Source organism: Crassostrea angulata, chromosome 8 (assembly GCF_025612915.1).
Source record: "Crassostrea angulata isolate pt1a10 chromosome 8, ASM2561291v2, whole genome shotgun sequence".
NCBI classification, from domain to species: domain Eukaryota; kingdom Metazoa; phylum Mollusca; class Bivalvia; order Ostreida; family Ostreidae; genus Magallana; species Magallana angulata.
This window is the reverse complement of record NC_069118.1, coordinates 23,421,816-23,531,641: the sequence shown is the minus strand read 5'-3', so window position 1 is coordinate 23,531,641 and position 109,826 is coordinate 23,421,816. Positions and strand designations below refer to the sequence as shown.

Below are 109,826 nucleotides of genomic sequence, written 5' to 3'. Positions count from 1 at the left end.
TTTAGGTCTTTCCACCTTTCTGGTGAAAGACCTTTTTATTTCTTATGTTTTTTATTATTTTTTATAATGCGTTTTCTTTTCCAAAAATTGTTAACAAACAGCGTAGAACAATGGGTTAGAACGTTAACTACGAATGTAACTCAAGAGTTCGAATCCCGCTGTGGCTTTTATAATTTGTACCCTTCCAAAAATTGAAAAACAAAATTTTTGTTGGTCAAATATTGTAAAGATTTAAAATTCTAAACTGGTTAAAGTAATATCGACAGGTGTTTTATTTCACCCCAACTAGCACTGAATTTATGATAGAGCAATGATCGAGGTAAACAGTACCGAGGTATATGACATAGATCCGTTGAAAGTAAAACTGCATTATGTTAAGAAGTAAATTCAAATATAAAAACCATATTACTGTATGTATCAGAAATAAACATTTTGTATATTGCCCGATCCTCTGACAGATTATTAGAATCGTAAACTGAAAGATCATTCATTCTTATAAAGGAAGTATGTCAGCGTATATCATTGTAACGTATAATGGTAAATAATAATAAATTTGAGAGTTTGATTTGTAAATGACATATATAATATAAACTAGCCTATACTAAGGCATAGTTGACATTACTATCTCATTGCAAGAATTTGATTGCACGGAATTTACTTTAAGTAATCAATTATATAAAAAAAATATTGCTTTGTCATATCTTCGAAATACCGTTTTCAAGAAAAGGAACTACGTGGAAAGGTCCGATTTTTAGTTACTTTTGTTTTTTTAATTTAGATGATGTATCATTAGAGTTAATCAAATTCGATGTGGCATGTCATTTGTACCGAATTTCACTCGATTTCTTCTTCAGAAACACTGAGCCAATTTTAACCAAACTTGGCACAGGTACATGTATCATTGGGTGAAGGGAGTTCAAGTTTATCAAAATGAAGTAACACGTCCTCCTTCAAGGGAAAATAATAATGGATTATTTAGATTTGTTGATATTTTTCAAAACTCTTCTTCTTAAAAACCATTTTGCTAGAAAAGCTGAAACTTGCGTGGAACCTTATAAGGTAGTGTAGATTTATGTTTGTTCAAATCATGATCCCAAGGGATACATATAGGGTAGGGCCATAATGCATGGGGGATCAAAATTTTACATAAGAATATATAGAGAAAAATCTTTGAAGATAAGGAATATCTTTAAAATATCTTTGTATGGTAGTGTCATTTGTTACTGTAGATTTAAGTTTGTTCACGTCATGATCCTCAGGGGTAGGGTGAGGCCACGATGGGGGGGGGCAAATTCTTACAAATGAGTATACATGTATAGGAAAAATCTTTAAAACACTTTATTGCAAAATCAATCAGCCAGAAGAGCTGTAGCTTGTGTGAAAGCATCCTCATTCGGGTAGTGATCCCAGGGGGTAGGGTAGCGCAACAATGGGATGTCAAATTTTCACATAGAAATAAACAGAGAAAAATCTTTCGAATATTGTCTTTTCAAAATCCAATCAGCCAGAAAATCTCTAACTTGTGTAAAAGATTCTCTTGTAAGACAGATTCAAGATTGTTCATGATATTCGGGTAAGGGCCATATTGGAGGGGATGGGTCTAATTTTACATATAAAGAAAGAATTTTGAATTAACAAAAAAAACTCATATGTACTGTCCGGAATGTAAATAGTGCAAATTTTAAATGTTAGAAATTTAATCAATGGCACGGAAATGCATAATATGCCATGTACAAGTAGTCTATTTTTAAAAACGTTTGTGCAAGAAGACATTTAATTTTGCAAGCTGTAAAAGAGCAATGAATAAAAAAGGCATTGATTGGATGTGAAAGTATTGAAATAATCCAAACGTCCAGTGTCCTAAATGTGGTCCACAAATACAAAGCCTGATTTTTACAGTGTTGAAATTAATAAGTTTAAGACTATTTGGAAAGTCCCTCAGCGGTACCAAAACTTGAGTCCCGTGGGACAGGGTGCATTTAGTCAAGTATGGTGAGTATGAATAAACCTTTTTTAAAATAACTATCCTTGTGTTAAGTCGCTGATTGCTTTGTCACATATGTAATTATTGAAGAATTTAAGTTATTTCTGGGGTATGCCTATCTGTTTCACTATTGATTTTGTCTATATATAGACCGTTTCTATTCTCAGAAATGACGACGAAATTTGTGACATGTTTTAAAAGGTCGATAACTTGCGTTAAATAAAATCTATCACCATTTAGTTTGTATTTTAAATCCAAGTCCAAGGCCAATATAAAACTATTTTCTTTTCAGTTACCTGTGTTGTTCACCCGTTAAAGTACGTAATTGTAACATCTTAGTGCATCGATTAGAATTTAAAAATGTTTTTGAAATCAAATTTTCATTCCGGCAAATAGTTTGAGCATTTAAAGTTAGTTTGATATACCAAATGATATATGATTTCTTTCGTTTGAGGGACGAATTAGACAGAAATCAATTTCTACTTGGTATAATAATGAATTAATTATCCGGATATATAAGGTTTTCATTCGAATACCTGTTTGTGTCACCTGGTTCTTAAGAACCGGTTTATTAGCAAGGCTATATAAAGAATTACTCAGGTGTTAAATACCAGTTTAGGACGACACGTACAGCGGAAAGTTTAAATTCGGCATGCAGAACGAGGAGATGTCGGGCGGGGCTCAGGCAGACATGCTACAAGCCATTCTCAACAAAATGAATGAACAGAAAATGGACATGGAGAATACTATGGCAATGCAACTTGATAATTTTAAAAGAGAATTACAGGGGGCAACTTCCTCCGTATCGTCTGAAGTGAAGAAGTTAAAGTCAGAACAAGCGATAGTCTGGAAACATCCAGGTAACAAAGATCAATTTGAACATAACGAGAAGATTATTGATACGTTGACGCAGGCTTCATGGGCCTTGAATAACAATAAATATGATTATTGCAAGGAACTTATTCATGAATCAGTTGAACTTTGTAATAAACGTAACAAACTTATCAAAATGGCTGATGCATCACCTTGTGGGTGGAGTACAGTGAAAAATTATGTAACCAATCCATTGGCTGATGATTCGGATGACGAAAAACGAATGTTTAAAGCGGAAAATAAAGCCATGAAAGAAAAGAAAGAAAAGGAGAAGCAAAAAGAAAAACTGAAATCTAAGAGTAGCTATTCTAATGTTAGGAGCAGTGCTCCTTATTTTCCTTTTCCAGCTAGACAGCCTTTTCGTGGCCCAACGCCCTTTGGCTTCCCCATCATGCCAGCTGCATCCAGATTTCCCATTGGCTGTTTCCACTGCGGAAAACCCAATCACCAAAGAAAAGAATGCCCGGAGCTTAAGTCCGCTAAATAGAGAGGCTAAACAGTCTAAAGAATCATCTTTGATAAAAGATAAGTATTATGATGGAAAAAGTTGTGTTGATGAGTTTAACGAATGCTATGAGTATAAAGAAGGTGGCAAAGTCTCTGTTAGAGGGCGATTAAAATCAAATATTGAATTTTGGAAATGCATTGATGCTTGTCATTATATCATAGATACTATTCAGGATGGTTATAAAATACCTTTTTATTCTTTACCACAGCAGAGCTTTTCGCATAATAATAAATCTGCTTTACAGGAAGATGTTTTCGTACAGGGAGCAATAATGGAGCTATTAGAAAACGGTTTGATATCCGAACAAAATACAGAGTTTTTTGGTTACTAATCCTCTTTCTGTTTCAGTGAACTCCAGTGGGAAAAGAAGGCTTATATTAGATTTAAGGGAAGTTAATAAGCATGTATGGAAACAGTCTGTGAAATATGACGATATAAGAACCGCTCTTATGTATACAAATAAAAATAGTTGGTGTTTTAAATTTGACATCACAAGTGCATATCACCATGTAGATATTTTTCCTGACCATAGAAAATATTTAGGATTTTCATGGAAATTTGGTGTTCAAGATCGATATTTCTGTTTTAATGTTTTGCCATTTGGTCTCACATCTGCGCCATATATTTTTACTAAACTCACACGATCCTTAGTTAAGAAATGGCGTAGAGAAGGTAAAACTGTACTTATGTATTTAGATGATGGGTTTGGCTGCCATAGTAAATATGACGAAGCATGCAAAATATCCAAAGAGGTACAGTATGATTTAGTTTGTTCAGGTTTTGTGCCTAAAGTGGAAAAGTCCATGTGGATCCCTTGTCAAGTTATCGAGTATCTTGGTGTTGTTTTGGATTGTAATATGGGGAAAATTTACATTCCTGAAAAGCGTGTATTTAAGATTCAAAAAACAATTTTCAAAATTGAGCATTTTATGAACCAGAATTGCAGAATAAAGGTAAGACGACTAGCAAGTTTAGTTGGACAAATCATATCTATGTCTGTTGTTATCGGAAGTGTAGCCCAGTTAATGACCAAATGTCTTAGTATTGACATTGTGTCTGCTCCAACATGGAATAGCATGATTTTAAATTCTGAGGAAAGTAAAAAACAGATAAGTTTCTGGAAATCGTCTTTAGATATGTTGAATAGAAGGGATATGAAAGTTAAACCAAGTTCTAATCTGGTAGTGTACACCGATGCAAGTGATACTGGTTATGGCGGTTATTGCGTACGGACAGGTAAAAATGTTTCTCATGGTTTATGGGAAGAATCTGAGAGAATTATGAGTTCCACATGGAGAGAATTGGCCGCGGTGGATAGAGTTCTTCGGTCATTTGTACAATTTCTCAAAGGTGAGAATATAAAATGGTTTACAGACAACGCAAATGTTGTTTCCATTGTTCAAAAAGGGAGTATGAAAAATAACTTACAAGATCTTGCAATGAACATTTTTCAAATTTGTTTAGAATATAAGATTGGTATTGAAATTGAATGGATACCAAGAGAACTCAATGAGCAAGCAGATTATTTGAGCAGAATTGTCGACTTTGATGATTGGGGTATCGTGAAAACTGTTTTTGATGACCTATCACGGGAATGGGGTCCGTATGATATTGATTTATTTGCTTGTGATTACAATGCAAAGGTAGATAAATTTTGTTCCAGGTATTGGAATCCTTTTACGTATGCAGTTGATGCATTTACTATTAATTGGACAGGTTTGAATGCATGGATCGTACCGCCATTTTATCTTATTCCAAGAGTTTTGGAGAATTTGAACGAATGCAAAGGATATGGAACATTAGTAGTTCCGCTATGGGAATCATCAGCCTTTTGGCCAATTTTAATTTCTGAAGTTTACAGGTCACATATTGTAGATTGGAAGGATCTTCCAGTAGCAAAGGAGTTTTACACACGTGGTAAACTCGGATCTGGTATTTTTGGTAAAGAAGATTTAAAGTTTAGAATGCTTGCATTTGTTTTTGATTTCAGAGTTTGATTTCAAAATTGTTTTTTGGCAGTTTTAAATTCTTCAAAATAAACAAATTTATTGATTAATTGGGAATTATTTCCCATAAACTTGTATGAGAAATATCAGGCAATTTGCGCTATGTTGTAATAGAGATAAATATTTTATCACTATGGATTTACTGAAGTTTCTTTCACCACATTTGTGGTTTGCCATTTGGCAAGTTTGGTTTTTTATCAAACTGATATCTTCATTTCTGAAGAAAATGTGCTGAATATCTTAATTAAGCTGATATGTAGATATAAGTATATGTATTTTTATACATATCCGGTAGATAATTTCAAAGCGAAAAAATATTTATTGGTGTTCCTTTACAAATTTGTTTTTTCAGGTATTTGAAAGAGATTTGATTCAGTTGCCTTCAAAGTTGCGTGAAAAGGTGTATGCACTTCCTGGGATTATGCAAGCGTCACGAGCGGATTCAACTATAAACAAATATTGTAACAGTTTCCTGAGATTTAAGAAGTGGGCAAAAGAACAAGGAATCGAGGAAAGTGAATTATTTCCTTCAAAACCTTTACATGTATCTATTTATTTAGCATGCTTGGTTCAACGGGCAAACTCTCCATCCCCTATTGTTGACGCATTCTATGGAATCAAATGGGCTCATGATCTTGTGGGATTCAATTCTCCGACTGACAATCAGTTTGTTAAAAACATTATGGAAGGTGGGAAACGTATAGTGGCAAAACCTGTTCAAAAGAAAGAACCAATAACTGTTGAAAATTTACGTTGTATGTATTTGAAACTGTTTGAATGTAATAATCTTTATAATCAAAGAATCATTTGTATGGTCTTGTTGGCATTCGCTGGATTTTTACGTAGCAGCGAACTCATAAATATCAAGAGATCTGATATTCAATTTTTACCTGATCATATTGAAATATTCATCGAGTCTAGTAAGACTGATATCTACAGAGATGGTACAAGAGTTGTTATAGCAAGAACATTTTCATATATGTGTCCTGTTTCTAATTTTGAATTGTATCTTCGTTTAGCTGGGATTCAAGACGATTCAGAGGAATATGTATTTTGTGCTATTTCGAAATCGGGAAGTGGTTACCGGTTGCGTAATCGTGAAAAGCCTCTGTCTTACACCAGGGTTCGTGAATTATTCATCGAAGAATTTACAGGAATTGTAGATAACATCAACGTTTATGGACTTCACAGTTTGCGGTCAGGTGGAGCGACTGCGTCGGCAGTGAGGGGAATTCCGGACAGGATATTCAAGAGACATGGACGTTGGCGTTCGGAATCTGCTAAGGATAGATATGTCCAGGATCCGCTTAGTGAACATTTAAGTGTTTCCAAAGAACTTGGTTTATAATAGTTGTAATCATGTTGTTTATTGATTATATTGTATCTTTTTGTGTTGATTTATCTGAACATATATGAAGTTGGATTACGTTATTATATCCTATATTAATGGTAGCATTAGTTCCCCGTTCTTTATATTTACATAGCTGCAGCGTGTCGTTGCTAATTCCACACAATGTGTTGTTATTTACTAGTATCATAGTATTCAGCTTTCATTTGGAAAGTAATGAATGGATTTAAAGGAGAAATATGATTTCTTTCGTTTGAGGGACGAATTAGACAGAAATCAATTTCTACTTGGTATAATAATGAATTAATTATCCGGATATATAAGGTTTTCATTCGAATACCTGTTTGTGTCACCTGGTTCTTAAGAACCGGTTTATTAGCAAGGCTATATAAAGAATTGCTCAGGTGTTAAATACCAGTTTAGGACGACACGTACAGCGGAAAGTTTAAATTTTCAGAATTGTTTTATTAAAATAAATTAATCATGTGATCCAACTTTATGCCATAATTATGTATGTATATTTAATATGCCAAATATTAAATAGCTGCAGCGTGTCGTTGCTAATTCCACACAATGTGTTGTTATTTACTAGTATCATAGTATTCAGCTTTCATTTGGAAGGTAATGAATGGATTTAAAGGAGAAATATACATGAAAGTCATATATCAAAAGATGATAACATAAACTTTGTCGAATAGAGATAAATATTTAAAAGTATTTACGATACATGGGATAATGTATGGACGACTGCTATGGCACACCAAGTTCACAAAAATATAATTATGAGCTTATCATAGTTTCACAGTCGATAAACTAAGTTTAGCGGTTGTAATCTATATATAGTTTACGGACAGAAAACTACATGTAAAGTCAACGACGTTAATCTAACTTTCACATCTGTACACCTTGTTTACGCGTTAAAACTGTAATTAACACAACCATTTGCTATAAAGAAATTTCTTTTTTTTTTTTTGCTTGTCAAGATTTTTTGGATGAGTCTGCCCCCCCCCCCCACTTTCAAAAACGATGCTACGTGCCTGTAACTATAGTTAACGAATGTAAATTATAGTTTACAGATGTGAATCTATATTTATCAGCAAAATATATTGTTAACGTTATTTGCAGACATATAAACTTAGCTTATTTTTTGTAATTAAACTATTATATTTTACAACCATTTAATATAGTTTTACAGATGAAAACTATAGTTAATACATCGTTAACTATTGTTTGCAGTTCAGCAACTAATGTTATCAGTCGATAAACCATAAACTGTGTAACTATGTTTAGCTCAATTTTTGTGAATTTGACGTGTCATAGACTGCATGCTTTCCATAGTCATATTTAATGGAAAAAAAAATTACCCCGGCTAAGGTGTAGGATGTCAAATCTAATTATGTATACTCATTTCATTTAACCTTTATACATGTATATACAAATAAAAAGTTCAGAGACTTATTATAGTACATTGTGCCCAGTACTGACAACTTTTGAATCTTTTTTATGTTTTAATATTGTTTACCATTGTTGGGGATCTACCCCTTTAAAAACCTTGATATGAACGTAAGTTAAATGTTTAATATCAGGCAAATTAACATAATATTGCACATATCATGACATACCCTTTAGCAAACCAGCTAATACAATCATGAAATATGAAAAAAATAGTGATTTACAGTTGAGTCAAATACCATATTTGACCATTTTACGGAGAGGAGATGCGGAGCAATCTTGAAAGATACATAATTCAAAAAGATACATTGTTCAACCTCTACGTCCTCTTAGGAAGCAAAGAGTAGTATGACATTTTCTATCAAAATACATACGCTTTCAACATGCACCACCATGATAGCAAACTACAGCAAACAATGTGAAAAAGACAGTTTTCCAGTTGAAACTTGGAGGTCGTCTTTCAGCCCTCAGAGATCCCCAAAGGGAAGGTGATAAGGAACTGGTACCAGATCATACAGGTTTTTACTTTTGCATACAAAACGTCAACTGGAGCAAGTCAGTGTTGCGCCCTCAGAGACTTAATATGAAAATACATTAATTTTGTAGGAGAAATAAAGAAACTTAAAGAAACTTTAGACAGTAAAACATCGTAATCGGAACAATCAGTTTCAGAAGTCTATAATATAGCAAACAAAGTCAAACAGGACACCAGAGGGAAGGGGGGGGGGGGGACAAATAACCGTTATAACATGCTTGCCATAGAGCTGGAAGAAGCACTCGGGCAGTGAAACATAAAAAAATCTTTTCGATAACATCCGACTTCTCACCTGGAGATAGAGTAAATCAAGAAAAGGCAAGAAAGGAAAGATTCTCAATACCAACTCCTTGGAAAATGCATATATGGGTAGAGCATTTTCATCACTGGTTAAGCAACGATAGGCAATTGTACTGCCTATATAAGATCATTTGGACTTCGAATTTGAACGTCCTTCGATTACAGACAACAAAAAATATCAACCTTTCAGGCAACATTAAATTGTTAAAGGTAACATCCCTGCATAAGCCCTTAACACAGACAAAGCCATGGTGGCTAAGTTGCAATATGACCTCGTTAGTAAGATCTGGGCGAAAAACTGAGTACCATCAGATTGAAAGGAAGGACATCTTGTAAAGCTTCTCTAAAAGGGAAACCTCAGTATTTGTTATAATTTTAGAAAGTAACAGAAAAAAAAAACAAAGTTATATTATACAGACTCAGAGCAGCGGTGGATTCCAAACTGTGCGACAGCCAAGCAGAATTCAGACAAAACAGGCTATGTGGTGATCATATATAGCAATAGGACGAATCATATTGGAACAATCCGAAGAAATCAAGTCGCCACTTTATGTCTCTTCGTTGATTTTGAGAAAGAATGGAGAAACAGTGTGTCATTTCAGACAAATTGATAAATATAATATAACACATAATGTATAAGCTGCATAATACGCGAATGACAATTTCTAAAAGAATCCTTCGATATCCCCACATGGTTAGGGCAAGAATACCAACTATTACCTTAAGTTTGTTCTTTCTCTTATCAGTCGATTGGGGTGTTGATAAAAAATACATTTGTATCTGGAACTCGCATAACGGGTAGGGTAGTAACTGTTGTACCCACACTTCCATGATACATTATGAAAAAAAAATCAACACTCCAAAAAGGTTTTCAAACAGGTATAAAAAAGAATAGTTACGTCAATGTATCAAATACTGATGCAATAAACATGTTTCACCAATGAAATTTAGACGTAATGTTTATATCGCGAATTGTCCGTGAAGTTGTGGTTAGTCCGGTAGCATGCCACTCGGCTTTCTACTAATACTACCCAACTTTCACGAACATATCTTGTATTTCATTTGTGTTGTAAACTGTAAATTGTAATGTTAGAGTTCTTAAAATCCCATATGGTGAATTCAGGTGAAAGCTCAATTCGTTACACTTGCTCAAGTTTACGCTGAATAAAAACTCCAAAAACGAAACAAGAGTTCAACAAGTTGTATTTAAGTTGATGAAATAACTGTACATGGTATATTCCAATGAAAACCGATTCTCGGAGTTCCGAGAGAACAACTTAATAACGTGCGGAGATTCCAGCACGGACAGTCCGTTATAATTCTGTGCACAAAATCGACACTAACGTGCGGTAATCCAGCACAGCTAGTTCGATATCACACACTCTATGCTAACGTGCGGGGTTCTAGCACAGTTAGTCCAACATAACACTCTATGCTAACGTGCGGGGTTCTAGCACAGCTAGTCCAACATAACACTCTATGCTAACGTGCGGGGTTCCAGCACAGTTAGTCCAACATAACACTCTATGCTAACGTGCGGGGTTCCAGCACAGTTAGTCCAACATAACACTCTATGCTAACGTGCGGGGTTCTAGCACAGTTAGTCCAACATAGCTGTTACAATAATTCAAATTCACACTTCTTTTGTCCAACAATTATTTAATTTGACTGGAGATTGTTATAGATAAGTTTAGAAATCTTCGATTTTAAACTTTTAATATAACACATGTACTCGGAGTCCATTCATTGCCAAATAAGGAGGTGTAGTATCTCATACATGTACATATAGTAGTACTTCGATCATGTGTCTGTATCTGTAATTGTATTTCTTTTTCCCGTACCACACATGTAACAGGTATTTGGTTTTGGGGGAAAGGTGGAGCTAGAATGTGAGAGTACACGTCCAAATCGGACATAACAACATGACACCATGCGGGGGTCCAGGGTTTTGTTTTTTTCATAGCTGTCTAACTTTTTTTTCATTTGAGTTTGTCCTCAATCATGATGCTTAGCGCAAAATTGATATAGGAGGTGATGCATGATGTATAAGTATATGATGTTCACTTTGCAATCCCCCCCCCCCCCCCCCTACGTACACACACTTAACATCGAACCTCCATTCTGTATCAAAATATGTGCATATAATACACTAACCTTTCTACAATAAGTTTCTGAGTGCACTAATTAATTAATAGAATGCATAATCTTGAAAAGATGCATTGCATATACTATTAATTTTTAGTTTGAGGAAGTATGTAAACGTTGTTTTAGTATGAACCATTGATATATACATGTATTGCAAATAGCATATATACTAGTATAGGCCGCGGCTAAATCTAAATTAGCAATTTTGATCGAGAATAAAACCAATCGATCGAATTCCAAAGTTTATGTTTACTAAATAAATCGAAGCTTCATGGTACATGTCATGTATTTATTTTTGAATGCATATTAAGAATTTCAGGAATATGCATCCTCTCTCTCTCTCTCTCTCTCTCTCTCTCTCTCTCTCTCTCTCTCTCTCTCTCAAACTTATTATCGTTCTTGATCAATTTATATCCATTTGGGAAAAAATTAAAAGAATATTTTTGTTTTGAAAGAAGTATGAAAAGAGAGAAATTTATTAATTAAAAATTAAATGATCGATAAATCTCAAATCCATTTACTTTACTGTGACTGTTCAGATTAATCTTGCTGTTAGTACGAGTTCAGAAAGAAATACATTTTTTTAATTCATACATGTAATAAAACAATTCTTACATGAAGCAAAAAAAAAATGCTTTGAATTTGATTTTAACATCAACATTGATAATTTTCAAAAAAAAAAAAAAAAAATTCTAGTTAGTGTATATTGTCCGGAACGTAAATCGTGCAGGTTTTAAATTTTAGACACATAATCAATGTCACAGAAAAGCTTATGCCTTGTGTTGATTTCCGGAAGCTCTAGGGCATTGGCATATTTTTAAAAAGTTTGTGCAAGAAGATCTTTAATTCTGCAAGTTGATCTAAGTGCAATTAATTTAAAAGACATCCATTAATTGGATGTGAAAGTATTGAAATAATCCACACGTCCAATGCCCTAAATGTCGTCCGCGAAGATTAAGCCTGATTTTTACCGTGTTGAACTCAATAAGACGATTTGGGAAGTCCCCCAACGGTACCAAAATTTGATTCCCGTGGGTGCGGGTGCATACGGTCAAGTATGGTGAGTAGAATTCAAGCTTTCTCAAACTATCAATGTGTGAAGTCGCTGATTGTTTTGAGTGTCATGTTTTCGTCTTAAGCCACTCGAGTTGATCTTTGAACTTGCATTCGCATTAACACATCAGTCTCCAATTGGTTCATTAAAAGCGAGATCTTGTTATGTCGCGGTTGCGTGAGTTGTTTTCTGTTGTCATAGGTAGAAATTAATCGAGGAATTCCAGATATTTCTAGAGTACATATTATCCCCTTACTGTTTCGTCTTTGTTCTATATTTAGACACAGTTTTGTGGCTATTTTTGTCAAACCCCATTAGTCATTGGGGAATCCTGACTAAGTCAATTTGGCAACGTTTTACATTTCAATTGATGAAGAGTCTAGGAAGCACACAGACACACACAACTATTTTCCTCAGTTGAAGCGCGGTTAAGATAAAAACACGTTAGCAGGAGGATTTTCTTTGATGGAGTTATTGCACCCTCTCCAAGGTGATATGTCGCTTGGAAGTGTGTACTGTCCGCCAGCTCTCTTAGTTCATCAGGTGCGTTTAAGCAATGTCACTTACGAGGTCCCAGAAAGATACAAACCCATCAAGCTGATTGGTTCAGGTGCCTATGGACAAGTCTGGTATGTGAATTTAACCTCTGCTTTGGTATAATACATGTACATGTATTTGATATTTTCACAGAAATGCATGTTATTTTACAAAACATGCCTACAAGACAGGGTTAACAGTTCTGATAGTTTTAGAAGAGATGGTAATTTCGAAATTTATTTTTGATAAAGTTGAGAATATACATTTAAATGTATTTATTGTTTCAAGTGAAGTAGAATGTTGGGAACATAAAGGTCGTTGCACCTTGTTTTGAAAGGAAACAATTTTTACAGAATCTATATTTTTCCTTATCTGATGTCAATTCTTATGAAATCTTGCACAACTAGAAAGCAGAAAATCTTCTTTAAACCAATTTGCTGTTCTTTGACTTTTCCTTATGCTTTTTTGAAATACTCTTTCATTTTTGACTTGCTGTTTGGGAATATAAATAAATATGACACACCTACAGTTGAATGCACTCAAAATTGGGAAAACCCATATAGGAAAATATGATTGTGAATTTTAGAATCTAGATACATCTGTACTACATGTTTATACATGTTATTTCATCCATGATGTACCATTAAAAAGTGTAATAAATAAAAGGAACATGAAAGACTAACCTCTGCATTCAGATAATAGCTGGGATTTTAATTTGAATAAACATGTATCTTGCAAAATGCACTCTGGATTTCTTAATTTTAATCCAATCATGCATGATAGACTTAAATTCAAATTGTACAATTGTAACTCACTAATTTATTCTAGTATTGTACATGTTTTTAATATGAAATGATTTCAGACAAACTCCAGCATAACATTTTAACATTTTGTTATTGTGAAATGGGCGTGCCACGGACAGTATACTTCATCACTTACATGTACATGATATAAATACAGTATATATGTGTAATCTAATAATTCAAGTCAAACATTAAACATGTGAAAAAACAATTTTTGTTTAGAATCAATGGATACCGGAACATTTTTATTACTTTTCTAATGAAGGCAGCGACAATCACAAGTACATATAATCCCTTTTTTTTGGTCAAAAAAAAAAATACTGTAAGATGTCATATGTAATTATAAAGATAGGAATAATCAATACTCATCCGTGAGTTATTATAATATATTAAAAAAATGATGGCTTAAGTAGATCTTTTTAAATACAATGTAATATGATATTACGTAAAACACTGGTGCATACACCAATCATTGGCTGATCAATTAATTTATGATCTGATTGTATCATGAAAGTTTGGACACAATTGTAATCTTCAAAATGTTCACAATAGATTAGATTATTATACAATATGTATGATTATGAGATTAAGATTTTTTCTAGTAGATTTTGTTGCTCCAATAAAGATATATCTTAGATTGTAAAATACAGTATGTATTAATTGCATTAACGTTGCATTTGCACTTTGAGTCAATTAAAAGATGTTAATAGAAATAATGGCTATACATACGATATAAATAAACGTTTATTTAATTTTTGTTAATTATTTATTGTGTGGTAAGGTTAATTTCCTAAAACTGAATCAAGCTTTTAGACAAATTGTTTTTGTGTCAAATTTCATGACATATATAAACTTGACTGAAATTGTGACTGAAATTATTTCATCAAAACAATTTAAATGTTGTTCATACTGGAACAATGCTAATTATTATAGCAGTATCCCTTGTTTATAAGTTAATACATTCATCCTTCTTTTCGAATGGGAATTAAAACCAATGATAAATGAAGTTGGGCCAAACTTTGCTTGTTTTGCTTTTCCGAAAATGATGATGAGTCATTAGATAATAAAAAATTAGGAAGCTATATAAGATCAGCCGCCATGCAGGAATTTGTTTTCCTTAATTAAAAATGTATCACATGTACATGCAAGCAATGAAAGATTCTTGAACTGATCGCCATTATAATCTTAGAAGACAAAGAGAGATGTATTCTCAAATATGCATCTAATCATTTTTTGTTTGATATCTTAATTACTGCCAAGATAATTTAATGCGGTAGAGAAAAAAAATAGATCTTGCTGTTTCATTGTTGTGTAATTAGCAATGTTTCAACAGTGTTTGCTGAGGCAGCCAGTTCTCTTTACGCATGAATTCCTAAGTAGGGAAAATAAACGCAAGACGCAATGGTGAAATATGTGGCACATATGATGATCAACATGAAATGAAGTGCTGAAGAATGACTGGAAAAATGGCATCTTGTGAGTTATAATCACAGGAATGCGATCTACTAGATAAAACATATAACTGATGTCATAATGATACCGGTATTCAAGAAAATATGTACTGTTGGAATGGATTGGGGGGGGGGGGGAGGTTAGAATGAATGAATAGAAGAATTTGGCCACACATGAATGATAGAAAGACAGAGTAAGGTTGGCAGAGAACAATATTATTGGAAAATTCCTTGATGATAAGGCAATTAGAAGTCTAATTTTAACTGTCTGGAGCTAAATATAGACGTTGTTATAAAACCGATACACCTGTCAACATTCTACAAATCTTATAGAAATCTGGATCAAGGTGTTAATTACAAATGACAGCATACAGGATAGATAGATTTGTGAGAGACAGTTTTTATATCGAGAAATAGGGAGTTGAGGAGGTAACATGTAATGCTGCATCATTTTACACATGCAAGTAGGATATATTGATGAATCCCAATTTGGGCATGCATGAAATTGTGTTTGGAATATGGAGGAAGTAATTTGTCATTTATGAAATGCTTCGATAACGTTTATAACTTATCAACATGTATATTAATTTATAAATCTATTTTTCTAAATATTTCGCACACCCAAAGTCAAAGTATATTTTTGTATTCATTTTCTCTGTTTTTAAAATTCACCAACGCCTAATCATAGAGAGTCTGTCACGGATAAGGAAATGATCAATCACGATTAGGGCAGGCAATAGATATGTGTTTTGAGTGGTTATTTCTTGTGTATTGCACTCGCACATGTACATGTGATATGAGCATGGTTTTACGTGTATATATTCCAACATCTTAAATGTATGCATACCGGTAATTTTAACTTTATTGTACATGTAATTGATAGCGTTCTACTGATGAAGTATTTTTTTTTTACATGCTTTCAAGGTAGCGACCGGTAGTTTTGTCGCAAGTGGAAGGTGTTTGAATCAAAATGTGATGCATTGTGTATTCAGTTTATTTGATGACCATCATATACATTTAATATATGCATACGAAGGTACACATATTGTAGTACATGTAGTACATGAGTTGCAGAAATACAGTTTCTGGGGAAAAAAACCCTATTCAACTGTCAGGCAATTGTTTGTTGCAAATGAGCTTATTGCTGATCAATCATGTCTATAGAGAATCTTTCGTATGAAAGTTGAAGATTCCTGGTTAAGTTTATTGCTGGAACATGTACAATGTTATGTACATACATGTGCACATGATGTATGTACTTATGCATGCATCACAGGACAGGTTGCCCTAATAAGGTCATTCTGTATCAAGCTGGTGAGGATAAATCTGTCTATATGCATGTGCATGTAGAATACCATCCCTCGGTTATACGTATACATGGGAGGATTGTAACAGGACGGATCATTGTGTCAAGTGTCGGCCAAACTACGTGTGAATGAAGTGGTACTGGATGCTAATTCAAATGAAGGAAATGATCGAACAGTTTCCCTGTCTGGCTAGATAATCTTTTCTTGTTTCTACTATACACATATAATACACAATTCTCCTGCTTGCTTACTATAATGATGATTTAAATTAATAGTGCTTTATACACTTCCAAGATATATATACTAGCTGGTACAGCTAACTGAATATTAGTACTATGTAATTTCAGTGATCCTTAGAATAGGATATTATACTCTCTAATGAAGCCAAAAAATATTGCATTGCAAGTAGTTTTTATGATAGAAATTGCATTTACTAAATTTAAAATTTGAATTTACTTATCTGGAAAATTAAGTCAAAGTACTGTTTTTTTTCTTAGATTTTGTTCGCACTCTGATCTTATGCTTTGTGTACTTGATTCTTGAAGAGGGAAGTACTATGAGATATATTTTGGCAAGGAGGAAGGAATTAAGAATGAATTTGATTTCCAAGAATATTTTCTAGTAAATTAAACTCTGAAAATTATACTTCTCTGTTACCACAAGGTGAAAACGGGGATATTGCTCAAGATGTGTAACATACACATTAACTCAGCTTGTAATGCAAACATGTTGAAATTTTGAGTATTCAAGGATAAAAAGTTATGAAATTTTGAAGCTTTTCCAGCAAGGTAATAGACAGAGATCTCGATGGACAGGTTTACAAGATAACGATACAGAAGAATCTGCGTTGTCTGGTGAAGTGTTTACCATCTCGCCTGTCGAGAGCTCATTGTCCTCATACAAGTGTTTTTAACATTGTCGACACAGTTCAGTTCTAGAATGTAAAAATTGCTCAGTATTTTCAATGTTATGGAAGGAATTGCTGATAATACTGTTCTAGCTAACATGTACATGTAAAATTATAAATATAGTTGTGCTCCCTGATGGCACATTCCAAGTGAAATCATTTTGGGTACAACTTTATTCCCAAAACATAATTTTGTGAAACATTTTTTGTTATCAATACCTGGCACATAATTTCTTTAAAAGCCAGTATTGTTTTGTCAAGTGATGAAATATTAATTGAAATTAAAATGGTGGATAAGATAAGAAAGATTATAAGGGTCTCATCAGTGTTAATATTTTTGATGTACATGCAGAGTTGTTGTGCATAATGTCTACTGATTCCATGGTGGCATGTATGGTCTAGTACATTCCTTATATGTTATTTTCTATGGAAAGTTATATGGAAAATACTTAATTTGAACAGATATAAGCCTATTACTATTATTAGAGTATATTTCTGGGGCTGTCTTTGTGAGTTTGTCAAAAACTTTAGTATGCAATTGCAGCAAGAGAAGCATCAATACCTGTGGCATTCTAATCTTGCTGCAGATCTGTAGCTCTGTGTGAAATATGGGTTTCTGTAGCTACCTTGTAACAATGCATGCAAGATTGTTTTCATGTAGAATTACGTGTAGAGCATTCCCTTTGAGCTGTGCATGAGATAGGGAAAATTGTAATGTGTTTTGATTTTTTGTTGCAGTTCTGCTGTGGACACACAGAGAAATACCAAAGTGGCCATCAAAAAATTGGCCCGCCCATTCCAGTCTGCCATCCACGCCAAGAGGACGTACCGGGAGCTGCGGATGTTAAAGCACATGAACCATGAAAATGTAAGTCATAAACCATGAAAACATAAATCAATGAATTATAAAAACTTATGTTAATTGAAATGTTACAATCATAGTGCATTGTGCATCATTGTGCCAAAAAAACCCCCCACAATTCAATAGAATGATAGAGTGAAAAGATATGAAAATGTTAGTCAGTTCTATCATAGTTCACTAATAACATGATCAAACCACAAAAAATTAAGTCAATTAAAAGACAGGCATTTGAACCACACAAAATATGATGAAGTTGTCTAATATTGAAATGAAGTAAAAAAAAAAAAAAATACCAGTCGACGCTCACATAGTATCATCAATGAAAGAGGAATTCAATGTTTTACGAATGAAATATGTATATGTATAATAATGATATACTGTTACAGTAGAAGCAGAAATATTCGTTGAGGATTTAATTTCGTTATTTTTGTTGGCAGTATAAATCAACGAATTAAATCCATGAATTTTAACCTAAGTATTAATGAATACAAAGAGTTAGCAATAAGACGAAATTAAATGCCAACAGAATTTTGACTCAATGAAAATACCGGTATGTGTTTCTACAGTATCCAAAGATTTATGTATCTACAAATTCAAGATATGGACGTCAAAATAAAGAAAGCTTAATTAAGAAACAGTGGTTTAATTGCCCTTCTTGCTCACTTTGACTGTATATCCATAATAGTAATAAAACTTTACAATGGCATATAAATTTCTTTTTCAGATAATTGGACTTTTGGATGTGTTCACAGCTACCACAACTTTTGATGAGTTTAATGATGTGTAAGTTTATCTTGCTCATCAGCAGTATTATTTAACATGTAAAATGTTGATATACGATAAATTGAATAACATGGTTAAATATATCTAAATAATTCATTTTAGTACATATATTACGTACTTGTAACTGAAATATATATTTTCTGCTTAAAATTGAGAAAAAAATGAATAATATCCATTTTAACATGTTCAATATATATATCAATAAAATAAATCAATGTGGCATCTTTTGAAACAATTGAGTGGTGACCGAGAAAATAAACATTAATTTTTTGTCCTTCTGGTGTCTGTCTGATATCAAATATCTTCATTGTCAGGTATCTAGTATTATAATAATGTAATACATATATATTAAATGAAATAATAGGTCTTTGTGTCCCTTTTTCAGATATTTGGTTTCGCCTTTGATGGGTGCGGATTTGAATAACATTATTAAGACACAAACCCTCAGTGACGATCACGTGCAGTTCCTAGTTTATCAAATCCTGCGTGGCCTCAAGGTAAGTAACTGCATAATGGATGACAGATGCTATACTGTAAAAAACTTTTTTTTTGGTGTTTGTTTTGTTTTTTCTAGGGGCTAAAGCTTAATACTTTCATAACATTCCCTTTCCAATTTAGTTCAGTTCAGTTCATATTAATTTAGAAACAGATAATTACTGTTAACCAATTGCTGAATTACTGTGGCTTTCATCTGGCTATGATTATCGTCAACACAATTTTACATGAGTCAGTTTTAATTGATGACATGTAACCTTTGCAAATTCTTTTTAATATATAATTTACAAAACTTTACCCCTGTAAAAATACTGATATTAATTGAACATATCACAAAGAAAAATTAATAAAATGGTTAATTTGCTTTAGATTTAAAAACGATATTTCTGCTTTTCGGCTTGTTTAAAATTTAAATAAATTTTATTTAATAAATTTCTTTGGTTTATAGAATTGTTTTATACTTGATAATAAAATATACATGTATATCGTACTTCTTTAAAATGGGATTTTATTATTTGAAGAAAAAAAATTGTTTGTCTTTTGCAGTACATACATTCAGCAGGCATCATACATCGGGTAAGTCCAGTTATTTCACTTTGACTGCTATTTAACAGAGAGTTTTTAATTTTCAATCTTCTGTTGGCCACACATCATGATATTGACAAATTGATTTATCTCCCTTTAGGACCTCAAACCTAGCAATATAGCTGTGAATGAAGACTGTGAATTAAAGGTAACGTGTTATAAATCTGTTTTGAAAGTGTTCAAAATCTTTGTAATTTATTGTAATTTTCTAGTTAAGTAAGTAGAAAAGGTTTATTTTTTTTTACCTAGTAATTTCTTTTAAGCTCAACTGATGTGACATAACATTAAATTTATTAACAAAATACTGTTTTCCACAGTTTTCCTTTAAACTGAAATTAAACTTAAAAATTTCTGAAGTGGCTAGTGAATAATATTTTGCGTAGCATTTAATTATAATAATGTAAAATTCAACGACTGTCTGATTCTTGAGTTTGATAAAGTTTGTGATTATTTGTACTCCATGTACATGTACTGGTATTCTGCTCCCTGTAGATCCTGGACTTTGGCCTGGCCAGACACACCGAGGATTCCATGACCGGTTATGTGGCCACCAGGTGGTACCGAGCTCCAGAAATCGTCCTCAATTGGATGCACTACAGTCAAACAGGTCAGTGGTGTAGCCACAGTGTCTGTGTGGGTCTTAAACTTAAGAGACACATTTGTAAGGTAATTGCTAAAGATTTTATCTTCTTATACATGTAACAGGAATCTATAAAAACTGCACCTTGCCAATAAAACAGAGTAGTTAATACTTTTGGGAAACCTTTTTAAAAAGGGATTTGCTGGAAACTTTGAATTGTTTGCTAGAAATTTTCAATTTACTTTCATGTTCGAAGTACATTTAGTATAAACTTAATATAACCTTTTAGATGCATTTATTCCTAGCTTCAAACCAGTTTATATATACACCTCTTCATCATTTTAGATTCTTAAACATTACAAAACTTGAGCCGCAAACTATTTTAATCAATTTCAAAATGGAGTCAGTTAAAAGTTTGTATACAGAATTTCAATTGTTCAAAATTGAAAAACTTATATACCGGGTATATATAATGATATGTGTGTGAACCATGGTGATGTATTTATTGGAAGTTGATTAAAGAGAAGTTTCCCACTTATCCTGTTATTTTTCAGATGTTTTTTAAATGTATAGTTGATTTATTGTTTACCTTTATCAGTGGATATCTGGTCAGTGGGATGCATAATGGCGGAGATGTTGGCAGGGAAACCCTTATTTCCAGGAACAGATCGTATCCTTCAACCAAAATAACACAGAGTAATATTAAGTTTGAATTGTTGGGGGGGGGGGGCAGATTGCGGTTCTATTATAGTTTTCTTTAAAATATTTTTCTTTAGATATTTATTATTGAGATATATTTTATATTTAGATATTTATTAGTAAAAAATGTGTTGTTTGGCTTTGATAAAGGACTAGAAATGAGTCAGACCATTAAAATCTTCTTCAATGCAAACTTTACTCTTTTTCTCCCAACAATTTTATAGGAGGCACATCCCCTGACCACTATGGTGTGTTGACTCCTTTAGCTCTTACTTTGAGCACTCTTCTCTCAGTTTTCTTCTTATTCATGTTTATAAAATCTAGGTATAGTAGAAAATTCAATACTCTCATATTCATCCCTGGGTTGATAACTTTGTAAATTTATTTTAATTATTGTTGAAATCCAGTAGATTTGAGTTGTTCCCTTAAAAGTTGTTCCCTAACTGTGACTACAGATATAGACCAGCTGACCCGTGTATTGTCGTTGGTTGGAACCCCTAACCAGACACTTCTAGACAAAATCAACAGTCCAGAGGTCAGTATCAAAAGACAGGCAGAAATATCTGTTAAAAATGTCTATGATGTTCATAAGAGGCTTTTCTCACATTAGAAAATATTTAGTTTTATTATAAAAGGAAAAATGAATTTTCGAAAATGAAACTGCCCATTTATGCTCAAATACATGTACATTGTATTACAAAATAAACAGTATAGATTTAAAATGGTATTCTCTATATAATCTCTGACACCAAAAGTTAACATACCATCTTTAAAGCCTTTGTATAAATTTTTATGAAGTACAAATTCGTGTTTATGATTTTCTGTGTTAAGAATTATTTTTTTTGATGTTTTTATTATGTTAGAAAGTGGGTGGATTTTATGCTTATTATTATTATTATTTTTTTCGTTAATGGGTAAATGAGTGTAATGATCTTTACTTTCTTCCACTATTTCAGGCTAGGAACTATGTGGCTTCCATGCCAAAGTGGCCAAAGAAGGACTTCAGAGAAGTGTTCCTTGGGGCAAATCCAAATGGTAAGAAGTTAGATTTCATTTAGAAATTGGAACAAAGGTTTTACACTTACAGATAAACAAATACACTTATTAATAAATAAGAAATACATTTAGAGGTAAAACTTTGATTTGATTACCTCTAAATGGAAGAATTTTCAAATAATTTTCTAATGAATACAATGGCCCTTTGATTGGTTGTATTCCACAGAGTTTACGTATGCATTAAATACTTAAACTACACATTCCTTACTGTGTGTTTGTTGAAGCATAGATTGAATGTTATCTCTACAAAATCTTCAGAATTTTAATTTGTGGTGAAAAAGAATTAAGGCCAAATTACCGTTTATTCAAATAGTAAAAAAGGATAGGTTCTTCTGATAGAAATTTAAACTGTTTGGATTTTTTCCAGCAATAAACTTAATGGAACAAATGTTGGATTTGGATGCTGACACTCGAATCACTGCCACAGAAGCCCTGGCTCATCCGTATCTGTCGCAGTATGCCGATCCGACGGATGAACCCACTGCTGAGCCGTACGATCAGTCGTTTGAAGACATGGAACTCACTATACCAGAATGGAAAGGTTGGATTTCTACCATTTATATACAAGATTCTCCTTATATCGTGAAAGGATTATTTTCTATTCTTTTTTTAGTTGAAATGCATTCATTTCTTTGTAAACATTTATACATGTAAGCCTTGGTTCACATAAGAATTTAGTTAAAAGACTGGAAAGGATTGAAAAATGATTTCAGAGGTTAAAAGTCTTTTTTTATAATGGTAAATATTTACTAAAAAATGTAGTCAAACTTTTTTAATCAGTAATTTTTTTTTTGTCATGTAATTTCAGTGAAAGTGTATGAAGAAGTGGTGAATTACAAGCCACAGTGATGCCCCCTGTTCGCTCTCTGACTCATCAATCGTTTCAATGGATCTCTCTTTACAAAAGACTTCCCTGTTCAAGTTCCCTGCCCCCTCAGGATGTTGGGGTTTGGGATATAACAAAGGAACCAGCCTCTTCAATAAACAATATCAATTTTGGATGCAATTTTTTTTTTTTTGGAAAAATTTTTTGAATGTGGTTGTAAGATTTGTTTAAAAACTAATCAAATGATGCTTACCCTGCAAAAAGGGTATTATGAACTTTAAATCATAGAATTGATGTGGTTTTTTTTTTAAATCAAGGAAACAGTCTTTTGATGTAAAGACTAAGACTTGTTGTTCTTCTGAAGTCTGTTTCATTAGCTGTTTCCATATTTGCAAATTACCGGGGTATGCAAACTGACTTATCATTGTTATAAAAATGTCTTTTTTTTTAAAGGAGAAGTTTGACTTCATGATTGCTTAGCAAGTGAAAAGCTCTGATTTAGTGCACATTTTGAGAGAGACCTGTCTTTATTTTACCACTACATGTTCTACATATCTAGTTTCAAAACTCTATATACCTCATTCAGAAAAACAAATCTAGTAATTTTTTCCCACTGTAAATCTGTTAATTTTTGTTTTTGTTGGGGGAGGGGGAGTTTATGGAAAGTTTGATTATGAACATTTTTTTTGGATAAGATTTGTGTCCGATATTTTGTGATTTGTGTGAACAATTTTTGATTTCAGTGAGTTTTTTAAGCAGTTGTCATTCAAAATAAAGATAAAAGAAAGTAAAATAAGATGTATTTTAAGAAACTCATATAATTGAATGTCATGTATTTCCTAGAATAAAACTTTTTTATTTAAATAATAATAAGCATAATGATCACCATTCAAGTCAAACATCACTGTCATTGTAGTAGCATTATAGTATTAAAACAAAATCTGGGCATCAAAGATTAAGATGACAAAAAAAAAATACCATGAAAAATCGGAAGTCTTGCATACTTTTGATTGTGAAACTGAGACCAAGCTAGCCACATTTTGTACATGTGACATAAAGGCTTCAAGTACATGTGTACCGATGGGTGTCCGGCTGAAGAAAAGTGTTTATTGCCGAATTGTTGATTGATGTATAGTGCGGAATTGTATCGCCTATAGAAAGAGAACTGTTGTTACTATTCCAGTGTTTCCTCTTATTTGTTACAAGTGGTTGCTATTAAATGTCTTGTTACCCAATTTAATGAAATTTTCTGTTGATTTTTGATAGATTTTTAGAAAAAAACACACAATCTTTATAATGTCATTCTATTATTATATAGTTGAATTGTACATACAGTGTATATTATATATATTTTTTCATGCTTTAACATCTTTTTGTTTTATAGATGTCAGTACTTATACTAAATTATAAAGGAACTTGTGCTATTCATCATCGTAGATATCATGTGACATGCTGTAATCGAGTCACGTGACAGTTTAGATATTTTAAAGAATTACGCCATTTGACAGTTGTCTGACATCATAGATATTCTGACATTATGTCCAATTTTTTTTTCAAGATTTTTAGCACTTCAACATCATGAAGTTGAAGATTATATTGTTGTGAACGCATTTAAGAGGTCATTTGTTCACTGTTCTATCAGTATATTATGTTCGGCAAAGCACAAATAAATCTTTTCTTTTTTCACTTCATTGTTTTTATTTTCTTGAAAGATGGTATATGCCTGCAACGGTTTATAATTAAGTATTGTAATTAATTAGAAAACTGTGCAATCTTTACACACATGCTGCATGTGTGTAAAGATTGCACAGTTTATGCATTGCATATACTTGTACATGTATACATACACATGCACTTGTTTATTTCTAAAGTTATCTGTTTAGTTCATGGTTCCTGCTCTCCTTGGGCTTGAGGGTGGATATTAAACCATTTAAATTATTGCAATTTTTATAAACTTTTTCACTCCTGGAAATCAAACAGTTGAACTGTTGTCATGATTTTAATGAACATTGACTCCTCTATTCATGGCTTCAGGGATTATAGAGTTAATATAAGTTGGAGTTCATACATGTATAATCGTATGGGTGCAAATGGACAAATTGTTTATCAAGCAATTAAAACTAGGTGCATGGCTATGAGGAAGGATTCCTCTTTCCAAATCGCAAAATTTTCACCAGAGTCAGGGTTTTGGCGCTGAAGGTTGGAGGGGAATCTAATCATTATATTGTGATTGTGCATTATATCTTTAAAAATGTTTGTATATTAATAAGACTAATAAACAAAGTATTTGTATATTAATAAAACTAATTGATAAGCGAGATCTTTACCATATATAGTTATGGAATGAATAGACCCAGGGACAGGCGCTCTGGTGTTAGGACGAAGCTTAAGTAGTAATTATTGAATCAAACTAAGTGCATGTTTAGGATGAGAAAAGAGACCGCTTCCAAAATTTTGAAATTAATGGCCCAAAGATCCTGACGTGACCATATTAATCGTATTAGGTGCATGGCTATGATGAAAAAAGAAGCCTCTTCTTGATTTGTAAAATTCATGATCCCCATTTTACCTTTGGAACATGCGTACATGGATATAATGAACATTGTGGTTTGTACCAAATCTTTGAATTTCAATATTTATTTTGAATTTCAATATTTGATCAAATGTACATACACAATCAACATCAAGACTTAAAATTGTAGTACACCTCTTCTTAAATAGTATATTTGTTCTCGTCAACCACAACCACCAAAAAAAATGATCTGTATTTGCTTCGGAAATTAAAACAAGAGGCCCATGGGCCACATCGCTCACCTGAGGAACAATAGGTATGATAAAATCAGCTCAATGGAGTCATAATACAAACTATCTGGACAATATACAATAATTCATGTAAATCCTGTATAAATAAAATCCATTTTCCCCTGGATATTCTTATGTTTATAATCATTAGTCCCTTTTCTAACAGGATGATTTTATAGTCATATCATGTGTTGAGTATTGCAGTTCTCAAAAAGATCCCTAACAATAGTTAATATATGGGATATAAACGTACAGTAAACTCTCAACCTTCTCGTGAGGCCAAAGAATTGTCCTGGGGCCAAAGTCTTAACAATTATAAAGAATCATCTGGCTGATTAGTTTCTGAGAAGATTTTTAAAGATTTACCCTATAAATTCCTTTGTTAAACTTTGACCCCCCCCCCCATTGTGGCCCCATCCTACCCCTGGGGATCATTATTTTCACAAATTTGAATCTACACTACCTGAGGATGCTTTCACGCAAGTTCCAGCTTTCCTGGCTGATTAGTTTCTGAGAAGAAGATTTTTAAAGATGACTCTGTTTATTCCTATGTAAAACATCGACCTCCCATTGTGGCCCAAACCTACCCCCAGGGGTCATGCTTTTTACAAATTTGAATCTTCACTACATAAGGATGCATCCACACAAGTGTCAGCTTTCCTGGCCAATTAGTTTCTGAGAAGAAGATTTTTAAAGATTGACTTTTTATATTCATATGTTAAACTTCGACCCTCCATTGTGGCCCCACCCTATCCCAAGGGGTCATGATTTTCACATCTTTGAATCTACACTACCTGAGGATGCTTCCACACAAGTTTCAGCTTTCCTGGCCGATTAGTTTCTGAGAAGAGGATTCCTAAAGATTTACTCTATATATTCATTTGTTAAACTTCGACCCCCCCCCCATTGTGGCCCCATTCTCAGGTGAGCTAAAAAGGTTAAGTTTACAATTCAATAAGTTGGTTTCTGGAAGAACAGATTTTGAAAATTTTCGTAATAAATATTGACAATTTTTTTACTTTTTAAAGCGCTAAGCATAGCTCAGCCCTTTATTGTCGTTAGACTTCAACTTCCGGTGCATCGAATAACCGCCCCTATAAGCAAAAGTATACATCATTTAAACTGGTTAGGGAACCAGTTTCAGGGGTTTATGCACATAACTGCACGGGCTATTGTGAATCTAATTTACGGGTTATTGTGAAATTAATGTACGGGGCTTACATACATCATTGCAGGGACTGTCATGCAGTGATGAGGAAATATAGTGCGTATACAGAAGCTGAAATGCTATATACATATATCTGTTATATACATACAGAAGCTGGGTTAGCGCTTTTCAGTACTATCAGTACTTTGATTTAATCTTTAGCTTTTAAGATCTGTGTACAAACATAGAATTGTTAGCAAATCTCTGTATCTTGCTTATAATTCGAAGCAAACACTCAAAAATGGTTAGTAAATAGAAATTGTTAACAATTAAACACAAGAAACATGCACTACATGTATAACAAATAAAGAACACAATTTATTTTTTCGAAATGAATCATATATATACATGTATATACCTACATATTTCCGTAAGCGATATCAAACTCTATTTAAACTGAATAAACTAGAGAAAATGCCGAGCATCTCAACAAAAACCTATTGCATTAATCTACCATTACGCAAAAAATAATGCCGAATTACCGATAGAATGAATTGTATTTCAGTACTCCTACATCAGATTTTGCTTAACTTGCGCAGGTAAACAGTTAACGTAACTGTTTGATTTACCGAAGTCTCTGTTTGATTTGATACGTAAAAATCACGAAATACAGACGACAGTTTCCAGGTTACAAAGCATAAATAATGAAAACGAAACGAAAATCAGAACAAGCTAACATCAACGTCATGTGTGAAAACTGTCAACGCATTGAAATATTTAGCCTCAATTTACTTCACAAAATCGGCACCAATATATTTTTCATGTTTCAAAAATTTCCCTTCATACGCGAACTGTTGCACAACAAGCAAATTCATCATAGTCAGATCGACCCTTTTTCGTATAATGTCATGGCTGCTTTAAACAAAGAACCTCGTTTTAAGGTATCACACCGGTAATCGGCCAATCAAAATGAACCAATTGTAGTTCCATATATACTTCAGAATTATTTTTTTCCTTGACTGCATTTTTACATTTTCCTTTACTCAGTTTTAAAATTTTTTGTACCACTGAGTAGGATATTTCATGTATTTTGTTAGGTGATGATTTTTTTTCACAGGGACTACTTCTTTCAGGGCTCATGCAGCAGCTTCCTGTGGAGTTTGCAGTCTGTTTACATACAAATGGAAAACACGTGGTTTTGAGGGTAGACCTGTTTGGAGCTAGATATTTTGAGAAAATGCAGTATCGCTTGCCCTTTTTATGGTGTTAGCTGATGAGATAGGGAACAAATAACATTTCCTCCGAATATTTTGTCATGAAAAATACAAACTGATTTTTAAGAATTTTTTCCCTTCTATAGTGTTATATAGTGAAAACAATTACCGGTGTGATACCTTTAGATCGTATGGAATACGAGTCTTGGTAAAATGGGTAAGCAAAACCGGGCCGTGGCAAAATAAAAGCCGGGGCAGATCGACAATCGTCAATTCCAAATACGCATTATTTTGCAGCAATATTTACAGCAAATACAAATATACTGGTCCATCAAATATCCTGAAATTTTAATGAGATTGGCAGATTAATAACTGCTTATCTTTTGTTTTGCCCAGGCCAAGTCTTGTCTACCCATTTTACCGGATGCCGAATCCGAGGCTATTAAACTGATTGAAACACGCCTTTCCTTTATTATTATTTTCGTAATAACTCAGATTTGAAACAAAATTAGACCTTAATTTTTGCAATTTATATTTTCCTTCCCATAAGGATAATTTATGCTAAACTACGTTGAATTGGAATCAGTAGTTCTTGAGAAGAAGATTTTTAAAAATGCACCCCCCTTTTTCTACAGTTTCAAGGTTTTCTCCGCTTTGAATACAGATCGGACTTTTATTTCTGCAATTTATATTCGTCCTCCCATAAGGATGCTTTGTGCCAAATTTGGTTGAAATTGGATAAGCGGTTTTAGAGAAGAAGTTCAAAATGTAAAAAGTTTACAGACAGACGGACAGACGGACGGACGGACGACGGACAAAAAGTGATCAGAATAGCTCACTTGAGCTTTCAGCTCAGGTGAGCTAAAAAATCATAAGCACAAGTATATATAAAAGCTAAATAAAAATAAGCGACGAGAATATTCCCCACTTATGGTTGAAAATATGTTGGGATATATTTGCCATTAAAAACAACCTGAAGCATTACTTTGATGACCAATTACTGCGTTCCAAAAATGTTAATATTTTAGAAAAAAACTGAAAGCAGTGGCAAATTGAAAGGAGGGGGAGGGGGGCTAGACTTATCCCGAAGTTTGACAAGCAGAAAAAGGTTATGATTAAGCCTGTGTTTGCCAATAAACGAAACAAAACAAAACAAAGCGCCCCGGATCCGACGCCTACGGTAAGTAGTTGAAACAGTTCATAATTCAATGTACATGTAAAATGTTAAATAGTATTTTTCATATAAATCAGTGTTGATTTGCGTTAAAAAAATGTCACCTCGTGCTAGTATTTATGTCGCGGACTGGATTTTTGTGCGGCAGCCACAGAGGTATCACCGGTTGTTTAGCGGACATTGACGCTCTTGATGCCGATTTCTTTTTAGCCCTGTTGTACTGTATCACAAGAACGGGTCTAGTGGCGTTCATTCTCCCGTGTCCTTTTACTTTCCGCTTCCATTTCCGAAAAACAGAAACCGGAAGACTCGAAATTCCGGGCCCTTCTTCCGGTTCCCTGCAACAGCGACAACAGCTAAAGCAACACGAGCAGCCACCATGGTAACCGCAACATCCTAGCAACGAGCAACATCCGTAATAATCGACACAACAGAGATCGCATTTCCCGCCATATTCAAAACATCCTGGTTCGTTTCGAGAGCTCCTTGGCGTTTGATTGGGTTTTTGGCTATCGTCATCATTTGGTCGAGATTTTACTCTTCTTGATCTCATCCTATAATTAAAAGAAAATGTACATGTATTCAATATCAGTTGAGAGGTTTTTGCAGTTTTATCCGTGAGGAAAAGGAATGAAAGACAAATGAAAAAAATATACCTTATTTTTCCATTATTTGTTATACATACAATGTTGCTATACAATTACACAATATATATATAATGTATAAAAAAATTCTATTTATTTTATTGGAAAAATCTAGTAAAGAATGAGCAACACGTGTATCTTTGACGTTACAAAAGTTGGAAATAGTTAGATGTAATGTCACTGTGATAACCTCTTGATTGGGTACAGAACATTCCAGCATATTTATCGCAATTAAACTTGATTAGTCATTCTTACCTGAAGCAGCGACGATAACAATATACACACAGCAGCGTTAGTCCCGCTATCGTCAGAAGTGTGGCAAGACCGACTAGAAACCAAAACCAAACTGCAAAAATGCACAAAGCTATTATTTTTACACTTTTTTACGATATTAAAAATATGACTTTTGTTTAGAATGTTAAGGTTTGATTTGAATTCTATGCAATATATACCATTTCAGAGAGATTAAAAGTAACAACAGAATGCTGTGCATCATGTGTAAAGCTCTGGATAACAGATCAAAATTGAAGCTGTATTAGATTATATATACAGTCGTGAGAATACGCCAACTCTCACGCAGTATACATGTATGTCACTAAACTCCGGGAGTTGACATTATAGCAGTTTTTAAATGTACATTTAACACAAATTTGTTACCTTGCGAATACAAAAAAATATATAAAATATATCTAATTGAAAACTTACCATTCTTAATAAATGCTAATTCACAATTGACGTCAGTGGACCATGCTATAGATGGTGCTGTGGTTCCCTGAGCTACACCCGACCCCACCATAGAGTACCCCGTGTCACACGCATACACTGCGGTACATGATGATTTATCAAAGCTCAATACATGAGCATTCTCTCTGGCTGGTGGGTTTGAGCAAGACATCTTTAAAGAGTTTGAATTTCCATGAAATATACAATTTAAAACCGGGTTTAAAATTCGACACAGGCTTGAAAAACAACCATCACGCTAGTTTAGATCGAGCGCTGTGACTTGTTTGCATTTTGATAAGTACTGTGAATGAAACAAATCGCGGTGGGTGTATATAATGAAGAGAACTTTGGTAAACTAACCCTTGTTCCATAGCGGCATTTGTTAAACCAATATGAATCACAACTATAAAATACAAATGAATACAAAAAAGCCAAATGTATTTACTTGTCATTGTATGAATACTTTTATCATATTTCATAATCATTTAATTACAGCTTTAAGGTACTGTAAAATAAAAGTTGATATTCAAGGGAGGTTTCTGTCAACCATTCACGTGTTACAATTATTAAGTTTCGCTCATGATAATCGTATTTCTTTTTAAAGATTATTATACATCATTCACGCAAAATTTTATAAATGTGCAAAGATGAATAAATAATGAAAACAAGCATTAAACTCCAGACGAATTCAGCCCCCAACCATCCCTCTTTATTACAAATCACTATTGCAAGGTTATAAGAAGAAAACCAATCATGATTGCTTATTTATGAAAACTGATGACGACCCGTCATTAATTATTTGCTGTCAGATATATATTTTGATTTAATTCTCAGAAAAAGTTCACTTGACGATTAACCAAAGTATAAATGTTAATCAGCAATGTCTGTTTGCCCTATAATATAAAACGTTAACTAGCAGTGGTTAGACACATGTTCTTGTTGATATTGATGAGAGGACAGTCATTATTTGCCGATCGAGGTAAGGGGGGGGGGGGGGTGGGGGTGTCAGTTTTAGAAATGGACACATTAAATTTTGTATTCGTTCTCAATTCTACTGAATTAAAGTAAAACCATTCACTTTGTGCAACCCATCCTCTGGATCGTTTGGGTAATCCTTTGCTTTTGTTGATTTGAGGACCAATAAGTGGTACGTAATTGACTGTGCATCACACGAGTAAAAATCAAATAAAACAAAAGGCCAGAATGGGATCGGTCAAATGTTTTATTTCAACATTTTTACAAACTTTTAAGATCTCTGAATGCTCTCTAGCATTGCATCAATCTCTTCTGATATCTCGCGGTCCATATCCGCTTCATCTGAAATGATATAATTAAAATGCAATGTGTGTAGAGAATTTTATCAAAGTAGCACTGATGAAAAGTAACATTAATATACATATGAATATACATATATATACTTATAATGTTTGTGAACGAAAAAATGGTAAATATTTACCGTCTTTTCTCAGCCACTTAAAGCCTTCGAATACGACCATAACAAAAATGGTGAGTCCTATCATTTTGATATCTATCAACGAAAAAAAAAAACAACATTCCATTAAATCAAAACAAAATCAACTCGTGATAAAAGATACGAGTGTATTTGGTACAAGTAAAACATAGATTAAGAATGAAGATGTAATTAAAAACTTAGGTCTTTTCAATTAAAATTCAAACAATCCAAATTACATCTACTTACAGAACTCTATACTTCTTAGTAAACTTCTTGATGAAGCTGGCGATAGATACAATATTCCGCTTTAGGAACAATGTAAAACGATAAACACCTTTACTCAGAAACTGCTGAGAAGATATTATGACGTTATATGGATTGTGACGTCACAGCTATTTCTGAATCATTTAGATGCTTGACTTTGTGTTAGACGCTTTTTAGATTTGTATTTTTAAATTTACGTTTCCGATATGAAAAAAAAAATTGCCGCATCTGAGTTGGTAAAACATTTTTCAACTTTGTGTACATGTTATAATGTCTTCAGGCCAAAATGTAAATCAAGAAAATTGATATTATCCAACGCTCTATTTTTGATAACTACAATTAAGTCGGTTCTTTCGGTGCATAATTATTTTGTCAATTTTGAAAAAGTAATTTTTCTATCGGTGAAATCTGTTTTTATCAGTAAAATCTAAAGATTACAAATCTGAGTTTTAATATTTTTGCCTGTCACATAAATGATTCTTTCCCATTCTTTTTGCATGCTAAAGATACGTTTTGGATAACCCCCCCCCCCCCCCCCCCCCCCCCCCCACGTAGGTTTGTCATTTTCCGATTTTGATATCGTTTTTACAACGATAAAACTGTATACAGGGAAAATTCGCCCCGTTTTGTTTTCGCCTCTTTTGCCCTCGTTGCCAGTAGGCTCATACTAAAACACAACTGTGTCTGCATGGGAAAGTTCAACATGAGACGTTTGTTTTTATAATTATTCATCTTTGATTGTTGATTAGGCACGGACAATGACTTACTGTGAAACAGGTCACATTTGATTTGCCTGAGATGATACAGAGCTCAATTATATGTATGGGTCACAAAAAAGAAGGAAAAACCAGGACATTTTCTAAAGGATATTTAGATAAAATACTTTTCAATTCATTTTAAATCAAATACTAGTACATTTAGCATCTGTTTTCATAAGTTTTTAATGTTCTTAAGTTGAAGATACATGTAAGATGGATGTGGCAGAAACATTATTTGATTTCAAAAGTAATCATGGTTTCTAATACTAGTAAATCATCGAGTACTCGACTATCGCACGACTAAAGCCTCTGATTAATCGACTAAACCAAGCGAGTAGAATTGACATCCCTAAAAATAACATTGTTATTAATTTTCTGGACTTATACACGCTTTTGCAATTTCGTCTTTGATGACTATGGAACTCAAACAAAAGCAGTACATGACAATAGTTTAATATCTTTGAATGACAGAAACGTGTATAAATAAGATAATTTAGACATGATAACAAAACATCACAAAAAATGTATTGTGTATAACACGAACAATTCACAGACTGGTTGTTTATTTAGTACTCGTGTTAATGGATCTCACAGGGTTGGAGTGGGGCAACCAGATAGCCACCATCTTTGCGTCTCTTCTAACTTTATTGTAAACCTCGTCGTTGATTGGATCATTGGGTCTGTTTGAACGCCATTGTCGCCAAAGGTCTCTTCTTTTCCGCCTCGCTTTCATATTTGTCCGTTTTGAAAGAATACCCGTCCTTCGTTTTTGTCGTCTGCCCCTAGTGTCTTGAATATTGTTTCCTTGCACATGCGCATCGTCTGGTTCTCTGCAACACCGACAACACGTGAAAAGTCCACATCCACACAAGCCACGATAACCGCAACACCCAAAGAGTGAGCAACATCCATAGTAATCTACGCAACCACAAACGTCGCAACTTCCGCCATAGTCAAAGCAACCGCCACAGCAGCCCGGCGGATAGTCTTCATTGTTGATGGGACCCACGCTCCTTACTCGATTTCTCCTTAAAACAAAGTCCAGCAGAAATACAATTTTTTATTTATTTATAACGGAAATGCATAAATACGTGTTACCACAACATAAACATGCAATATTTTATTTTCTCACTCTCAAATAAATGCACCTCATTGATTTTATCAGTCAGAAAATTATAATTCTGTGTAAGCCTCAATTTATTTCTAGGGTAAAAAGACTTTTCCCACATTTAGTCAATATAATATACATACCAGCAACACTTTTTACAGCAGTAAACACATAGGGCCGATATTGCTGCAATAGCTACCAAAGAACCAACCGCTATCAGGAGCCAAAACCAAACTGAAAAAAAACAACACGACAACACATTAATATATCAATATTTCCCAATGCTTAATTCGCACAATCATATATAATGAAGGTATCGAAAATCCACGCGGTCTTTTACCCTCCTCATGCTTTACTATATCCAAAGACATGGGTTCAGTGCTTTCATTCGTTCAGGGTTCCACCGCGAGTATTATTGAGATGTCAATGTATGTTAACCTTTCTTTTCTGATAATCTCTTTGTATTAATCAGTATCGACTAGATAAGCTACAAAGGAGCTTTTCAGTTAAATGAGTGTCAAACCCGGCAACAAGTTGATTTGCCTTATTTATTTAGTGCGGTGGAAAACAACATCTAGATCTTATGTCTTGCAAATAAGGAATGAAACAAAACGGAGATTGACCATTGTATTTTCATAGACTCTTTACTAATAAAAGTATATTTTGTAAATTTGAATTGTAACACAATTTACGCACATTTGAAATTAACCGTTAATAAAAAAAACTAGAATTAAAGATAAATACCATCGTTAAGGGCCTGCGAAATTTAAAATTAAGTTGCCATTTAATAGGACTGTTGAAAACATAAAAACGCATTTGAATTCCAATATATAAAAACGATATTTTTATTCAACCTAACAAATAAATACATTATATCTTATTTTTAAAATGAGTGTGATTAAACATAGAAATGAAAACACCTATATTGTAATTGTATGTTGTATTTCTAAAGAAAATGTGATAAAAAATCAACTATCATTTAAAAAATGAAAATATACACATGCATTTTATAGTTTCACTCACCCTCGGGAATTTTTTCAGGACTACAGACTGTGTTTCCAAACCAAATATGAGAAGTTTTATTGCAATAAAAGTTTGGCCCACCGGACAGGACATAGCCCGGGTTGCAGGTAAACCGAACCTTGGGCTGGGAACCAGTATCATCTATGTTGGTCACCGGGTAACCATTGGGCACTGACGGGGGTATAGCGCAACTCATTAAGGGAAGACTCTTCGAAATGTCGGAAAATTTTCACTCCTAACTCTTATATACGCGCGAGGAAAAATAAAATTTTGGACAGAGATTTCGTCTGATGATTCAGGGCATTTCCTTTAGGTCAAAACCGATTGACGAATGCTTAATTAAAGGTTAACTTCTCGGATACTGATAAAAAAGCTAAGCTATTTAATCAGGACTTAAGGTTTGGTCCTTTGATTAGGATTTAATCAAAATGTTTTTCTAGATTGGCAAGAGTATGGGTTGTTTGTTTGACTTCTAGTTAAGAAATCATGGGTTTATCAATAGGTAACTTTGTTCAAATACCTACTGTATACTGAGTCAGTGCCTTAGGGTTTTGAGTCCATCGTGGTTAAATTGCAGTTATCATTTAAGAATTTAAGATTTGATCAATAAGAGTATTCGAGAACGCTATGTATTATGTAAACTTTTCGAGTATATATTTATAAGAAAAACAAAACTTTTTTTTTGCGTCATTTATTAGGACTATTATGGCAAAGTTTCGAAAAATTCATAATTGAAAAAAAGGCTTATCTAGCAAAGGAAAATTAAAACTGAATTGATAACGTAAACACCAAAAGGAATTTAAAAATGAAAAGCAGATTTTTTCCCATATTGAAACGTTTAGATTCCAACGCTTCAAAATCAAATCAAAATTATCCTATAAAACCAAATTCCAGGATAGTAACACATCAAAACCTGTATATTTTGAACAAAAACAAATACATGCATGACTTTGTACATTAAAAAAATGAATTAAAGAGTACCGTCTTTGATGTACCAAGGAATACACTCCGCATTTCCAGTCCATCGCGGATTCGTGCCACTGGTATCACAGGTGTAAGTCGGGTTGCCAGAGAGAGTATACCCGGGGTTACAGACGAAGGTGACGGTAGGAGGGGTACCACTGGCGGCGCCCGTGGGGTAGCCGTCAGGGATCGATGGTTGTCCAACACACGACATACCGGAGTCACGCCAAAGATTGGAACTAGAGACGTCTGTAGTCCAATACGAAGGGAGATAACATTTAATGTTTGTTGTGTACAGTTAGGCAACTTGGACAAATGCTGAATATAGTAAGTTCTAATTTTGAACTTCTTAAAAGTGCGATTCAATCTGAAGGGGTTACAACTATTTATAAGGAACAGTTAGATATTCTACCCAGAAGATACGATGAAGAAAGTGATTTCTGCTAAAGAATTCCTTTAAAAAATCATACAGGAGAAAAACTTCAGATTAGCATATCAAGAAACATCTAGTTTTTCAATTAAAGGAGGTAATAAGAAAAGATGTAAATTAAGTAATATCTACCTGGAATGTTCGTCGGTGAGTTTTGAAATGTAATGACAGATCTAGAGTAATTAGAGATGAGAAAAATAAGCATTAGTTTTAAACTTAATAAACTCAACAGTTATCTTTTCGACACGAATGGAATTAATTCTGCACGCGTAATAAACAATTCTATAAATTGGAGGGTTCGATAATTTTCCTCTAATTGTTCTGCATTAGAAACCAAATATCAAACACCACACCACTGTTGTATTTCTTCCTATAGTGAACTTTGGTAGAGAGAATGTAGAAATTACGTACATATCTAAAAATGTTTCAAATTATTTCAATTATCCGCTAACATCTGCATTATGGCCCTTCAAAATAGCTAACATGAAACGTTGTATAAATTTAAATGAGTTCCATTTTTTCATCCCCCCATATTAAACAGTGAATTTTATATTGCAATGTAAAGTTTTGATTCATCTTTATGTTCGTAGCAACTATGATATTACATATGCATGTGGTCAATGAATTAATTACTTTGAACATACAAATGCAAAGATATCTTGTCGTTGAGTTAAGATGTAATAGAGGGATGTATGCGTATCGGTTTTATTTACATTCAAGGTTTGTAGCAATGGCTTTTTTCACTATTATTTTAAAAGGGGCGTGGTTACAATTTTTGTAAAATTTTCTTTTTTTTCTTTTTATTGTTTACAATGCTTTAGTAACGCATTCATAATGATCAACTATAATTTGAGGGTCATTCGCAGAGTTATAAGCAAGATAAAGAGTTCACAACTATTTGTTATGCAAACAAGGCTCGTGCCATGTTTTTGTTACATTGTTTCAATATACTGGTAATTTTTTTTTCAAGCTAATATTTCTATCTGCTAATTTGTTTTAAACATTAACAAACGGTATCTAGCGTTTGTCACATTCATTTTTAGTCTAAAATTTTCTTTTTAACATTCAAAATGTAAACAAAAACATGACATGAGCTTTGATACAAAACAAAGAATTACAAGCTCTTCTCACTTATTAATGTACAACTGACACTCAACTTTTGGTTGACTATTATATAAATATAGCATGTTTGGGAGGGTAAGAGTTAATATTGACAGATCGAGAAAACCATTGTCAGCCGACGCGAAGCTCTTACCCTCCTAAACAGGCACTATTTATTCTATTATACTGAATGTCTTAATTTTAAAGAAAACTTTACTGATTTTATATAGGAAATCAATGACGTGAATTATATGGCGAACCGTACGCGCATAATTTACGAGCATGGAACAACTCGTTGTGTTACCCGTTGCCAAGTGTATTGCTAACGCTGAGGGTAAAAGAACGGATTATTTTACTGCGTCTAAACCAATCAGATTTCAGTATTTTACATGAAAGTATAATAATAGTGTCTGTCACATTTAATTTAGGCTAGTTTGGGGCAGAAACAAGCAAGTTAAAAAAGGTTTTATTCTTATCCTCAAATGTACAAGATGGCCGCACATCCAATAACCTGGGATTTTCTTTTCAACATTCAAAATATAAACAAAAACATGACTTGAGCTTTGTTTACGTAACAAAGAATTGAGAGAGCTGTTTCTTGCTTATAACTCAACAACAGACACATGGTTTTTAATTGTTAAAAATTAGAAGCATTTTAATCATTAACAAGAGGCCCATGGGCCACATCGTTCAACTGAGTAACAATATTCATAATAAAATCAGATTTATGGAAGCATAAACAAAATATCTGACAATGTAGTAGAATAGGTCCTGTATAAAGAGAATTTCAATTTTTTTTTCTTCAGATATTCTCATGTAAAACATTGAGCGCCTTTTGTAACAGCGTGCTTTCATCTGATCATTGCAGTTCTTAAGAAGACATTACACTTTTTTTCTTTAAAAGTAAATTGCTTTCGTTTGTGATATCTTCCGGACTTAAAGATGGCGACATTGCTAAAAAAAAACCCAGAGTAACGGGTTATGTAAATTTTTTCTACAATGATCGCTATCTTCATAACCTGAATGAATCATGAAAGAAAAAAAAATATTGTTTATATCAATATCTTTCTTTTATCAAATTCATGAATTGATTGTACAAAGTAAGTAAAATTAACTAAATTATTGTTATTTTATATCAGTACGTTAGGTAAAAGAAACAGCCAAATCGTCTCCTATGGGAGTTTGAGCCTGACATCATCATGGTTATTTCGTGCAGTCCGTGATTTTTCTTAGGTCGCTGTATGTCTCGACCAATCGATAAACGGGGTATGTAGATTTCAGCCCTGTCAGTTTTTGTCAGCTTCAGTAACCGTAGGTTTCGAGCAATTGATAAATGGGGCGTGTAGAGTTCAGGCTGGCTATGTCTATCGCAATCAATGAATTAACTATAAGTTTCCGTAAGAAATTGGGGAATCAAAACCAGTAGATGTAAATATATAAAATAATATAATTTATTATAACAAAATTTGAAACCCTATTGTGGCCCCACCTTACTCCGGGGATCATGATTTGAACAATCTCGAACATAATCAACCTGAGGATGCTTCCAAACAATTGACAGCTTTTCTTGCCAATTGATTTTTTAGAAGAAGATTTTTAAAGATTTTTCTCTATATACTCCTATGTTTAAATTTAACCCCTTATTGTGGCCCCACCATACCTCCGGGAACAGGATTTAAACAAATTTGAATCTACTCTATCTCAGGATGCTACCACATAAGTTTCAGCATTTGTGGCCGAACGGTTTTGAGAAGATTTTTGAAAGATAACAACATTTTCAAAAATAATTCTTAATAATCTCCCTTTAAGTGAAGTCGTGGTTCCCCATTTTAACAAACGTGCATCCCATTCACCTAAGAATGCTTCATGCTAAATTTGATTGAAATCGACTCATTTGTTCGGAAGAAGTCGGAAATGTAAAACGTTTACAGACAGACGGACAGATGGGCGTCGGACAAAATGTGATCAGAAAAGTCAATTTGAACTTTCAGTTCAGGTGAGCTAAAAACAGGAAAATCAATTTTGACCAAAATAGACACCATGCCCCTTTAAGGCTATTCCGGTCATTAGTGTTAAGAATGGACACATAGGGAAGTTGTTCAGTTATGTTTTAATTGTAAATCATTTTCATTTTCTATAAAAGTAAACATAAACAAAGGAATATATAATTACAGATTCGTTTAGGTGGCAGGGGACAGTTTTTTTGATACAATTTATTGTAGCCAAGGGATGCATGTCTTTGGAACTCTGTAACTAGAATTTCCTCAGTTCCCATTCAGCACAAATACCTTTAATTCACTCTTTATAACGCCAATCACCAATTTCTGAAGAAAATTACTAATCAAAACCTGTAAAATTCTCTACATACTGGTTTTTATGAGATTTTGACCCTTTCATATTTTGCTAATTTTTCATGATTTTTCAGCTTTTTAGACCTCCCCAAGCTAATTCCCTGCAGAGGGTTGACCTTCCGTACCGCGTGCATGTTGCACTATCACATGTCACAAACTTACCGGTGTATAGTTTACAATGTCCATCCATCTTCTTTTCGTGTTATTTTACCTCCCGTCTGTAACTTGCAATTTTACTGTGTAAAGGCAGCACAACAGTCTTCGGGTTTCGCATTTTACTTCTGATTCTCATGTACCTAACATAAGGGGCCTACATATTGCATATCAATTTCAACAAGAGACACCCCTCTAACTAATGATAATCATTAAAAATCATTTCATGAAGTTTAGCAACACTCATAAGCCTTCAAGTACAGCAACTCTCAATTTTACAAAAATATTGACGGGTACTTTATTCGAAACTGTCCCTTGCTACCTTTAATGATCCAAAAAACTTTATGAAACAATCCTTTTATTGCCAATTTATCACAGAAGAAATAAGGCGCAATACATATAATCTTCATTTCAAATATTGAACTAAAATAAAAAAGTGGGTTTTTTTGTGTATTCCATGAATGTAAACTGTAATTAAAGCGAGAAGTTTCTGTCAATCCTTTTCTTTATAATGATATCATGGATAATCAATGAGATTGTCTTGTGTTGGGACAATGAACGATTGTTTGGTAGTAGACAAAATAAAATAAAGAAAAAAAGCCAGCAAAAAACAACACCCCCCCCCCTCAAAATAAACAAAAAAAAAAACAATTGAAAATAAAATAACAAAAAACAACATACGTATAGTAACATATCTATACATCCTCCTTGAAAAGTTATTTATACAGGAATAATATACAGGAATATATGCCTTTCTTTGAGCTATCACGAACGTCTACATGTAGTTCAATCAAATACCTTGTCTGCTGAACACAGAAAGAGCTCAAAGAGTGTGTGGTTGAACAAGACCAAAAAAAAAATCAAAGTACTGAAATACTGAAAGCCGGGCTCTTTTGGTGTGTCTCTATGCATATTGTGTAGTGAAGCCTGAAATCTCTCTCTCTCTCTCTCTCTCTCTCTCTCTCTCTCTCTCTCTCTCTCTCTCATGCTTTTTATGCATGCAAAGCATCAGAGAGCGACCAAATTTTGTAAGCGGCTATAAACAAAAATATAGTATAAAAAGTTCAACAGTTGCTGCCTTAAATTTTGCAATAAGCCTTATATATTCAATCCCCATTTCTTCAACGCGCAGCAAAGTAGTTCATGGAAATTCATGCGCATTGTATGTGTTCAAAATGCATAGTTTTGTTTTTAAAACACGTTATTAATAAGAAAATTTAAAAAGACAGACAATTCTCTCGAAATTAAAAAAGAAAAGAAACAAAATGCCAACACTTTTGACAAAACGTGGTTCCTTGTGTAACTTGTTGGTATAGGGGAAGCTTTTTAGTTACTTTTACGCTGTTTGGTTTTTTGTTTACTTTTGAAGTTGTGCTATTTATAGTAACATTGGCGATTTGCTGCCTACAGCCAGGACTCTGCTTTCAGCAGAGCCCGGCTAAAAATGAAAACGTTATGTTAAAAAATAGCAAAATTAAAAATAATTAAATAATAAAAAAGTAAAGTGAAATCAATGTAATTTTTAAAAACCTAATGAAAACAACTCTGTCAATATCTGTTAGTGGATTTTTTTAATATAATTAACAATTTAATATTTTCAAATAATCATATAGTTTAGATTTAAACATTTGTTTTTGCGGCCGTCTTTTAACGCTTGCTTAGATTTTGCTTTCTTGTACATGTAAGTACACGCGATGTGGTTTGTGTATGGCATGAGTATTAGTCAAAATTGTCAAAATATGTTAACATCCTATCTTTGATAATCTATTTGCATTTAACCTAGCAGGCGTTCTTTAACTATATGTTCTTACCCGTATGGAAAAGATAAAGTAAAAGTAATTAACAATTAAAAAAATAGCATATCTAAAATAAATCATTACGTTTTACCTTTCATTAATCGGTTTTAGTCATTTTATTATGATTTAGTTATAATAAAACTTACGATTGGGAGCTGGTGCAACTTCTAAGTGTAAACTCATTAAATTAGCACCTGCAACAGATAAAAAATAATTTGAAAAAATCTACACAAAAAACATTTAACATCAATATTCAAGATTATTTTGAATGTTCAGTATTCTTTTAGAATAACCAAAATTCTCTCGTACATTCTTTTAAAAAATAGTAATAGTAAAAGTGAAGATAGATAACTTAGTAATTTTTGTACATAGTAGTATATAAGATAAAAGGAAACCAAAGTATTCACTCTCTTGTCCCTAATGAATCAATGGTAATGAAAGACACTTAATTAACATTAACCCTCTCTTCAGATTTTTTTCTACGATTACATAGTGTTTTCAAACATGTGTTTTAAGATATAAGATATCTTGATTCAATAACAGTTAGGCCACCGGACAAGATGAAGCCCGAATTGCAAGTTAAGCAAGTAAAGCAAACTAGGTCAGGGGAGTATTGTCGGAAGCAAACAGGATTCACACGTTACTCTTTAATGCACGTGAGAGAAAAAAAAATTTGACTACTGATTCAGAACATTCCCATTTGGTTGAGGTCCAACTAGTCTGATACTGATAAAACTATGCATTTAAATCAGTGAAGACGTTTTGATCTGGCCCATGATTTCGATTTCAGTTTAATCAAAATATTTTCCATTGGCAATGGTTCCAATTGTTTATTTAATTTCTGCTAAAAAAGAATAAGCTTTGTTTAAATAGTTACTTAGTGACTGCAATACGGTTTTTAGCCGATCGTAGTTAAAATGGAGGTACCATTAAGAATTAGATAATAAATTTGTAAGAGAAACTAAAATTGTTTTGTCTTTGTTGTAAAAACCTCGAATTTATATTTAAAAGAAAAACTAAAGACCGAATAGTGTTATTGCATATTGTTTTATATTAAAATCTCAAAATCTCCTAAAACTATGAAAGAGCTTTTATCAAATAAGGTTTTTTTTATGAATAGGGAAATTGAAATAGAAATTTTATCTTACACACTGAATGAATTCAACATTAGAAATAAATAAGAAAGTCTTAAGCTTTTTTTTCATAATTTAAAGTTCAAATTCAAAACGCTTCAAAATTAAAAATTTTGAAACAGTATATGCTTCATAAAACCAAATGGCGAAGACGCAAAACATCAATGCGTGTATATTGTAAATATAAATGTATAAACAAAAAAACCCCTTCAAAATAAACCATGCATTTAATTTACCTATGCCGTTTTTGATGAACATAGTAATACACTCCGCATTTCCTGTCCAATGCTGAGTCTTTCCGCGAGACCTTCCCCGCACATCTGCAGTTTATGTCAAAAATTGTTCAAAATATTTTTGAACATGTTTCTACTTCTTGTGATGGAACCTATTTATTTGGAGAAGCCTGGTGGCAAACTGTTATAGAAAATTTCGACATTAACTTATCTGCTGACCTATGTGGACTTAGTAATAACGACCTCTATTTGTTTCTTTTAGGCGCAAGGTCACTCCCAGGCCTTTCATTTATAGATTTTTCTTATAGTTTGCACCTTCTTAATTTCCGCCTTATTAGGGATGCAGCAGCATGTTATTATAGAATGTCACGTGTAACATCCTGTCCATACACTTAAATGTCACAGGATTACAGTGTCATATAAATAAGAATACTTTATATTTTGGTATTGCCTTGTAGAGTGTGTACACCTGTTAACTTTTTGGTAATTACGTATTATATGTACTGGATCTTTGCATCATAATAGACCTATATTATCTCGTTTTCTTCTACAATTGTCTATATGTTTGTATTCTTGTAAAAATGTTATGATAATCTCCTCTGGGAGGTAATGAAGAAAGAAAGAAAGAAAATAAACCATGCATTTAATTTACCTATGCCGTCTTTGATGAACATAAAGTAATACACTCCGCATTTCCTGTCCAATGCGGAGTCTTTCCACTAGTATCACAGGTGTATGTCGGGTTGCCAGAGGAAGTATACCCGGGGTTACAGACGAGGATAACAGTAGGAGGGGTACCACTGGCGGCGCCCGTGGGGTAGCCGTCAGGGATCGATTGTTGTCCAACACACGACATTTCGGAGTCACGCCAAAGATTGATGCGATAATTAATACCAATGGAAATAACATTGAAAATTTGCTGTGAACAGTTACTCAACTTGTAATAGATATATGCTGAATATAGAGACCTCTAGCTCCAAATTTCTTGAGAAAACGACACACTGTAGTAAAACCAGAGATTTCAAGCAAAAAACTTCAACGTTTCAATTTAGAAGGGGGGGGGGGGTAAAAGAAAAAAATATAACTAAGGTCTACATGAAAAGTAATTTTTAAAAACTAAAAGTTTTTTGGTGCAGTAATCTAAAACTGACAAATAAGAATTTTCTTTTCTTCACTGAAAGAAATTTAGTGTGCATGTTTAATGACAATAAGAACTGATAATAAAAGTGATTATTGTGACAGTCTACTGTTTGTGCTATGTTTATGAGAGAATTCGATATTTACAATTTTTTATTTATTTAATGTTAATATACCAAAGATAGAAAAACCTGTCTGTAATGTTTTTACTAGGTAAAACACGTAACGTGTGTTAAATTCAATATGGTTACAGTATCAGACATCTTATCACAACAATACCCCCAACATAACTGAACAGCGGTCATAATAACCTTAACATTATCTACCTGTTATTGACTATTAGTATATCTTAACAGAGAATAAAAAATCCTTAAACTTAATTCTTCTATATTTTCATAACATCATTGATAATTTAAATTATTATCTGTAGTCAGTATGGAATTTCGTACTTACAAATATCGGAACTCATTAAGAAAATGTATTCCTTCATTTTGTTTTGCAATCATATATACAATGATTGTTTTTTAACATTGACATTATTGCACGGTTTTTCACTATTAAACTACATTTTCCAAGGAATGGTAATTTTATTAATTGCTCTTGTTATAGTAAGGAATACGTTACGGGCATTGATGAAGTTTTCCAGTCAAATTTATCTTTTGTGTTATAAAATATGATAAGTCATTGCTAATATTGTTGACGTATATGGCAGGCGTATAATTGAGTATTAAGGAGTAGATACACCCTCTGTCCATTAACCACCCCCTCCCCTCCGAGAAAATAACTATAACTGGTCATAGTAAAACATGAGATTAAAGCACGCTCGGCAACAACAAATACTTTACATGTAATTTGATTTTTTTTTGTAAACATTTTGTCTTATGACAGACCTTTCTAAAAGTTAACCTAATGAACAACAGCTTATTTTTCATATCCGCATTAAATTGAAAATATTAATTTTCTAGCAGTAAATTTCCTTTTTATTTCGAAAGAAACCTACTCAAATTATGGTTTCAAAATTCAATATAATCTGATCATTTCCGTTAATTTCTACAACGATTATCTGTTTCAAAAAGTTTTAAGAAGGTTAATTAAGTCTAAAAAAGATATGACTATCAATATTACTTTAAAATTTAAAATGTTTAACAAACAATAATTTTCATATACCGATCAACCGATCTTATATTTCCCTTATTTGCACAAACTTCAAGGTGATTTTTTTTGTTTTGCTAATTTTGAGTAATGCATCATTTACTGCTACTGAAGCTCGCTCTATCAGCATTAGCTTTCTGAAAAACATCAAACCCAATATCTCAAAAAATATTTTTATCTTGCGTGCACAACATGTTTAGGAAATGTGATATTGATGTTTTGTTTTTCATTTTAATGACATATTTAGAAGGAACCATGTATATAAGTTAGAGAGATATACTGCACATTGCAACTTGTTGGTGTGCTTTTGAATTTGCAATCTGTTCAGAAAAATGGTAAGTTGAAAAAAAATTTGTGTAATTTTTTAAGGGGTGAACTTTAACAAATCAAATTTGAAATTGTATATAAAATAGTGTGTATAGTATATAATGATATTCTCAGGGACTGAGGACATGTGTGGTTGTCGGCCTTACTCTTCTCTATATGACTTTAGCTGAGAACAACGACAACAGTTCGTTTGTAAAAAGACTAAGGAGCTACAAAAACACTTGTCGGGAAATAGGATGGGAACCAACCTGTGAAAGAAGGACCCGGAATAGTAATGATAAGCTATAAATATCGTTTGTATCTCTAATGCTTTAAACTTAGGTTGTTAAATATTTATTAATTTTAAGGTCTTCTCAAATCGATTTTTCATTTCTTTTCTGTTTGTTTCCTTTTGAAAGGAGAATTTAGGTTTTTCGCATAAAATTTGGATTTTATTAATTATTTAGATTTTCATTTTTAATTTTTATCTTTTCAAACTGGGATTAAATATCGTTGAAATAGGATATTTGTAAACGTATCAGCTTGAAAACATAAATAATGAAGGGATCTGATGCAAATTATATATTTTATTGCTTACGTTCAAAATAAAGGGGAGGAGATTGGACCGCCTAATTTTATCAAATATTTGTGTTTTGTCTTACATTCTTTTATCAATTAAAAAATCTGTTAGCCAACTAAATCTACCCCTCCAACTTTATATCTTGATATAGTATTGTCATGATTTTTCTAAACTACACTAGCATTTTTTTATTCCTGAATGTAACATGTGTTAGCATTTTGAAATCGTATTTCACTAAATATATAATTTTTTAGGAGAATGATTTTTTTTTATCGAAAGGTAAAGCAAAAGATAGACTAATGAACTATTTATAAAAAGGAAGTAAAAAGCACTCATCAAATAAAACACTAAACGATTTGAAAACAATTCAAAAATCGAAACATGTGCATAATAATGCACCATTTATCTCGGAAATCATTTTGAAAAGTCATGATCTTATGACAGTTTCGGCTTGATTTTGTGATCGATGCGCCCTCAGGCCGTACTGTTTGATAAAAGTTCTTGTAATAATTTCATTCAATTTACTCTGACTATTTACAATTCTGTTATTCGCTCTGCATATTTAAAGAACAGATAAATAGGTGTTTATTTTTAATCAAATGTCTTGGTTGTTTTTATAAGGAGCAAGTCGAATGATAATGTTTTTGTCCGAGCATTTTGACATTAGGTAGATAGTCAAGTTTTCATTTGTGCTTAGTTATCCATTTGTATTCATATGTTTAAGGGACATAGTCGCGATTTTTTTTTTCAAGTTTTTTTTTGCTCTATTTTGATGAATATAATGCGTAAGTGAGCTATTTAAATGATCAACTAAATGTCGAGTTTTAAGCGAGATATAGAGCTGACAAGTCTTTGTTATATAAATAATGCTCGAAACACATCTACATTGCTGAATAGAAAACACCATACTCTAAACAAAATAAGTAGTGAAGCGTTAAAAACTGTAAAATTATGTCTGTTATAAACTTACAGGCAAATTTTTCATAGGAAACAAAGTTTTTACCAGTAAATACAACCTATGTAAACATAAACATTGCATGAGCTTTGTTTACGTTACTATGAAATAAAGGCTCTGTATCTCACTTTGAAATTAAAAAACCGAATTGCTTAAACAAGCATAGAAAACATTAAAAATTGAAAAGTAAAATTTGGGGAAATAATTGTGACCTTGTCCTTTTAATGAAAACGAATTTATTATGCAGAGACGATATTAATTATATTATATGTTGATTAACACTATTTTTCCAAAGTTTTTGTTTTATTAAAAAACAAGCCTTTCATTTAATATTTCTTGTATTTAAGGCAACAGTGTTGCCTTCCATGTTTATCTGAAGAAATCTATTTCAAGTATTCAAAAGAATCAGATAATCAAGTATGATCACGTAATCACAAACATTGGCGAAGGGTATGACACAAACACGGGAAAATTCACGGCTCCAGTGGATGGAGTGTATTCCTTTACTTGGACCTATATGACAAGGAAAGGAGCAAAGGTGTTTATTGGCGGATTTGTTGATGGCAAGCAAATTGTCTGGTCGGGCATGTTTGAACAGTCTGCAACTTGGGCAAGTACTACTGGAAACCTTGTAATAAGAATGAAGAAGGGAAGTCAATTTTGGACACCTAATAGTGAGAGTCATGTAGACTACATACACAACTACCATACTTACTTGAGCGGATTCAAAATATCTGACAAATGATTTCACTTTCTAATTGTGAACATTGCTTTGTTAGAAATATAATCAAATTTTGAAGACTGTCTTCAATAAAAATTCCGTTCATATGTGTTTATATCGTGTTTGTTTTGTTTTGGGTTTTTTTATAAGGGTTTAAGAGTAGTTACTTAAACAATAAAATGCTTTCTTTGGTGATTCATTCGGGATATGAAGGTAGCGACATTGCAGAAAAAATACATAACCCGCGTTAGCGGGCTATGTAATTTTTATCTGTAATGACCGCTACCTTCATAACCCGCATGAATCATCAAAGAAAGCATTTTATTGTTTATATCAACATCTCTCTTTAACAAATCAATAATTTGATTATGAAAAGTAAGTAAAATTCACTAAATTACTGTTAATGTACGTAAGTAGGTTAGCTAAAATGAACAGCCTAAACGTCTCCTGTGAGACTTTGAGTCTGGCATCATCATGATTAGTTCGTGCAGTCCGTGATATTTTGTAGGTCGCTGTAGGTTTAGACCAATCGATAAACAGGGCGTGCCAATTTCAGACCTGTCAATTTCTACTCAAGTTTCAGCCGCTGTAGATTTCAACCAATCGATGAACGGGGCATGTAGATTTCAGTCTGGTTGTTTCTATAGAGCTATGCATTAACTATAATTTTTAGTAAGAAATAGAGGGAATAATACTTTGTAGATGTAAATATTGCAATATATTTGTAAGACAATTCTTTGTTTCAATTTTCCTACCTTTTGAAAATCAGACTTAAAATATCACTATATTTTAGTGTCATAGTTAGCATGGGACCAAACAGCAAGATATTTCTACTAAAAAGCTACAAAAACGATCGTCGGGAAATGGGATGGGAACCAATTTGTGATAAAAAAAAAAAACAACAAACAAACCCAGGAACAGTAAAATTTATGTTAATTTTTTTTTTGCCTCTTTAATATTTATTTAAAATTATAGTTAGTTCACTAAGATTCATATACTTTTTAAAAAAAGATTTTTGTAAGTTTCTATTCATGTTTTCTCGAAATTCGGAACTCGACGACAATCATGCGTAATAACTTCTAACTACTTAAAACTTCTTTTAAAAGATGCAGCGAATGGGTTACCGTTCCTAACTAATTTGGCACGAAGCAAAGTTTTCCAAAGTGGATTTCCTTCAACTTTTTAAAAATATCCTGTAGAGATGGAAAGTTCTGCGTTACTATGCCCTTGCTCAAATTTTGCATGAGAAATTATAGTAAACTTTCTGTGTACGAATAGTCAACTAGTATATGGGTTAAGATGATGTCTTGCATAAAACACAAAATAGTTTCCGATAAAGAGAGGACGTTAACATCGTTGCAGATAACTTGCCTACATTTCTTACGCCCTCCTAAAAATGTTTTTATGTTATTCGGTGCAACGTATCATTTTCTTAATGAAACTTGATTTGGGATCAGAATGCCATAAGAATTTTAAACATTTGATAACCAATAATTCCAAAGAATTAACATTTGAATTGCATGCATAATCTTAAATATGATTCACATATAGCGTTATTTGTTACATCAAAATGTTCCTTTGCAAATAATTTTATTCAATCTTTTATGATCTGAAAATTCAAAAATTTAGTTCGGACATCATAAGTCGTGCTACCCTTTTGATGAATTTTTGGAAACACGATAAGTCAGTGTTATATACGATATACAATGCCATGCATTTACCGTCGCTATTCAATCTTCACCAATCTCTCCCGCTGATAAAAGAGTTTTTCTTTTGATCAAATATTGTAGAACAGAAAAAACAAATGATTGATTAACTTTACGTTAATTTATGTACGAGGAAATAACAACATATCAGCAATATAAAGTAACAAGTTAGAAGCGCACATAAAAATCTGTCTACAACAAGGCTTTCCTCATACATAGTGACACTGGTCCATTAATTAAAGCGAGAAGTTTCTGTCAATCCTTATCTAAAAAATGACATCATAGATAATCAATTCGATTTTTTTGTGACGATGTTGTGTTTGGTAGTAGATAAAATAAAATAAAATAAAGGAAAGAACCAGCAACCACCCCCCCCCCCCGAAAAAACCCAAACAAAGACCAAAAACAAAACGACCTTAAACAATATACGTATAGTAAAATATATGTACATATTTTTTTCACCTTTGGAATAGTTATTTATACAGGAATATACAAAATAGAATTGCTAATAATAAGGACTTTCGTGAGAAATACTAAGAACTTTGCAATGGTTCTGCAAAATAACCACGGGAAAAGCAATATCCAGAACACGTGCAGCCACCATGGTCACATCACACCCACTGGAAAGTCTTCCATTTTGGTTGGTCCTATGTTTTGCACTCTATTTTTCCTGAAATACATAATGAGTTTTCCACTGAACTTGACATACTTATACATGGAAGATCATGTGTGTAAGTAACCTATAAGCACTGTTTATATTTTCTAGAACACTGTAATAGTTTCGGATTAAGATGCTGTTTTGTTTAATTCATTGTTTAATGTTCTCTTTTAATAATTTTTCGATTCTTTCAAATGATAGGTTTATTAAAAAAAACAAAAAAACTTTAAAAGAAATGTGAATCTTAATTTGGAAAAGTCTGTGGACTTCGTAGAGCACGGAAACTAAAAATAAACATGAGCGGGTTGTTTAATTTTCTTGAATAATGAGCGTATGTTTTACAAACCTATAACACTTTTTAAAGCAGCAAACACATAAAACTGATATTACGGCTATGGTCACCAAAGAACCAACTGCTATCGGAATCCAAAACCAAACTAAAAATAAATTTAAAACAAATTATTCCATATTACCTATTTTATACATAATAAGGGTTTAGAAATTTCCTGTTGTTTTTATTATCGTCATGCATGAAAATAGCATATCACTCAGTCCACAGTTCCGAATAAATATTTTTTTTCAAAATGCTATGGCGTCCTTTATCTTCGCCATTTTTCATTATATTCAAATTCAACACCGGCCGCTAGAAGGGTTATTTAATATGTTTGAATGTTAAAAGTAGCTGTGCGTTTTCATGGGGCTATTACAAATGTCTGCATGTAGTTCAATCAAATACTTTGTCTGCTAAACACAGAAATAGCTAAAAAAGAGTGTGGTTGAACAAGACCAAAGTATGAAAATGTTATCTTAAAAAATAATAAGATTAAAATTAATTTATTTAATGAATAAGTAAAGTGAAATCAATCTAATTTTCAAAAGCTGATGAAATCCACTTAGTCCATGTCTGTAAGTGGATTTTTTTTTTGTAATTAACAACTTGATATTTTCAAATAATCATATTGTTCAGAATTCAACAAAGTTTTTCCCGCCGTCTTTTGACGCTTGTGTCAATTTTGTTTTCTTGTACATGTATGTATAAACATTGTGGTTTCTATATGGCATGAACATTTTTCAACTGTCAAAATATGTTAACATCCTATCTTTGATTATCTTTTTGCATTATGTTTAACCTAGCAGATGTTCATTTACTATATGCTCTTACCAGTATGGAAAATATCATGTAAAAGTAATTAAAAATTTAAAAACTAGCATAACAAAAATGAATTATTACATTTTCAATTTATCTATCGGCTTTAGTCTTTGTATTATAGGTTAGTTTGTAGTCCAATATTACCCACTTTAAAAAAAACTTGCGTCGCGGAGCTGGTGCAATTTCTGATTGAATAATTGCATTAACACCTGAAACAGATACAAACTAAATTTGAAGACATGTAAAATCAATATTCAAGATTACTTTAAGGTAGGCCAAAACAGATAAGCTAAATTTTTCCTTTAATTCATTTTTCCTGAATTTTTTATTTTTAATATTTAATTTAATATTTTCTTCTTTGGAATGAAATCTTTAAATACATAAAATTTGAAAAAATTCTGACCTCATAATTTTTGCCCACATCGCCCCAAACTGCCATTGGAATTTCCTTTCCGTGGAGTGTACAATGAAATTGTCATTGTTATAGTTTTCTATGCCATTAAGTTATTTTTCAAGATACTACAATAGTTGTGCTGCTATATAAACAGGATACCTTCTTGTTACTTACAGATACTGAAATAAATTCTTACAGGTAACTTAAGATAATTTATCATGCAATATAATGTAAAACTAGCTCTTATGAATACTCTTATGAATAGCTCTTATGAATACTCTTTGAAGACGAAAATACTGATGAATAGCTCTTATGAATACTCTTTGAAGACGAAAATTTGCAGTACTTAACGGTATCTAAAACGAGAATGTATAATTCAAATTTAAATAAAAATTTAACAGTATGATTTCCATGAACCTGTAATTTAAATATAATAAAATAAAGAAAATTTAACCAATGGTTTTAGATTAATTAAGGTTAAAGTATGTTTGACGGAGGTATAAATTGATAAAAATCCTAGATGACGTCATCATATTTGACCTTTGACATGTTGATATGCCCTTGAAATTTGTTTGACATAAAGCCTAAACACTGGTGGTGGTTGTTTTCAAATTTGAGGTCTTTACTTTGATAAGAACACAAGTTACGCATGATATAAGGCTAAATTGTACAAAAATCATTTAAACACCATCCAAATGTTTGTTCCAAAATTGTCGAAATACGTTGTATCTCAATTTTTTGGGCCTTGAGTAATTGATTGGTATGATTTCTATTTTTTTCTTAAGATAATGGACTGAAATTAATTTTTACATAATATTAAGTCATTATTTTGTGTATTAAAGAAAAAAAATTCAGGGGTGTTTCGTACTACCTTAAATGATCAGTATTCTGATATAGTATTAAGATTAACTAAAATTCTTTCGAACATTCTTTTCAAAAATAGTAATAGTTTAAGTGAAGTAGATACGATATAAGGTAGAGAAAAAGAATTCACTGTCTTGTCCTTTATGAATCAATGGTTATGAAAGACACTTAATTGCCATTAAAACCTCACAAAAGATTTTTTTCTAAGAATACATAGTATTTTAAACATTTGCTTTAAGATATACGATATTCTAATTCAATAACAGTTACAAGTAGGTCACCGGACAAGATGAAGACAGAATTGCAAGTAAAGCAAACTGATGGCTTGGAATCATTCTTTGTTCCTCACATGATACCCCTTTACATGTAACATTGGCGGAGGTATGTCAAAACTAAGTCAAGGGAGTATCGTCGGAAATAAACAAGATGCACACGTTACTCTCAAATGCACGTGAAGGAAAAAAAATCGACATCCTATTCAGAACATTCCCATTTGGCTGAGGTCCACCTAGTCTGATACTTATAAAACCATGCATTTAAATCAGTTAAGACGTTTTGATCTTGCCCATGATTTCGATTTCAGTTTCATCAAAATATATTCAGAATGGCAATGGTTCCAATTTCTACTAAAAAAAATCAGCTTTGTTTAAATAGCTACTTAGTGACAGGAAAACTGTCTTTAGCCGATCGTAGTAAAAATGGCAATCTGATTAAAATTAGATGTTAGATCCGCTCGCTTACTCGCTACTTTAATTAGATTGTAAAAATTGAGGTATCATTTAAGAATTTGAGAATAAATTTGTAAGAGAATCTATGATTGTTTTGTCTTTGTTGTTAAAACCTCTAATTCATATTTTATAGAAAAACTAAAGACCGAATAGTGTTATTGCATACCGTTATATATTAAATCTCAAAGTCTTCTAAAACTATGAAAGAGTTTTTATCAAAATAAGTTTTTTTTATGAATAGGGATACTGGAATAGAAATGTTTCTCTTAGACACTGAATGAATTCAATATTAGAAAAAAAATATGGAAGTCTTAATCTTTTTTCCCATTAATTTTAGTTCAAATTCAAAACGCTTAAAAATAAAAAAAATTCAAACAGTATATGTTTCATAACCTTTGATGAACATAGTTATACACTCCGCATTTCCTGTCAAATGCGGACTCTTTCGACTGAAATCACAGGTGTAAGTCGGGCTGCCAGAGAGAGTATACCCGGGGTTACAGACGAGGATCACAGTAGGAGGGGTACCACTGGCGGCGCCCGTTGGGTAGTCGTCAGGGATCGATGGTTGTCCAACACACGACATTCCGGAGTCACGCCAAAGATTGGTGTGATAATTAATACGAATGGAGATAACATTGAACATTTGCTGTGAACAGTTAATCAATTTGCATTAGATAAATGCTGAATATAGAGACTTCTAGCTATACATTTCTTGAGAAAACGACATACTGTAGTAAAACCAGAGATTTCAAGCAAAACACTTCAACGTTTCAATTTAAAGGGTGGTTACAGAAAAAATATATATATGGTCTACATGAAAAGTAATTTTTAAAAACTTAAGGTTTTTTGGTGCAGTAATCTAAAACTGACAAATTAGAGTTTTCTTTTCTTCACTAAATTAAATTTAGTCTGCATGTTTAATGACAATACGAACTGATAATAAAAGTGATTATTGTGACAGTCTACTGTTTGTGTTATCTTTATGAAAGAATTCGATATTTACAACTCTTTATCTATTTACTGTTAACATACCAAAGATAGAAAACCTGTCTGTAATGTTTTTACTAGGTAAAACACGTAACGTGTGTTAAATTCAATATCGTTACAGTATCGGACATCTTATAATAACAATACCGCCAACATAACTGAACAGCGGACATCATATAATAACCGCAGATAAATTAACTTTATCTACCTGTTATTAACTATTAGTATATCTTAACAGAGAATTTAAAATCCATGCATTGTGTACTTTTAATTACTATATTTTCATAACAACATTGATGATTTATATGATTATCGGTAGGGTATTTCGTACTTACAAATATGGGAACTAATTAAGAAAATGTATTCTTTGTTATGCATTCATTTTTACAATGAATGTTTTTAGCATTGACATTATTACACGGTTTTTCATTATTAAACTACATTTTCCTAGGAATGATAATTTTATCAAGTCCTCATTGATGAATTTTTGCAGACAATTTTATCTTTTGTGTTATAAAATATGAGAAGTTATTGCTAATATATGACGTATATGTCAGGCCTATGACTGAGTATTCAGAAGTAGATGCCCCTTTGTCCATTAACCACCCCCCCCCCCTCCGAGAAAATACCTATAACTGGTCATAGTAATACATGAGATTAAAACACGCTCGGCAACAGCAAATACTTTACATGTAATTTGATTTTTTTGTGTAAAGATTATGTCTTATGACAGACCTTTCTAAAGTGCAACAGTTTACCTGATGAACAACAACTTATTTTTCATACCCGCATTAAATTGGAGATATTAATTTTCTAGCAGTTATTTTCCTTTTTATTTCGAAAGAAACCTACACAAATTATGGTTTCAAAATTCAATATAATCTGATCATTTCCGTTAATTTCTACAACGATTCTCTGTTTCAAGATGTTTTAAGAAGGTTAATTAAGTTATAATTAAGTTACGATCAATATTACTTTAAAAATTAAAATGTTTAACAAACAATAATTTTCATATATTATCAATCGATCTTGAATTTCCCTTTTTAGCACAAATTTCAAGTTGAATTTTTTGTTTTGTGAATTTTCAGTAATGTTGATTTATTGTCACTGAAGCTCGCTTTATAAGTATTAGCTTCTGAAAAACATCAAACCCAATATCTCTTTAAAAACTTTATCTTGCGTGCACAACATGTTTAGGAAATGTGATATTGACGTTTTATTTTCATTTTAATGACATATTTAGAATGAATCGTGTATATAAGTAAGAGAAATATACTGCACATTGCAACTTGTTGGTGTGCTTTTGAATTTGCAATCTGTTTAGAAAAAATGGTAAGTTGAAAAATAGTTTGTATAATTTTTTAAGGTAAATATTTACAAATCAAATTTGAAATTGTATATAAAATAGTGTGTATAGTATATAATGATATTCTCAGGGACTGGGAACATGTGTGGTTGTCGGCCTTTCTCTTCTCTTTATGACGTTAGCTGAGAACAACGACAACAGTTCGTTTGTAAAAAGGCTGAGAAGCTACAAAAACACTTGTCGGGAAATAGGATGGGAACCAACCTGTGAAAGAAGGACCCGGAATAGTAATGATAAGCTATAAATATCGTTTGTATCTCTAATGCTTTAAACTTAGGTTGTTAAATATTTATTAATTTTAAGGTCTTCTCAAATCGATTTTTCATTTCTTTTCTGTTTGTTTCCTTTTGAAAGGAGAATTTAGGTTTTTCGCATAAAATTTGGATTTTATTAATTATTTAGATTTTCATTTTTTTATTTTTATCTTTTCAAATTATGATTAAATATCGTTGAAATAGGAAATTTGTAAGACTATAAGCTTGAAAAGATAAATAATGAAGGGATCTGCTGCAAACAGTCTATTCGATTGCTTATGTTTCAAATAAAGGGGAGGAGATTGGACCGTCTTATTTTATCAAATAGTTGTGCTTTGTCTTAAATTATTTTATCAATGAAAAAATATGTTAGCCAACTATAGCTACTTCCCAACTTTATATCTTGAGATAATATAGTCATGATTTCTTTCTAAACTACACTAGCTTTTCTTATTACTGAATGTAACATGTGTTAGCATTTTTTAAATCGTATTTCACTAAATATATAAATTTATTTGGAGAATGATTTTCTTTTATCGAAAGGTAAAGCAAAAGAAAGACTAGTGAACTATTCATAAAAAGGAAGTAAAAAGCACTCATCAAATAAAACACTAAACGATTTGAAAACAATTCAAAAATCGAAACATGTGCATAAAAATGCACCATTTATCTCGGAAATCATTTTGAAAAGTCATGATCTTATGACAGTTTCGGCTTGATCTTGTGATCGATGCGCCCTCAGGCCATATGGTATGATAAAAAGTATTGTCACAATATCATTTAATTTACTCTGACTCGCTTCAATTCTGTAATTCGCTCTGTATATCCTTAAAGAACAAATAAATATGTGTTTTTTTTAATCAAATGTCTTGATTGGTTTTTATAAGGAGCAAGTCAAATGATTATGTTTTGTCCGAGCATTTTGACATTATGTAGATAGTCAAGTTTTCATTTTTGCTTATTTATCCATTTGTATTCGTATGTTTACTCGAAACAAAATAAGAAAGGACGCGTTAAAAACTGTAAAATTATGTCTGTTATAAACTTACAGGTAAATTTTACATAGAACACAAGTTTTTACCAGTAAATACAACCTATGTAAACATAAACATTGCATGAGCTTTGTTTACGTTACTATGAAATAAAGGCTCTGTATCTCGTTTTAAAATAAAAAAAAACCGAATTCCTTAACAAGCATAGAACACTTTAAAAATTGAAAAGTAATCTTTGGGGGAAAATTGTGACCTTGTCCTTTTAATGAAAACGAATTAATCATACAGAGATGATATTAATTATATTATATGTATTTATATAGTATTTTGATTAACACTATTTCTTTTCAAAGTTTTTGTTTTATTAAAAACAAACCTATCATTTAATATTTCTTGTATTTAAGGTACCACTGTTGCCTTCCATGTTGATCTGAAGAAATCTATTTCAAGTATTCAAAAGAATCAGATAATCAAGTATGATCACGTAATCACAAACATTGGCGAAGGGTATGACACAAACACGGGAAAATTCACGGCTCCAGTGGATGGAGTGTATTCATTTACATGGACCTATATGACAAAAAAAGGCGCAACGGTGTTTATTGGCGGATTTGTTGATGGCAAGCAAATTGTCTGTACGGGCATTTTTGCACAGTCTGCAACTTGGGCAAGTACTACTGGAAACCTTGTAATAAGAATGAAGAAGGGAAGTCAATTTTGGACACCTAATATTGATAGTCATGTAGCCTACATACACAACGACTATACTTTCTTGAGCGGATTCAAAATTTCTGACAAATGATTGCACTTTCTAATTGTGAACATTGCTTTGTTAGAAATATGATCAAATTTTGAAGACTGTCTTCAATAAACATTCTGTTCATATATGTTTATATCGTGTTTGTTTTGTTTTGTTTTTTATAAGGGTTTAAGAGTAGTTACTGCAACATATCTGTTGGACTATTCTTTGTTTCAATTTTTCCTACCTTTTGAAAATCAGACTTAAAATATCACTATATTATAGTGTCATAGTTAGCATGGGACCAAACAGCAAGATATTTCTACTAAAAATCTACAAAAAAACGATTGTCGGGAAATGGGATGGAAACCAATTTGTGATAAAACAAACAAACAAACCCAGGAACAGTAAAATTTATGTTATAATTTTTTTGCTTCTTTAATATTTATTTAAAATTATAGTTAGTTCACTAATATTCTTATCCTTAAAAAAAAGATTTTTGTAAGTTTCTATTTATGTTTTCTCGAAATTCGGAACTCGACGACAATCATACGTAGTAACTTCTATCTACTTAATACTTCTTTTAAAAGATGCAGCGAATGGGTTATCGTTCATAACTAATTTGGCACGTAGCAAAGCCTTCCAAAGTGGGTGGATGAGAAGACTTCCTATAAAAAATTCAACTATTATGGTGGGGAGGGGGGGGTCAAATATTAAAAAAAAAACAACAGTGCAGTACATGGTACAAATAACGAATTAGTTAACTCGACGCGACAAAATTTGTATTCCCTTCAACTTTAGAAATATATCCTGTAGAGATGGAAAGTTCTGCGTCACTATGCCCTTGCTCAAATTTTGCATGAGAAATTATAGTAAACTTTCTGTGTACGAATATTCAACTAGTATATGGGTTAAGATGATGTCTTGCATAAAACACAAAATAGTTTCCGATAAAGAGAGGAAGTACACATCGTAGCAGATAACTTGCCTACATTTCTTACGCCCTCATAGAAATGTTTTTATGTTATTCGGTGCAACGTATCATTTTCTCAATGAAACTTGATTTGGGATCAGAATGCCATAAGAATTTCAAACATTTGATAACCAATAGTTCCCAAGAATTAACATTTCATTTAAATGCATAATCATAAATATGATTTACACATACCGTTATTTGTTACATCAGAATGTTACTATGCAAATAATTTTATTCAAACTTAGTTTTCATGTTAATTATGATCTGAAGATTAAAAAACTCAGTTCGGACATCAACAGTCGTGCAACCCTTCTGATATATTTTGGAAACATAATAACTCAGTGTTATATAAGATATACACGTATTTACCATCGCTATTCAATCATCGCTATTCTTTTCCACTGATATATATATAAAAAATGTTTTATCAAATATTGTAGAACAGAAAAAAAAACAAATTATTAACTTCAAGTTATTTTTTCTACGACGAAATAACAACATATCAGCACTATAAAGTAACAAGTTAGAAGCTTACATGAAAATTTGTCTACAACAGACTGTTCTCATATAGCGACACTGGTCCATTATTGGTCGATCATAATTTACTGGAACCTTTGAATTGTCTTCATTTAAATATTTATGAATATGAACACCGTCCATTAACGCATATTCACTTACGTTAATTTTCATTACAATCGGATGCAAAATGAAAAAGTAACTGAGTTTGGCACCAACCAAAAATAAACGCACATTTCAGTTCGAATTAAATGAATGACAGTTGAAATATACCATCTGTATGTAGTTTCTACATAAAGTTTAGTCATATAACGAGTTGACCCACAGGAGGATCATGAGTTTTGGATTTTATGACGTCACAATCCGTACTCTGTATTTCAAGTCATAGGACGTGGCGGAAAGATTTGAGTGTTCTTTTCCCAGTCGGTTATAGCAAAGCTTTAGGAGCGTCATTGTTGGATTACATACTAACACATCGAGCATTTTTCATGTCGGTTTAATGTGAATAAGCATCACTCTATATCAATCTTGCTCTATAAGTAATACACTCAAATTGTACTCATTTCAAAGCTTTTACTGTTAGACATTTTGATGAACTCCTAAACATCATTACTTTGTTAAAACGTTCTATGAGATTATTTGAGCAATCAAAATCCGCAGTCGCTTTATCTTTATCTTTAATCAGCAAATTTTCAATAAGTACATGCACCATTCACTTAAGAATGCTGTATTACGAGTTTGATTGAAATCGACTCAGTTCTTCTGAAGAAGTCGGAAATGTAAAACGTTTACAAACAGACGGACAAACAGACAGTCGTCGGACAAAATGTGATCAGAAAAGTTAATTTGAGTTTTCAGTCCAGGTGAGTTAAAAACGGGAAAATTAATTTTGACCAAAATCGTGACCATGCCCCTTTCAGGCTTTTCTGTTCATTAGTTTTAAGATTGGACACATGGGGAAGAATTTTTTAAAATTGAAAATCATTTTCATTTTCTACATAAGTAAACTTAAACAGAGGATTATAGATTTGATTAATAATCCAATTGTTTGTGCCATTTCTTTCTTCTTTTTTTGCAATTTCAAATATTGAAATAAATTTAATGTCATTTGAAAAAAAAATTGTATTTTGTGTGTATTCTATGAATGTGAACTGTAATTAGAGCGAGAAGTTTCTGTCAATCCTTTTCTTAATCAAAGTACTGAAGTACTGACCGGAGTTGATTTTATCGTTTATCATTTATTTTAAAATCAACTTATCTTGCATGGCAATTAGTTTCTTGTCGGTATTTGAATTACGCACTTTTTTATAATAATATGGATTTTAAGACTTTTCTGACAAGAATTTCGAGAAACCCCATATGAATCATGTTGTGTAATATTTAAAGATGGATTTTAAACTATCTATTAGTAATCGAAACGTTTCAAAAAATTGTACGGGTCCAAGCACTATTGATATCGAACTATTGTCTCGTTCAACCAGACGTTCAGCTGTTTCCGTTAATCTCCGACAAGCAAGAGAGCCTCTTTGCTTGTCGGAAATTCACGGAGACAGCCGAGTGTTTGGTTAAACGAGACTATATTAAACTCTGGCGTAGGAATACATGAGACTACAAAAATATCTAAATTGTTCGTATTATATAAAATCTGACTATTTTCAAAGTGTTATAGATAGGTTTCCTTGAAAAACAATGCTCGTAGTAAAAATGGAGGTACCATTTAAGAATTTGAGAATAAATTTGTAAGAGAATCTATGATTGGTTTGTCTTTGTTGTTAAAACCTCGATATATACCTTCATAATTTATTTAAAAGAAAAACTAAAGACCGAATAGTGTTATTGCATCCTGTTTTATATTAAAATCTCAAAGTCTCCTAAAACTATGAAAGAGCTTTTATCAAAATAAGATTTTTTATGTTTTTATGTTTGTTAACTTACACAGTGAATGAATTCAACATTAGAAAAATATATGTAAGTCTTAATCTTTTTTTCCATTAGTTTAAGTTGAAATTCAAAACGCTTAAGAATTAAAAATATTAAAACAGTATATGTTTCATAAAAGCAAATTGGTGAGAGGTAAAACATCAATGCGTGTATATTGTAAATAAAAACGTATAAACATTAAAAAACTACAAAATAAACCATGCATTTTATTTACCAATACCGTCTTTGATGAACATAGTAATTCACTCCGCGTTTCCTGTCCAATGCGGATTCGCTCCACTTGTATCACAGGTGTATGCCGGGTTGCCAGAGAGAGTATACCCGGGGTTACAGACGAAAGTGACGGTAGGAGGGGTACCACTGGCGGCGCCCGTGGGGTAGCCGTCAGGAATTGATGGTTGTCTAACACACGACATTTCTGAGTCACGCCAAAATTGGTGCAATAATCAATACGAATGGAGATAACATTGAACATTTGCTGTGAACAGTTAGTCAACTTGCATTATATTAATGTTGAATATAGAGACTTCTAGCTCCAAAGTTTATAAGAAAACGACATACTGTGGTAAAACCAGAGATTTGGTGCAAAAAAACTTATTAGTAATTTTTATTAAAAAAATAAGGTTTTTTACGTGCAGTAATCTAAAACTGACAAAAAAAGTTTTCTTTTCTTCATGTAATGAAATTAAGTCTGCATGAATAATGACAATAATAGAAATGTGATTATTGTGACACTATACTGGTTGAGTTATTTCATGAAAGAAATTTACACCAGCTATTTAAGTATTTATGTTACAAATTAACATACTAAAGATAGAGAACCTGTCAATAAATTTCTTTTCACCAAGTAATACACGTAAAGTGTATTTAATTCAGTATTGTCACAGTTTCAGACCTTCTATAACAACATTTCCCCAACATAACTGGACAGCGGACATATTAATTGCCGATGAATCAACTTTATCTACCTGTTATTATAAGTATATCTTACATGTAACAGAAAATTTTAAATCCATGTCTTGTATCTTTTAAATTCTACTATATTTTCATAACAGCATTGATAAGTTATATAATTATCTGTGGTCAGAAAGGTATTTTGTACTTACAAATATAGGAACTTACAGGGAAAATGTATTCATTCTTTTTGTTGTGCAATCATATATACATTGAATGTTTCTAGCATTGACATCATCGAACGGTTTTTCAGTATCAAATTTTTTTTCTTAGAAATGGTATTTTTATCATTTGCTCTTGTTATAATCAGGAATACGTTACGCTCATTGCAGAAGTTTTCCAGTCAATTTTATCTTTTGTGTTATAAAATATGAGAAGTAATTGCCTATCTTGTTGACGTATATGTCAGACGTATAATTGAGTATTTAAGAGTAAATGCCCCTCTGTCCATTCCCCCCCCCCTCCCCCCTTCCGAGAAAGTTTTCCAGTCAATTTTATCTTTTGTGTTATAAAATATGAGAAGTAATTGCTTATCTTGTTGACGTATATGTCAGACGTATAATTGAGTATTTAAGAGTAAATGCCCCTCTGTCCATTCCACCCCCCCCCCTTCCGAGAAAATACCTATAACTGGTTACAGTCAAACATGTGATTAAACCATGCTCGACAACAATAAATATTTTACAATCATGTAATTTAATTTTTTGTAGTGATTTTGAAGGTCTAATAACAGACATTAATTTTCTTAAGAACAAAAGTTTACCTAATGAACAAAAGCTTACTTTTTAGATCCTCATTAAATTGCTGATAATTATTTATTATCTAGCAGTTAATTTCTTTTTTTTTCTAGAAAAAAACATACACAAGTTCTGGTTTCAAACTTCAATATAATCTGAACATTTTCGTTCATTTTCTACGATTCTATGTTTTAAGAAGTTTTAAGAAGGTTTATTAATTCTGAAAAAGATATAATGATCAGTATTACTTTAAAATGTTTAACAAACTATAAATGTCATATCTTGTCAACCGATCTTATATTTCTCATTTTTTGCACAAACTTCATTGTTTTGTTTTGTGAATTTGTAAATTTGGAGTAATGCATCATTTACTGCAATTAATTCTCGCTCTATAAATATTAGCTTTCTGAAAAAGATCAAACCCAGTAACTCTTTGAAATGTTTTTATCTTGCGTGCACAAACTGTTGAGGAAACGTGATATTGATGTATTAATTTCATTTTAATGACATATTAAGAATGAACCAAGTATATATTAAGTAAGAGAAATATATTGCATATTACAATTTTATTGTGTACTTTTCGCAATCCGTTCAGAAAAATGGTAAGTTGAAAAATAGTTTGAATATTTTATTTTTAATTGGTAAACTTTCAAGAATCAAATTTAAATATGTATATAAAATAGTGTGTATAGTATATAAGGATATTCTCAGGGACTGAGAACATGTGTGGTTGTCGGCCTTACTCTTCTGTGTATGACGTTAGCTGAGAACAACGACAAGAATGCTTTTATAAAAAGACTAAGAAGCTACAAAAACACTTGTCGGGAAATAGGATGGGAACCAAGTTGTAACAGAAGGACCTGGAATATTAATGGTAGGCTATGAATATCGTATATATATACCTCTAATGCTTTAAAGGGTTTTTATTTCTTTTTTGTTTGTTTGCTTTTCAAAAGGCATTTAGATATATTTTCATATAAGATTAAGATTAATATATATATAAATTTTTTAGATTTTTAATCAAGTTTTTTTGGCTTCCAACTATAGTTAAAAATCGCTGAAATAGAATTTGTAAGAGTATAAGCTTGAATAGATAAATAATATTCGATTGCTTATGTTCAAGATTAAGGGAAGGGGGGTTCATAGAGAGCAAAACGTTTACAAGTAAATACAGCCGTGTCATGGTCTTAAATTAAAATAGCACTTATATATTTTAATTTTGGTGAGTCCATTAGAAAGTGGGTTAGTATTTTTTATTCAAACATAACATTAATTGTGAATCAGAGAGGTAACATATCAGACACTTTTTGTTTGTACCGAAGATGTCGCCAAGGCGATCCATTATTACCCTATCTGTTCTTGATATGTACTGAAATCCAAGCTATTAAAATTTGAAAAAGCAAGGATTGCTGATGATACCTCATTTTTATTGGATGGTAGTGAACAATCTTTACAATCAAGTCTTAAAATATTGTAAGATTTTGCAAGATTTTGCAAAATATGTGGACTTCATATAAACTACAACAAAACACAAGTTGTTTGGAAAGGATGCAAAAAACATTGTGATGATATAATATACTCAAATGAAGCTCTGGAGTGGGGCAAGAAAACTTTTAAATTACTTGGCAAAGACTTTGTTACAAATCTGCAAAATATCTTTGATATGAACTTTAGATTAAAGTTTCAACATATGAAAATAAACAATGAGACATGGAAACCGTAGAAACCTTACACCATTGGGTCGTTTAACGGTTTAAAAAATTTCTGCTAACCTTAAATCACATTTTTGTATCACTTCCTAACCCCTCTGATTCACAACTGAAAGAATTTAGATCAAGTAAAATATATCATTGCCTTAAAAATTAAATATTTTATATATATTATGAGATGCTGTAGTAAGAAAGATTTTCTAAATGGGTTGATATCCTCCATCAAGATTATGTATGACACAAATAAATATATTGCTAGTAAAAATAATAGACAAGTACTCTTAAATGAGGGCTGGGAAATCTGGACGAATATATTCTATATTTAGAGGAATCTCTCTCTCTCTCTCTCTCTCTCTCTCTCTCTCTCTCTCTCTCTCTCTCTCTCTCTCTCTCTATATATATATATATATACAGTAAAACACGCTTATAACGAAGTCCCAGGGACGGCCAATTTAACTTCGTTATAAGCGTAATTCGTTATATCCGTCAAGTTTACAACATGATATAGAGACTTGGGGAATGAAATTCACTTCGCTGTAAGCGTCAATTCATTATAAGCGTGTTCGCTATAACCGTGTTTTACTGTATATATTTATGAAGTCAATATGCAATTTATTGTGATTTATGTTATATGAATACTTGAATAAAAAACCCGTAAATACAACCGATGTAAACAAGAATATGCACGAGCTTTGTTTACGTTACAGTGAAATAAAGGCTCTATATCTCGCTTTAATGTTTAAACCTTTGTTGAAACTTTGGCTGATCATTTGAAATACCGTAACCAAGCATTTCAAACATTAAAAATTGAAAAGTTTAAAATATGGAAAAAAAATCGTGACAATGCCCCTTTAATTAAAACGAGTTTATCATATAGATATGATATTAATTATATTACTTGACTCTTTACATAGTACTTTTATTTTGATAAACACTATTTTTTTCAAAGTTTTTGTTTTATTAAAAGGATAAACAATTAATTCAAAATTTCTTGTATTTTAGATACAACTGTTGCCTTCCATGTTTATCTGAAAAATTCTATCTCAAGTCTTTCAAAGAATCAGATAATTAAGTATAACCATATAGTCACAAACATTGGTGAGGGATATGCCACAAGTACCGGTAAATTCACGGCCCCTGTGGACGGGGTTTATTCCTTTACTTGGACGTATTTGACAAAAAAAGGGGCAAAAGCGTATATTGGTGGAGTACTCGATGGCAAACAAATCGTCTGGACGGTCATGGAAGACCAGACTGCCACTTGGGCGAGTACTACTGGACACCTTGTAGTAAGGATGAAGAAGGGCAGTCAATTCTGGACACCTAATTCTTCACGATATGCTACCTACATACACGCCCTTTACACATTTGTGAGCGGATACAAAGTTTCTGACTGATGATTTAACTTCTTTAAAAGAAGACATTGCTTTGTTACAAAAATGACTATATTGTGTAACAATGTAAAAGATCTTCAATAAAAAATGTATTCGTTCAAATGCGTTATAATTGGATTTTCTTTAAAGAGTAGAAAAGTAGTATATTGGTTCTATAATTGAGTGTTTCCCATCTTTAATATTCAAACATACAAATAAATTTTATTACCTGTTTTGATTATAATGCAGTCAATTTGTTAGAAAATTACATCAAGATATGCTATATTGCTTCTCATTTTAAACGTTTAAAAGATACTTCCATCTTTCCAAAAGAAAAACTTTTTATTATTATTCAATAATATTTGCTACCATTCTTTGTATCATTCTATAGCAACACTACTTTCTATCAGAAAGCCATTACTCCCAGCTCCGCGGGTATAGTCTGTTCCAAGTTATTGCTTCCATAACTTTTGGATGATTATTAAATATATGATAAAATTACACATTCCTGTTAAGATACAATTAAAATTTTTCACTAATTCAAGTCCACAGGAATGAATAAAAAGATTTCTTTCGGAGATTTACAATTGGAAATGTTTACATCTTTTCTCCATTCGGAAGTATTTGGAATACCTCGCACAATTTTTCAACGTTATTTTACCGACCATTTCATGGCTGATGCAATGCAAAATCTCCGTAAACTTTCTATTTGTATCGAAACCTGAAGCGGTAGAGGTGGCGTTTTAAATAAATAATCTGGAAATTTTTCATATGCTGATAAACGTAGTTTGAGCACAAAAGTATTCAAGATTATCGAAATATCAAGTGAAAAGTTGTGGAAGCAAAAAATCGCGAAGGGTACAGTAAAACTCGTCTAGAACATACACGGATATATCGGAAAAAGCGAATATATTGGAGTCCCCGGTAAAATTCTTAACAAATATTTGCAAAATTTTACGGTTACTACGAATTCGGCTATATCGAATTTACGGATATAACTGATTTTGAGTCCGGTAGAGGTGAATAAAAACGACATTTTATATAAAGAATTTCTTTACAGTTTAAAAAAGTCTGCACTACCATTAAACAAAATAATTTGAATGAATTTATTTTCATATATTTTTTTCAATTCAAAATCCGATTATTAAGGTGGCTCTATACACCCACAGTTTATTACAATTTTCAATAGAAGACCATAAAACATATACTTATCAAATATAAAAGTGATGATAGGGATACTTTAGGAATTCTTAAAGAATTTTTAAATGTCTTTTTCGTGTTTTTGTAAAATATTTTTTTAAAAGCTGGCTATTAACAAATTGAGAGAGTTTTTTTTGTCATATGATGGATATTTCCTTCGGACACATAAAAAAATATAACACTTCTTAACATTTAAAACTGTTATTATTGCAATTTTTTTTGTATTTCCCCAAAAGATATTTTTTCATATTGTCTTACTCTGTTGACAAATCATCTGAAAAAGTTGCTTGATGTTATAAGAAAATGTATTTTGATATCTGTGACATAAAAAATTGAATGAAAATCATTGCAAATAAACACAAAAAATGTTTTAGATTTTTTTGGTATGAAAGTTCCTCTGGTAAGGGTTATCGTTCCTAAGTTCCAAGGCCCAAACACCTTGGGGACTTTTCATTTCTGAGTTGACGAAAATTTCCTAAATATAATGTTGGAATGATAAATACAAACGTATTTTATTATAGGCCTGTAAAAGTGAATATATTCGCTTTAATGCAAAACTAAGTCAACTAAATAAAGGGGAAAATTTACTAGGCTAATAGGATTTATGTATCCCAACCTGAGAGAAATTCAAAACAACCCTCCCACCCCCTTAAGGTGGTAAGGAACATATTTCGATATCAATGCGCATTAAAGTATATTATAATTGAAACACTTTCACTGGTTTAGAATTTTCTATCACAGTATTTAACCAAAAATACGTTTTAGAAAATTTTGAAAAATTAAAAAAATTATGGTTCTCAACGGGAATCGAACTCATGACCTAAAGGTTTGTAGGGAATCCACTAAACCACTGCGCTACGCTGTAATATGTCGATGGTGGGAAAGAAACTATTTTAAGATTTATACTTGATTTTATTGTTATTTCAATAAATTAAACGACAAAACGTAAAGGTGTCACAAACCACATTACTTGAAAGTAATTAATTTTCCAATTATGAAATTCAATCTATTCATTGAACAAATTTTTCAAAAGAGCGGTCCCCACACAATTCGCCTCGGTTTAAATCAGCCAGTACCGGAATTGCATGCTTCCAGATTTACTTTTTTGCGTACTGCGTCATCAAAAAGTGGTGTATAGAGCCACCTTAATTAAAGGTATCAAAGTAACGAATTTTGATTTAAAGGCTCATTTAACAGAAATTATAGTCTGGTGAAAGAAAACATGTATATAGTGAATTTGCGATGGATATCATTACGAATTCGTTATAAGGATATAACGAATTACGGATATAACGAAGTAATTCCATTGGTCCCTAGGACTGTGCTATAACCGAGTTTTACTGTATAGTTCATTTTAATATTCACAATAATTTCTAACGATATTCCTGTTACTTATTTTCATTCGTTTTCATAGCATGGTACATTAATATTTTTAGAACAAATTTTTAAAAACATATTTTATAGATAAAACAAAATCATTATGAGATGAAAAAAAATATTTAGAATTGATTCGAAATAATTTTTTTAAAACACACTCAGTTGGCATATCTAATATTTTCTTATTAAGGGTGTAAATTACAATGATATAAATTCAATCATAGTCATAACTTTTGAAATTTGTCATATGCATATTAAGTATTACTTCTGATGCTAAATTCTGATATTTATAAACAATTGTCGCTCAATAAATTAACAATGTTAACAAAGTCGTTTTTACATAATTATGTATGATAAACGAGTTCTAATATTTCAGTAATATAAAATCATGCTAAATTTAAAATTTAAGACTATATCAAAGGATACATGTACCAACAATGGTCCAATCTTTTAGAATTATTAGTGAAACAGCTTTTTCAACAAAGATCATTCACATTGACATGAATGATAAAAATTAAGTTCATATTAATTTTGTTCAACTCTAATTAATTATAATGCAAAGATTATCACATAAATTTTTACAAAAAAATATTTGAGTTTAAAAAGAGCGCAGAGCTGAACTAATTTGTATTTAACAGTTCACTGTATCACATAAGGATATTGTATATATACATAGTAATATCACCCTACTTAGAAATATTATAGATTAGTTAATATTAAAAGCATGCCTTCGTTTGGCCAAGGGGTCTTTAGATTGTTTCTTCACTGTACTCTGATGCTTTTATACATGTAGTAATTATTACTAATCACAAGCTACGTGTCCAAACCCGAGGTTTGTCGATGAAAGCAGGAAGAAGTATTTTATACTAATTTAGAACAAACATTACAAACTATATATTTGCTGTCATAATGATATCACATGTTGTTGCACTGAAGTCTTTGAGAAGATTTTTAAAGATGTTTACTACAAATTCTGATAATTATAAACGATTGTCGCTCAATAAATTAACAATGTTATCAAAGTTTAAAGTCCCATGTTAATCATGTTAATCATGTTAATCATGTTAATAATCTGTAATAGGTTGCTTCCTCGACAAACAGGTATCATGTAGCTTTGTAATATGGAGTATTTATAAAGTTTTTCTTATGTTTTGAACTTTGAATTTAAACGTCTAACAGCGTCCCATTATTGGTCCAAGGCTCATAGTTTGAACAATTAAAACCAATATTATACAATTATTTAATGCTTGAGCAGTCGATAGACCCGACTATTTTTCCCGAGGTGTAGGGAACAGCTCAGTATGATTTATTGCCCTCGGGTGTTGGCCTCAGGCAATAGATCATACTGAGCTGTTCCCTGCACCAAGGGTCAAAAATTCGGGTTTACTGACTGTTTAGGCATTAAATAATTGTTTTATAACCTAATTCCGTTTTTAATATTTTGTGTTTACAATTTTAGATTACAGAAGGTTTTCATACCATTATGCGTTATGCAGTTCAATAGATCACTTTCAAACCTGAATACACATACAAAACAGACGAACATATTTAATCTTCAATAAAACAACAAAATCCCTTTGATTAGGTAATAATAGCTTTTATCACATGTTTATCTTAATATCCAGTGGATATTCACGCATGGGATAAATTTTTGATGTTACACTGTGTGTTCTTGTGCGACAAGACGTCATAATCAAACTTTAGGTAGGTTTAGGCGGTTGATTGACTTGAAAAAAGTAAATAATTAATTCAGGTAAAAAGAGTTAAATTGTACATGTGAAGCATTTTTTTCAATTATATTTCATAAATTCATAAAACATGTTCGAACAAGAAATGTTTATTTGTTAAACTTCAAGGAACATTTTTCCATTCGTAATGTTGTTGATATCTTTTAGATAATTTGCTCTGCGGCACACAATTACAATTTTTACAGAAAAGTTGAGATTTACAAAATATCTGGTAAAACATGTAATAAAAAATCTCTCATGATTTGCGATGGTATATGATTTTTATCCAAAACATACAACTCGCTGGATAAAAATCATATACCATCGCAAATCATAAGAGATGCTATATATCTTCCTATAAAATTATTTAGTATGATTATTTTACAAGATTTAAGGCGGAACAATATACAATTAAAGTTATGGTATAAAGGGCCACTCTCACCTCAATATTTATGAGAAAAAAACATGTTTTCATTCAATTTATTAATACTTAACATCATAAAAAATGTAATTTGCATTAAAAGCTTAACGAGGCCGGGTCTAATTTGTTCTGCCCTAGATTTTTGGATGAAACTTTTTACATGAATTTCTACTGATATAATTATTATTTTAAGATTAAAAAATAAGACATTTACCACACCGTTTGTTTAGAGGGTCATCTCAAAGTGTGTTAATCTTTAACATAGGACCCTATGGGATTTTGCTTGAAATGTATCAATTTTGAATATTTTTTACATTTTTTCAAAACTTCTGCCCTAGGGATTTCTTTTTCTGTTCTACATATTAAAGTTATTGCTAAAAGGCATCTAATGGTCAAATAAAAAAAAACCTTTTACCTCCTGGTTTGTTCCAGGGGTTTTTTTTTGTATGCCCAATTTCCCAGATTCGTCAGATAATGGCTATTTTTTATTTGACAAAAGCGGAAAAGGTGATCTAAATAGTATTATTAAAACATTCAGACATATTTAAGTAATAAAAAAATATATAACATCACATATTAAGGGTCATTGATATAAAATACATGGTTACTGTCTGAAATATATGAATTTAGCTATATTTAGGCGGGTTAAGAAAACGTGACCGAAGGCTAGGCTTGCTGAACCCTCTTCACGTTTTCGACCCGAGCCCAAATATAGCTTATACTTCGAAACATATATGTTTATTCCACAATATAACATTATTTTTACGCATCAAACGAGATATTTTCAACAATTTTCGCTGTATATCTGCAGTTGAAACTATCACGCCATGGCGTCAACCAAGCAAACAGATGACGTCACAATACAAATGAAACGCTGCGCGAAAGCGTGCGTACTCGTTCTGTACTCGGCCTCGTTAAAATGAAAGAGAGTAATGTGTGTCAAGGTCGTTTCTTGCTGAATTTCGCATTTAAAAGCCATCAGAATATATTTGAACATATACTAAATTGCTTTTAAACTAGTCAAAAATCGTTTTTCTAGGCTTTGAAGAAATGTGTTATTACGGGCCTTACGATAATGAATGTAATTGCGGCCGAGAACATCATTTTAAGTTCATTTGTGTGATCTGAACAGCTACAAAATACATGCCGAAAATGAGGATGGAATTCAAAGTATAAAAGAGTAAAATTTAAAATCCATCAAACAAGTGTTGTTGAGTTGACTTAATAAGTTGTAATATGTATGCAACCTTACGAAGAATATTTTAACCAGAAATCGCATAATTGACACACTGCTTTTGGAATCGTTTTGAGCTGGTTGGTTATGATTAAATTGATTATAGTAGAAGACAAAATACTTAATATAAAACTATTCTAAAAAGTCAAAAAGTTAACAAGCTGTTTTTCCAACATCAAAAAAAATACATGTACCAGTTCCGATTGAGATTGGAACCAAACAATGCTGAAAAAGGGGATGTCCAGACTGAATTTCTCAATTTTTTTTTACATATGAGTTCTGATAATAATTAAATGCAGGTATTACATGGTGGTTTTGGGATGAAACGTTCGAAAACAGATGGTCAATGTCCTTTCTTTAGTAGGAAACACAAACAACAAGCAAGGGCATCAAGTAATCTCATTTCTTGACAATGAAAACGTTAATGTCTTTCCATGGAGAATGTCAAATTTGCAATGCTAAATATTCATGAAAGAGTCCATGCTGTGTACAACTTATATGTACCTCTCAACCCCACCTAAAATAATCATAGATATTAATTTTCATGCAGTTAACTTGAAGAAGGATAAAAAAAATTCTTAATTTCTACAACAATCTTCTTTTTAGAGATGTTAGTTTTATCTTACCAAGGATATGCCCATGGGGTCTCTTATAAGTATTAAGAAAAACCTTTATTACGATTAAACAAATCCATTTTATTTATCAAATCTCTGTAAAAAAAAAACTTGAATGGTTAATACTGAGACAATGGCTCATTTATTATCGATGAAACTCTGAAGAGGATGGTAATCAGTAAGTTTTTATATGTTTGTATTTTGCGTGCAAAAATACTTAGGAAACATGATCTTGTTACCTTATTTTCATTTCAATGACTCGTGTATATCTATAAAAATGCGAAGTAGTAAAATATTGCAGAACTAATCTTTTGTTCGTATTCTATAAACGTTCAATCTGTTTATAAAACATGGTAGGTAAAAAAAAAAATACACATTTGTTCTTACTTTATTTTTAAAAAAGCTTGACATTGATAATCAATTTTAAAAGAAGTTTTTAAAGCAATTTTTTAATACTATTTTACCAGTATTCTCTGGCAGCGAGTACGTTTGGTCGTCGGTATTACGCTTCTTTGTATGACGTCAGCTGAGAGCAACGACCCCAGTGCATTTGTAAAGAGACTAAGAAGCTACAAAAACACTTGTCGAGAAATAGGATGGGAACCAACCTGTGAAAGAAGGACCTGGAATCGTAGTAATGAAAAGTTATATTATATATTGCTTTAAATCTCGTCTGATTGATATTAATCACCTTTTACTTAGTTATTATGTTGCAAATGAAAATATGAAATTTAACGATTCAATCTGTTTTAGATAAATACATGTAGGATATCAAAGTTCTTACTAATTATAAATAATGGTACGTGTAAAATGTCCATCTATTAGAGGTTTGAGGCATACTGCTAGAAATTTCAGGGATTTATTGTTGTGTAATGAAAGTTCAAAATATGTTATTAAGTTCATTAAGTTACATTTATTAAAGACAAGTTACAATTTCTTTTTTAATTTTCGTAGTAATCGAGTCACCACAAATCTTAGACAGTGTAAGATGTAATATGAATTTCAATGTTTGCACGTTAACATATTTAAAATATTTGTGGTAATTATTTGGGACACTAAATATGATATACTAGTAATAGAAAGTTCACTTAAAAAAAGTAAAATGCCAATTCAACAAGTGAATAAGATTTAAAACAAATTTCACTGAAAAAAGAAAATGGAGTGTTTGAAAACGACCCAAATTATGAAACATAATAAAGAGAACATCAATCTTAGCTAACACCATATTAAAAACTTGTAATTCCTTTCGTGGCTTTTATATGCCCGCATTGGTGTATGTAAATATATATATATATATATATATATATATATATATATATATATATATATATATATATATATATATATATATATAGCACTAGCACTTTCATTAAATCTTCAGACGTTTTACAAATAGGGAACGTTTTTGTTATATTAAAAAGGTCGGAAGATTTAATGAAAGCGCTATAGGTTTGCTCTGTGGTGTCTTTCATTTTTTAAATGTTCATAAATATAAAGTTTATATATAAAACTATAGATGCGAATAGATACTTCTTGTATTGCAGGAACTACATGACAAAGAAAGGAACAAGAGTGTACATAGGCGGCATCGTCGAAGGCAAACAAATCGTCTGGACGGCCATGTATGACCAAACGGCCACTTGGGCAAGTGCTACTGGTCACCTAGTCGTGATGATGAAGAGAGGCACTCGATTTTGGACATCTAATACTTCAAAATATTCAACATATATTCACGACCACTATACTTTCCTGAGTGGATACCAAATTTCTGTCGAATGATTTTTTCAAAAGTAAACGGTGCTTTGTTTTAGATATTACCGTATTTTGTAACAATGTTAAAGAACGTCTTCATTAAAAAATATTCCTTGTTGTAAATAGTCAGAAAGTAGTTCACTGTTTTCCTTTCAGTATAGTGTTCTTTCCAATTGACCAGCTAGGAATATATATAGATATAGATATAGATATAGATATATATATATATATATATATATATATATATATATATAAACACGATGACAATCATGCAACTTATATATATATATAACTTTTTATTATTTGTGAAATAGTCTTAAAAATATTGTAATTTTACTGCAGTTTACAGAAAGTAACAGAAATAAAAATCATTTAAATAAACCTAAAGTGAAAGAATGGGGTATATCTTAGAAAATAAAAATCCTTCCGTAATAATAAGATACTGACGTATTGTATCGGGGTATGGTTGTTATAATAACAAGTTAGACTTACATTTATCTCATTAGTACGAGCGACAACACATTAAAATTATTTCAAGATACAAGACACTATAAACAAAATCCAGTTTATTGGCGATGAAAGAGTAGACTCGATATTGTTAATTAATTAGACTTCATTGGCGCTACTGAGTATGCAAGTGCAGCACCCAGAATTAATGATGAAACCAAAATTATATAAAGTTCACTCCATTGTAAGGCATTGTTAGCAGACACTAACACTAGCTATTTAGCCAGTAAAAGCTAAAGGCCAATAAGAAAAGTCATCTAAGTACTGAGAGTACTCGAACAGAAAATATATTTTACTCTATCATTGGCATACTTTAATTAATATCAAGATGATTAAAGCATCAGTAATTTGTAAGAACATTGGCAACTTCGGAAGCAGTATATATCGCCTGAATAAGAAATATAGATGCATCTTGTGATCAAAATTAAAGGAGATATAAACCCCTCGAAATGAACTGGTGGTACCCATACAGCCCAAATTTGGGACCAGAAAATAATAGCCCAATAGGTCTCCTGCACTACCCTGTAATTCGTTTGATGTACACTTTAAAGAAAAGGGAGATACACTCTAACGGCCCACCTTTCACCACAATATCATTGTGAAAAGTTAAAAAAGGGACAAAGTTCTAGTGAGCTAAATGGACACATTTAGATTTATAGAAACCCTCAGACGCATGTTATAAATATTTAGAAAGTTCCTCTACTTAACGCGTGTGGTTTTAAGTTCGTGTGATCAAAATCAAGGGGGATATAAACCCCTAAAATGAGTCCGAACCCTTTTTCAACTCTTTTAGAAATGATCTCTTTAATATATTATATTTGATCAGTGTTCATTATCCATTTAAGTTTTTTTTATAGTTCTCTTTACACAACTGCTTATAAAAATAAAGTCTATTCATGGTCAAAAATACAACATTAATACAAATGTTTAGAATATCAATGTATATTTATATGTATTATGTAAAAGAAAACAAAAGTAACGTAAAATGATTTGTGTTTCTTTTGTGTTCTTTTATTTAATTACGGAATGGCTTTGAAACAGTAGCAACACATGTACAGATTTAAAAACACACACTTGTAGACCTAACAATTTGTTGCCGATGCAATTGTAAAATCGCGATTAATAAAGTTTAGCAAGCAGTGCATAAATTTTGTAAATCAAATATCGTTTGAAAATGATAAAGCTAATAAAATGTGGTTAAGAATTATTCACGGTAAAGTATCAAGTACAGTTCAACAGATTTATAACTTCAAAATCAGATGAACAGAGTGAAAATTCAACTAATTTCAAAGTCAGATATCTTGTTTACAGCCGTGAGCGGGAATCATTTTTCTACGGGTGCCATTTCTCTTCATGTTTAACATGAAGACAAATATATCCTTGGGTCTTTTTTCAGAAAAATTCAAGTATTCTACATGCTACATCAAGAGGGTTATCATTATACGTCGGAAAATGATCCCCGGTCATCTTTTTGCGGGAGTCATTATTCTTCTTTACACCGGCAATATTTTAGGAATGGACTTTGCCCAAAGACGATGGGTTGACAATGGGTGTAAAATGCCCAAACATGGTCGGACAAGCTACTGAAAAATTAAAATTTCAATAAATTTGATATTTTTTAAAACATCATTTAAAACAATATATATTTGACATATCATTGGTTTTTAACCTATAAATATGTTCAATATTTGGAATATGTTAACTCAGACAGGCGTGTACGTATCAAATCCTGCAAATACTGTTATTTTTCAGAACTTCAAGACATTTTCTTTTATAGAGTGGGTCTTTGTTCCATATTTTTCTCAATGTCTAAATAAGCTCAATTGGAAAACAAACCAATTTCAATCAACAAAAACGTGGAGAGATGACCCACTATACATTAAAAATATCATTTTGTATCCCAACAAATGAATAATACAAGTCCGTAAATTCGCGGTCAAAGTCACACATAATACTAAAACAGCCTATTTTGTTGTGTCTGAAATGGCACAGTGGTTAGAGTACCTGACATAAGCGAACCTTTTTTATATCAAGGGTTTTTAAGTTATGGGTTCGATACCACAAAATATTCAGGCAATATGTTTTTTCTTATCTTTTGTTAAATATATTAAAAACTGAATATAGTTAGAAATTGTGCTTTTGCAAACTTGTGTTATAATATATTTGAAAAGATATAATTGGGAAAAAATAAATTCAAAATTGTATTTCACTAAAAAACCGAATGGGCATTTGTTTCCCCCACCTTCTTACATTCTTACATTTCTTTATATAACAAAACAAATTTTGAACAGGCAACATTAGTTATATTAGCCCCTTGGGGCGCGCAATATTTCGTCTTTCGGGGGCTAATATTATCAATATTATCAATATTATCTATGCAAGTCAATATTGGTATATTATTTCATTTTTTTCAAGGTAACCAAATAAAGCGATGGCATTGGTAATGCTTTTTGGAGAAAATCAAAACTCCTTAGATCATAGCTCAGAATAACACACAACAAGATAAAGGAGTCTTAGGCAACAACATTAGTAAATTGATTGAACTTGTTTTTTAAGAGGCCGTTGAGGGTATGATGCCAAACATTTATTAAGAACTCTACGAGTGAATAACTAATCAAATCCGACCAAAACAATTCTAGATAAAAAAATTCTGGCAAACAAGTTCTTTACATGTAATTAAGAAAAACATAAACGAAAGTTTCATTTCTAGATTGATCTTCTTTTTCAGGAAGGTTAATTTACACATTCATGTAACCCGGTTATTTATAAAGTATAGAAAGACTTGAAATGTTTAACGAACTTTGTTTTTGAAATCTTATCAACCTGTAATATTTTTCGTATCTTTCTAAAAATAAGAGGGTTTACATATAAAATAAAAATGACAACTCCTGTTAATTCATAATTTTTTTAGCTTTTCCTCATTTACTGCCACTTAAGCTCGTTCGTTCTTTAAGTATTAGCTTTCTGCAAAAAAATGTTTTAAATATTATATCTTGCGTGCACAAAATGCAAAGGAAACATGATCTTCATACTTTATTTTCAATTTAATGGCATACTTATTGAAAACCATCCTTGTATATAAATACGCGTATAAGTAAAATATTGCAGAACACAGCTTTTGTTTGAATTGTATAAACGTGCAATCTGTTCATTAAAATGGTAAGTAAAAATAAACATGCATTTGGTGGTTATTTTTATAAGATTAACGTTCAAAAACGAATCTAAATATATTTATAAAAAAAGGGTTCATACTATTATGTTCGTACTTTCAGGCATTGAAGACGTACTTGGTTGTCTGCCTTACTCTCTTGCATATATCATCAGCCGAGAACGACACCGGTCCTTTTGTAAAAAGTCTCACAAGCAATTGTCGGGAAATAGGATGGGAACCAACTTGCGAAAGAAAAGCTAGGAATAGTAATGATAATAACTTATGTTCTTTTTGTAATAAACTTTTGTCATTTGATGTTTATTAATTTTAAGTTTTATGCTCTACAAAATTACTTAGTTTATTTTGTTTGTTTTTGAAGGGATCTTTAAATATATGAATTTTTGTAAGAAATATTAAGTATTAACATTTTGGTCAAGTTTTTCAATCATTTTCATGCATTAATCAATAATTTTGGTCAAATATCTTTGTAAAAGGGATTTTGTTGGACTATAATTGAATTATTGAAAGTAATAAAGGCAAATATTACAATTACACAGACACATAACAAAGGGAGTGGATTAAGACCATTTTTTTTTTTTGCAATAGCTATGTTTTACTCCCAGCCAACTGCCTCGTTGATTCAAGCTTTTATATATAAATTATGTCGACATGCAAGATAGTTTGGATAACATACAACAAACATGTAGTTATGTCAGCATACACCATTATTTTTTTGACATGATATAAAAGTGTCATCCAATTTGATTTTTTGCTTTAATTTTAAAATTTTATCTAATGACATACAAATATATATTTACCTGGAATTGTAATAATTAATATTTAGCAATTAAAATAATTAGTTTGACAACAATCCAGAGATGGCAATAAAAGCATAATAATGCATAATTTATCTCCTCGGCAATCATTTTAAACAGTGATGAATTAATGACACTTTCTTTTTGTTCGATGTTGATGCACCGTTAGATTATCTTTTATATAACAACTCTTGTCATAGTTTCGTTTAATAATAATTTTCATGATTCTGATACCTGTCCTGTATATCCTTAAAAACAAATAAACACTCAAGGGCTAAGTTAAATTCAGATGTTGAGATTGGTTTTGTAAGGAACAACTCAAATTGGTTACTATTTGTTAAACAACATTTGTTTTTTGGTTTTAATTTTGTTTGTTGGTTTGTTTATTTTTTTAAATATCATTTTTTTTTTGTATGTTAGTTAAAATTAAGTTATGTAGAGATCTGAAAAAAATAATCATACAATTTTATATCATATTGATTAATATTACATGTATTATTTGTCAATGAATTTGTTTTATTAAACACTCTAATTATTTATATCTTCTTTTTTAGGCATTACTGTTGCTTTTCACGTTAAACTAAAGAAGACGATCACAGGTCTTTCACAAAATCAGATAATTAAGTATGACGATGTAATCACAAACATTGGTGAGGGATATGATCCAACCACTGGTAAATTCACGGCCCCCGTGGACGGGGTATATTCCTTTACTTGGACCTATATGACAAGGAAAGGAACAAAGGCGTACATTGGTGGAGTAATTGATGACAAACAAATCGTCTGGACGGCCATTTATGACCAGACTGCCATTTTGGCGACTACTCCTGGACACCTGGTAGTAAGGATGAAGAAGGGCAGTCAATTTTGGACACCCAATGCTTCAAAATATGTAACTAACATAGAAGGCTACTTCACTTATTTGAGCGGATACAAAATTTCGGACAAATGATTTTACTTCTTAAATAAAGAAGATTGCTTTGTTACTATATTAAGTATGCACGAAATGGACATCAATAAAACAATATGTTTAAGTATGTGTTTATTATTTTGTGGGGGTTTCCCAAGGTATTGAGGTATGTTTTATGATATACCTAATGAATTCTGTTTTGTGTTCAATTTTCAAACTTTCTTGTGGCTTCCCTGCCTTCTTTTGTTTGTCAGGTTATCAGTTAGTTGTGAATTATTCTGAAACACAAGACCTCTCCCAATTTGATTTCGACAAATTAGAAGCGTTGAAATACAATCCAACAAGGTCATGGTAGTAATTTTATTTATTTAAAACATGGGAATGATCATTTTCTATAATTGTGTTTGCTTCAAACTACGAGTAAATGATGTATTATATGGACCCGAAAATATAAACTAAGTATTGTCTTCCTTTTTTCACAATGACTGTGATCATAACGATAGTACTGAAAAAGCCTATAAGCACGTTCTACCAAAATTTAATCAGTTTGTTCGCTTAAGATTATTAACATTTCTTGAACTATCGAAACCTGACTTTATTTACAAGTTTGTAAGAGGCGTGCTCTTGTTAAAGGTAATATATATATATATATATATATATATATATATATATATATATATATATATATATATATATATATATATATATATATATATATATATGTTTCCTTGTTTAATATATAAATGTATACAATGCTTTACTAGCCACAGGTCTAATGTCAAAATCGAATTACACCCGATATCCAGAGTTTGAAGCATTTATTAAGTATACAATCATTATAGTTCATTTCTTTAAAACAAAACTTAAACTATTACGAATACATTCATTACGCATTTTTTTTTTATGTAAACAATTTTATCAAACATTAAAATACCCATTAATTAAGCATTCTAACCGTTAGAAATTTGATTTTAAAATTTTTAGCAAAAATGTTTGCCCTTTTATGTTATTAGAATTGTTTTTATAGTGATCGGCTTCGACCGATCACAGTTGTGTTTATATGAGGCATTCGGCAAATTTTAATATTTGCGCACGCAATTTGCCTTGCACTACTTTACTTATTATGCAATGAGAATCTCATTTTAATCTTTAATTACATTACATTAGATTACTAAAAACGTAATTATTATCCGTTTGACTTGAAAATTAAACATTTATAGGGTTACATACATAATGATTCAAATCAAGTGTTTTTCTTCACACATGCGTAAGTATATTTATCGGAGGTATTATTTGCTTTCTAAAAGTAAATTTGATTCATGGATTCAGAAATCAACACAACGGTGCTATATTTAGTTCATTGCATGTAGCTTAATGCACTCGTATCATATGTACATTAACAGAGCTGACCAATGATATCACATACCGATCATTCCTTTTAAAGGAATACTTGTTATACTGTTGATGGTGCTCTGCGTGGATTATGCGTTACCTTTCATATGTGGAATAATTTATATTTATTTTGGGCAAAAAAATGTCCGACAACTAAGAAAATATTCCTATTTTGCTTGATTTATTAAGTACAATCTCCAGGAATGTTAAATTTTTACTGGCGGCCAGAAGGCGATCGGTTATAAATGTGAAAGTAAAAAGTAGCTTGGTGCTTCTGTGGAGCTATTATGAAAATCTAGCTCAACCAAATGTTTTGTTTACGCAACGCATCTTTGCTAAAATTTAGTGGGTGGTTGAAAAAGACTATATAATAAAAATAAAACTTAAAAAATGTCTACAATAAAATGTAAATTATTTTAGTAAAATAAATAGTTTGTGTTTCTTGTGAGACCAACTAAAAATTGTTATTATGAGTTCTTTATTAAGTAGGTACAACATAGTATTAGAAATCATTCAGCTTAGTACAAAAGTTTTATATTTGTTGTGTTCTGGTATTTGATTTATTCTAATATTCAACATAATTTTTTGACTCGAAATTAGGATCTTTTAACATTGAATACGCTTATAATATACGAGATATACAATGTCATGTGTTTAATTATTTAAAGGCTGATGTACACAAGTTAGCCAATATTTATGTCAGTTCATTTTCAATTTTATTTACTTCAAACAGTTTTTTTTAAGCAAATAAAATGGTTCGCGGCCGTTCTTTTGACGCATGCTACAGTTTTTTTTCTTGTGTAAATATAAGGAATAAGGAATCATTCTTTGAGTATTATGAGGTGATAATTTTGGTCGGGGCGTGATCAAATCCAATAAAGCCCGAAGGGCTTTATGATAGATTTGATCACGCCCCGACCGAAATTATCACCTCATAATATTCAAAGAATGATTCCTCATTACTTATATTTATATAATTTTAGGCCATCGTACGATTAAATATTTAAATATGAATAAACAAACCCCGCTGGCGCCTCGATTTGGTGTCTTTTGTATTATGAGTTATATAGTACAAAATCGATACGTAGTGTTATCACAGGCAAAGACACTGGAAAATGTAAATATATGTTTATAAAAACTTGTTTTCTAATGTATCTATTTATTTTCCAATACTGTTTATAGACAATATAATTCTTCATTTAGGTTGAGGAGATTAGCTGTTTAGTCCCAGTTGAAGACTAATACTATTTCTAACGAATAAGTCAATCTTTAAAATTTGACTCTATTATAGGTTTCATATCATATCTTTGTCACGACGGTGGAATGTGTACGTTGACATCATGACACGTTTTACATTTCACTTAATGGTTACTGAAAAAAAAATTGCTTGTGAAATCGATTAAACAATATTTTATACTATCACGCACTATACACGATGTGTATGATGTGTAAATGTTTTCAACATGAATTATTTTGATTTATTTCTTTTCTTGAATTTAAAAGAAAACTTTCTCTTGGGTAGATACTTTTTGGAAATACTCAAAACTCAACATTTCGTAGCTCAAGATAAGATACAAGAAAAAGAACCCTTTGACAACAACAATTTGTTGATTTGATTTATTTTTAAAAAACCGTCGAGGGTAGATACCAAACATTTATAAAGAACGCGTGAACACGTATATACCCATTTAACTAACCTAACGAATTTTGCACAATAATTTTCCACCAAACAATTTTTTGATTTAGAAAAAATATCAACAGAAGTTCGGTTTCATTTCTAGAACGATCTTTTTTTAGGAAAATAATTTGAACATACAAAGTAGATTAATTATCTTGTTTTGGTGAAGTAAAAACGATTTTAAAGGCACGGAGCATAGGTGGGGGGGGCTCTCTTACAGGACACATTTTTTTAAAATTTACATATAAAAAGTACATTAAGATGGAGTTGGTCCCCGAACCTTTTTGAAAGCATGGCAAATATTGAATTGAATGGAAAGGAAATTAACAATGAACTTGATGTTGTATGAACTTACAGGAACGCTATGCTCACCCCCCTCCCCCCCCCCCTGCCCCCTCCCCCCATCTCACACATAACGTTTTTCAGGATTTTGAAGTTTTCTTATCTTGTGAAGAGTTTTTGGATGAGTTTGCCCCCCCCCCCCACACCTTTATAAAACAATGCTTCGTATCTGCTTTAGAATGTTTAACGAACTTTGTATATCAAATTTTTAAAACCTATCTTATTTTTCGTATCTTAGTAAAAATTAAAAATTAATCAACATACACATGTATATTATCATTGACAAATCCTGTGAATTTGTAAATTTTTGAGTTACGTTTCATTTCCTACCACCAAAGCGTTCGTTCTACAAGCAATAGTTTTCTGCAGAACCTATTTTAAATACTATATCTTGCGTGTACAAAATGCTACGGAAACATGATCTTGATCATTAATTTTCATTTTAATGGCGTATTGAAAAAGACTCTTGCATATAAATAGGCGTAGTAGTAAAATATTGTAGTACACAACTCTTGTTAAACGTGCAATCTGTTCAATAAAATGGTAAGTAAAAAATATACATGTTTGTTCACAGATTATTTTCAAAAAATCTTCTTAAAGATAATAATTAAACAATGGTTCATACCAGTAGTGTTTTCAGGCAGTGAAGAAGTGCTTGATCGTCGGCCTTACTCTCATGTATATGACGTCAGCTGAGAACAATGACCCCAGTGCTTTCGTAAAAAGTCTCACAGGCAATTGTCGGGAAATAGGATGGGAACCAACTTTTGACAGACATGCCAGGAATAGTGATGATAATAAGTTTTTTGTTTTTTGTTTTTGCTTTAAACTTTGGTTGTTTAATACTTAATAATTTTAAGGTCTTGTCACTAAGGTACTACATGCCCATTTTTTTAAATGTTTGTTTTTGAGGGTGTGTTTAAATACATTTCATGATTTTTAAATGAAATATGATTAACTTTTTATCAAGTTTTTTCAATCATTTTACTGCAATAATAATCAACTTTCGTTAAATATCTTTGTATTAGGAATTTTGTGTGATTTAGATTTATAAGAAATAAAGACAAATATTGTCATGACATAGACACTTTGCAGATAGAACAGATTGAGTCCATCTAATGTTTTCGCATCATATAGATTTTAATATAATATGCATTATATCAGCCATCTGCGCCTTCACTTTTAATTGTATTTTGAAATGGTATAGATATGATTTGAAAGATGGCATAGTAAATTACTCTGGCATATTTCTGCCTCTTGGATCTAAGTTTTTATATACAAATTATGTCGACATGCAAAATAGTTTACTAGATAGAAAATAACATTAATCATTCCAAAACTGTTCGGCATAAAATGCAAGCTTTTAACGCATCCGGAACTGTAGCTCCCAAGCCGTCCGTCCGATTTTTTTATCAGACCGGGAGCTACAGACCTGCAGCAATACTTTACTGAGGTAAAGGTTCTAGGTTGTTGAATAGGAAATATATTAATTAAAAAAATATTAAGTGAAAACATACGAAACCTATGTAAGCAAAATCATGGCACGAGTTTTGTTTACATACATGTACCATGTAACAATGAAAAGTTTGTTTTGTACCTCGCGACAACTTGAAAACTGAAGTTGAAATTTTATGTTAATTGAAACGAGCTCGCCATACAGAGATCATGATCGTTTACATAGTATATTGATTTAAAATATTTTCTAATAATTTTTTAATAAATTAAAAAAATAAATATGTCTTGTATTTTAGGTAAAACTGTTGCCTTTCATGTCTATCTGACGAATTCTATCTCAAGTCTTTCACAAAATCAGACAATCAAGTATGACCATGTAATAACAAACATTGGTGAGGGATATGACAGAACTACCGGTAAATTCACGGCCCCAGTTGACGGGGTGTATTCCTTTACTTGGACTTATTTGACAAAGCATGGAGCAGTAGCATATGTTGGCCGAGTTATTGATGGCAAACAAGTCGTCTGGGCGGTCATTTATGACCAGACTGCCACTTGGGCACGTACTACGGGTCACCTAGTCGTGAAGATGAAGAAGGGCAGTCAGTTCTGGACACCTAATACTTCAAAAGAAGTAACTTACATACATAATTTATTTACTTTTTTGAGCGGATACAAAATTTCTGACGAATGATTTCTGTTTTTAATACTGAACATTGGGTTTAAATAAGTTTGATCATATTATATGTAAGATGTTTTTCAATTAAAAAAAATCGATTAAATGTAGTCAATCGTGTTTGTTTCATTTCAACAATATGAAAGTAGTTAACAGGGATATATCTGGTATTTAAGGTATTACTGCTGCCTTCCGTTAATCTTTCCTTATATCCCACATCATCACAACTCAATCAGATAACCAAGTATGATAATTTCATCACAAACATTGGTGAAGGGGTTGACGCAACCACTGGTAAATTCACGGCCCCCGTGCGCGGGTTGGGGTGTATTCCTTAAGATTATTTATAAGCCAAAAAGATGGTTAGCGTCCTACATTGGAGAATTTATTCACGACAAGATTCTTGTCTGGTCAGCTATACAGAGTTCATAGCCACTGGGATGAGCATCACTGTACATCATATATGTACATTTAATAGCATGAAAAATGGGGGCTGCAAACCAAATATAAAAAAAGTATGAAGATTTTTTGAATGGCTACTGCAGAATTTTGCACATATTTAAACTATTAGTAACCTAGTGAGGTTTTCAATGTACACGTACTTTCTATGTGTTGTATTTTAAGATAGTATTGCAACGCTTAAAAAATTAAAGCTTAAAATACAAAATATTTAAACAAAATCTCTTTACAATAAACCTTTTTTTTTTAGTTTTAAATGATGGTTATATAATGTTTTTTGTCTATTTGGCATATATATACAAAACACGCCGTGTAAATGATTTTAACATGTATTGTTATTCCTTTGTTATTTCAAAAGGTGCAGAATACATGCATCTACATTGAAAATTTGAATATTAAAAATTAGCTTGATGACTTTTAATTTTATACGAATATTAAATGAGTCTAACCAGTTAATGCCTTTTATAAACGCGCTTTGGGTTTCAAGAATATATGTTGTCCTAGCACAATCCACAATGAATAGAATATTAAATCTAAGTGCTGTCGAATTAATGTATGGATTTAGTGACAACGTATTGCATCTCAAAAAGTCATACAATCCCTTCTTTATGAATGTACACCTGTACAATGTGTGTGCTGTTTGATCTATTCATGTTTTCTCGAAATTCCGCACTCGATGAGAATCATGGGTAATAACTTCTGTCCACATAAAACTTAAAATGACGCCGTGGGTTACCGTTCCTACTTAATTTGGCACTTAGCAGTTTTCCAAAGTGGGTGGATGGAAAAACTTCCCATAAAAGCATTGACAACTATAGCGATAGATAAAATACTTACAAAATCCAATTAACTTGACTCGACACAATTTTTTCATTAGAAAATATTCTCTCTAGATGTAAGGATAGTATGTCCCTGGTCAAATTTTGAATGAGAAATTATCACATTAAACTCTCTTGTGAAAAATGAATATTATGGGGGTTCAAATGAAGACTTGCATAAAACACAAATGAATTTTTGAAAACAAGAGGAAGTATGCATTGTAACAGATAACTTGCCTACATTTCTTAAATGTTAGCTCCTCGTGAAAAGGGTATTTTTAATGAGCAAAATGTATCATTATGTCTGGGTGAGTCAATAGAACTTGACTTGGGATCAGGATACAATAAGGAGTGCAATCATTTTATAACCCATGATTCACAACAATTAACTTTTAATTACATGCATCAATCTGTAATACGATTCACATACCAATATTTGTTACATCGATTGGAAAACATTACGACAGTTGGGTTTTATGTTAAATCATAAATTTAAGATTCAGAAAGTCAATTCAATTTGGACATCATAAGTCGTGCAGCCCTTCTGATATATTAATATAAGATAAACATGTATTCATCGTCGCTATTCAATTATAGCCACTCTATGTCGCAAAAATAAGATTTTTTTCTTTAGGACCAAATATTACAGAACACAAAAAACACATTGTTAACTTCACGTTATTTTATTTACGACGAAATAACAACATATCAGCAATATAAAGTAACAAGTAATTAAGAAGCTCATATGATAAATTATCTACAACTAGACTGTTCTGATACAGCGACACTGGTCCATAATTGGTCGATCACAATTTACTGGAACCTTTTAAATGACTTCATTGAAATATTTATGAATATGAACACTATTCATTAATAAGAATGCATCTTCAGTTCCGTGAACTTTTATTACAATCTTTTGCCAAATGAAACAGCAACTGAGTTTGGCACAAACCATAAATACACGCAAATTTTAGTTTTCCTACATGGCATGCATTTTCAAATGAAAATTAATGATATTGTGTTGACAGAGTTGAAATATACCATCTGTGTATGAAGATTCAACTTCAAGTTTAGTCATCGAACGAGTTGCCCCAGAGGAGGATCTTGAGTTTTGGATTTGATGACGTCACAATCCGTACTCTGTATTTCAAGTCATCGGATGTGGCGGTAGGATTTGAGTGTTCTTTGCCCAGTCGGTTATAGCAAAGCTTTAGGAGTGTCATTGTTGGATTACATTCTAACACATCAAGCATTTTTGAGAATCCATCATTAGTAATTCCACACATGTTCAAACCAAGAGTTTTAATGCTCTTATTACGCTCGAGTGCAGCAGACAACTTCGTAACTCCCGCGTCGGCAATAAAATTCACACTCAAATCTAAATTTGTCAGTGTCTTGTTTGATAAAACAACGTCCGACAACATTGCACACCCCGAAGACGTTATTCCACAGTTTTCCAAGTTTAACTCAACAAGCGAGCATTTTTCATTCAGATGTCGACACATCATTTCCATCCCGTTATCACCAATGAAATTCCTACTCAAGTCCAAAACAGTCAATGATCTGCTCTGTTGTACACCCTCGAACAAAATACCACAACCGATCCAGGAAATACCCGAACTTCGCAAGCGCAATTTACTGATGCTTTTATTCTGTTTCAACATGTTTCCAAGACAGATACATCCGCTGTCTCCTATCTCAAGAAAACTCATATCGATCTCAGTGATAGTGTTGTTCAGTTTAAGGGCGTCTGATAGATTCTTGCAACCTTCGTGGTCAATTCCAGTCGAAGAAATGTTTAACTGTCGGATGTGAGAATTCTTGGCCAAAGAGACTGCTAAAAGCCGCGCGCCCTCGTTACCAATGGAGTTAAGCCTAAGGTCCAAAACAGCCAGACACGCACTGACTTGGATAGCATGGGACAGATGGCCGACGTCGCGTCCACTTAACTGGGTTTTCCCAATCCTCAGCTCAAGGATACAGTTGTACTTACTCACAACTTTAGACAGAGCTTTGGCGCGATCTTCGTGAAGGGAATGTCCGGAAATACAAATGTTTATCACCGGGGTTCCGTGATTTATCAGAACAGAGTCGTCGCTACTTCGACCCCCGTCGCTTGAGACCGACATGTACGACAAACGTGACGCTCTTTTGAAGAAAAGAGAATCCCTTGAGAATCGCTTACTGGAGTCCCTTGTTTTTTCGAGTTCCACGACCGGTTTCATAACGCCCGTTTCTGCGTTGAAATATCCTATTTCAAATGTGACCGCCTTTTCTTCCTCCATTACGGGAATTTCTTCGCTAGCTATGGCGGGAATATTGTAAACGACGTCATATGTATCCTTCATGACGTCCATGATTAAAGCAAGACAGTTGTAGTCGTTATTGTGTCGAAGGATATCACAGAAAATGAAAAACTTTGAATATGGTCCCTCTAGCAGATTATGAAGAATGCTTTCACACACAAGTCGGCGATCCGGATGCTCTTGGAATGCCTGAACGTCTTCCTCACTGACCACATTTTTCTCTTTCAGATCATTCATAATTGTAAACGGGTCGAACTTTTGGCATAACAGTTCTAAAGAACTTTGGATTATCAGCTTATGTCTCTCTTCCTGTGGAACTATTTCCGAAGAGCGTCTTTGGCGACTGAAATTCCTCCGCGGCGTAAGGTCTGGGGTGACTATTTTGATGCGATTAGGTTGCTCCCCTCTCACAGGTCTCGCAATTATCGGCTTGACTTCATCTGTATTTTGAATAATCTTCTCCTTTTTCTCCAAAATATCGTTATTATTGTCTGTGGTCTCCGGTGGAACTTCCTTGCGTACGGGAGCAACGTGAGCTGTCGGAATATTTGTGTTGTCGCGTGATCGAGAGTTCTGGTACGCTTGTGACATTATAAAGGAGTTCCGGTCCGATCCTGGATTTATAACAGCGGAGTTCCGCGGTGTGCTGATAGACGACGAACGGAACAGAAACATCCTTGGTGGTTTTGGTGGCGGTCTCAAACTGTGGCTTCTCTGTGCCTTTCCAGTCTCGGTTTCAATCTCAGATACGTCCGCAATAGGGATGTTGCCGTTTTCTAGGTCTGATCTTAGTCTTTCAAGCTCTTTTTGTTTCTGATCTCCCCGGCGTAAGTGAATTTTTTGCCAAAATTTCCAGCTCGATGCCTCTTCATCGCAGTTAGCTATCAAAAGAACAAGCAAAAAAACTATCAATATGAGGTGTGATTATTAAAAGCAATCATCGCGTGCCAGGCCTATTATATATTCATTAATGTCTAAAATGCAGAGATGCATATTACATCACTACGCAAAAATCAATACCAATTCTGCAGCATAATAACTATCGTTTGGCCTGCGTTAAGATCACGTATTGTGCACTAGTAAAGCATGGGTGACATCAGCAATTTAACAAAATGGCAGAAAAATCAAATTCTAGTGTTCTTGATTCAAAGAAAGGCAAACATTATTATCATAATCTGAAACAGCTTTGTAGAACCTGATTCGGGAAAATCCCATTGACCTGCCCAGGCCTCTTGCTCATGTCGCCGACAATTATAATTAGATCCCCCAAAGAGTGACCGATTCACGAACACAAAACAACCACTCATTGTACACGATGACCACTACTATGTCCGAGATATAAAAGTTCCAGCAAATCACAAAGTTTAGGCCATCTTTCACAGCACCATATTACCGTATCAATCAATGTATGCTAAATAATTCACTTCTTTTGTCCTCCGTGCAAAAACATTGAATTTTCAAGTACTAAAGTAACACCATCAAAAAAAAATCACTAAATACAGCACATTGAAAGAAACAACAGCGGTAGCCCGTCTAATGCTGTATGAAAGTACCAATAACTGGCTAGGGAGGAAGAGAGAATCTTATAAAAACCTTCCTATCCATCGACAAGCTTGCAACTTTCTGGCAGCGCTTCTAACAAAATCGATCTCACAATACGTAATACGGCCTCGAGACAGTAAAAGAAAATTCTGCAAAGCGAGGCAAAAAAAACACAACAAAAAACAATCTATGTCATCGCTGGTAAATATCATCAGAAGACAGTAAAATATTGGCGGGAGGTATTCCAAAACCCCTAAAACAAAAGTCGTGTAAAATCATTCGCACGTGACTTTTCGGTCAATTTTCGCGGATTTCTCTACATTAATGACATGCATTTATCTGTCTTTTGATATAATTGTTCCTTAGCAGACGTTACATCAGTAAAATGGCGGGAATGTAGACAGTTGTAGCTATACACAATAACTAACACGTGTTGTTGGTTAACTTCAGATGTAAAAATCTCATTTGATCCGGGAAGTTTTAGGCGGTGACGACAGATCGCCATGTTATACAAGGTGTTTAATGAAATTTGAGATCAATTGAAATCATTTTGTTCTCTATATTCGAGTTTAACATTTTACGTTATCAACTTCAACCCCCCCCCCTTTGGAAAAATGTAATGATGATTTTGAAAAACCTGTTTTTGTTCGCGCCAGCATCTGTAAAGGAGTAAGTTGCATATTGAAGTACGTGTACGTATTATAAAAAAAAAAGTTTTACTAATTATTGCAGAATCCCAGGAAATTGCATCGAAATATACATTTATTTAGATGTTACTACTACATGATTGTGTATGTATATAGTAAATCAAGGAAGTCGAAAATTGGAAATAATTCTACCTCTTTTGCTCTCTATCTCTCTCATGTTTGCATTTTATGTTTACATTTAAAATAACATCAGAGGTACCCACTTACCATAACATCGCTAAGTGTATTAAAATAATTCCCTTCACAATCCCGATGCTAGACATACATGTGCATTAGACTCTTCTGTGAAAGAAGATCGATACAGTCCACATAGACAGCAGCCGTTACAAGCAATATTGATTTGGACTAAACCAGGGAAAATCTAAACCTTTTGCTGACAATGTGATATGGATATTTTGTACCGGGCCTGGTTAAAAAACATATTGGTTGGGTTGAATGTCGGGGGTATTGTTAACTACTAGTAAATCAGATCGTTAAATTCGCGTAATTAATTATTAAGCCCAAATTTACCATAGTAGCTTGTATATATGATTTTTATTTCTGCCAATAAATCTAGACAATTGTAAATATATATAGAACATGGTTTTTTTTTAATCTACATGTATGATATCCGAAATTTTCGGAATCGTATGAGGATCGTAAGCAATGGTTTTTATACAAACATATATATATACATATGTTTGTACGTTTTAAAATTATAACCGGAAGATTTTAGCAAGTTGATGATAGAATACTTAGATTTTGGGAAATCCTGGCTATTTTTTTTTTTATTTCGGTTTAATGTCTATGAGCATCACTTATTATATCAGCTTTACTCTATAAAACAATACAATCAAAATGTACTCATTTCAAAGCTTTTACTGTTAGACAATCTGATGAAATCCTAAACATCATTACTTTGTTTAAACGTTCTATGAGATTATTTGAAGAATCAAAAAGCGCAGTCGCTCTATCTTTAATCAGCACATTGTCAATAAGTACATGAAAATTTATGAATGAATCTAATATATGAGAGTTGACATACCAGACGACAGGTCATCACGTGACAAGCCGCGTCGCAGAATTCGAGGAACCAGATTAAACATTCTTCAACTTTCAGAAGATTAACATCCAACAGAATCTCCGATCGAGTCGATGCGTATCGGCCATTGTGATTTTTATGATGTTACATCAGATACATGCCGAGATTGTGTGAACTAAAATAGTATTCTCGTGCCTAACACGGAAAGTGCAAAAGAAGGACTTAGAGTTCTCACTTAAATCTATTTCCGTGCGGTTTTAGGGGGATGTCCTCTTTTTCTAGAAACTAAATGTAGTAAAACTGAAGAGTATATTAAATGTAAGTCATGCTTATGTATATTAAATAAATACCAATATCATTGAGAAGTACTTATTATTTTTTGATTTTTTAAAAAACTCATGTACATCATTATTAAATATTAAGAAAAAATATCTTCATAATAAATACTACCAAATGTTATATAATAAATACTACCAAATGTTATATAATTTTAAGAGATTATGTCTACTAGCAAAGTCAGTTCACTGATAAAAACCCTGTACTTATATCACTATAATTAATGACTTAGTCTAACATGAAAAGTGCAGATGATATTTTCTAACAGGTCAAAGAATATCTATTCTTAATTGATAAAACAAAAAAAAATGCAGCGAAGACCTGCTATTCATCGAGGTTTTCTAGACTTCAAGACGCCCGATTTACAACGCAGGAATGCACCACAAAGCATGTATAGATTTCAGTTATCCGTTAATCTCATTATAAAGAACATCAATATGATAATATTTAACACGAAATCGTCTTCTTGTTCACAACTATCAAGAATCTTTTTTTCATACGATGTTAATATTTTCCATCATGTACATGTATTAACATGCAAAGATCAAAAACTTTATCAAGGGCCCTGATGTTTTACTTATGCTGTTTGATAAAAGAGAACAGGATCTACAAAGAGGTATATCAACTAAACATGTTTGCATGTTTTCAAGTAAACAGGTGCGCGTTTCAGTAACAATAATGTACGATAATGAGGCTGTGTAGAATGTAGAAGTGCTAACAAATCTCAGGCACATGGCTCTCAAAATATTCAAGGAAACATCTACATGTATCATATGAACCTATTAATGGAAGGGAGAAAACTTATACAAATCGCTTTAAATTATTTTATGTGCAAAAAATATATAATAGACAATAAGTACGCTATTTTTTTTTTTGCGCAAGTTCATTTCTTTAGGAGCCATCATTGTTTGAAATTGCTAATTAATCGCTGATTATTTTAGAAACCTACCATTTACGCATTTTCACAGCACCATTAACATGTTGATGCTTTATATAATTTACTCCATGTTAATTCATTTTTTTTGTATGTAAAATTAAGAAAATCTTTGCTGCTCAAAAAAGTGTGTGTGTGTGTGGGGGGGGGGGGGGGGGGGGGTAATGTGACTCGTATCATTACCAGAAATTTCGTGATAAACCTCTCGTATATATATCATTACTGACCCCTATACGAAATGAAATGATTCCACAGTTTATCGCAAATAGGTTTCAATACACATGCAACTACCATTTGTGGAAGAAGATCGGTTTTTTTTAGAGAACAGAAACTGGAACCAATGTAGAAAGCTATTTTTGACATAGCTATGTATAATCCACTTGCGATCAATTTTGTCGATGACTCTCGCTATAGACAAAGATTTTCCATGCATTTCTAGAGCCACGTATTAGTTTGCAACAATCCGGAAATCAGGGAAGGATAAAACTGCACTCTTCGAACTGTTTTAACAGAAAGAAAACAAGGTGCGGACTGCACTTTTAGCAACTTCTTCCTTGTTTTAAGACAAACAAGCATTGTTTTGTTTCCCACAACGCACGGCATTTTGTATAAAGTCGTAGACACATTATCTTTTGTTTAATTTAAAATTTAACAAAAATGTTCTTACTAAGGCACTTACTCATTTAACCATTTTGAGCAGCTTTCTGTCTAAAGAAGGAGAAAAAAATCATCGATTCAATACATCGCGCATGGTTACTTGGTATAATAATAAATAAATCATCCAATGCTTGTCGCTATCCTAAAAAAAAGCATTGATTAATCTCAAACAAGCTGAAATTACTTCGTGTGAAAAATAAATTTAGATCTGACGATATTCTTCAAAGAGGAAATACAATCCCCATAGTAATGTAGGAAGGAACCATGGTGACGTACAATTTAGTACTTGACGTCACAGTGGGGTTTCATGGACATCGATTGCATTTTCATTTTGATTTAAATCGCTCATATCCATTGGTTTACTAAAAAGAACTGTCAAAAGGCGCTAATTAGACAGCAAAATTGTTGACTTTAGAAATCATTAACAATTAACAAGAAAATGATTTTAAAATCTCCCGGTGATATCCATAATTGTAATCGATCATTATAGAATCTCGGGCTAATTATGCGTCTAACGTTCACTTCTCTGCATGACTTTGGTATAAGGCCTATTAACGCAATAGGCCTATTTTTAATTAATTTACTCAAGTATTAGTCATGGAAGCAATTAACACCCGTCTGACTTGTAAATTGATGTCCGTCTCTCACCAACTAAACAAAACAAAATCCCAAACAAATTCAGAATTCCATTCCAACTCCAAACAATTCTTGCATTGGTTTTGAAAAGTTTTATCAATGAAAACGTTGAGAAGATAGTTACGCACCGAACCATTTGAAGAGTTTTTGACAGTGGCACAATACTCTGTTTAAGTTTTCGACAATCAACAGTCATTTAAACCGACATCAAAGAAAGTATTTTGAAAAAGGATATTTTAGCTCACATTCCTCGCACCTGCTTCCATGAAGCAGGTGACGAGTCTTGACTTACATGGATAAGTATCAAACTATCTAACCACCGTGATGAAACAATACTGACGGTGACATTTTGTTCAAATTTGTTATCTCTCTATAGATATAGGTACATTTGTTTCCACAAAAAGGTGTCCGATCCTCCAAAATGACAAACATTTGACACTGCCTTACCTGTCTTTATATCTAGGTCCCCTTCAGTTTCTTTGACCCCGTATGGCTGAAGATCTGGGTCTTTCAATCCTCGTTTTGTCGAAGTACAACTCAAGTTACCTCCCATAGTTGGTCAGTGATGATGGAAGATTTTTTTTTCAACGAAATATATCACATCTGTAAATAAAAAGAAGAAAACTGCTCCATTCACAACCCTTAAAGCTTGGCAATTCATACAAACAGCAGATAATCCTAGCAACGTTTATCCAACCGGATTGCTTTTCTGACCCAGCGCTAATTAATTAGGTAGTACCGGTATATATATTTATATCCCCCGCGGTGCGAACATGGCGTTATTATTACATAAGCCTGACAGAAGTATGGTAATTGTATTGCAAAAATACACACCTCTGTTTCCCAAACCAATGGATACGGAATGATAATTGAAAACGCGTGCTCCTAGTGAGCAAGCCCCGTGAGTATATAGCCCATGCTGCATAACTCAGCAAGGATTTCATTCACAGCCTAAACTCTGATCATGACGTCCAAAATCGCTATCTCATTCGTCCTTAGAAAGCATACCGGATTTTATTTTGCAGCAGAGAAAAAAATAATAAGACCACGAATTTTATCTTAGTAGGTGCAAATGCTCGTGGGTGGTAAATAGATTGTGCTCTGAATGTGCTGTGCATGAGATATGGGCGTTGCTGTGAAATGAAAGTTGAAGTCATTTCAGTTCATGACGATTTTATTTACTAAAATGCTTTTTTTTATCACCGCAATTCTTAATGAAATATAATCTCCAGGATATTAATATTAGGGAATGACTGCATCTTACTATCTTTTCAGTACAAGAAAACCACGAATTATGCAAGGAGTAAAATCAAATTACTTTAGTCAAAAACTTACGCAAGAACGGGAAAAGAAAAAAGAAAAAAAAATCTGAGCATTTAACGGACTTCATTTTTAAATGATTCATGTATAAAGCTTTATTTGAGGACCAAAAAACGTATACATGTCCGTATCAACAACATTCCCTCACGTGTATACAAGTAAATAATAACATTCAATGGACGGAAATTAAATTAGATTTCTTTATATACATTGAAAAATATTTGTATAAGACGATGTACGTGTACAATTATATGAAAGCGAGTAGTTAACATCTTAATAATTTTCATAATAAACATTCTGTTTAACACAGGGCAACTCTCCATTGATTTTCAACCCAGTGCCATCTGTTTCACACATGAAATATTTACGTGATTAGATAGTCTAGTCGCTGGTCATTTAGACAGGCGCCTGTTGGAACTGAGCAGGTTACTTGTATAATTCATATCTAATGAGCCCAGGGTTTCTCCACATCTCTCTTTCTCAATGAGTTCATTTACTAGAATATGTTATAGAGGCTGGCTATTACACGCAATGTATCGCATCTGTTGCCCCCATTTTTGCTATACACATTGTAATCAAATAATCCACACAACCTAATTCAATGGCCCTTGTGTGATTATAATCTGTAAATGATTGACTTTTCGCGCGAGTTATATTTCTCAAACACAAGGGAAGTCAAATCTAGGCTTTTTACATATATAAATAGCTTGATTAGCATTTTTAAAATTCCACAAGAAATATAAATAAAACGAAGACAAACACTGCTATCTCCAAAATAAAACACAAGGTCTTGAAAATCTGCTGTCAAAACATCTAAAGCACTTTAAATTTCTTGAAACAACAAAGTGCACGAGTATTTTTTTCTTTTGATATTCAGAGACATTATTACGTTTCTGGTCCTTGAAATATGAAGTGTATATGTAGGGTGTAAGTAGGGAATTAACCAAGAAAATATTCAACCACTTTGAACCTCTCTCTCTCTCTCTCTCTCTCTCTCTCTCTCTCTCTCTCTCTCTCTCTCTCTCTCTCTCTCTCTCTCCATTGCTTTCCATAAGACGAATGTTAAAACCGGTAGTAATGAAACGCACCTTTATATTGTAAGAAAAAATGTTAAATCATGTGTTTAAAATCTTCACATTTTCAGTTCAGTTTACCTTTAGTCTTTAACGGAAAAGCAGATTTACAAACATCAAACTTCTCATGCAAGTCCCTCAACAGGTACAGGTACATGTATATATAACGCACTTACTCAGCGGCAGTGAAAGTGTCTAACCGATTTTTACCTTTAATATACACACTTCATACAGTGTGTACATACATACAAGCCGTATATTATAGACATGTTAAAGGCGAATGCAAATAAAACTGTTCAGTTACCTGTCTCGAAATAAAAATCCCTTGTGACAGGCGCATATTCACCGCGAGGGGAGATCCCCACACTGACTGTATATAAACTGCTTCGTACTGACCAAAACGGAAGGTTGGTTGTACTAATTTCGGCGATCGGCGCCTGCGTTTGTTAATTGGGTTCCGATATCTGATGAAAAACAACAAAAAGCCGAAACACAATTATTTCAATGCTGACGAGAGATCCTCCATAGCGGGGCAGCGATCCGATCTGCACAGTTGTCAATACTTAACAAGGCCTATCTGCTTTGAGTTGAAAAATTATCACAGTGTGTCATCTACAGCGTGTATTGAAGTCCCCATTATATCTCTTTTTTTCTTCTTTTGAACGAGTAAAGTGATTAAATCTATTGTACTTTTAAGCCGGGCTGGTCAGCGCACCTGTTTTAAAATGATGTCAGTAAACATTCACACGAGAACACGAAAACAAACAAATATCAGTCCATCTCGTTGCGGCTATAGCAGGGAAGGTTGTTCGAATAAATTATTACATTTCACATCGGATAATTCTATAAACGTCTGCATACTTCATAAAAACCACGCGCCGCCAAGACATATACAAAACACACGGGAGGTTTAGAATTACACGTACGACATTGAGTAATCCATAGTCTCTACCTTAATAGAGCTTCCTATACCGCCTAATGTCGTAGAAGAGGGTCACTACCGTTGAACTCAATATCGGTCTCCGTGCGCTTGTTATGTAAATACTCAATGCTATCGATCTTCTGCTCTCAGGTAGAGCTACGCACCTGGAGGAATATCATAAATGCACAGATACTTTTGGCGCTAAAATCGACTTTCGATACTGAGATGTCTCCAAATCAAAGACAAAACTGAACTCACGGTTTAAATTTTCTTCCAGCAGAACAGGATTTTATAAAGTGAGGGAAATCCTGATAGATGAGATTATTTTCTTACGTAATTTATAAACTCTGCCAACTTATCGTATTATAGAATACGCAGAACAGATTGAGTGTTAGTTTAAGGCGGTCAATGTAAAAATAAACACGCGATTTTTAAATAACTAAAAATCAAGTGTATAAAGTTTAATGGGAAAATGAGGTTTCATAAACTCACAATGACATAATTTTACATTAATCTCTTTGATCTTTGATTGCATTTGGATGGAAAAATGGTTTGTTTTGTTTTTTACAAACATACATCATCAGTTGTATTACATTTGGACATTGGGAGGTTTATCTCATAGTAATACGTAAAAAATAAAATAATATGCTTGTCTTTGAAAAGGAACAAAGATTAAAAACACAGTTTCCCGTATCACGAAGAACAACTATATACAAAAGAAAAACAACCCCTATTTCCTGTTGAACGGGAAATGCATCTTGCTACGCCGATGTCCCTGAATGACAATTTTTGAAAACCCTGATTTGTATCAAATCACCCATTTATACATCTATTGTATGCTTGTCAGAATGAATTTGCCTTTATAGTTCAGAAAGGCCGCAATTCAATACAACCCAGTTTTATTGCATCTTCTTTTATGACAACGCTTTCAATAAATTGCCTTTATAGAGTTTATCCCTCCCCCTCTGGGGCCCTGGGGGCAACATTTGTCCGGGTTGATCATAATGAAAGGGTCGGAACGAGTTAACTATAATTTGATTTACTACAGAAACAGATTCATGGATAAATGGCTGTGAATAATTGTAAAGTTGAAGTCAAATAAATTGACAAGAACATGTGTAGTTATTTTATTCAGACTAGTACATGTAAATATAAGGAAAGATGCCTTAATCTTACAGGATATAGCAATGCTTTGGTGTTTCGTGCAATGATTTTTTCAATGCTCACACTTAATTCATTAAAAAAAAAAACCATGGAAGATGGTGTCTGAATAATTCGTAAAAGCCATTTCATGCCTGAAAAATGAACTCCTGATAAGAGAGACAACTTCTGTATGAAATACAAAAATCAACACCAATATATTGTAATAAAAAAAGTATTTGAGTATCGTGAATGTATATCATAAACATACTTGAATGTTAAGCAAGTACAATTTCAAAGATTGCTGAATTAATGTATTATTTGATTCACCGATGACAATAATTTATTTCATTTTCTCGATTTTGTATCATCCATTACATGTTCATGTACATGTATACATATACGTTTAGTAAGAAGCGTGCCTTATATATTTTATTTAATTCCATCGTTCATTTTAAATATCAGCGAGCCTTGGTCATCTTATTTAGAATTGAAATTCTCCAACACAGAGTTTTAAACACTCCTACAAGTAATGATACAAAATCGAACTCGTGTAACTCCAGGGTGGGGGTGGAAGATGATGAGAAATTTCAAAGCAGAGAAATTATAGGAATCGTCTCTGCGTAGTAGAGTCTTTTGGTTTTTCGCGTGAATCTAATATTTTAAAACTGTAATGGATTTATGCATGTGTTACCAAGGTAAATGTAGACAATGGTGTAGACATGCATATACCAGTACTTGTAAATATGAATACATGTACAGGTCATAATATGTATCATGTTTTAATAAAATTTAAATTGCTTGTATTTTTTTTTCACACAATCACAGGTGCTTGAGAACAGGACAGCCCCCCCCCCCTCCATCCCCCACTCCCGAGTATCTACATCCCCCCGGGACTTACTCATTTTTTTATTTAAATTATCTTTTTATGACATATTTATAATTAAATGTATACATTCATTGCAAAAAAATACCTAAAACAAACATTCTGAAAAAAAAAATCATACCCCCTCTATATATAGTTGGCAAAATCATGAGGGCAAATATACATAAGAAACAGTTCTTGAAAGTAACACATTATTATCATCCAGCTAAATCTATGTTTAATTTACAATTGCCTTATCTCCAAAAGCACACGTCTATTGTAACATTATGAAGGCCAACGGTGACTTTTTCTTCTCTCTTGCAGACCTGTGGATGATAGAATTAACAAATTTTCTCAAAATATTAGGTTCCTTTTTCACTTAACTTGACCAAAATCAATTAAAAGTCAATGTTGAAGTAATGACACAGTTCTGTCGTTAAGTGACATTTTCAGACATTCCTACGCAAGTAACATTCGGTTGACCAGATGACACAGTTTTATTTTCAGCTTTGTTATGTCACTAATTTAAAACCAATCAGGTAGTATTGTTACCCGAGTTTGCTCGTCGTCATTCTTCGCATTTCGTTTTTTTATAAACCTAGAACTTTTTAAAACTTTTTTTCCTGACGCTATTAGTCTAGGATAAGTTTTTACCAATTTCGGGATGCTGCTTGTATAATATGTGTGGGTAACAAGAATGATAGATTGTTAACTTATAACCCCTAACCCCCATCCATACTGCACTAAATTTAATAGACATATAGAAATAGATTGTCTACTTCTGGGCATCTAGCAGACAAACTAGTAGGTACATGATAATGATAAGCAAAAACACTTCTTACATAAATTGAGAAACTTACAAAGGTTCTGCTTAGGGTGCATCTATATTAGACATATTATTATTATTATAAGTATTTGACACATTCTTAATCTTCTTTAATCTTTAATATTCTATTCTCTTTACATGTACATGTACCTTCAGTCAACTAGCACGCAAAGTGAAAACAATGAGACTCCAAAAAAAAATTATAAATACTTTACTCTTTATAGCATTTTTGTAGAAAAATATGAAGAAAAAAAGATATAGTATGAGTGGTAAAAAAACTTTTAAAACTATCTGGATTATCACCCCCCCCCCCTCCGTAAAAATCGCCAAGGTAAAATTGCGTTGTTTGGGTTATTTTTATTTTACTTTTCTTTGAATAATGTGAAATGCATTTTTAATCATATGTACGCTCTTATCCAATATTTCCAAAACTGGCCAATGAAGAATGCGAAATGCTGATATGAGAAAAATGCAGATTCTGAAGTTATTAAAGCACAGACTGTTACGTTCTTACATGTATGTTTAATATAAAGTATCGTTATTTTACAATTTGTATTATAATTAGAGAATGGTTTAACTGATATTCGTAAAGATGTTGCACATGAATAATTGTGTTATATATGCATCCCTTTCCTGTACTGTTGTATGCTTCATGCTTATATTTAGGAAGTTGTACTATTTTACCTCCATGGCCAACCAATTGAATGAATAAAATCCATGAAATACAAATAATTTATCACCCCATCCAATAAAATGCTTAAAACACTTTCAGATCATATGTTTTAAATTCAATTGACTTTTCAATCTTGTTATCTTGAAGCAAATTTTCGTCTTTCAATTTAGCACCATTTTTATGATTACATGTGAATAATTATGGCTATTTTGTACATTCTGTATAGTATTATACTCAGGTAAGCGTCAAAGCACTTTGTCGTTTGTTAAATAAGTTTTCAAAGTGCATGTTGCATTTCAAATTTCTTATCTTGCTAAAACATATAGTAATAATTGTTTTAATTCCTTATTCAAGACATATGCACAAATAACTTTTTAGCTAAATTATATCGCACTCATTAATTAACTAGTTGTCATGTTGCAAATTTTCTAGTTTTCGTGTTGTAAATTTTATATTTACTGCCACGCGGTAAATTCAAAATTTACAAGATAACACATTCCTTGAGTATTAAAAAAAATATCACTAAAAACAAGAAACTCACATATCTAAATGTTATTGCAAATATCTTCATATGAATGTAATTATTGATATTCATTCTTCTTTATTCTGATACCTACGAGTTAAGCAAACCACCGGCAGTATTACAAACCGAAAGTGGATAAACAAGGCATGGGTTTTCCAGGTGACGTAGTCGATTAACATTGTTATATGCGCCATCAGATGTTTTTTTATGTACTTATTTGGTGCATTGATATAAATTCTGGTTGGATATTTTATGCACTAGGGAGATTGACTCGATGAGGGTATTTGTTGGAAACCTGTATTAATCGATCCAACTGGTTGAGGAGAAACCGCCATTTCGATTTATAAGGTATATATTCCTGTAAAATTGAATCAAAAGACATCTGTATTTTAAATTAATATTTGTTTGTACAGCATAAAACCGTAATCAATACCAGAAAACTGAACTGTTCTTAAATGAATTTATAAACAGTAGATTAACCTTGACTTTTTTCTGACTTAGATGGATCCCCGCCGCCACAATGCCCAGGACGTTGTCCGATGTGACTTATGTAAGGAGAACATAGTGCAGAGCTACTGTGACTTTTGTCATGTCAGCCTTTGCAAGCCCTGTATAGGAGAACATATCTCGGATGAGTATGACAAACATAGAATAGTTTCCTTTAAGGAAAGAAAATCAACCTTAATGTTTCCAACATGTAAATCGCATTCCAAAGAAACATGTAAATTGCAATGCAAGTCATGTACTGTCTTAATGTGTGCTTTGTGTGCTGCATCCGAAACACATAAAGGTCACGATTTCATAGTCCTTGAAGACATCTACAAGACAAATAAAACGGGTATAGAAAAAGATGCTGAAGAAATAGAAAAAGTTATTGCCCCTACGTATGAAGAAATAAGGAACGAGTTAATTACACAGATTGAAAGTCTCAATGAAGACTATGAGAAAATTACAATAGTTATATCAGAACAAGGTGTAAAATGGCACACAGAAGTTGAAAGAGTCATTAACAAAACGAAGAATGAAATAACAGAGATAAAAGAGAAACACCGTCATATATTAGAGAAACATTTGAATAAAATCAAACAGATCGAATTCTTGATTAAAGAGAACGTATCTACCTTAAAGGATCTTGAGGAATCTAACGATGTGACTGTGATTGTAAATTACAGAACCAAAATTAATGAATTTAGAAAGATGCCTTTCAAAGTTCATGTCACACTGCCAACATTTTGTCCCAAGCCTATCAACAGAGATCAGGTTTGCGAAATGTTTGGAACCCTAAGACCTTTAGTCTCAACAATAAAAGAAGATGGCTACACGAATGAGTTACCAGAGGATTCATCCAGAGAACTGATAGATATACCTGAGTTCATCAATACGTTTAACACAGGGTATGACAATCTTCTATGTGTTTCCTTTCACACTGAAGAAGAAATATGGACAAGTACGAGCTGTGATAGAATTATCAAATGCTTCACTACTAGTGGCAAATGTATGAATACCATCATAACAAAACAAGGAAGCTATACAGATAATATAGCAGTCACAAGTACTGGAGATTTAGTGTATTGTGACCGTGCATCAAAGACTTTGAATCAAGTCAAAGATGGAAAAATAGAAGAGATAATTGTATGTCAAGGATGGAAACCTATGAATTTGTGTATTAGCTCTACTGGTGAACTTCTAATAGCATTTTCTAAAGATGACAGAACTCAATCTAAAGTTGTCCGATACTCAGGAAGTACAGAGAAACAAACAATTCAGTTTGATGATGAAGGTAAACCTCTGTACTCCAGTAGTTTTAGCACTAAATGCGTCGCTGAAAACAAAAACCATGACATCTGTGTAGCTGACTGGGGGGCTGGTGCAGTAGTGGCGGTTAATCAGAACGGGAAACTCAGATGGCGATGCATCGGTCATCCCTCAGTTACCAAGGAAAATCCTTTTAAACCTTTTGGCATCACAACAAATAGCCAGAGTCAGATCCTGACGGCAGACCGCGACAACCACTGTATCCACATCCTAGACCAGGATGGACAGTTCTTACGCTACATCGAAAACGTGAAAAATCCTCACGGTCTCTGTGTTGATTATCTTGACAATTTGTATGTTACCGAGCAATGGACTGGGGATGTAAAGGTCATCAGATATCTTAAATGAATACTGACATTTTGTAAATAATGTATGTTGTACATTACTCAGTTCAATGGGGTAAAACTGTAGTCACTTATTTGACATTAACTGAAAAGTTGAAAGTCCTTTCTTTCCATTTTGATAATGATACATACATACACAATCCTGGAAATGTGAAGATCATCAAATATCTCATATAAATGGCAGACGAGTGTGTAAATACAATATGCTCTAATTCACAGTGTTTCTGATTATTTTTTTTCCTTTATATTAAGTACAGTATATAGGCCTTTAAAATATATTCATTCGTGTTAACTGATATATTACAGAATTGTTATAAATGTTTTGTGTTGTGTATTTGATTTGATTGAAAATAAATACGATTTACAATCACAGTGGATGTAAGTTACTTTTTATATTTTGTACGTATTTACATGTATCAATACTAGAATAATTTACCGTTTAAGCGCATAAAAATACATGATATTACATATGACTTCACAAAAATTTATGAACGTTGTACTTGAGAATGTCAACATGTGTGATGAGTAGGTTGACAATTAGATAATTATGTCAACATGCACAATGATATGTTGACCTGCAAGAAAATTGAAATCAAATCAAAATGATTTGAAATTTTAAAAAAAGTCGTCCACATATGACTTCCGACTTGCAAGATGTTACCTATTTATGTTGACATGCCAAATGAATATGTTAACATGCAATTTAGTTGACATCCGAAGTAAATATGCTAGCATATAGATGTCCGTGAATGGTTATTATTTGTATCAAATCATCAATTTATACATCTTCATTCTTGATCATGACAGAATGAATTTGCTTGAAAGATCAGAAAGGGTGCATTTCAATACAACCTTGTTTTATTGTATCTTGTTTGATGACAACGCTTTCAGTAAATTGCCTTAATTTATAGAGTTTATCCCCCCCCCCCTCTGGGGCCTGTTGGCAGCATTTGTTAAATGGCTATTGTATAGATATCTACTAAATATAAAAAAAGATGCATTTATCGTATCTTCAAGATATCGCTATACTGTGGGTTTTCGTGCAATGATTTTTTAAATGCACACACAAATCAATGTAGAAAACCCCAAACAAGAACGAGGTCTGAATAAGCCACTTATGAAGTCCTGATAAGAGAGATAACTTCTAAACGAAATAATCAAACGCTACGAAAAAGAATCCGTTTTACCAGTACCATATTTTCATATATAAAACCACTAAGAAAGGTTGTACGGTAGTTAATTGATGAACTTTTGAAGTTAATTTGAAACTAAAAACTCAAAAAAAAATACAAATAAACAATATTTCTTACCTAAATAAAACACGCTTTATTATGCCTTTTAATTCAAGAGTGTATAAATTGTGTAATAACTGTTAACAAATTTAACTAGATGCTGTCATTAGACAGTAATACTCGCACCATGTGTTTGCCCCTAAATAACACTGTTTTGTACCAGTTTGATTAAAAATGAAGGCTACATGCAAGCTCCAGTAATACAATTAAAATTTATAATTTTCATAACTGAAAGATGAGATCCCTTCCCATATGATAATACACATCGTGACATGAGCAGCACTTTATATGCAATTTGGGGTAGAACTGTTTGCAGTGAATTTTCAGTTAATCAATAATCTTAACATTTTATGTCAGAGAAAGTATAATGGTCTATATAATTATTACAAACAAAATTAAAAATTAAATTATACCCCCTCCCCGTGGCGGTTGCCGGTTTTAGATTTGCTTCTGTGTGCCGACATGAACATCATTGTGTGCACAGATTTAGAGAAGGGGTGGGAGTGAGGGGTCCAGACCCCCCCCCCCCCCATGAAAATTCATTTATATCAATTGTAAAATTACCAAAGATACACCTTGGACCCCAGTGCTCTTACAGACATGTAAACGCTCTAATCCATTGCGCTTCAATGTTAGGTAACATTATTTGGGGGGTAAATATTTAATCAATATTTAATATACTTTATTGTTTATCTCAATAGAAAGTATACATGTACATCACAATATGCAGGTGTCCTGCACCACCTTAAAGCTGTTATTTACCTAATAAAATAGTGCAAGTGGATTTGAAGAATAGGTCATAAAAATACATGCATGCTACAAATGAATGATCTTTGTCTGAAGTTACGTACACAACACAGGTCTCCATGTCTCATTAGCGGGTACTAGTTTTACCCAGCTCTTCGATTAGATGGGTTCACGTGTGTTGCTAACACGCGGAACGGAAAACGGAATGGAAAGCGGAACGGAAGGGAAAACGGAAAATCTTATCTAATGTTATTTACCTCATAGATATGTTAATCATGCTAAAACAATATACTTTATGTACTTTTTTAATTTTTTTTAAAAGATTATCAATATTAGATTATTTATTCAAGAATATTTATTTCCTCAAAATTAACAGTTCATGCATTGACCACTATATTCTGTCCCAAAATATCCTCGATTCACTTTTTGCTGTATATTTATTAATAACTCAGGGTTCAAGCGATTCTCTTTTAGAAGCATTAAACATTCTCATTATTCTTTCTTTAAAACGTCCTCTCTAGCTTATCAGCTGGTATAAATACACGGCTAAAGATAAAGAAGTCTACGGGGTTTTGCATTTCAACAGACCCGGATGATAGTGTTGAAAAATTGTGCAAGGTCTTCTGAGCGACTTCCAAATGGAGAAAAGATGTCAACATTTTCCATTATAAATCGTCCAAATGTGCTGCATGAATATTTTAGAATCGACAGACTAAAGTCCCAATATATAATCGGAAAATCAAACCAGGCAACGTCTAGAGCTCTCTATTCGGATCATATGTATATAGCTGCTGGAAGAAACAACTGCTTAGTTATGCAAACGTAAACAAAATTGCATTGCTAAAAATACTAGTTTCACAAATTACTAGTTTCACAAATTACCGGGTATTTTAATGTTTACTGTATTTTAATTTTTAATGTCGTCAGTCCTACGGTTTTTTTTCTTCCATCTCAATGATACTGTATCATCTGTATGATAAAAGATCGTCTAGAACACCAAAAATTCAATTTTGATGTAAGTATATACATGTACATCATATTTGAAATATAAAAATACTCAAAACACGCATAAAACGCTTTCACTAACTGCGTACGTTACGCTAATATGCCAGCAATACCATATAAGAAAAATAAGTAAAAAGTTATAGCTAATTTGCTCGTTTAATCATGTTAATGTTTCACAATTCCTATACATTTGATTTTTCCGTTTCGTTCTCAACTAAAGCCGAATGAATACAATGCTATAATTGATAGACATTCACAATATTAATAAGATAACAACATGTTGATAATCATTCATTAGATATAAATAAAAGATACAAAATAAATCGTTTCTGGCCAGTCTATACCCTTTTTAAGCGATAAACGTGATGATATTTTCCATTCCGTTCCGTTTTCCGTTCCGCGTTTTAGCAATACCCATACATACATGTCTGTGTTTTCCGTATGCAGAAAAGGCCAAAGGATTAGCTAAGATCAGCTAAAGGAATTCATAATTGTGTTTTAATTGGATTATCATTATGATGTTGACCAATTTAGGTAAGCATAATACATGTAGTAGCAGTAGCAGGATATAATGAGATGCCAGCATAACGTTATATGTCTATGCATACATATATAAGTTCTACTTTCACATTCTAAATGTGATCTCCCTTTGACAGCATACTGTATCATCATCTTTTGATATTTAAATAAGCTAATCATCGTTACCTATCCTATCGCATTTGTAAAGTTTCTGTCATTTTAGTTGCAAAAGTTTATTTTGTTCATTTGTCAGACTGCATGCACTATTGAGTTGACCCCATATTGACCCTGTATAAACAATTTCTGATTAAATTTGTGTATTACATGTAAGTAGTTGTAGACACTTATCATTTTTATATGAGTTATAATAGGAAGGATGGAGTATATCTTTCTTAATGTATTATAATGCATCAAATACAATGTAGGTCATGAGTCTTAAGGGACTGTTCTGACCCCACGAAACAGGAAAATACAAAATATCTTCTAATGTCATTATGATGCATCAAATGGTGTAAAGTACATTAATGACCCCCAGGTGTTGTCTTTAACCCCCCCCCCTGCCTTTATGAAATAGGAAATGATATGATACACTGTATATTTTGTTAACTTCTGAGATCTGAGATCCGCATCCCTAAACCATATAATTTTTTTTTTGCTTTTTGTGTCATTGCGCGTAAAATTGTATATAGATTATGCCCCCTTGGAGACACCCTGACATCTTTAGAACTAGAGGTAATAATGTATTTTATCTTATTCATATGTTATACGGTAGTGTTTGATCCATGTGGGTAATTCCTAGCCTAATGATGTCACTACTTTGTTTAGGAGACTTTACAATTGCCCCAAATAGGCGAATACACATGGAAGTGGTGCATATAACATTTTGTTTATAAATCTTAAAAATTGAATTAAGCAATTTCCAAAATGTTAATGTGAATCACGAGAGAAAAAGCAATCAAGAAATGATTTAAAATTTGCTACTTACAATACACATGTAAGAATGTATTCAGAAGACTGAATCTTTATAACCAGGTTAGATTGGGGGGGGGGGGGTGTGAATGTGGAGTATAAACATTTATAATTTGAATCATTTATGGTTATTAATTTTAACTTGTCAATGAATACTACTTATTGATCCCAAGGTAGAAATATGACCCCTGATCATATCTCAATAGATCATTTGTCAATTATGCAAGGTGAAATATAATTTTTTTTAAGAATAACATTTTTTACCAGTTTATAAATGTTTTTGGACACCCAAATTATATTTTGATTTTAATAGATCATTCGACAAGGGAGGGGGGGGGAGAACAGTTTATATTTGAGTTTGTTTGGGAGTGGGGGTTCCAAGTCATATATTTGACAATTTTTTAATGTAATTTAAAATAAGACTAAGCCATACTACAGTCATGAACATGTATAGTATAGAACAAAACACAAACTAATACATGTCCATGTATACATAAGATTGTATATACATAGGAAGTATTACAAAACAGATGATTGATCTATATCTGGGTTCTTAAATTGAGTCATATATCATGTACATATAATATCATTGTTTCTTTGTTCAAGGCATTAAAGATTGTATGTAGGTCATGATCCCAAGTGCTCTTCCTGAAATTATTAAA

The 109,826-nt window shown here is 32.4% G+C and overlaps 10 protein-coding genes across 15 annotated transcripts; 7 read left to right on the top strand and 3 right to left on the bottom strand.

The window, feature by feature from the left end:
* The first annotated feature begins 1,839 nt into the window (after positions 1-1,839).
* LOC128158243 (mitogen-activated protein kinase 14A-like) lies at positions 1,840-24,782 on the top strand. 3 transcript variants are annotated; one of them, XM_052821002.1, is made up of 12 exons: positions 1,840-1,992; positions 17,949-18,078; positions 18,797-18,855; positions 19,241-19,352; positions 19,897-19,926; positions 20,036-20,083; positions 20,428-20,542; positions 21,114-21,185; positions 21,670-21,749; positions 22,171-22,249; positions 22,638-22,811; positions 23,079-24,782. In XM_052821002.1, the coding sequence occupies exons 1-12, from the start codon at positions 1,865-1,867 to the stop codon at positions 23,117-23,119; spliced, it is 1,068 nt and encodes a 355-aa protein (XP_052676962.1). In that variant the 5' UTR covers positions 1,840-1,864; the 3' UTR covers positions 23,120-24,782. The 3 variants fall into 3 exon arrangements, with proteins under 3 accessions (XP_052676962.1, XP_052676963.1, XP_052676961.1); XM_052821003.1 differs by lacking the exon at positions 1,840-1,992 and adding an exon at positions 11,913-12,211; XM_052821001.1 differs by lacking the exon at positions 1,840-1,992 and adding an exon at positions 12,285-12,834.
* Positions 24,783-27,410: 2,628 nt separating this feature from the next.
* LOC128158250 (uncharacterized) lies at positions 27,411-31,084 on the bottom strand. Its single transcript, XM_052821008.1, has 3 exons — positions 30,783-31,084; positions 30,333-30,423; positions 27,411-29,987 (listed from the first exon to the last, which is right to left on the bottom strand). The coding sequence occupies exons 1-3, from the start codon at positions 30,970-30,972 to the stop codon at positions 29,534-29,536; spliced, it is 735 nt and encodes a 244-aa protein (XP_052676968.1). The 5' UTR covers positions 30,973-31,084; the 3' UTR covers positions 27,411-29,533.
* Positions 31,085-33,712: 2,628 nt separating this feature from the next.
* On the bottom strand, positions 33,713-35,693 carry LOC128158249 (uncharacterized). Its single transcript, XM_052821007.1, has 3 exons — positions 35,407-35,693; positions 34,527-34,617; positions 33,713-34,303 (listed from the first exon to the last, which is right to left on the bottom strand). The coding sequence occupies exons 1-3, from the start codon at positions 35,600-35,602 to the stop codon at positions 33,838-33,840; spliced, it is 753 nt and encodes a 250-aa protein (XP_052676967.1). The 5' UTR covers positions 35,603-35,693; the 3' UTR covers positions 33,713-33,837.
* A 10,463-nt stretch (positions 35,694-46,156) lies between these two features.
* Positions 46,157-48,532, top strand: LOC128158255 (complement C1q tumor necrosis factor-related protein 3-like). The gene is made up of 3 exons (XM_052821012.1): positions 46,157-46,190; positions 46,297-46,453; positions 48,044-48,532. The coding sequence occupies exons 1-3, from the start codon at positions 46,188-46,190 to the stop codon at positions 48,439-48,441; spliced, it is 558 nt and encodes a 185-aa protein (XP_052676972.1). The 5' UTR covers positions 46,157-46,187; the 3' UTR covers positions 48,442-48,532.
* Positions 48,533-56,208: 7,676 nt separating this feature from the next.
* On the top strand, positions 56,209-58,412 carry LOC128158253 (complement C1q subcomponent subunit B-like). The gene is made up of 3 exons (XM_052821011.1): positions 56,209-56,239; positions 56,344-56,500; positions 57,924-58,412. Exons 1-3 carry the CDS (start codon positions 56,237-56,239, stop codon positions 58,319-58,321), a joined length of 558 nt encoding a protein of 185 aa, XP_052676971.1. The 5' UTR covers positions 56,209-56,236; the 3' UTR covers positions 58,322-58,412.
* Positions 58,413-63,945: 5,533 nt separating this feature from the next.
* On the top strand, positions 63,946-66,507 carry LOC128158252 (complement C1q subcomponent subunit B-like). Its single transcript, XM_052821010.1, has 3 exons — positions 63,946-63,984; positions 64,094-64,256; positions 66,094-66,507. The coding sequence occupies exons 1-3, from the start codon at positions 63,982-63,984 to the stop codon at positions 66,486-66,488; spliced, it is 561 nt and encodes a 186-aa protein (XP_052676970.1). The 5' UTR covers positions 63,946-63,981; the 3' UTR covers positions 66,489-66,507.
* Positions 66,508-74,588: 8,081 nt separating this feature from the next.
* LOC128160811 (uncharacterized) lies at positions 74,589-80,274 on the top strand. The gene is made up of 3 exons (XM_052824135.1): positions 74,589-74,721; positions 78,540-78,713; positions 79,817-80,274. Exons 1-3 carry the CDS (start codon positions 74,589-74,591, stop codon positions 80,212-80,214), a joined length of 705 nt encoding a protein of 234 aa, XP_052680095.1. The 3' UTR covers positions 80,215-80,274.
* Positions 80,275-83,534: 3,260 nt separating this feature from the next.
* Positions 83,535-85,760, top strand: LOC128160809 (complement C1q tumor necrosis factor-related protein 3-like). The gene is made up of 3 exons (XM_052824134.1): positions 83,535-83,585; positions 84,216-84,372; positions 85,336-85,760. The coding sequence occupies exons 1-3, from the start codon at positions 83,535-83,537 to the stop codon at positions 85,731-85,733; spliced, it is 606 nt and encodes a 201-aa protein (XP_052680094.1). The 3' UTR covers positions 85,734-85,760.
* Positions 85,761-87,659: 1,899 nt separating this feature from the next.
* On the bottom strand, positions 87,660-98,685 carry LOC128158229 (uncharacterized). Of its 4 annotated transcripts, XM_052820986.1 has the most exons (3): positions 97,829-98,685; positions 95,579-95,734; positions 87,660-90,179 (listed from the first exon to the last, which is right to left on the bottom strand). In XM_052820986.1, exons 2-3 carry the CDS (start codon positions 95,682-95,684, stop codon positions 88,063-88,065), a joined length of 2,223 nt encoding a protein of 740 aa, XP_052676946.1. In that variant the 5' UTR covers positions 95,685-95,734; positions 97,829-98,685; the 3' UTR covers positions 87,660-88,062. The 4 variants fall into 4 exon arrangements, with proteins under 4 accessions (XP_052676946.1, XP_052676947.1, XP_052676948.1 ...); XM_052820987.1 differs by lacking the exons at positions 95,579-95,734; positions 97,829-98,685 and adding an exon at positions 92,572-92,740; XM_052820988.1 differs by lacking the exons at positions 95,579-95,734; positions 97,829-98,685 and adding an exon at positions 91,755-91,895.
* Positions 98,686-102,678: 3,993 nt separating this feature from the next.
* Positions 102,679-105,062, top strand: LOC128158235 (uncharacterized). The gene is made up of 2 exons (XM_052820993.1): positions 102,679-102,821; positions 102,975-105,062. Exon 2 carries the CDS (start codon positions 102,975-102,977, stop codon positions 104,634-104,636), a length of 1,662 nt encoding a protein of 553 aa, XP_052676953.1. The 5' UTR covers positions 102,679-102,821; the 3' UTR covers positions 104,637-105,062.
* Positions 105,063-109,826: the final 4,764 nt, after the last annotated feature.

Excerpts from the sequence above, each read along its gene's own strand:
- LOC128158255 (XM_052821012.1), top strand. Across the intron at positions 46,454-48,043 it reads TGAAAGAAGGACCCGGAATA|GCAACAGTGTTGCCTTCCAT; the intron begins GTAATGATAAGC and ends CTTGTATTTAAG.
- LOC128160809 (XM_052824134.1), top strand. The coding sequence starts at position 83,535 with ATGGCAAATATTGAATTGAATGGAAAGGAAATTAACAATGAACTTGAT. Across the intron at positions 83,586-84,215 it reads TTAACAATGAACTTGATGTT|TGTTTTCAGGCAGTGAAGAA; the intron begins GTATGAACTTAC and ends TCATACCAGTAG. Across the intron at positions 84,373-85,335 it reads TGACAGACATGCCAGGAATA|GTAAAACTGTTGCCTTTCAT; the intron begins GTGATGATAATA and ends CTTGTATTTTAG.
- LOC128158250 (XM_052821008.1), bottom strand. The coding sequence starts at position 30,972 with ATGTCTTGCTCAAACCCACCAGCCAGAGAGAATGCTCATGTATTGAGC. Across the intron at positions 30,424-30,782 it reads ATTAGCATTTATTAAGAATG|TTTGGTTTTGGTTTCTAGTC; the intron begins GTAAGTTTTCAA and ends GCATTTTTGCAG. Across the intron at positions 29,988-30,332 it reads TGTTATCGTCGCTGCTTCAG|GATGAGATCAAGAAGAGTAA; the intron begins GTAAGAATGACT and ends TTTTAATTATAG.
- LOC128160811 (XM_052824135.1), top strand. The coding sequence starts at position 74,589 with ATGACAAAGAAAGGAACAAGAGTGTACATAGGCGGCATCGTCGAAGGC. Across the intron at positions 74,722-78,539 it reads AGTCGTGATGATGAAGAGAG|GGTTCATACTATTATGTTCG; the intron begins GCACTCGATTTT and ends TTATAAAAAAAG. Across the intron at positions 78,714-79,816 it reads CGAAAGAAAAGCTAGGAATA|GCATTACTGTTGCTTTTCAC; the intron begins GTAATGATAATA and ends CTTCTTTTTTAG.
- LOC128158243 (XM_052821001.1), top strand. The coding sequence starts at position 12,671 with ATGGAGTTATTGCACCCTCTCCAAGGTGATATGTCGCTTGGAAGTGTG. Across the intron at positions 19,927-20,035 it reads CAGCAGGCATCATACATCGG|GACCTCAAACCTAGCAATAT; the intron begins GTAAGTCCAGTT and ends ATCTCCCTTTAG. Across the intron at positions 21,186-21,669 it reads CTTATTTCCAGGAACAGATC|ATATAGACCAGCTGACCCGT; the intron begins GTATCCTTCAAC and ends CTGTGACTACAG.
- LOC128158253 (XM_052821011.1), top strand. Across the intron at positions 56,501-57,923 it reads TGAAAGAAGGACCCGGAATA|GTACCACTGTTGCCTTCCAT; the intron begins GTAATGATAAGC and ends CTTGTATTTAAG.
- LOC128158235 (XM_052820993.1), top strand. The coding sequence starts at position 102,975 with ATGGATCCCCGCCGCCACAATGCCCAGGACGTTGTCCGATGTGACTTA.
- LOC128158229 (XM_052820985.1), bottom strand. The coding sequence starts at position 90,605 with ATGAGTGGTTGTTTTGTGTTCGTGAATCGGTCACTCTTTGGGGGATCT. Across the intron at positions 90,180-90,493 it reads ATGGGATTTTCCCGAATCAG|CTAACTGCGATGAAGAGGCA; the intron begins GTTCTACAAAGC and ends TTCTTTTGATAG.
- LOC128158252 (XM_052821010.1), top strand. Across the intron at positions 64,257-66,093 it reads AAGGACCTGGAATATTAATG|ATACAACTGTTGCCTTCCAT; the intron begins GTAGGCTATGAA and ends CTTGTATTTTAG.
- LOC128158249 (XM_052821007.1), bottom strand. The coding sequence starts at position 35,602 with ATGAGTTGCGCTATACCCCCGTCAGTGCCCAATGGTTACCCGGTGACC. Across the intron at positions 34,618-35,406 it reads TCCTGAAAAAATTCCCGAGG|TTTGGTTTTGGCTCCTGATA; the intron begins GTGAGTGAAACT and ends GTTTTTTTTCAG. Across the intron at positions 34,304-34,526 it reads TGCTGTAAAAAGTGTTGCTG|GAGAAATCGAGTAAGGAGCG; the intron begins GTATGTATATTA and ends CTTTGTTTTAAG.